The sequence below is a fragment of the Amborella trichopoda genome, chromosome 6 (assembly GCF_054954075.1).
Source record: "Amborella trichopoda isolate Santa Cruz 75 chromosome 6, AtrichopodaSantaCruz75HAP2 v2.0, whole genome shotgun sequence".
NCBI classification, from domain to species: Eukaryota; Viridiplantae; Streptophyta; class Magnoliopsida; order Amborellales; family Amborellaceae; genus Amborella; species Amborella trichopoda.
In genome coordinates, this window is record NC_142341.1 from 52,971,016 (window position 1) to 53,097,307 (window position 126,292).

General features: G+C 36.0%; 8 protein-coding genes and 1 long non-coding RNA gene across 31 annotated transcripts; 5 read left to right on the forward strand and 4 right to left on the reverse strand.

Annotated features, from left to right (window-relative positions):
* The first annotated feature begins 11,354 nt into the window (after positions 1-11,354).
* Positions 11,355-32,813, forward strand: LOC18448561 (protein SEMI-ROLLED LEAF 2). Of its 5 annotated transcripts, none has more exons than XM_088869382.1 (19): positions 11,355-11,421; positions 13,102-13,176; positions 14,357-14,472; positions 18,721-18,835; positions 19,018-19,146; positions 20,932-20,979; positions 22,543-22,724; positions 22,813-23,009; positions 23,134-23,426; positions 23,865-24,014; positions 24,154-24,609; positions 24,742-24,891; positions 26,012-26,087; positions 26,743-26,870; positions 27,143-27,334; positions 27,736-27,876; positions 27,981-28,103; positions 29,491-29,697; positions 32,391-32,813. In XM_088869382.1, coding segments are annotated over exons 3-19 (2,739 nt in total). In that variant the 5' UTR covers positions 11,355-11,421; positions 13,102-13,176; positions 14,357-14,470; the 3' UTR covers positions 32,541-32,813. The 5 variants fall into 5 exon arrangements, 4 of the variants coding, with proteins under 4 accessions (XP_088725508.1, XP_088725510.1, XP_088725507.1 ...); XM_088869384.1 differs by having other exon boundaries at positions 11,370-11,421; positions 19,018-19,123; XR_016057441.1 differs by lacking the exon at positions 11,355-11,421 and adding an exon at positions 12,312-12,457 and having other exon boundaries at positions 27,178-27,334.
* Positions 32,814-36,267: 3,454 nt separating this feature from the next.
* Positions 36,268-49,154, forward strand: LOC18448560 (cell division cycle protein 48-related / CDC48-like protein). Of its 4 annotated transcripts, none has more exons than XM_020676296.2 (11): positions 36,268-36,407; positions 37,100-37,387; positions 38,828-38,932; positions 39,086-40,909; positions 41,006-41,194; positions 41,387-41,529; positions 42,880-43,125; positions 44,741-44,927; positions 46,542-46,607; positions 47,077-47,320; positions 48,466-49,154. In XM_020676296.2, exons 2-11 carry the CDS (start codon positions 37,193-37,195, stop codon positions 48,882-48,884), a joined length of 3,618 nt encoding a protein of 1,205 aa, XP_020531955.1. In that variant the 5' UTR covers positions 36,268-36,407; positions 37,100-37,192; the 3' UTR covers positions 48,885-49,154. The 4 variants fall into 4 exon arrangements, 3 of the variants coding, with proteins under 3 accessions (XP_020531955.1, XP_088725511.1, XP_006858683.1); XM_006858621.4 differs by having other exon boundaries at positions 36,277-36,407; positions 37,125-37,387; XR_016057442.1 differs by lacking the exon at positions 41,387-41,529.
* Positions 49,155-51,774: 2,620 nt separating this feature from the next.
* On the forward strand, positions 51,775-58,796 carry LOC18448559 (uncharacterized). Of its 6 annotated transcripts, XM_088869390.1 has the most exons (9): positions 51,775-51,867; positions 52,529-52,594; positions 52,716-52,757; positions 53,417-53,558; positions 54,145-54,264; positions 55,424-55,504; positions 56,400-56,552; positions 57,098-57,142; positions 58,098-58,796. In XM_088869390.1, the coding sequence occupies exons 5-8, from the start codon at positions 54,249-54,251 to the stop codon at positions 57,136-57,138; spliced, it is 291 nt and encodes a 96-aa protein (XP_088725516.1). In that variant the 5' UTR covers positions 51,775-51,867; positions 52,529-52,594; positions 52,716-52,757; positions 53,417-53,558; positions 54,145-54,248; the 3' UTR covers positions 57,139-57,142; positions 58,098-58,796. The 6 variants fall into 6 exon arrangements, with proteins under 6 accessions (XP_088725516.1, XP_088725514.1, XP_020531856.1 ...); XM_088869388.1 differs by lacking the exon at positions 53,417-53,558; XM_020676197.2 differs by lacking the exon at positions 53,417-53,558 and having other exon boundaries at positions 52,721-52,757.
* LOC148781876 (uncharacterized) lies at positions 53,524-53,966 on the reverse strand. 2 transcript variants are annotated; one of them, XR_016057443.1, is made up of 2 exons: positions 53,848-53,966; positions 53,524-53,765 (listed from the first exon to the last, which is right to left on the reverse strand). It is a non-coding gene; the product is annotated as an uncharacterized LOC148781876 (long non-coding RNA). The 2 variants fall into 2 exon arrangements; XR_016057444.1 differs by having other exon boundaries at positions 53,524-53,770; positions 53,848-53,965.
* A 4,610-nt stretch (positions 58,797-63,406) lies between the features above and the next one.
* Positions 63,407-79,770, reverse strand: FTA (farnesyltransferase A). Of its 2 annotated transcripts, XM_020676376.2 has the most exons (6): positions 79,493-79,770; positions 79,353-79,394; positions 72,476-72,585; positions 69,843-69,963; positions 69,343-69,438; positions 63,407-63,927 (listed from the first exon to the last, which is right to left on the reverse strand). In XM_020676376.2, exons 1-6 carry the CDS (start codon positions 79,721-79,723, stop codon positions 63,496-63,498), a joined length of 1,032 nt encoding a protein of 343 aa, XP_020532035.1. In that variant the 5' UTR covers positions 79,724-79,770; the 3' UTR covers positions 63,407-63,495. The 2 variants fall into 2 exon arrangements, with proteins under 2 accessions (XP_020532035.1, XP_006858681.1); XM_006858619.4 differs by lacking the exon at positions 79,353-79,394.
* A 4,500-nt stretch (positions 79,771-84,270) lies between these two features.
* On the forward strand, positions 84,271-89,053 carry LOC18448556 (uncharacterized). Its single transcript, XM_006858617.4, has 3 exons — positions 84,271-88,473; positions 88,578-88,672; positions 88,846-89,053. The coding sequence occupies exon 1, from the start codon at positions 85,364-85,366 to the stop codon at positions 88,397-88,399; it is 3,036 nt and encodes a 1,011-aa protein (XP_006858679.3). The 5' UTR covers positions 84,271-85,363; the 3' UTR covers positions 88,400-88,473; positions 88,578-88,672; positions 88,846-89,053.
* A 3,405-nt stretch (positions 89,054-92,458) lies between these two features.
* LOC105421752 (uncharacterized) lies at positions 92,459-101,684 on the forward strand. Of its 9 annotated transcripts, XM_088869397.1 has the most exons (6): positions 92,459-96,095; positions 96,425-96,479; positions 96,584-96,678; positions 96,849-97,059; positions 99,745-99,969; positions 101,090-101,684. In XM_088869397.1, the coding sequence occupies exons 1-2, from the start codon at positions 93,371-93,373 to the stop codon at positions 96,433-96,435; spliced, it is 2,736 nt and encodes a 911-aa protein (XP_088725523.1). In that variant the 5' UTR covers positions 92,459-93,370; the 3' UTR covers positions 96,436-96,479; positions 96,584-96,678; positions 96,849-97,059; positions 99,745-99,969; positions 101,090-101,684. The 9 variants fall into 9 exon arrangements, with proteins under 9 accessions (XP_088725523.1, XP_006858678.2, XP_020531888.1 ...); XM_006858616.4 differs by having other exon boundaries at positions 92,459-96,479; XM_020676229.2 differs by having other exon boundaries at positions 92,459-96,479; positions 99,745-99,916.
* A 1,373-nt stretch (positions 101,685-103,057) lies between these two features.
* LOC18448553 (pentatricopeptide repeat-containing protein At3g62890) lies at positions 103,058-106,947 on the reverse strand. The gene has a single exon (XM_011630457.3). It carries the CDS (start codon positions 106,536-106,538, stop codon positions 104,406-104,408), a length of 2,133 nt encoding a protein of 710 aa, XP_011628759.1. The 5' UTR covers positions 106,539-106,947; the 3' UTR covers positions 103,058-104,405.
* Positions 106,948-110,683: 3,736 nt separating this feature from the next.
* On the reverse strand, positions 110,684-115,855 carry LOC18448552 (S-adenosyl-L-methionine-dependent methyltransferases superfamily protein). Its single transcript, XM_006858613.4, has 7 exons — positions 114,663-115,855; positions 113,654-113,716; positions 113,467-113,533; positions 112,908-113,008; positions 112,717-112,761; positions 111,890-112,369; positions 110,684-111,116 (listed from the first exon to the last, which is right to left on the reverse strand). The coding sequence occupies exons 1-7, from the start codon at positions 114,795-114,797 to the stop codon at positions 110,946-110,948; spliced, it is 1,062 nt and encodes a 353-aa protein (XP_006858675.2). The 5' UTR covers positions 114,798-115,855; the 3' UTR covers positions 110,684-110,945.
* Positions 115,856-126,292: the final 10,437 nt, after the last annotated feature.

The following is a 126,292-nucleotide window of genomic DNA, read 5'->3' on the forward strand; positions in this document are numbered from 1 at the left end:
ATTTATTTCGGATTATATGAAAATCTATTTTCATATCTAGTTGTAAAATTTTAAACTCCAAAAAGAGTTCAAATCAAGCAGATCTATAAACATATCAAAATTTTGAAAATGGATGGTCTATAGATAATGTGTTGTGATATGCACTATTTATAGGACTCAAAATCTTTTTTTTCTCATATTCCTACATCTCGAAAATGAGAAAAAAAAGATAGGACTTCTATGATATAGGGGAAGCATAGAAATCCTTCCCTTTAGTTAGAGGTGATCCCACAAGGCTAAAGTTCCACTATTTTGATATTGCTTTTTGGTAAGGGAGATCAAGGGTTTAAAGTTCAAACCAGTAATTTAAAAAACATTGAGTTGGCACGGAATTTTCCGGTCCGACCTAGGGATCGGTCACCCCGTTTTGGTTTTGCATGTATATAGAAAATTGGCCGAGTCTATAAAGGAATCGATGATTTGCTATAGTAAAACAACATTTTGCTACAGATTGGGAAGGGTTTCGATATGCACTATTTATGAAAATCTTTTTTTTCTCATATCCAAACTAAAGGGAACGGTTTCTATGCTTCCCCTATAGCATAGAAGTTCTATCCTCCCCCTACTATCCAACCGTCCAATTTTGATCAAGATAAACACTCACCGTTTGATCTTAGATCTGAAGTCTCAAAGTATTTTATTTTTAGGTTTTTTTATACAAATTGTATGAATATGAAATTTGGTACGTGTCATCTTTTCATTGGGGCGCACTTATAAAAAATATTAGAAATATTTTTTTGATTAAATATAATGACCAAATTACCCCTTTAAAATTTCAGGGGTATTTTGGTCATTTAATTTTATTGAAAAAAAAAATTTATATTTTTTTGTAGTGCGAGTTTAATAGAGGAATCGACATCCAAATTTTGGTGTCAAAATACTTTATAGAAAAAAATTGAAAATAAAATAGTCTACAGACGTGGCATTGTGATTGGGGCAATCTTAACCCTCCATTCAAAATGGACAATTGGATAAGGGGGAGGATATAACTTGTATGTTGTAGGGGAAGCATACAAAGCTTGCCCCTGACTAAAACGGCATGGTAGCAACTAGATATAAACTAATTAGATTTTACAAAAATATGGATCTTTTGAGAATAACAAAATTTTTAGTGCAATTTATAATGATCTGGCACCTGACTAAACCGGCTCAAACACCCGTCTAGTTCGGTGACCAGCTCAAATACCTATCTAGTTTCACTTCTAATTATACTATAGTATAGAAGATATATATTTCCTCCCCCCCCATCCAACCGTCCAATTTAGATCAAGTGAGCCACTGATCTATGATCTGACATCTCAAAGAATTTTATTTATAGTTTTTTTTTTTACAAATTGTATGAAAGTGAAATTTGGTATATGTCATCTTTTCAATGGGGTGTACCTAAAAAAAATATTAAAAATATTTTTTCGATAAAATAAAATAACCAAAATATCTTTTGAAACTTTAAGTTGTATTTTGGTTATTTTATTTTGTTGGAAATATTTTTTATATTTTTTTCAAGTGCGAGTATCAAAGAGGAGTGGACGCTCGAGATTTGGTGTCAAAATAATTTGTAGAAAAAAACTAGAAATAAAATAGTGTAGAGATGTGACATTGTAACTGGAGCCATTTCAGCCATCCATTTAAAATAAAAGGTTGGATAGGGGGAAGTATATAATTTTTATGCAGCAGGGGAAGCATAACAAGCGTGCCCTTTTGATCCAAATGCTTTAAGACGCACTTTTTTTATGTAAGGTCACTACTACCACACGTTGTCATACATGAAAGGAAAATGGTTTGCGAGGGCTACAACCCTATCAAAATAAGTAAAGCATCACCTTATAACTTATAAAAAATTACAATTCAGAACAGTGAAAAACCTTTACACATATCATCTCAGCTTGAACATTGTGGTTGTGAAAAACAATCAAGACTTTAAGGTCTGAAAAACAATGTATATTGTAACAAATTATCTAGACTATCCATTAGTGGTAATAGATCCGTAAGATCTATAATGTTTTTTTAGTTTAAATTTTATTGTCGATGTTGAAAATTGATTTTAGATCCATAGTGAAGATTTCCATTGCCAAAAGTGCTTTCTGAATGAGGATTTGAGGTGTGACTTTATTTTGTTTTCATAAAACGTTGGTCTTATAGAAACTTCATCTTGCATGGAATTGGGTAGCTAAGGGTGTGTCATATCATTAAAAAAAACATTTTATAGATGTTGATGACAAATTATGACATACTTCCAGTGGTCTAGTTTTGCATCTTATGGCTAACAGTAACACTGTCAATATATGTGTGGTTTTTTTTTTTTTTTTTTGGTGTGTATGTATGTTTTTGTTTTATTTGGGCAGAGGGGAAAGGATGTTGTATGTAGTTATTTAACATGCCCTCATAAAGGCAAACACTTGTGGCTGAGATTCAATCTCCTAAATAGGGGTAGCAATGGATCAAAAAATTAGACACAACGGGTTGGGTCCGGGTCCAAATCTTGGATCCAAATACTATTTGGGTCTGGGTAAGTTGGGTCCGAGTTCGGATCTGAGTTCAATAATATTTTTTGAATCCCAATATATAAGGGTGCGGCTTCTACAAGGTTGCAACCTTAAATAATCCGAATAAAGCGCAACTCCAAAATTTATCATAATATGTATTTTTATATCTCAAAATCTATTTTCATATCTAATTATAAAATTTTAAACTCCAAAAATGGTTAAAATCAAGCAGATCTATAAACATATGAAAATATTGAAAATTGACGGTCTAGATAATGTATTGCAAGATGCACAATTTCTGGGACTCCAATTTTTTTTTTCCTTTCATATTCATACATCCCGATGTCGAGTTGATTAATTAGAGATATTTTCCACATCAAAACAACCTTTTCCGATGGATATTTTGAGGTGCATCTATGATTCTACATTTTAAGGTTGCAATCTTATATAAGCTTTTTCCATATATAAAATATAATTTAATATAGTTATACATAAACATTTTAATTTTTGGGTCGGCTTCGGGTACCACACTATATTTTCGGGCCTGGGTCCGAGTCTGTGTCTCATATCATTTTTCGGGTTCGGGTCCCGACTTGACCCGTTGCCACCCTACTCTTAAATCAGGATTGGGATGGTGCATGCAAACTGTTTTATTTTTAGTTTTTCCATAAATCTTTTTGACCTAATTTTTTGGAAGAGAAATGGCCTTGACTCAACTGCACCAAAAGTATAAAAATAGTGATCGAAACACCTTGCCACACTAATTAGTTGTCGATTGACATTAGTTATCATATAGTTTTAGCCCATCGAGCTCACGATAATAAGACTATTTACTTTTGGTATAAAGGAAGTCACACTCATTATTAACGACTAAATGTGAAATCAGGTGGTTGGGGATTTCTCATTAATTACCCACAAAGTCCAATTAAGGGTAGCAAAGAAATACCCTACTACCCTTTTTAGTTGTCATTGAACATTAGTTGTCTGGTAGTTCTAAGCCATAGAGCTCACAATAATAAAGCTATTTGCTCTTTTGTATAAAAGAGATCACACTCATTATTGACTGCTAAATGTAAAATTTAGTCATTGAGAATTTCTAATTAATTGCACACAAAGTCCAATTAAGGGTAGTAGGGAATTTCCCTACTACCCTTATTAGTTGTCATTGAACATTAGTTGTCTGATAGTTCTAGGCCATCAAGCTCACAATAATAAAACTATTTTCTTTTTTGTATAAAGGAGATCACACTCATTATTGACCACCAAATGTGAAATTTAGTGGTTGAGGATTTCTAATTAATTATACTCAAAATTCAAAATAAAAATTCTCGGATGTTGTAACACACTTCGATTTATCATAATTCACATCTAACAGTTAGAGTGATTTGTGACCATGTACCGAGGTGAATAGTTCATTACGATGCACTTCCTTTTGTTGATCCCCAACTCACACAATATTTTATCGAATTAATATAAGAAAGAGATAAAAACTTTATCTTAAATATGAATGTGAATTATGTAGAGAAAGACGGATGCCATAATACCAGAACAACCTGCTTCTCAATTAGTGTAACAATGTTACACTAGCCTAGGACTCGCAACTAAGTAGAAAGAAGAAGAACAACCAAGATGAGATGGAAAAAAGACAAAAAACGAGGTACTCAGAGGCATTACAATCTTGACACCCAATATTAACCTTAATACATGTGACCCAATTTTCCCACCACACACATCTCTTTAAATAGAGGCTCTTACAACCATACTGACTATATTAACTACCAACTTACAACAATAACTACTAACTTACAATAATAACTATTAACCTCTTTGTAGTTTCATACTTTTTTATTACACAAAATTACAAAATACAACATCATTACATCACTACAAATAAAATTAAATAAAAACTATTATGATTTTTAGAAAATATACTTTAATAATTTAACATTCCCCCTTAAAGTGATTTTCTGGAAAGGAGATCATGCATTCTCGAACATCTCCACCATTTCTCGAAATTGGAAATCTGGCAATTTAACAGGACACCAAAGAGATTCTCAAAATTTACCAATGATGCCTACATAACCTACCATCATATAGAAGTAATATAGATAATATACTCCCTCTTTAACTAAGTCACGTGCATCCAAATAGGTTATTCCCTGTTAATGGGAGATCTCCAAACAAAGATTCTAAATTTTTTAAAATAATTGGGAAATAGAAAGACGGACTAAGTTGAGTTTCCAACTCAACATTAAAACCATTAGACCTTTCACTTGAATCCATCTTCAAAAACCAATCATTGATCTTCTTCACCAAGGGAGTCGAGACAACATCACCACCCTTGTGGCTCTGATACCATGTAGAGAAAGACAAATGTTATAATACCGGAATAATCCACTTCTTAATTAATGTAACAATGTCATACTAACCCAAAACTCACAACCAAAAAGAAAGAAGAAGAACAACCAAGATAAGATGGAAGAAAAAATTGCATTCATTCAAATATGAAAAATGGGGTACACAAAGGCATTACAATCTTGACGCCCAATATTAACCTTAGTACATGTGACCCAATTTTCCAACCACGCCTCTCTTTAAATAGAGACTCTTGCAACCATACTTACTACAATAACTACCCACTTATAGTAATAATTGCTAACTTACAACAATAACTACTAAGCTCCTAGTACTTTCATAATTTCTTATTATACAAAATTACAAATACAACCTCACTACATCACTCCAAATGAAATTAAATAAAAACTCTTATGATTTATAAAAAATACATTTTAATAAGTTTAACAAATTAGGCCCTCAACCAGGATCCTAGAAGAGAGACTTTACCTTGAATGTGAATGTGAATTAGACCTTCAACGAGGCTCCTAGAAAAGAGAGAGACTTTATCTTAAATGTGAATGTGAATTTGAATTGACTTTACCTTGAATGTGAATGTGAATTAGGCCTTCAACAAGGCTCCTAGAAAAGAGAGAGACTTTACCTTAAATGTGAATGTGAATTGACTTTACCTTGAATATGAATGTGAATTGGCCCTCGAAAAGGTTAAGAGAGAGGCTTGGCCTTAAATGTGTATGAGAGAGATTTGACCTTAAATGTGAATGTGAATTAGGTCCTCAACAAGGGAGAGAGAGGGAGAGAGATAAACTTTACCTTAAATGTGAATGTGAACTAAGCTCTCAACCAGGCTCCTTTTCTCACTTTCACATGTGAATCTAGATAAGATAAAAAGTGTGATAAAAGCAACCAATAGAATTATCATATTTTTTCTTTCATTTTTAGTGAAGATCAATCAACTAGACAATACCCACACTTTGTTTACTGGGGAGTACCTATTTGGGTAATGCTTTTAATCATCAAATATTATGTCATAACACTAGAGAAAAATTAACATATACTGTGAAATATGGTGCCATGAGATTCTGTGCTCCCGTTGGATCATATAATGCATCCACTCCCTTGGTAAAACCCCATTTAAGAGTATTTATGAAGTTTCACAATTTAAGGATGTGATTTTCCTGTCCTAGAGACCAGCATTTAAAATATATAAAAAAAAAAACTTTTATTTGCACTCATCGTGCCATAAAAATCAATATCTAATATTGAGAAGAGATCGTTCAATTTTAGGTGATCATACCTTAGTATTTAAAAATTTCAAATTAAAAATACGCTTTCATTGATTATAAAGTACATCGAAGAGTTTCGAGTCAAGAAAATACTCCAAGTATGTCATTTGCCCGATAAATTTAGTGCACATTCTGCTCCTACAATAACATGTCGTGTAGGCTCTATTGCAATACTATTTACTTATAGAAAAATGCAGAACCGTCATTTCTAGCGTGATATACCATCGAGCAGTTGGCAACATTGTCATTTTTTAAAAAAAAAATTAAAATTATTTATTTCAGACTTTGTCATTTTTTTAAAAAAAATTTAAAATCATTTATTTCAGACTTTGAACGTGGTCAATGACAAAACCCAAGCGTTAGAGTTCACATTTGATAATAGAAGATGATTGAAAACTAGTTTTTACCAAAGACAATGGACTCTTCCCCTTTAATAAAGCAATTCATAAAATAAGATTAAACAAATAAACATTGCCCATTGAGCATGCACCATGTTCCCCATTATTATCATTCATTATTGTTTGTCATGGGTAAAGTGTTCCCTGGTCTTGTAAAGGGTGAAACTGTGCCCCCATTCATTGCAAAACTAACGGAGACCTTTTTGGTAAGAAAATTGATACGAGAGAGAGAGAGAGGGATTTATATTACTTTTAAGTAGGCTAAGAATTACTCGGTCCGGATCCGAAAACCTAAAATTCGGATCCTATCTAGATCTAGGTATGGATTCAAGTGTTGGATCTAATCCAAACTCTAGATCAAAATAGTAATTTAGGTTGGATCCGGGTAAAGGTGTATCCGATCCGGATCGGACTCAGTTTTTTAAATAATATATTATTAAATATGGGTGCTGCGGTTTGCATAAAGCCAATGATCTAAACAATCAAAGTAAAGTGCACTTTCAAATAGTGCCAAGAAATGTGGCTTCAATACTGGAAATCTTTGTGATAGCCATAAAATATATTTTCATCTCTAATTATAAAAATTAAAGCTTAAAAAATAGTGTAGATAGAGCAGATATATGAAAACTTGAAAATCTTGAAATTTGGCGGTCCATAAATGCAATACAAGATGCACTATTTCTAAAACTTGATATCATTTTTTTTCTCATGTTCATGCATCTCGAGATCGATATGATCAATTTGAGAATATTCGGGCATCAAAACAACTTCTTCTGGTGAATTTTTTTATGTGCGCCCTAATTTGATTGTTTATAGCTTCGCACTTATATAAACTTTTTCCATCATATATATACATATATGTTATAATTTATATATTTATTAATCTTTAATATATATAATTAGTTTGCTTTTTAAAATTATATTTAAACTTTATAATACACAAAATTGGAATTGATTTGGAACTGGATCCAAATCCAAATATTATGGATCCAATCAGATCTGGATCTGGATCCAAATCCGATTTATACTTTTCGGATCCAAATCCAAAAGCGGAATCAGACCCAATCCAAAAATTATCATCCATTAAGTATATCTATTGTAGGGATTGAGCTCTACCATCTTGAAACATCAATGACAAATAAATAAAATTAAATGTGGAGTAAAACAAGGAACTGATAATCTCTTGCAACCAGAGAAAGAGAGAGAGATCACTTATTAAGTATATTAGTGTAGGGAATGAGTAACAAATTATTAAATGTGGAGTACAACAAGAAACTGAGTCTGCTAAAACCTGGCCAATGCATCCTTGCTTATTTTATCCTTGGTGCCCTATTGAAATTTTTAGATTTTGGGCCTTTGGCAGTAAACTAACAAAGTATCTTGTCGTGGTTGTGTTTTCAATCTGACTCATGTCAAGTTCTATCTTTATTTTATGAGAGGGGTTTAGATGCGTCCAGTGTTGCACATGTTATAGTATGCCTTTTCAAAATCTAAGTTGAAATAGGATTCCAGGTGAAGAAATTTTAAAACTTCCGATCAGCTATTTACGTCGTTGTGATGATCATGAATATGAAAAATGGATATTTGTGCCTCTAAAATGGCCTATCTTATACTTTTTATGGACCATTAATTTCGATTATTTAAAATCATTGAATGTGCATTGCTTTTTGAACTCCAAATTCAGCATTTCAGGTGGAAATGGAGTCATCTTGATTTGAGATATGTTTCAGGACACAAATCCATGACATCCACGGTGGACACACGAGTCTTCCGACTCACCAAATACATTTTTTTGCATTTTATTCTTTAAATACTTAGCTACAATTGTAACAAATGGTTTGCTCAAATCCACGGTAATTAGTTTAAAGCATGTGTAATGGATGAATAATTCAGCTATGGCTGAATCAATTGCACTTGAATCATGGTGGCCTATTAAATTTGTAGTTCTTTAATATTAATTTACGACAAATGACAAACCACCAATTAAAGGATGGGATTTAGGTAAGCCCGAGGACACACGTGTTACAGTGATCCGCCTCTTAGTAAAAAGTCTAAGCAGGTCTATCATCTGGATCATCACAATCATGAATTATCAAAAACTAAAATTTGAGCATTAAAAGTGGTATTTTTTTTGGACCATTCATTCTGTTTATTCCATTTGATTTGAAATGTTAAAGAAGTTCCAAAATCATGGATGTGAGACACATAGATAGGGAGTTCCAAAATCAGGTTAGGGTGGCAATGGACCGGACTCGTTACCCGAAAGTAGACGTGATCTGGTCCAAAAAATGGACCTGGGTCATGTCGAGTCCAAATCTTGTATTCGAATACTATTCAGGTTTTTAAGGTCCATAGATATTTTAATTTTTAGATCGGGTTCGATTGAGTCTAGATTCGTCGGGGACCAACCCGACCCGTTGCCACCGCTAAAATCAGGTGGATGCAATAGTGAGCTACTCACCAAACACTTATTGCCCATTAATAAGTTCCATTGGAATTAATTTATGACAAATGACATAACGTGGATTGGGAAAAACAAAGGACAAAAATTGAGCTGCCCAAAAAGCATTCTTTAAGTTGGATGGAAAGTTTGCAATCTAGATGGCATTTGTCCCACCTCATGTTTAGATCTAAGGTTCCCATGAGCAATTAGAGAGAGATCCATACCCTTCATGTTTAGAGAGAGAGAGAGATCTATACCCTTCATGTTTAGAGAGAGACAGAGAGCTTGGGTTGGCTCAGACCAGCCGAATTAGGACCAAGTTGGGCTCAAGTCAGGCCAGCCCATTGCCAGCCCCATGCAGTGAAGGAAAGGAATGCCATCTAAGAAAAAGCAAAGGTCACACTCAAGAGAGAGAATTAAGACCAGGCTAGAGATTACCTAGAGAGAAACATCATGATGTACGGACATAAAAAAGGAAAATAAAGGAAAATATTTTGTTAGGGCTGTAGCATATTAAAGCCTTGTTTCAAAACTCCTCGAACATTGAAGTTATGTAAGAGTGGCAATGGACTCGGATCCGACCCAGGATCGAGGGGCAGACTCGATCCGAATCTGGGTATGGGTGAAAAAATTAGACCTAGCAGGTCGGATCGAGGTCCAAATCTTAGATCCAAACATAATTCGGGTTTAGGTCTGATCGGGTTTGGGTTCGGTAATTTTTTTTCAGGTCCCAATATATGAAATACTTTTTGCGTCCCACATTATATTTTCCGGTCAAGGTCTAGGTACCTTATCATTTTTTTGGGGCCACATCCAGGTCTAGATTCGGGCGGTCCGGACCCGACCTATTGCCACCCCTATAGTTATGGAGTTGGAAAACCTTTAAATTGATCATTTTGGTCTTGACTATTATGATTGTTAAAAAAAAAAAACAATGTTGTTTGTATAGAGCCGAGGCTCTAAACAATCAAATTAGAGCCCACCTTCAAATAGTATCGGGAAACTGGAAATCTTTGACTAGCCCTAAATTATATTTTCATCTTTAATTATAAAATTTAGAGCTCAAAAAATATGAAAAATTACAAAAAAACCCCTCAATATACACTATCTACGCAATTTACCCCCATCCAACCCTTTGTCTCACTTTTTCCCCTACAACAACCTTCCTTCGTAAAAGCCCCCAAAGGTAAAAAGTTGTTACTTTTTGGACGGAAATACCCTTTATGTATAAAAAAAATCAATTGGCGCTTACTATCAGGCCCAAGTAATACATCGCCGGAGCGCAGTATATAACTGCCGGAGCAAACTGTCCATAACATACTGTTAGAGCGCGTATGTATAGAGCACCGGAGCACTTTGTAAGGAATGCTAGATCTCCATATGCACTGCCGGAGCGCTGTGGCTCTAGAGCCTCTATTGTCGGAGTGCCTTAATAGACTGCCAGAGCGAAATGTCTCCAGAAGGTATACTGTAGGAGTGCATTCATCTACTACTGAAGCATTGAATATAATGCCGGATCGTGCTATTACATTACCGGAGAGATGTGGTTCCAGAAGCCCTATTGCCGAAGTGTCTTTATAGACTGTCGGAACGAAACGTCTCTAGGATGTGTATCGCCGTACCGCATTCATATATTGCTGGGGCACTAAACACACTGTGTGGCGTGTAAAAAAATGGTAGTTTAGTCTTTTTTTTCTTATTCCTTTGGGGTTGAGGGAATTTTTTGCGAAGAAAGGTTGTTGTGGGGAAAAAAGTGAGAGCAAAGGATTGGTTGGGATAAGTTGTGTAGGTAGTGTATATTGGAGTTTTTTTTTGTATTTTTCCCTAAAAAATAGTGTAGATGGAGTAGATCTATGAAAACTTGAATTATTTAAAAATTCAGGGTCGAAAAAATGGGTTATAAGATACACTACTTTCAAAACTTAAAATCCAATTTTTTCCCGAGGCCATGTATCTTGATATCGAGGTGATCAATTTAAGGGTATTTAAGCATCAATATAACCTCTTTTAATAAATTTTTTAAGATAAGCTTTAACTTGATTATTTAGAGCCTAGGCTCTATATAAACTTTTTCCTAAAAGAATCTAAGATTCCAAGCTTTAAAAACAATGTACATTATGTCATATTATATAGACGATTCACTTCGCTCTAAAACTAAGTGTTTACCAATTTGTAAAATCTGTAGGTTGTTTTTTTGAGCTTCAAGTTCCATTGAAACTTGATTTTACACCCATGGGAGATTTCCGATTCCTAAAGTGCTCTATCGAAATTAGTTAAACTATCAGGGGTATTCTCATTGGTCAAAATTTTAATTTTATTTGTTTATAATTTAATGCCTTATTTACACCTTTTGCAAGCCTGAGAAGGCCATTGGGATTCGCAGCCTCTGCGCCTCTTCTGGAGGCTTCAATTAGAAGGTAATAATAATAAAAAAAATGACCTATGTCATTTGATTTTTTTATTTTTTTTAAATTATGTCTTGTTCATGAATTTCGCTTTTTATTGTGGATTTATTCCAAATTTCTCAATTCAATCTAGAATTTCATCTCAATTTTTAATGCAAATATTTATCTGCAATTTTATGGGTTTTTATCGAATTTTACAGTTATAGTGCGTGCAGCTTTATGTTCTGAGGTTTTGAGAAACCCGAGAAATTATTGACGATTATTTGTCTTTCGTTTTCAAAAACCCTGTTGATAGCGATTGTTCACTAGTTTTCCTGAATTGTTCAGTTTTTTGGAGAGGATTCTCTTGAATTATTCAACTCTGCACTATGCACTCTATAATGTGATAATTTGTTTTTACATATTTTTTTTTTGTTTTTTCATTTTCATGTTTATGACGATATTACATAATTGAATGCTTTTTTTTTTAACAATTTTTTTTCTCTGCAGGTTTGTCCTCTAATTCTACAATCTCTCAGTTTTGTTTAGAAACCTAAAATCCACTGTAACACTTATGCTTCATGTCTTCCCAATTTTTATCTGAAACCGCGGAATTCCTATCTAACATTGCATTAAATTTAATTCATTCATTGATTTGGTCTTGTCTGGTCTCCTAAACTCTCAGACTGAAGAAAAAAATGAAAAATCCTAGACTTCGCTGATGAATTCGTATTCAATGCTAAATTTACAAATTGTTTTGTTTGTCTATTTATTCATTTTTGAATTCAGGCTGGTCCCAAATGATACATTCATCAGACTCAAGCAGAAGGTGAATTCCTTGGTTTTTGTCGAAAATTTAAAAGGTATCAAGGAAAACTAAATTCCCCGCAGAGTTTTAAAGGAACAATAACTATTGGGGACAGAGAAATAAAAAATGGGGGTTATGTCGAGGCGAGTGTTGCCGGTTTGCGGCAGCCTCTGCTTCTTCTGCCCTTCTTTGCGAGCTCGCTCTCGCCAACCAGTGAAGCGATACAAAAAGCTCTTGGCCGACATTTTCCCTCGATCTCAGGTCTATCCTTTTTGCTCATTTTCCTCCAATCCTTTCCCTCATGTCTCAATTTTGAGAATGATCAATCTCTCTCTCTGTCTATTTCTCATGTCCGTTTCTGGTGCTTATTTTCCTCCAACTTTCTCTCTCCCCCTCTTATGTCTCAATTTTGAGGATGCTCTCTCTATATCTATCTATCCATATCTATGTTTAGCATGTAATAATTGTGCACCTCTGTCTGCTTAGTCGGTTTATATCTTATATGCCTTCTATATTAGTCTCAGTTTTAATCATTTGCACAGTCTTAGTTTTCAAATCATCCTATAGCATTGATGTAGGCGCACTTTTTTTTTATTTGGTATTGGCTGTTAATATGCATGACAATGCTCTTTCAGTTTCTCTTTCTGATGAGTTTTTAAATTCATATCAGGAACCCAATTTGGTTGTTTGGTTATTTAATGGGAAAATTATTGGGTTTGTTAGTACATTTAAGAAATTTGAGGAGATCACACAAATTTGGTCTCGAAACATATATTTTATATACATTTTGATTCATGGTTATTTTTAATGCCTGCTTATAGACCTGTGTTATAACCCTTTCACATTATGATTTACATCATCACAATTTTGTCAATTCACTTGTGTGTATTATCTGTGTGGTGCAGGATGCTGAACCAAATGATAGGAAGATTTGCAAGTTGTGCGAATATGCTGCAAAAAATCCACTTCGTATCCCAAAGGTTTATTTATCTAATTTACTTGTTTATTGCTATATGCATGCTTCACTTTCATGTACCATTTACAAATATGTTGGAAGTATGTTTCATCAATTGACCTTTAATTGGGCGAGACATCTACTGACTTAAGATTTTTTAGGCTATGATCTCTCTCTCTCTCTCTCTCTCTCTCTTCTCTTTTGAAAAGTTATGTATGCAAAGGCAAGAAGAGAGTCTACCCATAGACAATAAATTGAAATGGGAAGAGAGTGGGCAGTCATACAAACGCTAATGCACCAGATTCCATCAGAATTCCAAAGAGAGCTTATGGAGAGTTATTGATGTACTGATTTACACTTATCTTGAACATAATGGGCATATCTGTCATGGAATTGGAGTAGTTAGCTGTTTGTGAAATGGTTTGAAAATGTCATATTATTAGTGCAGTATGTAGTAAACAACATCCCTTCATTTTTATCTCTATAGCTTCAATAGACAATAAAGTCAGCAAAGGGAAGCATCCATCTATATGATTGAAGCTTAATACATTGATTAATATACTAGCATTCATATCCATGTGGCCTGAATAGTATTGCTATACTTTCTTGACTTGACTTGAGCAAGATGTAGCTATGGTACGATGAAATGATTCTGCTTTTTTATGTCATGTCTAGCATGATCTGGTTGTGGGGAGGTTCAACACTAGGTTGGCTTCTTTGAAGGGAAGTCCTTTCATGATGATAATGTTGATCAGTTGTTGTAGCACTGTTGGTGGTTTGTTTGTTTTTAAAAATTTTCAAGGTTATCAAAACTTATTTGTGTTTATGGTGCTTTGAGCTTTTGTGTTTGAACTTTTGATAGCTTAGATGGTACAATAGGGTGCACACTATTGGAGGCAAAGACATTGTTTGATCTGTAAAACTGACATAATGGTGCTGGAGGTCTTTATGGTACCTATTGAATCATACATCATTTCATGAGTTAAATCAGACTAATGGAGGAGGGTTTGTGTTAGTCCCAGGGGAAATAGTTTAGGATACTGCGGTCATCATAGTTTGTATATATTTGGCGCATGTCATATTGCTGCATGCAGTAAGCATTTTCTTTATGAATGGCTCTTAAATGTTTTGTTTGATATTCATTTGATTCTTTGTCTTTATATTTGTGAAGGTAACTAAGTGATTTCTTTTCTGGCGTGTTTCAGATTACAAAATACCTTGAGCAAAGATGTTATAGGGAACTGCGAAATGAACACTTTGGTTCGGTAAAAGTTGTTCTATGCATTTACAGAAAATTGCTAGCTTCATCAAAGGAGCAAATGTAAGTTCCTTTGAAATGTTATTATTCCTTTCCCTGTTTGTAGAGAATTATGTTTCTTGGGTCTTAAGTTATATACTCGTCTGGATGATTGCGCACGTGTCTCAATGTGTGTTTAAAAGCTGGTTTAGTATTTTAAGTCATGGATCCTTGGCCCTTGTTAGGCTGTTAATTTGCTGAAAACCATTTCAACAATGGTAAGTTCTGGACATTAGGGTGACAGTGCCAAAATCTCTCTATATAAAATGTGGATGCATATCATAATCAAAATTTATGCCTAATTCTTATCTTTTTTTTTGTTGTTTTTTTTTCTTTTCATTTATATATGATAATGTCCTAAGTCCTTGCTTTATACCGACAATGTTGTTGGATCTTTGCTGTTCAAAAAAAAAAAAAAAATGCAAGTCGTTGGACTTTCTACATGTGCATTCATGTTTTCATGGTTTCAATGTTTTCCCTAGTTAAATGTCACTATGTTGTAGTTATGCAATGTTCTTGTATTCGATTTTCGGAGGATATGATTAATATAAGCTCTCCTTATTGGAGTAGACAGAAACTACTCAATGCATAGGGCTGCCAATGGGCCGCCTGGCCCACGGGCTTTCAGGCTTGGCGAGACCACAAATAAGGTCCGCATGTCGGTCCTTGTAGAATTATTTTCAGGCCATACCGGGGTCAATCCTGCCCGGCCCGATCCTGATCCAAAAAAGAATATATATTTATATAAATTTATACACACACACACACACACATATGTATATATATATATATATATATATATATATATATACACACATGTATATATAATACATCTATATATATATATATATATATATATATATATATATATATATATACACATGTATATATAATACATCTATATATATATATATATATATATATATATATATAATATCTTTTTATGTATTATATATAAAACTTTTATGTATTATATATAAAATATGTCATCATCATCCTTGGAGCCTTTTTCCAACTATTTGGGGTCTGCTACACAAATCCTGCTCCGCCATTCTGCTCTATCAAGAGCCATACCTTTAGTGAGGCCATAAGTCCCCATATCTTTTCTCACTACTTCCAATCATGTCCTTTGGGGATGCCCTTTTTGAACCTTCCACTTGAACTAAGTCGCATTTCCTAATAGGTGTTGTAGTAGGTTTGTGCTGCACATGTCTAGCTCACTCAAGTTTACTTTTTCTCATCTTATCACCTATTGGTGCCACATCGGAGTTCTTTCAAAGGTATTTATTTCGAATTCTATCCCTTCTTGTCTTGCTACTCATCCATCTCAACATCTTCATCTCAACTACACTCATCCTATAGGTATGTTGCTTCTTGATCGCCTAACGTTCCGCCCATAAAGCAAAGCTGATCTCATAGCTGTCCTATAGAACTTGCCCTGCAGCTTCATTGGCATGCGGCGATCACATAAAAATTTGGTTGAGCATCTCCACTTCGCCCACTCGACGCTAATTCTATGTGGAATATCTTCCTCAATCTCTCCATTTTCCTGGATTATCGACCCAAGGTAACGAGAGCGCACTCTTTTTTGTATTTCTTGACCGTCATTCTTAACTACTTTCTCGTCTCTACTCCTATTAATATTAAACTTGCATTCCATATACTCTTAGTCCGGCTAATTCTAAAACCATTGGATTCTAGAGTATCCCTCCAAAGTTCTAACTTTGTGTTGGGATCGTTTTGGGTCTCATTGATCAAAACTATGTTATCTGTGAACAACATACAATATAGTACGTCATCTTGTAGGTGCCTAGTTAAGTCATCTATAACTAAAACAAAGAGGCATGGGCTCAATGCTGATCTCTGATGTAGGCCTGTTGTCACTGAAAACTCACTCATCTCTCACTAATTATTTGCACATTAGTTAGTGCTCCCTTGTACGTATCTCTCACGAAGTCGACATAGTATCTGGAGACTCATTTCTTTTCCAACACCCACCAAATTAAATCTCGAAGTACTCTATTATATGCTTTCTCTAGATCAATAGAGACCATGTGGAGGTCTTTTCCCTTTGTCCTAAATTTCTCTATCAGTTACCTAAGTAGGAAAATAGCCTCAGTTGTTGACTTCCTAGCATAAAACCGAATTGGTTTTCTGATACACTCTTTTTATGCCTTAGTCGTTGCTCAATCACTCTTTCCCACATCTTCATAGTGTGACTCATAAGTTTGATCCCTCGATAGCAATTCTATATGTCTCTTTTATTCTTATAAATAAGTACAATAGTACTTTTCCTCCATTCATCTGGCATTTTCTTTGTTCTCAACACCTTGTTGAACAACTTGGTCAGCCAGTCAATGCCAATCTCCTCCATGCACTTTCTAATTTCTATTGGGATACCATTTCTATTGGGATACCATCTGGTCCTAAAGCCTTTCCTATCTTCATCTTATTCAAATCTTCTTTCAATTTTATATGAATTCTATAAAATATGTATTTATACAATTTATATTTTTATGGGTTTATATATTTTGGCTCGAGCTTGGCCTAATGCTTTTTTGGGTTCAGTTGGTGGTTTTTTAGATCTAGGCTCAGCCCGGGTCTAGCCAAAATAATTTTGGATGACTTGGGCCAGGTATGGCCCAGGCCGAGCCCTAGGCATAAGTTGTGACGAAAGCAAGGGTGGCTCAAGAATTCTAGAACTCTGGCCCTCGTAACCAAAATCAGTCTCTGTGACATTGAGTTACTTCCTTTTTGCATGTGATACACTTAGGTGGCTAATTCTGAGTACAAGATAAAAACTGAGTGAACTTGTTCACTAGTTCCTATATTGGAGTCAATGAAATCATGCCAAGTGTTTCCTGCAATACTAAGTGTGAAAAGTCTTGTGAATGGGACCATGATGGAACCTATCCCATTTGGAGTGTCCAATGATCAATCGGAGGTACAGCAGAGCAACCAAAATTTCCAATCAGCCTTCCTTGGGACTCTTGCCCTTATCTGGTCGTACTAATGCACCTTTTCGATTGAGAGATTGTGTCCTGCCTTGTGCTATCTCCTAGAGAGTCCTATCCTTGTTAGATAAATTCTCCTTCGGCAATTTGGATCAAGAGATTGTGTGCTACCCTGCTCTTGCTCCCAGAGACACATCCTACCAGTTTTTGTTCCTGAGGGCAAGGGGTTGAGATGGTAATGGGGAAAGCTAGGAGGTATCAATCTCTCTATAAATTGCAATGGGAGATATGAGTTTATGTCACATCCTACTAAGGGTCTAAATTTTGTGAACCCTTTCTGAGATTATGAGTTTATGTCACATCCTACTAGTTTTTGTTAACTGAGGCAAGGGGTTGAGATGGTAATGGGGAAGGCTAGGAGGTATCAATCTTTTTCTATAAATTGCAATGGCAGATAAAACTTCTAGCAATAGTTAATTCCAAGGGTCCAAATTTTGGGATCCCTTTCTGTGATTATGAGTTTATGTATCCTGTAGGGACCTAGTCATACAGTCATGCCTTGACTCTGGGAACGAAAGGAGTTGATGAGTTGTGGCCGCAGAGTTTGGTGGCTTACGGTGAAACTTGTTGAGCTGACATGGCAAGCCTATTAGCATGAGTGACTAGCTTGACTCTTATTGTCTGAGTCATTTAAGCTGGAAGTGTTCATCCAAGGTGGGAAATGCATCCCGAGCAATATGATTTGAAAGAAAACATAGAAATTTTTCAATTTTTTTGAATCATGGGGAAACATATGGGAAATGAGCTTTCTCATTCTATAGGTATGTTTCTCTCAATCAGAAGTGGATTCACCATTACATGGGAACCACTTGCCAATTGTAAGCTAATCTAAAACACATTCTCGATGTTTTATTCTTGTTGGTTGCATGTTTAATGATTAAAATTGAAGAATTTGGGTTTGAAACCTTTTTTAGCATTTGCTTACATTTTTCTCTAGCAATCATCTGGATTCCTAATATTATAGATTCTCGTTGCTTATTCTTTTGTTATCTAATGATAGTCATTATTGAAATCATGGATCCGATGGCTAACCTTGTAGAAGCATAATGTTTCTCTGTATAATCATTTTATTCAGATTTGTTAGTTGTGAAAGAATATTCTAATGTGTTATATGATAGTTTTTGATATTGTTAATACCTGATTCTTTGGTTATAAATGGATGCTGTATTGTAAAATCTCGTGATGTGTTTTTGATTAATTTTTGGTTTATGAATATCTAGTTCCTTGATTATAATAGGTCAACTTGCTTGATTTTCAGGCCACTCTTTGCCAGTAGTTTATTGAGCATCATACGAACCCTTTTAGAACAAACGCAACAAGATGAAATGCTCATTTTAGGCTGCAATACTCTTGTTGACTTCATAAATAGTCAGGTATATCACGCTTGTCTTCTTGGATTAGTTTTGGGATTATTTATTACTGTCTCTATGTACTATTTATGTCAGAGAATTGTCAGCATAGACTGCTGGATTGTACTATTGTCCAGCTGTTGGAGAGTTTCTTCATTGATCATCTAAATGTCTTTCCTCACTAGTTAATTGTTGAATGGAAATAGGTGGATGGCACATACATGTTCAACTTAGAAGGCCTCATACCTAAACTTTGTCAACTCTCTCAAGAAGTGGGGGAAGATGAAAGGGCTCACAATCTGCGTTCAGCAGGTTTGCAAGCTATAGCTTTCATGGTATGCCTGTTTCTTTCTTTTCTGTATTGCTTTTAAATGGACTATTGCAAGCATATTTATGTTTTCTTAATCATCTTTGACATTTCTCAATGTGTGTATGTGCTTGCTAATGGAACTTTTATTTGGCTATTATCAAACTGAATGTATTATAATTTATAATCGCATACAAAGTGGAAACTTCAACAATCAGAATCTTTTTCTTGAAGAACCATAGAGAGAATTTCCACTGGTATTTGGCTAGTCCCATCATAATCCATGTTACCATTTCGTTGGCTATAGGAAGCAGTGAATTGTTTATATTACACAGCTCACTTTACAGATTGTTGTCATGTAAAGGGATGTATACCATGGTTGTTCTAGGCCCCGTCTTAAGGTAACTTCCATTCTTGATAGTAAGATGATGTCACTATGGACCTATCCCAAGTACCAAGTTTTTAATGGATGGGAGTTTCTGGATTCTCATATGATAAAACTACCACAAGAAGGAAGGTGGAGTGCCTAACTTTGTGAAATCGTATATGTGCCTCATTTAGTAATATTATAATATGAATTTTTTGCTATGTTGGGTGGTTTCTGAATATTCTTGGGTTAGATGTCCTTATAATCTGCCATATTGGGTGGTACAATATCCTTATTCATGTGCTTTACAGATCAAGTTAATGTTTCTATAATTCTTTACACACTTATTATGTATGATGACTTACCTCTAGTTTATGTCTAATATTTCTCCAGCCTGAATTATAGGTGTTTGCACCTTAATGGTTTGTCTGTAGTCATATAATTTTGTTTTTGACCTTTGCGTTTTCTGGATGGTTCTTGTTCTTCTCCCACATAAATGCCATTTGAAAACATGTATGCTTCTTTTTAGACTAAATTTTCTTTTGTTATATTCAAATGTTTTCTTCTCTTCCAGGTACATGCTGTCCTCTACATGCCAACATGACTTCCTCAATCTTGCTATTTACTAGAATGATCTTATTTTCGTGATCACTTTCAGTCCATGAAATGTTTTTCTTGCAGCATTTCCATTTTTTGGTTCTTGTCAATTGTTCAAATGGAGGAGCTTAAATTGACCATATATTGGTGCTTTCTTGATGCATAAGCACTTCCCACTTTCAATTCGTATTAGCATCTTTGTAATGTTTTCTTTTGAAATATCTTTGGAGCAATGATTTCATGCAACCGTTGTAAAGTAATATGATGCAACAACCTTAAAAAACCATCTTATGGCCATTTGTTTGATCCAAATTTTGAAATATACACTCTTTTCATTCGAATGAATAATCACAAAAAAAGAAAATTTGAAAACACAACCTAGAAAGTATTTTTTTAGCCCAATTAACATAGGTCGTTTATTTTGGTGAGATGCTTAGATCTAGGCCTTAGAAGGATTTTTTCATTTCCAATTTTTTTTGAATGGCTTTATTATCATTAGATGAACAAAGTTAAAAAAGAAAAAAATGATTTGGAGTTTATAAAGGCTAAGATCTTGAAATTCACAAAATGAATGGTCTAGATTCGTTTTTGGAGGGGACTCATTTTGACCATATCTAGGGTTCAAATTGAACTTTTTTTTTTTTTTGGGATTGATTATTGAGATGAAGAGACTGTGTGCAAAATTTGGGGTCATACAAATACCACAGACATGGTTTTCTAGAAGTGTCATTGCATTATACTATGATACAACCGTTGCATTTGATCATTGCTCATATCTTTGAGAAGTTTGAGTCTATGAGTAATTAATATCCCTATACATTGCTTATGCAGTTTTATTTTTACATGCAGGTGTGGTTTATGGGTGAATGCTCTCATATTTCTGTGGATTTTGATGATGTAAGTCTTCAAATAACTTGCCTATATTGTTGATTAGTATAGTACACTGCTTTCCTTTCCACTACTTACCTTTAGGTGGGCCCCGACCAAATTTGTCAATTTTTAACATTCAACTTTCTTGTTAACTCCCAGGACAAGAGCTTCACAAATTTTTATTTTGGCGGATTTGAGTTGGAGAATTGATTTAAATAAATCAGCATGTTCTTTTAATACTGCAACTTAATCTTTCATTAATTTGTTAGAAGATTCATTATTGAATTGCTCAAGATAATTATGCATATGGATGCAAGGAATGGTATATGGAATTGAGATTCAGGAATTTCCAGCTTGGAGGACCTAATTTTGGCCCATTTAATGGATATTTAAAGCATATTTTTTGGAACTTTTTGGGAAAGTATCATTTGATTTTATAGTAGTCCCTCGATTATTTTTCCTATCATGCGACATTAAAACTTAGAAATATCTATTATCCCGTCCCCTCATTACGTCTCTTCCCATCTTTTCTTATTTTTACCTCAAATAAGTGCCTTAACAAAATTTATATTTCTTACCCAATAAATCTTCTGTATCTCTTCCCCATCCCTCCCTCCTCTCGTCCATGTTGAGAGAGAGAGAGAGAGAGAGAGAGAGAGAGAGTTCTCAACACTGACGAGAGGAGGGATAGGGAAGAGAGATAAGGTTTATTGAGAGATATGTGGAGAGATATGGTTACAACAAAAGAGGGAGGACTTGCAAAGGAGTTATGTTTTGTTTAGGGCACTTATTGAGGTAAAAATAAGAAAATGAGGGGAAGAACAAGAGGAGGGGTGGGATGATAAATTTTCTAAGTTTTAGTGCAGCATGACAGGAAAAATAAGGGAGGGGCTACCATGAAATTGAATAATTTTTTATGGATCAGTATAATATTTGGAGCTACCATGAAATGGAATAATTTTTTATGGATCAATATCATATTCTCCCAATATTTTTCACTAGCTACAGGTTTGCTATTTCAGCAGATTGCTCATAAGGGATTTGGGGATTGTAATATGAGGCGTATTGCTATACTTGAGTCTAAGTAGTCGGCTCTTATGCCATTTCCAGTGAGTTATATATTACATTGAGGGTGGCTTAAGCTAGACAATATGGGCTTTAAATGTCCTAACTTCTATCAGACTTTTTGTTTTCTTTTTTGGTAAATTCTAAAATTTGTCAGCAATCCTTGTTGCACATTATGTATTCAATTCCAAGTTCAAGTATAATAATTCTAATAATTCATATGCATAGGTCAAAACTGTGTGGAACAGTTGTTGCCACTTATTCAGGGCATGTTTCATTTTAGACATTGGGAGGAGGGAACAATGTTTATTCTAAGGTTTCTTTTTCTATAACTTTTTATTGGAATAAATCTACCTGGAATTATTTTTCTGTGTTTTTTTTTACTGCTAATTGGTGAATTGTCTCACATTATTGTTTTGCTAAACAATAATTAACCAAGTTTACTGCTTAGTTCCATATGTTTGTTTCTTCTGGTTCTGTATAGTATTTCTCTAACTCGCCCTTTTTTTTTGGTTTGCAAAGTAGATTGTCTCTGTGATCTTGGAGAACTATGAATCTTTCCAAACAAGCTCAGAGAAATCCGATCAGGATAAGCCATGTTCTCTTGACTATAAGGTGCTGGAATTTCTCAAAACTGGGGACAATGCTCCTCCCATCTCAGAGCTCCTGGAGAATGTTCCATCTTTGCCACAGACTGCTCATGCCAAGTGTGAAATGGGTGCCTTATTATATGAGTTGATGTACTTTATCATTTTCAATTCATCAAAGGTTTTATTCATTCATTCCATCTGGCAGGGATGATGTGGGAAACCCCAAATATTGGTCAAGAATTTGCTTGCACAATATGGCAAAGCTATCCAAAGAAGCAACTACCATACGGCGTGTCCTTGAACCTTTGTTTCGCTATTTTGATAAAGGAAATCATTGGTCGCCTCAGAATGGGCTTGCTTTTATGGTTTTGTTGGATATGCTTTTGTTGATGGAAAAATTGGGTATGATTGGATTATGAAGTTTTAACTTATCTTAGTATGTAATTTGTTCCATAGTTTCTAATTATGCACTTCCAGTTATTTTGTCATAAGGGCAGAACTTAAGTAAATTTTGTCTGAAATGCAGGACAAAATACCCACTTTTTGCTGTCTCTTTTAATCAAGCATCTTGATCACAAAAATGTTGCCAAAGAACCTAATCTACAGGTTGACATTATTGGTGTTACCACCCGTCTTTCTCAGTACTCAAAGCTCCAAGCTTCAGTTGCAATTATTGGTGCAATCAGTGACCTGATGAGACATTTACGCAAGAGCATGCAGTGTTCTTTTGAGGCGACAAATTTAGGTGATGACATCAATAAGTGGAACCATAATTTTCAGTCTTCATTGGAAGAGTGCCTTATACAGCTGGCAAATAAGGTTATACTGAAGTTTATCTTTATTTCTTCTTTAGCCAGTCTTCATAACATAAAGCAGCTTTTTACTTAAAAGGTGGACAAAAGATTTTTATTTCAAACAGAAATTCAACTGGAGGGTAGTTGTCTCGTTCTTTGTTAAGAATATAATCATTATGGTTCCAGATCTCTAATTCTGCTAGATGCTTTTCTAATACTATGGCACATTTACATTCAGTTGCGTGAAATATTTATAACCCATGACTTTCATGTATTTGAAATAGAAACACACTCAGCATTTGGTAGTCTACCATGAACTCCTGATATTATGAACAGTTGGGTAGGATGGAATAGTCATGTTTCCAGGAGTCTATTTTATTCTTTTTGCCATTCCTGTAATAGATGAAATCTGGGTGAAATCTTTTCACTATTCCCTTAAAAGACCATCTTATCGAATTTTCAGGTAGGAGATCTTGGGCCTATCCTTGATATGGTAGCTGTGATGCTGGAGAATATCTCAACTTCAACCATAGTTGCTAGAACAACAATTTCAGCGATTTATCGTACTACACAAATAGTGGCATTCATTCCTAATGTATTGTACAACAGTAAGGCAAGTTTTACTGCTTAGTTCCTCGGGCTTTAGAAATTTTGAATAGCTAGTTCATAGAAATTTGCTGCTCTCACTATCTATTCTTGTCTTTTTGGACTTTTAGGCTTACTGATAAGATACTTCTCTTTGTGCATATCAGGAATTTCCTGAAGCTTTATTTCATCAGTTACTGTTGGCAATGGTCCATCCAGATCATGAAACACGTGTTGGAGCTCATCGTGTGCTTTCTGTGGTGCTTTTACCATCTTCAGTTGCCCCTCAGATTGGGTCAGTTTCTTCAGAGTCACCAAACGGACCACTTTCAACAACTGTCCCTGGCCTTTCTTCATGTGCTGGTCTTTTTGAAATGATCGTAAAAGAACAATCTTCCAAGCTAGGTGCATTGCCGGGAGGAAAATACAAAGGTAATATGATGGAAGATGGAATGAAAGAGAAATTGGTGCAATTGGGTGTTGATGCAGGAAACGAAAAGGTGAACAATGATGTAAAACTGTACACAGCTCATCCATCTCAAAGTCGATCTTATAGTATGAAGCTATCTTCTCCACGTTTGGTGACAGATGGAGGAACTATTACTGAGACTGAGAAGGATGCTGTATGATATGCTAAACTCTTCCCAAGATATTTACCATTTTGCTAAATTAGTTCTTCCTCATTGGAGTTTGCGGATGCTTTCCTCTTATCTTGATATCTGTTTTTTATTTATTTTTCTTTTATGTTTCTCCAGGAGCCAACTTCACTTCGATTGAGCAGCCCCCAAATGAGTCTAATGCTTTCATCCTTATGGGTTCAAGCAGTATTCCCTGAAAATGCTCCTGCAAATTTTGAAGCAATAGCTCATACTTACAACCTCATTTTATTGCTTTCTCTAGTGAAGGTGAGAGTGCTGCTTTTGGTGTCTTTAGTTGGCCACCAATAAGTTGATTATACATTTTTTTTGGCTTTTGGAAGTCTTCTTTCTGTTATTTGGATGTTGGTAGACGGCCCTTTCAATTTATGTCCACTTGATCTCATCATGTTTGTTTGTGCATATTCATTCAAGACATGGGTGGAAGTGCCTAATGGGCAAAATCTTGCTTCACACATTTTCCGGGACTAACCTGAATCAAGCCTTTTGTAAAATGTTTATATGATACTGAGATGATTGGCATCCTTTCCACAACAGAGCACACCCAAGATTTCCTTCCCAGAAAAAAAAGTAGTCATAGCCATAGTTTAAGATTTAATTGTTCAATGTGCTCTGTATTCTACTCTCCTGGTCATGCTTGTATTAAGTAGCCAGAAATAATAATTGTCCCAAAGTCTTCTAGAAATTAAATTAGTCTTTTTTTCCTAGCTCTTGATTAACAATGTAGGTCTACACTCCTTAAATAAAATATATTGAATTTAAACAACACCACCTCTCTAACCCACACGTTCACATTCCATTATATGAGATTCATTGTTAGTCTCAAATATTTGACTATTGTGGCGTCTGTCAGATGACTGGAATTACTTTGATTTTGGTGTCATTCTACTTTTTATGAACACTTTTCTTAACTATTCTTACCAAAACAAATATTATTTTCCTTCATCACAAAGATATTCTTCCAGCTGCCATTTTTTCAATAATACAATTGCTTTACTTTCTAGTTTCAGTTCCTCATTTTATGATCGGAGAAAAAAAAAGAAAATTATCCTCATTTTGTTTCTCCTTATATCTTCCTCCCTTTGCTCTTCCACTTCTTGAACAACGTCATGGCTAGCCAGATTCCAGGATAGTCATCTGCATATTCCATTCATTATTCATCACTTGCCTTGCAAAATGTTGTCGTGGTATCTTGTTATAATGATCCCAAAATAAGCATAAATCGTCAGCTTGCTTTCTTGGAGTATGGTGATATTATCATATGGCAAAATGTGAATAGCTAGATCTGTGAGGTAATGAAAATTTCAAGTATAAATATAGTGATTTAATAAGACAACTTCATCTGATGGTTTCATGTGCGTGTTTGCAGAACTCAAGTCATGAGACTCTAGTTCGAGCATTTCAGCTTGCATATTCTCTGAGGAGTATCTCCCTTGAGCGGGAAGGTATCTTACTCAAAATATTTGAGCCTTGTTGGTATTCTTGATACTCCATTTAGATGGTTTCTCTTAGCATTAAAAGTTTGTTCTTTTTGTTTTCTTTTTCCTGCTAAGTTTGTTTTTGTTATTTCTGTGCATTTATAGCCACAATATGGTAGTTGCAATTGTTGAATCCATTCTTGTAACGTTGCAAATGTTGAATCCATTCTTGGAACGTATTAACTTAAACCTGTATAGATGGAAAGTTTGGTCTACATCCTGATGATCTTAGTTCGCTGCAATTCATTTAGAAGAAAAATTATATAAATGTTACATTATGTTATATGTGTCAAACTGTCGTTGTCATTTGTTCATTGATGGTGACAACTGAGGAATGCAACTGGCACAGATGTAATCAAATTGAAGATAAAAGTATAAACAGGTGTATTTTCCTTGAAGATAAAAGGGTATTTCATGGTTATGGGTTGTACCTGATTGAGGTTAATTAGAATTCTTTGTAGTAGAATGTAACAAAGATTGAGATTATGATAGACAGGAAGGATGTTATGTCCTCCAATACATGTAATTTCTCTCTCTTCTCTCTCTCTCTCTCTCTCTCTCTCTTTTTGTGACCTTTCCAATAACTTTTTTATACTGATCATCTTCTGATAATCATTTGCAGGTGGTCTACAGCCATCTCGTCGACGATCTCTCTTTACATTAGCAACGTGTATGCTTATATCTCTAGCAAGGATTTACAGTGTTATTTCACTAATTCGTATTTTAAAGGCACTGCTTACAGATAGAACGGTAGGTAACTTGTTCTCTTGGTTGTAAATATTGCAATTTTGTACACTCTAGTTGAATATTCCCATGTGGTGGTGCCAATTGATCAATGAGAAACTGGGACTTAGTTACATTGGAATCTAAGATGTTTCTTGGGAGATTATGAATCTCCTGCACTTGAGTTTAAGATTTAAAGTGATACCTATTAAAGGCATGAAATTCTTGAATGAATTGATCAAGTTGGAGCTGGATAGTTCGTATGTAATCTTGCAAGGTTGTGTCTATTCATGTGACAGCTTGATCCTTATCTTCACTTGGTGGAAGAGAACAGGCTGGTGGCTGTTGTCCCATCTGGGAAACCTGTTTATGGATCAAAGGAAGACGATTCTGCTGCACTGAAATCCCTCTCTGCAATTGAAATCACAGAGGAACATTCAAAGGAATCTTATGTCTCCCTCATTATGAACAACTTGGGATCTTTGCCAGAGGTAGCCTCTTAGGGTTGCCATGCTGCTGCTTACTTTTTGCCTTATTTATGATACGCTGAACATTTTGTACTCCAAGTCTAAATGATGTTAAAGAAATATAAACTTGTAGATGAGCCATACTTGGAGTGGAATCACATTATGATCCAATGTACCATGTAATAGCATTGTCTGTTGGGTTCATCACCATCCAATGAGATGATAGATGGTGATGTTGAGCATGGGACACACCAGAACAGTATGACCCCAATGGTGGGTGCCACTCTTTTGACCCCATCCATCATGTCGTTGGCTGTGATGAGCCAATGGACTATGATTTGCCCTTGTCCATTGGATTATCGTACACTTTTCATACCTGTGAATCAAATAATTTGCTGTTTCATTATCAAATACTATTTGGGTAGGTCGAGTCCTCGAGCATAAGGCAACAGTTACTGGAGGAATTTGCACCAGATGATGCATATCCTTTGGGGTCACAGTTGTTCATGGAGACCCCCTGGCCATACTCCCCATCTGCTTCAAAAGATCAGAAGCCTTTTGATGAGGTTATGCATATCCTCTGGTTAAAAGTTTGCATTCTGAAATTCCACGAGTTAAATTTGTGGATTGTTAAGGTCCTTCTAACAGGTCTAATGTTTCTTTGATGCAGATCATGTCTACATCTTTCTGCACAGATGATGATGCTTCCTTGGAAATGTTTGGAAACCAAATCAATGACAGTACACAGCTCTCAGACTCTGAGGTGATAAATGTCAATCAATTGATTGAGTCGGTACGTGTTACTGCTTCATTTCCGAGCTCCTTTTGTATGGATATTGGTTATAATGTGGACATCTGAATATGTAATGTCTGCTGTGATTAAAATGGAAATTTGAAGCTTTTGTGTTATCATATGATGATGATCTATTTTATTTATTCTGATAAAATGCACTAGAATGCATGATTTATTCCAAATCTCTGTCCGATGCAACTGCTTCTCTAAAATGTTTTAACAGTTTTATCACATTTTGGATTACTTTTGAGTTGAAATTTGTAACACAACATCGATTGTTTTTTGAGTTCTAGCATAGGATAAAGCTGAAATGAATAATTCTGACAAAAGGTTATGCATGCCTTTGTAATTCTTTCTCATCTGAGTGCCTAATTAAATGAGGGAAATCATGGGAATGAATCTTTCATGTTCTTTGTTGAGAGATGTCAACGAGCACATTCAAATGGAGATTTGGGATGCAAGCTGATTAGCCATTCTCAGTCCACATTTAGCTTCCTCCCGTGTCTTTTCTATAATGCCACTTGCACAACAAAGAAAATGGGGATACCAAACTTCTCCATCCACTCCAAAGACATACTTACTATGAATTCTCCAACTGTGGTATAAGAGGGTGATCTATAGGTTTTTTTCTTCTTTATTGGTGAAGTTTTTCATGGGTTTTCTCAAACACAGCCAACCTTCCATAACAGTTTACAGTCTGACCTACTTGAGTCTTGGCAAGAAAATTATTAGCATAGACCGAGTAATTGTAGAGGAAATTCTTTGAAAGGTCTAGGATTCTTCTCTTCTTCCCCCGCCCCCAGCCAAACTATTTGCATATCTCGCATTCGAACTTGCTGCTTCAAACCCCCTGCTCACCATAAAAAGGAACATCATTTTTGGGAAACCACTAATTTTACTAGTTTGTTTTGGGTGGTCATGTGACTATTTTAACTTCTTGTTGGTTTTATCAAATCTTTTTAAGATTTTTTCCTCAAAATGATACTAATTTCTTTCATTGGTTAAGTAAACTTGATTCCTCTGTAGTCTCTACTAAACCAAGTGAAATTGAACTCGTTTCTGATTATTGAAATCAAACTTATTTCAGCAATCATACCAACTTTTACACGAGTCGCATGTTCTTGTCAATCAAGTACACGTCTTTTAACTTATCCCAGTAGCAGATGCCTTAACTTAATGTGGAATCAAGCTGAAATTTTGTCACTGGTTTACCTTGGCTATGGATATATGAGGTCTTAGTTTTTGTAAAATTTGCACTGGGGTTTTGCTTTTTATAATTCAGTCCATGTAAATTTACATATCTCTGCTTGCATAATGAGTAAATTTCTTCAGGAAAAAATAAATAAATTCTATCTATTGTCTTTTACCAATTGAAAACTTTTCACAGGTTCTTGAAACTGCCCGACAAGTTGCAAGTGTCCCAGTTTCCATGACGCCTGTGCCTTATGATCAAATGAAGGAGCAGTGTGAGGCCCTTGTTATGGGGAAACAACAGAAGATGTCTTTGCTTATGAATGGCAAGCATCAAGAAGACTTGGTGTTATGTGATTTGCCACAATATGAAGAAAGAAAAGGCCTATCCTCTCCTCAGAAGGTGAGATCATTTAAAGAGATCATTCTTTTTCTAGTTTACAAATTCAGCTTCTATAAACAACTGGATATTTACTAAAATAGCCCATAAACAAATTGAACAAATAGATTTCTTTCTAAATTGAATTATATGCACACTCCAAAAATAAGGCTCATTTTTCCATTATCATCATTAGAGCTTTTTCTCAACTATTTCGGGTCAGTATGCGAATCTAATCTTGCCATCTGCTCTATTAAAGGCCATACTCTCAATGAGGCCATAAGTCCTCATATATTTTCTCACTACTTCCAATCATGTCTTCTTGGGCTTACTTCTTTGCCCTTTGTCAGCCTTTCACTTGAACCAACTCACACCTCCTAACAGGTGCTTTACTTGGTTTATGCTGCACATGGCCAGCCCACTTGAAGTCTATTTTTTCTCATTTTATTACCTATTGGAGCCATACTTAAGTTTTGCCAATTGTATTGATTATGAATTCTATGCCTTATTGTCTTGCCACTCGTCCATCTCGACATACTCATCTTAGCTATGCTCATACTATGTGTATGTTGTTTCTTGATCATCTAACATTATGCCCCATAAAGCAAAGCTCATTTCACAGCTGTTGTATAAATCAGCTTCATTGATATGCGGTGATCACATAACACTGCAGTTGCACATCTTGACTTTCCACCTAGCTCGAATTCTATGTGTGACATCTTCCTCAATCTCTCAATTTTTCTGGATTTTCGACCCAAGTTATCAAAAATGCATTCTATTAGTATTTCTTGGTTATCAATCTCAACTATTTCCTCTTCTCTACTCCTATTACTACTAGACTTGCATTCCATATATTCTATCTCAGTTCGGTTAATTTTAAAACCATTAGATTCTAGAGCATCCCCTCCAAAGTTTGAACTTTGTGCTGACAACCCTTGGATCTCATCGATCAAAACCATGTCATCTGCGAACAACATACAACACCATGGTACCTCATCTTGTAAGTACCTAATTAAGTCGTCCATTATTAAGACAAAAAGGTATGATCCATGATGTAAACCTATTGTCACTGAAAACTCACTCGTATCTCCATGAGTTGTTCGCACTAGTTAGCGCTCCCTCATACATGTCTCTCACCAAGTCGATATAGTATCTAGAGACTCTTTTCTTTTCTAATACTCACCAAATTAAATCTCAAGGTACTCTTATCATAAGCTTTCTCTGGATCAATAAAGACCATGTGGAAGTCTTTTTTCTTTGCCCTAAACTTATCAATCAGTTGCCTTAGTAGGAAAATAGCCTCTATCGTTGACCTCTCTAGCATAAAACTGAATTGGTTTTTTGATACACTTGTTTCATGCCTTAGTTTTTGCTCAGTTACTTTCTCTCACAACTTTCATATTGTGGCTCATAAGTTTGATCTCTCGATAGTTTGCACAATTTATGTCTCCTTTGTTCTTGTAAATTGGTACCACAATACGTTTCCTTCATTCGTCTGGCATTTTCTTTTTCTCAACACTTTGTTGAACAACTTGCTCAGCCAGTTATTGCCGATCTCCCCAAACCTCTATTGGGACACCATATGGTCCTAAGGCCTTTCCTAGCTTCATCATCTTTTAAGCTTCTTTCGTTTCTGATATCCTAATCCTACGAATGTGTCTATGACCTCCTCTTTCGTTTTTCGTCATTTGATCATCATCATCATCATAGGCTTTTCTCAATTAATTAAGGTCGGCTATGTTCGTCATTTGATAATTTTTGAAAATAAACTCTCCACCTCTCGTTGACTTCTTTATCCTTTACCAAGACCATTTGATCCTTTCTATCATTTTTGCTAATTTGAAGACATCTTTTTCGCCGTGTCTTATTTGTATAGATTATGATATGTCTTAAGTTTAGCCTTACTATTTGTTTACCGTTTTTCTCAGCATTTTATATTTTTTTAAGTTTTGATCGATTTTATTACATTGCCAAGTTTTATAACATGATCATTTTTTGTTAATGGCCTATGAGCCTCATTATTCCACCACTAAGTATCATTATCAAACATTCTTTTCCTTCAAGTTTCCCCTTAAACTTCTTTTGCCACTTTCTTAATACAGTCAACCATCTCATTCTACATAATATTGACCTCATATTCAAAGTTCCATTTTCTTTCTTTAACTAATTTGTCCCTAAATAATTTTGTTTTCTCATTTTTTAAATTCATCACCTGTAGACAAGCTATGTTTACTCCCCTTCGTCTCATTTGTACCTACAAAACTCTACGCTCGTACTTGTAAGTATTCCTACATCGCATATGGCTTGACGAATTCTATTATCTTGGACTAACTTCTTTACCTGCGCTCATCCAGAATACCATGGGAACCTTTGCTTATTTTTCACCGTAATAGGGCGGCGGTATGGTGCGTCGCTTATTGGGAACGCCCTAGCAAACCCTTACTCATTTCTTACTATACCCGGGTTCCAGTATAACACGTCGCTTATGGAGAATGCTTTTAGCATAATTAAATAACATAGATTCAAGATTTATGGAAAGTTTTGGCAAAGTTTTATATTGACTGTCTACCTTACACAACCCACCTCCTTTTGGTCATTTATCTTTGCTTTATTTATATTTATCGGGAAATAAACTTTTCAATCTTCTCTCATCTGTATTTTGATATTTTAAAGATTATGGCTTATTTTGTTTTTAATGCCATTCACTGTAATTTCAGAAAATATATGATACTAGGAGCTTAGAAGAGACAGATGAAATACGAATGGTGGTCGATTGTTCCCTGTTTTGTTCAAGTGAATATCAGCAATCTTTCCGGCTGCCGCCTTCGAGCCCATTTGACAAATTCTTGAAAGCTGCTGGGTGTTAGTTGAATTGTCGGCTCCCTATGTGTATGTAATATCGTGAATCTCCGATTTCTAAAATGAATTGTAATATTTTCTTTCCCTATTTATAATCATTTTTTAATTCATTATTTGTACTTTTTGTCTCATATCTATGAGTGTTGTTGAAATTAAATGTGATTGTGTGAGATGGCCAAAGGTGGCTTGTAGAGAAAAACTATGTATATGGTGAAAGCTTTTTGAATACCCTGAAATTAGAATTATACATCAAAACATCTTAATCGATAAGTTTTTATGCATATCACAATCTCCTGTGGAAAATTTATTTAAAGCAGTACTTATTGATTGCTTCGATTGATGGGCAGGGCATTTCAGTTAGTGGGTTTGTGAGTTGTGACCTTAGGCACTGCCTGTTGATCCTTTGAGCCTTCATCCCTCTCTCTCTCTCTCTCTCTCTCTCTCTCTCCATTTGTGCATGCATATACATGCCATTGGATGTGTTGTTTGGATAATGCTCTCTATGTTTGTTTCTCTCTCTATCCCTCTTCTTTCTTTCCTCTGACTATTGGCCTTGCCAGTCATCTGTTTCTCTCTTTACTCTTGTGACTATTGGGCTTGCCAGTTAATTGTTTTTCGCTCTATTCATCTGCCTTGTCCCTCAATTGTTTCTCTCTCTAGTGACTATTAATAGGGTGGCAACGTGTCGGGTCTGGTTGGTCTTGACCTGAACCCGATTGGACCTGATTGGACCCGACCCCAAAAATTAAAATATCTATGTACTTAACTACATTTGAATATATTTTATATACTAGGACCCGAACTTGGACCCAAAAAATATTACCGAACCTGAATAGAGTTGTGTCCAAGATTTGGACTCGGACCCGACCTGCTGGGTTCAAGTTTTGGACCGATACCCGGACCTGGATCGGGTCTACCCCTCGGGTCCCAAGTCGGTCTGGGTTCATTGCAACCCCTAATCATTGGCCTTGCCAGTGATCTCTCTCTCTCTCCCCACTCCTGCATGGATACGCATACTATTGGATGTCTTGTTCAGGATTACAGGATGGGCCTTCTTCCCTCTCTTTCTAGCTCCACTTATGCATGCTATTGAATGTGTTTTTTTTTGCCAGTTATGTGCCTTCACTGTTCTCTCTCTCCACTTTCCCTCTTCCCACCTCTGCATGTGCATGCTTTTTATGTTTTATTTGGGACATGCACATTAAGATGCAAGCCCTCACTTTAAAACACATGCTTTGTAACTTTCTCCCTCTAAATGTGCATAGATTTTCATATGGGGCAATGCTCATGAGGACACCATTACTTGGACATATGAATATTGCGTTGGAACCTTATTTCTGAAGAATTCAACTTTAGAAGAAAAAAAAAGCTTGCAGTGATCTTTAGCTGTCATATTTGAATTTGGGCAGCAGGAGGTGTGGGGTTTTTCTGCACGAAGTTTGAGGAACAAAAATTCATTGAACTTCCGGAGGTGTGGGGTTTCTTTGCACGAAGTTTGAGGAACAAAAGTTCATTGAACTTCCGTGTGCTCTCAATTGTATATTTTAAACTATTTTATTACATATCTAACAATTAAGGGTGATTGTAGCATTTTTGTATAAAAGATGAGGATTTGCATTTACCACAAGTTTAGGCTCAAGATTTGGATCCCACAAAATCTATCCCTGCATAGAAATTTGCATTTTATGTGGAATTTGCGAGAGAAATATTGGGTTTTTAATGGTAAAGCCCTAACAAAAAATTAGTCCAAATTATAAGGAAGACAGCAATTGTGGACTTAGTCCAAGCATTGGCAGTGAATCAAGGTGCAATTTCACAGATGCAAATTTATCAAATCATAATTTTTTAACATTTCACTAATATCTTTTGATCTAATTTTAAGCATTTTGTTGTTCTTTTGATCAAATTTCAAATACCCCATCAAATGCTACATCATTTTGGTGTTTTTAATTTTATCGAAATCATACCCATGATGAAATGTCAAATAGTTGAACTTTTGGGTGTGATTAGATACATTTTTATTTGACAGCTAACTACTGCTAATGTACATTGAGAGGGAGAGAGGCTTGAAAGGTTCAATTAACAAGTAGATTTAATTCGCATGCAGAGAGAGATTCGGCTGGTTCTGGCTCGGGCTCAAGCCTCAATAAATCATTCATGTTGAGCTCGAGACAAACTTGTTACTTAGTTTAGGCACAGATCGGGGGCCCAACAAATAAAAATTGGGCTGAATTCAAGCTAAGCTGGGCTTGTGGGAGTACCAACTAGAGCACTAAATGCCTAAAAGGGATAATTAACGAGTAATGTCTCATACATCATGATATTATAGTATAGCATGGACCATCGTGTCCTATGGTCTCGTTGGACTACTGTGCACTAACTCTCTTAGGCAAAAGAGCTACTTAGCAGTATACTTTTAATCAAGAAAATTTGGGATCCACATAAGAATTGCCAAATGAACATTTTTAGAAAAAAAATAAAAAGTAGATTTTAAGTTCTTAAACTTGCATATCTGAGCGTGACATTATTGTTGCCAATGATTTTGTGCTCTTGTGGGAGCAAATTGTCCATTTACTCCCTTTGGTAAAAATCAAGCTATGGATATTTTTAGGACCCCAACTTTGGAGATGTATCCTCTACTACTGCCTAGATACCCATTCAAAAGGCTTATTTAAACATACACCTTATGGGCCTAAAAGAAACATGTCCCAATGCTCTTCACAAATACGATCCAATTTTTGGACAGCAAGATCGAAGTCTCAAAGAGCTAATATCCAATTTTTTTTTTTGGTGAAAATAATAATCTAGGGATATTTAAATGGATCCCAAATTTTTAGATCCAAAAGAAATTTCCATGTACATTTTTTACTAGATGGGGCAAATGAACAATTTGCTCCCATGGGAACATAATGTACACACTCTTATTATGTACCGGCACATGCACAAGGGATTGTGTACAAAGAGACTATTTATCTTTTGTACATGAAAGACACAAATATTCCCACTCATTAGATGTTAAATTGGATAGTTTGGGTGAGTAATGAAGTATAATATTTTTTTTTGGAACTTTGTGTCTATTCAATGAAACTCTTATAACCACTCATTTTAAAATTTAAGGGACAAAAATGATTGGAACCTCCATGTATAAAAGATATATGGTCTCTTTGTAAATATTTGCTTTACAGGAAAGTACAGAATGAAACAATTTACCTTTTATACAAGATGGTCACAATAATATTGATCATTAGATGTAAAGTTGGGTGGCTGCAATAATTTCATTGACCAAGCTCAAACTTCAAAAAGAATTTTTTCGAACTTTGTGACATATCCAAACTATCAAATTTCACATCAAAAGGTTAGAAATTTGTGACCACCATATATAAAAGAAAAATAATCTCATTATAGCCACTTAGTTTCACATCCAATGATCAAGCGACCACCTTGATTGTATTTCTTTCCTGTGCTAAAATAGTAAACCAGCCCAAGTCTTATAAACAAGATGCCTATAATTTGGAGATTTCCTAATTCCATCCCCTCCCTCAGGGGGTAAAATAGTCATTTTTTAAGCAAGAGGACGTCTTTGTAATTAAAAGGCATTTTCAGGCCTTCTCTTTTATCAAATTGTGGCATAATATGGACTTTTTCGTCATTAAAAACAAAGATTTTCTCTCTTTTTTGCATTTTCTTTTTTCTTTTTTACGGTTTTGATTTTCCGCTATAAAGAGTTCCTCCCTGAACATTGCAGAAACGAACTTTTGCTCTCTCTTCTTTCTCTCTACAATTCTCGCCATTATTCCCTTTTTTTCAGCTGAAATCAACAACTCAGCTTGTTTCTCTCTCTAAACACCTGTTCTAATCGCTTTCTACACTTAAAGGTTGGTACTACTACTATTCTTTTTCTACATTTTTTCGCATAGATTCACTCGGTATTGCTCAATACCTTTCATTTGACTGTAAAATCGTGAAAAATAATGTAAATTCGCGCAGTATTGCATTAGGATGATGAAAAATGAGAATCTAGGGTTTAGTTTCTTCATTGTTGGCCGATATTTGTTCTTGGTATTGCCATGCCTTTTGGTTTGACTGTGAAATCGCAAAACACAATGTTGCATGGGCTTAGGAAGTGAATATATGGAAAAATTAAGGTTTATTTGATTGCTTGCATGGAGGGCTTGATGCTTTGTACTTTTTTTATTCATGAATTGTCGAGGCGGAATTTATTTTTTGTGTTTGTTTGGGAGAATTGTTTTGGCTTACTGTCTATGACTGTCAGTGTAAATACTGGAGTTTTAGAGTTTCTTTTTTCTGAATGTTTTTCTCTTGGAAATTTTATCGAATTTTTTATTGTTTCTTCTGTCTATTTTGGTTGTTCTGATTTCGGTTATTGTTTCCGGTATTTTCTGTCGAGGATTTTTATTGGTTTGATGGCTTTATTGAATTTTTCAATTATGGTGGGGTGTATTGCATCGAGTTCACTAAAGTATTGGCTTTATTAGATACTAACCATTCTTTCGAATGTAATCATGCTTTAGTTATAGAGAAGCTTCATTATTCATTGTTTTCACAGATTGTCTGGGCTGCTATTGTGCTAGATGTTGTTTTATCTTCATCGAAGTGAACTTAAGCAATAAAGAGGAACATACCCATTTTCATTTAATCAATGGATTCAACTGGGGCGAGGCCTATACGCATGAGTAATAGGCTCAGGTCGAGGCCAAAGCTATTGAGCCATACATATTTTTACTATAAGCAACCAATTCAAAAGAAGAATAAAAGTAAAAAGAGAACAGCGGCTTCTCAGATTGCCAAGATGTTGCAGCCTGGGCATAGGCGGAGGCGTCCTCCCACTTCCAATGTATGTTTAATTTCTCTCCTTTATCATTTTCTTGGAAAGATTGAGAAAATAAAGGGACATATACATGCAGTTATGATATATGTTTTTGAGTAGGATACAAAACACAAACAGAGCTTTTATTTTTATTTTTAAATTTTAATCCATTGGATTCATCTCTATCACTTTATGTATTTTTCTTTCTTTTTAAAAGTTGAAAGAGAAAATAGAAGTGATATGAAACATATGTATCACTTCCATATTGTGGGTTGTGACAGCTGCTATGTCGTTTCCTTAGTGGCATTTCATAGAAGTTGAAAGAAGAAACACTTTAGGGTGCTAAGGCATTCATTCTATTCAATACTTTGGAATTTGATGATGGTGATAGGTTTTACTAACTTGAAAGGTCACAAAGCTTAATTTCTGTTAATAACAAATAAATTATTTAAATTGTTACGATGTGCATAATTAAACTGGTAGGGGCCATTGCTTCCCCCTGCCCCAAGACCAACTACTACTCATTTGTCAATTGAGCTATTCAAACTTCCAAGCATCAATCAAATCCTCAGACTCCATGAGGTTTGCCAGATTATTTACCAAAAGTTTCCTATACCAAATAACATTCCGTTAAGATTCTTCATAATAGAATTTGAGATCTCAGGAAAAGCCCATCAGGTGTGTACACATTGTATACTACTTTCCCATTGTTAATGTAATGGTGTAAAGATCCTCTCTCTCAATATTGAGGTGACAGATTCTTAATGATCAGTGCATCATTGATACACACTCTTTGGTGCATTGCCAACATCCAGTTCATGAGTAAAGTTCATTCAAGGTTCCAGATAGCAACATTAAATATTTGTTTCGTGCTTAATAACTCTCCTCTATGAACAAATTCCTGTTTGTGCTTTCATTACTGCTCATCTTTAGAGCTTCTACAGGTGATAGGATCCATTTGTTGTTTCTCTCTTTACACTATGAAGTTGTCACTGCATTCCATCTGATCTCCTGAAGTTTTTGCGACACACCCTATTCGACAATTCTATGTCATTTTATACGCTTCGTGCATGAGATATTGATTGAATTTGCGTTCTTAGTAAAATTAATCATTTCGCGATGCTTATTCGGTGATCTACCTGCTGAAAAAATCAGAAATGATACGATGTATCATCGTATATTTTATTCATTTATGAAGTTGCCCTTGCTAAAAATATGTTTGTGAAGTTTGTGGAAATTCTCATGTTAATGTTGCCTGTATTTCTTGCCCTTACAAATTTAATTTCATTTGTCTTCTGCTGCTTCTGTTTGGGACACTGTTTGAAACAAACAATTATGCTTTGTTCTTGATATTGATCAGAAAAAGGAAAATAAGTGATTATGTTTCATTCTTGATTATTGTTCTCTTGGAGTAAATAGTTTCTGCTAGATTTACTGATGAAAATAAATATCATCTTTCCTTGGTAGTCTGTCACAACCAATCTTCGCCGTTCTACTAGAAAGAGGAAAATTTCTATCAATCTTGAAGATTATGAAACAGACAACTCTGAGACCGAGGATGATGACTTAATGGTGAGATTTTATCCTCTCCCAAGAATGAAATATATCTGGAGGTTAGTTACAGGCTTGGTTTCATAAGAGCTTGAACCTTCTTATGTCTCGTGCTTCCATCCAATTTATCTAAGTTCAATATCATGTAATTATAACATAATTTTGTTGTTGCAGAGGCCAAGATATCGTCCTTCTAAAAGAAAACCACCTGAAAACAATGCTAGTCACGATGATTTCTCAACCCCACCAAGACGCAAAAAGAGCCCTGTAAACAAATATTTGCCTCGCCGTGAAGGCCTAAGGCCACGTAGGTCGACAACGGCAGCAAGAGAACAATTATTCCAAGAATCAGAGGATGATCAGGAATCCTCAGAAGAAAGAGCTGACCAAGATGAAATGGAAAACGGGGATGAGGTTGAGGGGGATGGTGTAGATGAAGGTGAGGGGGATGGAGGTGATGAAGTTGAGGGGAATGGTGGGGAAGATAGAGAGGAAGATGGGGAAGACGAAGAGGGTGAAGAAGAAGAACAAGATGGAAGGAGGAGATATGATCTCCGAAATCGCTCAGAGGTCCGTAGGCTCTCTCTCGATAAAGAGAAGCAGAGGCCAAGATCACCACGAAGAGTTTTGCATCAGGGGATGGGTATGAAGACCGGAAAGGATGTGAGAAAGGGTGGTTCTCGAGTTCATAAGAGGCATCGCTTATCGAGAATGGAAGATTCGGATGATTCTCTTCTTGTTGATGAGTTAGATCAAGGACCAGGAATTCCATGGATGAGAGCAGGTAATAGAGGTGGAGCACCATGGCTTTTCGGAGGAATGGACATGCCTGGTAGCACTGCATGGGGCTTGAATGTTGCTGCTTCAGGGTGGGGACACCAGAGTGACTCTTTTGGTGCACTTACACCAGGGGTCCAAACTGCTGGTCCAAGTTCCAAAGGAGGAGCAGATATCCAGCCTCTACAAGTTGACGAGAATGTAAGTTTCAATGACATAGGAGGTCTATCAGAGTACATTGATGCTTTGAAAGAGATGGTGTTTTTCCCTCTCCTCTATCCTGATTTCTTTGCGAACTATAACATCACTCCCCCAAGGGGTGTCTTGTTGTGTGGTCCTCCTGGAACAGGGAAAACTCTGATTGCAAGAGCATTGGCTTGTGCTGCATCAAAGGCTGGTCAGAAGGTTAGCTTTTACATGCGAAAAGGAGCTGATGTGCTCAGTAAATGGGTTGGTGAGGCGGAGAGACAACTGAAAATGCTGTTCGAAGAAGCCCAAAGAAATCAGCCTTCCATTATTTTTTTTGATGAGATAGATGGGCTCGCTCCTGTGAGGTCTAGCAAGCAAGAACAGATACACAACTCTATTGTCTCAACCCTTCTTGCTCTTATGGACGGCCTTGACTCTAGAGGACAAGTTGTCTTGATTGGAGCCACCAATAGGATTGATGCCATTGATGGGGCACTGAGACGGCCTGGTCGTTTCGATCGCGAGTTCAATTTCCCTTTACCTGGCTGCCAGGCACGTGCCGAAATATTAGATATTCATACGAGAAAATGGAAGGAGCCCCCTTCAAAAGAACTAAAAATGGAACTTGCAGCTAGTTGTGTGGGGTACTGTGGAGCTGATTTAAAAGCTCTGTGTACTGAAGCTGCAATCCGGGCCTTCCGTGAAAAATATCCTCAAGTATATACCAGTGACGACAAGTTTGTGATAGATGTTGACTCAGTCCGGGTTGAAAAATACCATTTTCTTGAAGCCATGTCCACCATTACACCAGCTGCTCATCGAGGATCTATTGTCCATTCTAGGCCATTGTCTCCTGTTGTTGCACCATGTTTGCAGAGACATCTTCTTAAAATTATGGATCACATTTCAGATATCTTTCCGTCCCTAGGATCTCTAGAAGTTAGCAAGCTATCTGGGTTTTCTTATGGTTCAGCTATGCCTCTTGTTTACCGGCCTCGGCTTTTGCTCTGTGGAGATGAAGGTGCTGGCCTGGTAATTGTCTTGGTTCCTTTTAGATGTACAGATATTGATACATTATCATCATAAGTGCTGCAATCTGAATTGTTACTTACCCCTTTAGTTTATCAGGACCATATTGGGCCTGCAGTTCTACATGAACTGGAAAAGTTCCCTGTGCATTCTTTGGGGCTTCCTGCTCTCCTCTCTGATCCTAGTGCAAAAATACCAGAGGAAGCATTAGTGCACATCTTTGGTGAAGCGAGGAGAACAACTCCTTCAATACTATATTTGCCTCAATTCCAGCTTTGGTGGGAGAACGTAAGTAGTTGCAGTTTGTAGGTTCTTTGATTCATACAGAGTTAATGTTTTAGTACTGGACCCAGCCTCAAAAATGTACTTCAGAATGTTGAATATGAGCAATCTTAGCTGTTGACTGTAAGCATGTTCAGAACAAAAAGAAAAAGAAAAAAAGAAGAAGAAAATCTTACGTGTTGAAATTTGAAATTTCAGGCACATGAGCAACTGAAGGCAGTTTTGTTGGCTCTTCTGGAAGATCTACCATCAGATTTTCCTATGTTGCTACTTGGGACATCTGCTTCACCATTAGCTGAATTAGATGGAGAGTCAACATCAGTGTTTGCTCACCGTAATGTGTATGTACTCCATCTTTCTTCTTCACTGTAATTTAAGAAAGTTCTTTTTCCTTTTGAAAAATCATGCTTTCCTCCAAGGATGGATAGTCCTTGTAGGAAGTTTATGCTCTGGGTAACTATAACATTTGGTTTCTTGAACAAAATACTATTCTTTGATTTGTTCCACAGAAAAGCGTTATCCATTGACTCCATATTTATTCATGGCAAATATCCGTGATCTTTTCAGTCTTAGCAATCTTTAAATAGGTTTAGGATTTAATTATAAACCATTCACTGAAACCCACTTCCCAGGGATGCTCTGTCTGTCTCTCAGCGCTTCTCCCTCTCTCTCTCTATATAGATAATATTTAAAGAAGGTTATGTCAAGTTGCATAAGTGCATTGGGGATGCACATATTGTTGTTCGTGCATCTTATTCAAATCACACATGGCGATTTCTTAACACTATAACCAATCTAAAAGTTTCATTCTATGATTATGCTATCAGTTGACAAGTCTACTATTGGCTGTTGAATTAGTTCTTGAATTTTTGGTTGGGATTACCAATTATCCAGCTTGCATTACAAAGCTATACCTCAACAAACTGAGGGGCCTTAAAGCTTGATTCAATGTGTTCAGATAGTCAGGACATGGGATGAAGCTACCATGGCTTGATTCAACGTGTTCAGACAGTCAGTACATGGGATGAGGCTACCATGGCTGAGACTGATAGGTGGTTGAGTTGGTACTGGATAATGAAATGAGAGAAATTAGCACTTAGATGAAGTGAAAAAAAGTAGGAGCTAGAGTGGAGAGGCTGTTGCAGATCACTTGGGAGGGTGTTGGTGGTAACAACTGTCTAGGTATAACCAAGATGAGTCATCGCATCAGTGATAATGAGAGTTCGGGAGTATGTTGGAAGCAAGGTAGGTTGGAGCAAGGGATTACTTGATAATAAAGTAGTTTGGCTGCGGCAAAAAGGTTGAGGTGAAGGAGATCTAGAACAAAAAATGGGAGATGATGAAGATATTGGTGTTATATAAGTTTTAAGATGAGGTGTAAGGGTATTTGGGAAGTTCGAGTCTGAGTACCTGCCTGCGTTGAATTTCTACGCTTGATTTGACAAGATATAGGGGAGAATTATTTGGTATTGATGCTCACTGTAAGCACATAAAAAACATAGATGCATTCTATGGAGCAATTTCAAACTTCTGGAAGAAAAACATAAAGTAAAATTTAGATTTTTTTCCCCTTGTTATTTCTGTCTGTAAATGTGTCACCTATGAGCACTCTCATCCTAAATATCCTTGTTCCAGTGTTTCTTTTGATTGTTTAGACATGTATTCTGACTTTTCGTTTTTGGCTTTAACAGTTATCAAGTGGAGAAACCCACATCAGATGACAAACTTATGTTTTTTGGTCGATTGGTTGAAGCTGCTTTCTCTATCTTAGATGAAGAGGCCTCAAGCGGATCCCAAAAGACATCTTCACTTCCAGAGCTGCCCAAGGCACCAAAGGAGGTCACTGGCCCAAAGTTATCAGAGGTGAAGGCAAAGGCAGAAGCAGAGGAGCATGCCTTACGGCGTCTCCGGATGTGCCTTAGAGATGTTTGCAACAGGTAACCATGCAGTGGTCTTCTTTGCTATTTTATGTTATGCTACATCAATTACAATGTCTAAGAGTTGTCTTGTTCTATAGATCCCCCCCTGCCCCCCCACCCTCCCCCAAAAAAAAAGAATAAAAAAAGGAAAATTAAAGTGTCTAGTCCTATGTCAAAAGAAATGGCTGACAAGTATGAATTGGTACACATTTATTAAAAAAAAAAAAAACAGTATGCATTGGTACACAAGCTGATGCATGCTTTTATTATCTGCATTTGGAAAGGTTTATTAATCAGTTCCTTTGAGGGAATTTCTTCATCTCTCAAAACAGGGTATTTGGTCAATTTGGTTCAGAAAAGTACTGTCGACTTTTGCCCTTCTGCAATCATAGAATGAAGGGTATCTTCCCCTGCAAAAATATATCGATTCTTGTGAGTGATAAGATAATATTTCTTGGGATAAATGATATTTGATTCTGACCTAGTTGAGGGTATGTTGTTCCTAAGATGAATTTGAAACTTGTCACAAACTTAAGAAAAAGAGAATTTGAAACTTGGTGTGGCTTTGGGCACCTAACTTAATGTATGAGTGCTATATGGACACCAACACGAATGTCAGTCTCCAACACATACTACAGGTGTCTAGTTCGTCAGCCCAAACTGTAATCAGCCCAACATGTCCATACAGTTGTATCTTTTTAAGTAAAATTGTTTTTGTAGGTATAAACGTAATATCTCGTCCTAGTTAACCTTTTCTAAAAAACAAAACGTAATATTTCGTCCTAGTTTTGTCCCATGTGGTAGGCCAATCATTTTGCTTCTAAATAAATCAAGATGGAACTTGCTCGAGCTTTTTTTTTTGCTTTGTGAAGAGTACATAGTGTCATCACTGGTCACCATGCGACTCCATCCCATGAGACACGTGTTGTGGTTAGACTGGACGTAAGATGCTCACAGTTGCAGGACAATGTCCCAGGCTTGCATCCCATCGCTAACCTACCCAAAAGGAAAACTTAGTTGTCACCTTTGGAAAAAAAAAATATTATAAAATTCTGCGAATCTATGAAATGTTGAATGAAACTTGTTAATTTTCCATAGCAGAACTTGGGGACGAACGTTGGGTGTATTTGGTAATTTTTTGCGTATGCATCTTACTGACCCTAAGGATTGTCCCTATGAAAAGAAAATTGACAGAAAAAAACCCTAAAAAAATAGTTTGCGAAGGAGAGAGAAATTGGGGCACAGTTAGATTGACGATTAGATGTGTATTTTTTTTTTTTTTTTAAAAGTTGTTCATCTAGTTTTTTCAGGGCTATCCCTGAAATCTGGGTTCAACAAATTCGAAAGAGATGGCAGCATTGAGGGTGGTAAACTTAAGAGGGGGTAGGCTAATGCAAGTATCTTCCTGTGTATGTATGTATGTATCTTCAATATATACAATATGAACTAGCTGGAAACCTGAAATGCCTATTCTTGTGAGAATTCTTTTTGTATTAAATCATGGTATATTATTGTCTTTCTTACACGATGCTCTCTCATTATTTATACCAAACAGAGAAAAAAGAAAGTTCTTATATTTTTGCTGTTGGCCATAGATTGTACTCAAAATGCAGCATCTCTTTTTCTCGTGCAGAATTTTTTATGATAAAAGGTTTAGCGTGTTCCATTATCCAGTTTTGGATGAAGATGCCCCTAACTATCGTTCAATTGTCCAAAATCCCATGGATATCGCCACACTACTACAACGTGTTGATAGTGGCCATTACCTCACATGCTCTGCTTTCCAGAAAGACGTGGATCTCGTCTTAGCAAATGCAAAAGTGCGTTTTCTTTTAGCGATGTATTCAATTGCATTCGTGCTTTATCATGATTTTATTGGAAGGTTCTTGCCCTTTCTCTCTGATGCAGGAAAATGCATAAAATAGACAAAACAGTTCCATAAATCAACAGAACATGCCAAATTTGAATCGGTCTAGCTTTCATTGCAAAAAAAAAAAGTAACCCTAAAATCCTCGATAGGGCTTGTTGTTACTGTTCACCGCCTGTTTTAACTGTTCACGCCCCAAAAAGTGTTAGAAACCCTAACACTCTAGGCCCTTTTATTATATTATAATAAAAAAAACCAAAACTACCCCACTTAAGTTGAAACATATTAAAAATAACCTATAAGTTCCTTCACTTAAAAGAAATTTTGTAATGACATTTTTACCCCTAATAGAACAAGGAATTTCACGAGTATTTTTTCTGAACCTTTAAGGAATTTCACAAGTATTCGACCCACTTTTCTAAACATCTCCTAAAATCCAAGAAATGTATCCCTAAAAACTTCAAAACCCTAAAAAATAACCCTAGAAAATTCCAAAAATACATCCTTAAAATTTAATAAGAAAAATTCAAATATAAGAGGAACCTTGTCTTGGATCACCCTCTAATGTGCTTCTTCTATGCTCTGTGTGTGTGTGTGTGTGTGTGTGTGTGTGCAAAACAATATTTTAGAACTAGGGCTCAGGTTTGGACTTGCTCGGGTCCCAATCCGAGTCGCCCTGTCTGAGTCAGTCGAGTTGGAAGAAAACTTGGCCAATTCTGTTGAAAGTTTAATAAAGAAAGTAAATAAACGGTGTTACTTGAATGATTCCTAGGTTTTGCACCTCTATTTTTATATAAGCGAATGTCATTCACTGGACATATTTTTACATAACATTTTTATCATTCTAAACTGACCTGTATAATGTTTGAGAACTCCAAGGAGCGTGTGTAGTGTGCTCCTGTGGGAGCACACTTATATTTACTCTCTATCAAAATGTTTTGGATTCACTTGAAAATCATCAGATAAGAACTTCAACAAAGAAAAAAAAGGATTTTGAGTTTCTAAACACTTAGATCTGACTTTCCAAAAGCTGGATGGTTTCTGTTCGATCTTAGGACTTTTTTCTTTGTCAGGCACATGTCAAACATGTATAATTTTCTTTAATATTGTTTTTTCGTTTTTTAAATTTTTTTGAGGTTGGCCATTAGGTTGAGGAGGTTAAATCACCAAAATTTTGGGTCCTAAAAATACTCCTTTATAGGGTTTTTACCAAGGGGAGCTTGCAATCTTTTGGCAACTTTAAATATAATCTTTTACCCACGGAAGCATGTAAGCTTTTGGCAACTCTTAATAGAAATGTACAAAATGCTTGAATTATATATTTTATTTCAGTTTGATCTTTCTATTGGGGATGTTGCATAGTTCTTAGCAAACAGATCACTTGTCCCAGAGGTCATCACAATAAGGATCTTAAAGCTCAATTACGAATGAAGGACCTTCTGAGGAATATTGGAGAAGTTGGGCTTGTTTTGGCCAATTCCTGGAGCTTTTGGGGCTCCCTAGGAAAATTTAATTCATTTTTTTTCCTCAATACTATCTTGAAGTATTTGCTTACCTTTGTTTTCAGGCCTATAATGGTGATGACTATAATGGAACTAGGATTGTCAGCAGAGCTTATGAACTTAGAGATGCGGTATGTTTCTTCGTCATGTTTGGCCATACTGATTATTATATTTCATGTTCTTCATTGAGTTAAAAGTGCATGCTATATTCTGATGGACCATTGAAAACCCATTGACCATTGGGGATCATCCCCGTCCAATTAAATTTGATGGTGACAGAGCGAGAGAGGGATCCTCCATTGTGGTCATATCCTGTTCTCTCTCTCTCTCTCTCTCTCACACACACACAAAAAGAAAAATAAAAGGGCCATCCATCACTTCATCTGATGATCTTGAATCCGTTTGGCTATTGGTTTTCATTTTCTGTCGGAATATGTTGGACTTTCCCTTCATGTAACTGCGTCACACTCAATACAACAAAACTTTTTCTGGGAAAAAAACAATGAAAAACAAAAAAAAAGGAAAACTATATTTTCTTTGAATTTCATTCTTTAATCTGCTGTTCTTTTTTGTTCACTTTTGTGATTGTTGTTTAAAAAGGTACATGGGATGCTATCACAAATGGACCCTGCCTTGGTCTCATTCTGTGACAAGATCGCGGTGCAAGGTGGGCCTTTACGCATTCCAGAAGATTCCGGAGCAGCCTGTACAGCTCCAGTTGTTCAGGCAGTGAATGTCACGAGAGCAAGTGCTCGCCTTCGTAATGTTCAGCCAGAGGTGAATCTCTTTCAAAGTTATGAGGTATTGAAGAGACAAAAGCGCAGTAATGATGCTGAGCAAACAGGTATGTTTTTATGATCCAGTACTCTCTTCTGTATCCGTTGTTACATTGGTACAATACATGTAGCCTACTGTTCAGTTTTCTGTTTGCAACATCAGCTATCCACTGTAAAGAAACCATGGCTGATGTGAACCAATTCCACTGCTTGACGTTGATGTACATGAGAAGAGCACCAGTTCTCATCAGCCGTCCTTTGTCGATAAGGATGGCAGATGTTGTGTAGGATACTGAACATTGTGCTACATGTAGCATGACATACTTTCAGTATCGTATTATCACTTTGTAGTGCATAAAAATTCGGGTAGTCAAATAGACTATGATCTCTGGTTGTCGTTGACTACTTCCACCATTTCTTCCCTCCAATGGATGGTTGCGAATTAACTGGAGTGAAACCAAGAAGGGGCATACACCCTAAACCCTAAACCCACATGGGCCATACACCTGGGTATAGTTGATCAGTGGAAATGGGTTGGTGTTCAAGGGGATTATGGTACACTTCCAAAGCCGTTCTTGTAAACGCTTTGACGATTAGTGTCGCTTTCAATCCTTTTATTCTTAAGCAACTCATTGGAATCATGGTTGTGATGTTGTATTTCCATTTTCTTCACCTTTTATCTTTTTCCTTTTGTTTAGCCTTTTTCTTTAAGAAAATAATAATCGTAGACAGCTTATCAACAATGCGGACTCTGCCTTCCCTGGAAACTTATGAACCTTGTTACTTTCATTTACCTTCCAAAAATCTTCATCGTATACCAAAAATCTTTATCGTATATGGTAACCGTTTGTGCATATGCACTTGCGCACAGAACTCCTTCCTTTCCACAGGACTTCAAGTTGATGTTAGGATGTTTTCTACAGAACTGTCATAAAAGAGAAACCGGTTTTTGTTCTCCTCGTTCCCAGTGGTGAGATATCCCATTTCACACACCATGGAGACTTTCTTTTTTTGGTGACGTTCAGCAGCAGCATTCAAACTTAGATGAAGTGATGCACATTTTAACTACTAGCCAATCAAGCCTGGTTTGTGAAATGCCAATTTTCTGTAAAGAGAAAGTATTCCACATTTTAGCTGATTTTTCTACCAAATTTAGAGCCCCATCTTTTACCTGAATCTTTAGCAACAAGAAATTTTACCTGTGAATTTTCAGGAAATGAAGTCCATTCAATCCCTGGTGACCGGCCAAGGACATCAGATGGGGAGACGACAAGGCCACAAGTCTCATCTACCGAAGTTAGTGAGAAAAATGGTGTCCAAAATGTAACGGATAGGTCACCCGAAAATCCACTTTCTGGGGATTGTCAAATGGAAAATGTGCCAGAAAATGGAATTCAGCAGCCAGAAAATGACACTGGGAGCAGGTCCCATGAAGTTCCGGCTGACCAAATTGAGTTGTTAAAGCAGAGATTTGTGGAGCGTGCAGATGCATATGGAATTCCTCAGCTCGAGAGGCTCTATGCACAGGTTGTGCGCAGAATTTTCGTGGCCAAGGGCAATGGAGAGGTGGTTGATAAGCCCTCGGCCTTCAGGTATTTGTCCAGTTTTGTTGGGGATGATGCTAACTTCTGATGACAGATGTTTTCGTGATCTGATCGAAGATAAATTTTCGCGTCTTTTCATTTCTTCTTCACCTTTTTTTTAATTAATATACATAATTTTTTTTTTTTTTACAAAATATGGAAATCGTTCTTTCATTCTTGTCAGTTGTTTCGTTTTTCCTTGTTCGGAAATTTGATTAACTATTGAGTTAATGCATCGAGTTACAGTCCTGACCAGATTGACGGCAATGTACATTTCAGAGTTTAATTTTTCCTGTTATTTATCTGATATTTTTCGTTACCTTTTGGAGTTTTCTTTTTTTTTTCCTGTTATTTATTTAGTTTTCCTATGAGTGCCTTGTGAATTTTCAAAGACGTTTTGCTGATATTGTCTTGTCTTGTGAATTTGGAATATTTTTCCAATCATGGGGACATTTTGAGATCTGGAAAAAGGAAGGGGAGGCAAATTAAAGTAACTGGGAAATAGAGTTTTTGGTCCTCTGAAAGAAAAAAGAAGAGAGGGAAAATTGCATTATATTGTTGATGGCATGGACATGAATTTGGTTGCTTTGGAATCTATTTTGGCACCTCAAACATCCAGAAGTATATATGCCTCTGCTAAATGGTCTGATAGACACTTATCTAATATTTTATGGCTTAAAAAAAATGGAATATCATATGAGAGAGAGAGAGAGTTCTGCAATCATTAGGGACAAGAAAGAGAGTTTTGGAATTGTAATGTTTTGTTGCCAAACGGTTTGGATGGAGAGAGAGAGAGAGTTTTGGAATCTAGAGACAAGAATGAGTTTTAGAATTATTGAGAGGGAGTGTTTTGAAATCTAGATACAAGAAAGAGTTTTGGAATTAAAAAGAGAGACTGCGTGTATGTATGTGTATCTGTTCTGGAATCTAGAGACAAGAAAGAGTTTTGGAATTATTGATAGACAGAAGAGTATGTGTTTTGGAATCTAGACACAAGAACGAGTTTTTGAATTATTGAGAGAGAGAGGGAGAGAGAGTGTTTTGGAATCTAGAGACAAGAAAGAGTTTTTGAATTATTGAGAGAGTTTTGGAATCAAGTAGATCACTAGAGAAGAAAGAGAGCTTGGAACACATATGATAGAGAGAAAAAAAATAAAAATAAATAAATAAATAAATAATAATAATAAATAATATATATATATATATATATATATATATATATATATTGTCACGGTTTGAAACCCTCCCGAATTCCCTTGGAGAGGCTTTACACTAAATTCTTGTGTGTTGTGTCTGAGAGAGAGAGAAGGAGAGAGAGAAAGAGAGGTAGGTTTAACAGGATTGGGCTTGGTGTTGGGTTTGGGGAGGGATGATGGGTTTGAGAGAGAGAGAGAGAGAGAGAGGATGGGTGTAACAGGAATATCGCCACTCCAAGCCCTCCATCTTCAAATATTGTTATTACATCTCTTACCACTTGACAGAGCTTCAAATTCCTATAACCTCATTTTTAGTGACATTAGCTAATATTTTATAATCCAAAAAAAAAAAAAACACTAAATTTTGTCACAAAATCAATTAAAAATATATATATAATGAGACCACTTATTTTGATACGAGGACATCACAATTATCATTGATTGTTAGATTTAAGATCGGGTGGTTAAGAACATGTCATTGTTTGAGCACAAAGTTTAAAATTAAATTTTTTGAATATTGTGATACTATTTTGGGGATTTTCGCCACAAAATCGCTTGGCTCCCGTTCTAGTTTGGCCTTGCGAGTCTCAAGTCAGAGTAGTGATTTTTTATGCAAACCTGGAATACAATTTAAAATTGTTGAAATATCTAACTGAGTTTAATATTTGACGATATAACCTAGTTGTGTCAAAGGGTAAAATGGTAGCAAATGAATTATGGAAAAATATTTTTAACACAAAGAAGTCATAATCACTATTGTCTTTCATATTTCAACTCAGGTAGAGGTTCATTTTTGCACTTTCGTTTAGAAAAAGTATTACAAAGACATTACTCAATTCTTGCCGTAAAATATCAATTTTGGCATAAAAAAACCTTGGAAATCAATTATCTCAACATCCGTGATTACGAGTGTGTAAGGCGAAATGAATTTCAAGCCCTACCATTGCTTTGGTCTGTTTCATTTATTCAAAAATCCATTATGAAACTTCAAATTCTATTCTCCACGACGAAAATAGAGTACATGCTATCACAAGGTTTTCAGTGTACATTTTGTAGTGGGATTTACAAATGCTGCTTCAACAAATTTTTTGTTTTATGAGAAACATTACCAAACAATATATAATTTATGATTTGTATTTACTTTATCGACTTAAATCCTACCAAAGTGACATTGTTTAGAGGGTTTCACGTCTATACATCATGAGCTCGAAATGATTAATTAGATGGTTTTTCCCGTATCATAACAATATCTCTACTGAGTTTTTGATGTGCACCTCACTTGCATAGGACAAGATTAACACCTTATATGAACTTTTTCTTTATTTAAAATTCACATTTATTTTATCCTCCTTCAGTAGTATAAACATTAAAATATGAGATTGTATACAATGGGACCATTTACTTTTGATATAAACAGGTCACAAGCTCTATGTACCACCTTATATACCACCATTTAATGTGAAATCTCAAGGTGTATTGCAAAGTTTGAGAAAATTACCTTTTAAGTTTGAGCTTAATCAATAGAATAAATACGACCATCTAATTCCATATCTAATGATCAAGATTAATTGTGACCCTTTACAATTATTATATACTTTTCAAGATTAGCTGCCATTTTTAGAAAGATCATGCCTTTTCCGGTCAGCAGCAAGTAACAAAGGATTAATTAGTCATTTTACGAAATGTTAAGATGCATACGAGTGAAGTTAGATACACAAAGTGAAATTGAAATAGACCAAGACTCATTTTTTCAATGAAAAAATGAAATTTGAGCTTTTTGGGGGCATGGATGCCCCTGATTGGGTTCTTGCAGAGATCATCACCATTGGAAAACTTGTAAGCTCATCTAAATACTTCAGTTGTAAAAAATTTCCTTTTTTCTCAATTAACTGTGTACAATTTTTGGTTCTTGATGAACTAGCACTCACATTTTTCCATCAATCAAATTGAGGTACCAATGTTTGTTTTTTCTTGATCCCATCTTATTCCTATCCATTTTTGGATTTTTTTTTATTTTTTATGAACAGTTTACTAAAGGTCTCTCTCTCTCTCTCTCTCTCTCTCTCTCTCTCTCTCTCTCTCTTTTCGTCCCCCAAAACATTCACTGATCAATTTACACTGCTTTTGAGTTTGAATGAACGCGGTGTTCATAATTTTTAGGTTTTTTTTTGTAATATATAACTTGGGTTTGACAGTGGGGCACTCTGAATCTTTAATTGCCTGTCATGGCTATCGGTTCCTTATAACTGATTTCTGTTTTGAGTCTCTTACTTCTCTCTTGTTCTCTTTATGCAATTTATGTTTTTGGCCTGTTGTTTATTCTCTTGAGTTGCTATTTTATTTATTTTTTTATGGAAATGCGTTCTATTTCTTATGTTCTGCCACCCAAAACATGGGTGGGCATTCTATTCCTTAAATTCTGCCAGGAAGTGGTTGGAAGAATGTCACAGTGGAACCTTTGTTCTAACTTCTAACCGAAGTATTGTTTCTTTTTTAGTCACCAGAGCATGTGGAAGTCATAAGCTCACAGATCGCTCAACATATCCTTGATGGCTCTTTTGATGTAGGTTTTTTACCTAGTACATAATTCTGATATTTCGCTTTTTTTTTTCTTGATAAATTTGGCTTTGTATTGAGATATTCTATTTAAATTGTTATGGAACTGAGGAGTGCTTTTTGTGCAGAACAGTATACTACGATTGTGGACCTCACTTCAAACATTCTAGGTATGGTTTACTTTTTTCTTGGATTTAAGCTCATGTATTCTGATTGTTCCTGAATGTACATATGCTTCTCAGGATTTTTCCATAATTGTGCTTTGAATTTTACATGCAGATTTCTATTCGCGTGTGTATCTTTGTTTGCCTAAATGGGTAGTTTGGTTGATTCCTGTTTGATGCTCAATGTGATCATTTGCGCTTGTCTCCTTTGGCTTTTGGGGGATGAGACTAGGACACCTTGGATGTGAACATAAGTGCATGCATGCATTGATACCTTTATAAGCTCATATATTGGAAAGTCTAGCTTCAACCTCACCTTCACTGGTTAAACTTATAGTTATCATTTTCTGGCTCATGTAAGTTATTTTTAAATGGGCCGCCAGCGTAAAACTTAGCCACATCTTTTCATGAATCACCAACCCCAAATATTTGGGATAAGGCTCGGATGATGATATAGATGATGTAAGATGCTTTTAAATGGGTCAAACTCTTTTCTGTTCAGCTAACTTATGGACTAATGAACGATGTTTTCTGTATGTTCCCTCTAATCCACGACTCTATGTTACATGTGCTGAAAGTTTCTTCTTATAGTGTATTTATTAGAATGTTACTTTCTAAGATATTCAGAAAAATGCATTACTTATCTGTGAAATTATGGCTATTAGGAGGATTAGGCAACTGGCGAGCATAAGGGTTTTGGCCTTTGGTTGGTTGGCAGTTGTGGACAAGAACCTCATCTAGATTACAGGCGACTCCTATTGAAGGATATCTCTGCCTTTGGAACCCTATCAATTATTTTAAATCTTGGTAATAACAGAAATTAAATAATATTTGTTAGGTTTCTTCTGAATAAAGTAGTTAGTCATGTCTCTTTTGTCTAAACATCATGAGCACCTGAAACATCATGAGCACCTGATCAATTTGGTTGAACTTGATGAGATGAAGGAATGGGGCTTAAATGCCTTCAAATCATGGTTTGTTGTCTCCACCATCCAGCCTACTTAGATTCACTTCCTTTTCTCCACGGATTGAAGATTGTGATGTTAGACAAAGGAAAAAGTTAAGATTGTGCTACGTAAAATTCACCAATACTTACTTGATTGTTATCTCTCCTGTGCTCCTGTCTTTCTCTATTATACTCGTGATAATAGCATCTTTGTATCTGCATCCCTGAGGCTTTGAGCTCTTGGTTGACATCATATCCCTTGATAACCTTCGATACATGAAGACAATTTTTTTTAAAAATCTAATCCAGTTATTCAAAGCAAAAAGACATTTGATTCAGTCATTCTTTATAAACGTGATACATAGTGGAATTAATATTGAAAGAATTTGGAGCTTCACCTTCAAGTTTCCAAATGGTTTGTTTCATGAGATGATGATGTTAATTCAGGTGTAGCAGATTTAAAGGCTTGCATTGCTACTCTGCGTTTTTTTATCAGCAATCTCGCAAAGTTTGATCTCAATGTGGACCTTGCATCTCGAGAACTTCAGCAAATGGGACTTCCAAAAGGTAAATATGATAGGCGTTGATTATCTTAGACCTAGTGATATCAAATTTTGATGCTAATCTGTTCCTCGTTATATCAGTGATATTCTCTTGTAAGTTTATGAGTGGATCATACACCATGAACATTTAACTGCATTACTTTGTTTTCTGATTTTTAGTTATAATCTTCTGTGATTGTTTTCATGGGAGGCCAAACTGGCAGTGGATAAGGTTGCGAAGACTAGCGCAAGCTAGGGATTTGATGGGGTTCAGGGTTTTTTTATTACATGAATAATTGTTTTGTCTTATTTTCCTTCGTTGCTAGTTTAATGACTAGTCATTTATCTAAGGGGTGTTTCAGTTTCAAAATAGAACAGTAAATATCGTTGTGAGGTAAGCAGTGTAGCATCTAAAGGGAGGAAGGCCTATCAATTTTGAGGGTCTTGAAGATTCCCTAGCGGTTATGAACATTTTGCAATGTAGAATGTCTCCTAGTTATATTACTGATCCAAAAGAAAAGGAAAAAACAGAGATTAGGGAACTCCATAGGAACCCTCTTTCTTTTTCATATTGTGTAATGGAAATTCCGAACTCATGTTATTTAAAGGTGTTATTGCTTGCCAATTTTCTGTAGCATCCAATAACCTATGTGCTTACATCTGTTTTCCTTTCAGACTAATGTGATCTCTTGAGGCAATCTTCATATGCAAGGTTAAATAACAAATTAAAACAATTCGAACAAGGGAAAAGCAGATAAAGTAAATATTTGGACAATTTACCCATATAGTCAAATCCTCTTTTAATGGTGGCCTTTTGGCTCACAAGTGTGCCTATCCCTGGGAACCTAGTTACTTCCTATTGAAATCTTGTTGCCATTGTGCTCCAATCTTGCCGGTTTCCCCAAGGATTATTGTTCCCATTGTGACAAAAATTCCAGAGTATGCAACTCCGATTTACACCTCCAAATGCTTTCTTGGTTCCTTAATTTCATTTGGCATTCTGATTTTTATAAGTAGAAGTTGTTATTGATAGATGAGCTTCATTTAGTTTTTGAAACCTTATTGAACTCTTAAATATCGGCATACTGTTGATGTTTGACCTTATTCAGTGACCATGAAGTTTCACAGTTTTATCTGGAACACATGGAGCTAACTAATGTTTTTTCCTCTTTTCCTTATGATAGACTATTGTGAATCTATATGTCGACCTTATGTTGAAAGGAAGGAGTCATTGCAGAAGGAACTCTTAAATCAAGTTATCCAAAGTAAGTTTCTCTACTTCCTTAAAGTTTTTTATTTACAGCGATGTTATCTTTTCTGATAATTTCTTAAATCCTTGCGATTCCTGATGTTCTCCTCTCAGATGATAATTGTTGTTCTGGATAGCATCAAAATAATATATTGCTTATTTAGGTGTCATTTTGACTATATGCTATCTGGGTTTGTTATTTCTAAAGTCAATGACTTTCCTGCTTCTTTCTGTAGTAATATCCACTACTTAGGTTCCATTAGTGCGCATCAGATCATGGTATTACTAGTTCTTGCACTTCATCAAATAAGAACAACATCTCCAATTTCTTTTGAAGAGTTGTGGGCAATTCTGGTATTATGCCTATGTTACCTAGACATAAGCAACAAGTCATGGGGGTCCAAATCTGATGCATGTCTAACTGCCTAGTCCTTCAGCTTAAAAAGACAATACAACAAGACATGTCTATACAATAATTATTTTATAATAGAATAATATACTTTTAATGCATGTATAATAAATTGTCGATATTTATTATGCTTAGATGGGGTTAGCACAACCGTAGGCGCCACAAAAATCCCCATGTCTGAAAGTGTCGATATGTGATACTTCAGCAAGAATGACATATTTGGGTAACGTAGTATTGTGCGGCGTTGCCGACCCCACCTCCGCATATAAATTTTATATTGACTTATATATGTGAAAATCGGACATGTCTGAGCGCAAGTAATAAAACCCATGGATGATATCCGTTGTAGTGGAATATGAATCCACATCCTTTCTTAGGAGTTAGGAGTAAAATTAATATAGAGGAAAATTTTTGTAATCTCCCATTGTTTTTTTTTATCTTTTTAAGTTTTAAAAAGAATTATTTGTGATGAACCCAACTCGTTTTTTGATTACTTTTTCAGTCCCATCGGCTACTATTGATGCATGGAGAGTTCAAGTTGGACCAGAAAGCAGTGTAATTTTGATGTTGAATAGCAAGTCCAAAGGTCACTGGCCTGAGGCTTTTAATGGCCTTGTACAACTAACACCAGACAAATTCCGGCTTCTTTTGCATGGTGAGATTCATTAACCATGGATTTTTAGATTTTTATTATCATAACCATGAATTATGAAAGTCATACTTCTTTCATGCCTGGAATTTTGCTTAGCAAAAGGAAAAAGTGGGAAAATTTATAAAAGCACATCTAAGATTAACTATTTAGCATTTCATTCATTAATCAAAACACACCTAAAATAGCAGTTGATCTAACTCATGATTATGTGTTCTTTGATGGGGTTTCTGAAATTGAACCAAAATTAAATAGTTCATCTTTGGATGCTTTCTGATAAAACCACAATTAAAATATCAGTTATTTAACATTTCACTTATTCATCAATATGCATCTAGAATATCAATCATTCTAAATTACCATGACCTGTCCTTTAATTGGCTCTTTTAACTTAAAAAGGAATGGGTGTGAAGTTAAAATAGTTCATTTTTTGGATGATTTTTAACAGATCCCAAAAAGGAGATCCATGAACTATGAACATTTTTTATCCATATGGAAATTTGGTTATGTTTTTCTTAAGCTCATTAGGTGGTTGAAACTTGTTTTGACAGGCCTAAAGCAAGCAAGATCCTTAATGCAGGGGAATCCTTGATACTGTAAGTTGAGTGCGTATGATTGTTTTTTCCTGATGCAGGTTGGGGAGTTTAAAACTGAGTAAAAGGTTTGTGTAGGGTCGGCTTTCTAAAGCAGTAGCTCAAATCTTGCCGGAAAGGTCATTCCAATATTGGAAAACTCTAAAATGGATGATCTTGACTTTGAAATTATGGATCTAAAGAAATAGAGCTCAAGTCCTAAGAATAGTGTATGTGGCAACACACTATTTAGACTGCATTTTCAAAGATCCGCCATTTCTGGAGCTCTCTTTCATGGCAAGGAAAAACTAAAAATAGATTAAGGAATATCATAAGGGAAAAATGTTTGGTGCCACCAAGCCCGCACTTGTTACTATGTGGGCTCGGAGATCTACACCATCCACCAAAACCGGTCCCCTCCCCCTCCTAAATAATAGTCCTCCAAAAAAAAAAGCAAATCAACAGTCCAAATATTTTTTCCAAAAAATATCATTTCTAGTTTTTAAAATTCATTTATTTTTATAGATTAATAATCTCCATATTAAATATTATATATTCCCTAAAAACTAGGATCAAATTATTATTTCAAAAATAAAGTATTAAATGGCGCGCATTTCTACATGTTAGTCTGTGGACTCAAACCTTGTCCTATCCTAAAAGAGGGTAATTTAGTTGTAGGGTTAGTATTTTGTCCATATGAGACAGCTTTATCTTGCCATATTTACATCCATCATATAGATGTCTCTTGACTCGTAACAAACTCTCCTCTCTCTCTCTCTCTCTCCACACCATTTTTGGAGGACATCCTCTCCTATTAAACCAGGCTCTATTTCTTCATCCACCACACTCTCATTCTCCTTTTGGCCAACCCCTCAAAACAATTGGCATGATTCTCTCTCTTGATCGAAACGGCGCCTATGAAGAAATTTTTTCGATCGTAAATGAAGAAGTTTTTGTCTCTCTCCACTCATTGAAATAGGGAGCAAAATGGGCAAGGAGGTGAACAACAATGCAATGGTGTTGATGGGTTTGGTGGTGTTGATGTTAATGGGCAAGGCCATGGCATATGTGTGCATGGTGACATGTTACGCTGAATGCAGGGCTCATAACCTCTCCATCCTTGGGTGCATTGGAGATTGTTCAGGCTTGTGTTCAGATGGTGCATGGCAGCCTATTGACCCATGGAATAAAAGCTGTATTGTGTAGAACAACCTTACCCATTTCTGTTTCTCTCTCTCTCCATGGAATGCAAACTTTATTGTGTAGCAGAACCTTACCCAATTTTGATTGAATCTCTCTCTCTCCATGGGTACTGTGTTAGAAGAACCTTACCCAATTTTGAATCTCTCTCTCTCTCTCTCTCTCTCAGTTTGTCTCTTCTCTTGTATATCCTTTGACCCCTCTCTCTCTAGCTTTGGTTCCCTTTAATCTTCTCTCTCTTTTTTCTTTGAAAGGAACCCTTAATCTTCTCTCTCTTGTATATCCTTTTGGACCCCTCTTCCTGTTCTCCTTCAAATCAATGAGGGGGCAGTCTCATTTGACATATCTATAACTTGTGGAACTTGGTTTGCTTGGCAGGCTTCTAACTTCAAAAGCCTCTTTGTTTTTAGGGCATACATCAGAATGTCTAATTTCACTGATTATTATCCAAATATAAACATAATTGAGTTTCATTTTATTTATTTTACCAGAAGGAGACGCGAGGGAGCACATAATCTTTTGAGTTCATTGTTTCCATTAAAGGATCTAATTTAACGAAGGAATTTATGAAAAGAAAAATCTAAAAAATCAAATATATATAATATTTTTTTATTGGGTTCAAGAGATTTTATTCTAGAATTCACTAATGTAAAAGAAATAGATAAAAAAAATAGAAAATATCCTATTATCTTCTATTTTTAACTTTTATATCTCATCACACCCAAGAATTAAAAATGTTACTTGTAAGTAAAAAAATTATATCTTTTCTATCTTCCAACCCCCTAAACTCTTTTGACCATGTATTATTGACCTCAACAACTTATGAAATGGCTCTATATCTCTTTTTAAAACTTTTCTCTCTTTAAAACCCAAACTCCTCTCACCTCTCTCACATATAAGAAGGTGTGCTCGTGTTCGAGCTCCCGCTAAACTCCTTGATTGGTAAACTCACCGAGAAGCGAAGAGAGAAATGGAGTCTTAGAGAGAGAGATGTAGTTTGAATAGGGTGTCATTTTAGTATTTGTTTGGGTTAAAATTTATGATCAAAGGGGTCGAGGGGATTATAAGATATAAAAGATTGAGACTTTTTGCTTATAAGTAATATTTTCATTTTTTGGGTCTCATGAGATATGGAAGTTAAAAATATGAGATAAGGAGATATTTCCTCTAAAGAAAATCTAAATTTATTAAAGCCAAAAGTTATTATACACCTACAGGACTGTGCTATCATTTAGTCCCGTGGGTAAGAACCGGTCTGGGATCAATTTTAAGACCCAAAAATTTAGGGATATAACCTTCTCAACCCATAGATTTACTTTAATAAAAAGAATTTCCTAATTGCACCCTTTATGCACTTAGAAAAAAACAATGTCACAAGATTCAATAGAGACTATCTAATTTTATGAGGGTGAGAACTATGAATTAGAAAACTCAATTGAAACTTTTTCTTTAAAAAATAATGTGATTCTTGGGGAGTTCCAAAAATTGCAGGTTGGAAAAATTGTTCCATGTAGATCTTAGGACCAAGGGAATAGATGCACTCTATGCTCTGGCAGGAGTATAGTATAGGCACTCTTTACCAAAAATTGGATGAGAGATGCACTCTATGCTCTGGCAGGAGTATGGTATAGGTCCTCTACCAAAATTTGGATGAAAGACATGTTGAGAAAGCTGGAGAGAATCCATCCTGCGGGAGCACAATATTTGAGCATCTACCCACTTTTAGACACACTTTCAAAAGTGTAGGCCCCCTCAAAAACGTAGGGCATGTTCTCATGGAAAAATCAAGGGAAGGGATTTCAAAGCTTTAAAGTCTTTTGGGTCGTAGTTCAATCTAAAATAAATCAGAATTAGCCTTCTAGATAATTACTGCAACCCAAAAATTTTTTGGTCAAATTATTTCGAAACCCAGGTTATCAAATTAATTGTTTCATAGAAAGCCTTCCAAATTAAAAAAAATAAATAAACATAAGCATATTAAAAAGTACATAAACTACTTAAATTGGAAAAAGTTTACATAGGGATGCAACCTTATAATGTAGAACTATAGATACATCTCAAAAATCCATCGGAAATGGTAGTTTTAATGTTGAAAAACCCTTTGATTGATCATCTCGACATTGAGATGTATGACTATGAAAAATAAAAAGATTTTAAGTATCAGAAATAGTGCATTTTACACCATATTATCTACACCATCCATTTTCAAGATTTTCATATATTTATCCATCTACTTGATTTTAACCATTTTTGAAATTTTAAATTTTATAATTAGATATAAAAATAGATTTTGAGATAATCTTAAAAACATTTTACATCAAAATTATATACCATGGTAAAATTTGAAGGTACACCTTACCTCTAGAGGTACGCATGCATCCGTCCAACTGCACCCATTTAAATTTGGTATAAATAGGTCACAATCACCTCTCACCATTAAATGTAAAATTGGATAGCTGAAGGTCTGCTAATGATTGTAATCAAAGTTCAAAAAAATATTTTCCGAACTTTGTACAACAAAATGACACACCTTAACCATGCATGTTGGGGTGATTGTAACTCTATGTTCCAAAAGCAAAAGGTCTTATTATTTATAATCATGAAAAAAAGAATAGAATTTCTTTATTTTAAATGTTATCCTCTATCTTTTAGAATTCACATCATGACTTATCTTCTCATTAGAATGGATTAAGACAGGATTTCAGTGGTGGCTAATGCCTGCACCCCAAGAAGATAAATCCCTGCAACCCAAGGAAACAAAAAAATGCTACATCTACCAATTATGCATGATGACATTCAAGGGTGGCTAATGCCTGCACCCCAAGAAGATAAATCCCTGCAACCCAAGGGAACAAAAAAATGCTACATCTACCAATTATGCATGATGACAGTTGTTATTTGTCTCAAAGAAAAAGAAAAAGCATCGCGATACACAATAACTCCTAGCTATTAAATGTGAAATTGGACAGAACAGAAACTTAGAGGGTGCATCTAATAACCAACCGTGATTGTGATTTTTTTGTATCAAATAAAAAAAATATTATTAAAATCCCCCCTCTCATATAACCTTAAACTTATTAGATATTCTTTCACTAAGAGCCCTGAATTTTTGAATGTTCCCTCTTTTCCTATCTATTTAAGTAAATGGTGTCTTTGTATACTTTTCCATAAATCCCATTGGACAATGCAAAAATCTCGCTATGAACCCTAAAGAACCCTAAATTTCGTAATTTCGTTCTCTCTCTCTCTTCTCTCTGTCTCTTTCTCTCTCTATATATGATTCCAGAATTTTCTGAGTATAAAGGCAATTTGTTTCCTAACAATTTTTTGTTTAGATTGGCTCTATAAATAGCAAGAGAAAATCTGAATCATATTCTCTCTCATCCTACTTGTAAGTTTGTCTCTCCATAGCACCCCTTCAAAGGAGGAGAAGCCCTCTCAAAGTTTCTAGATCTCTCTCTACAACATCTTCCCCCCTCCATTCTCTCTCTATAGCTCCCTCCTATCTTTCTCTTTAGCACTTCTTAAAAGAGGAGAAGCCCTCTCAAAGTCCATAAAGAACTCTCTCTCTTTAGCATCCCTTCAAAGGAGGAGAAGCCTTCCTATAGTTCATAGAGAACACTCTATATATATATATATATATATATATATATCCCTCTCTCTCTCACTTTTTTTTTATTATTTCTTTTGACAAAATTCAATCATTTATTAATATAGGCTTTATAAGAAGGAAACTACATCAGAGGAGACAAAAAGAGAGGGCAAAGAGAAATCCATAATCTACAGCCAACAAGGCCTGAGCTCTAAGGGTATTCGTTGGCCCCTTATTACACCATTTTAAAACATTCAAGGAGTCTCCCTCAATCACGCAGGTTTCTAGAAACGAAGACTTTCAAGCCTTGAAGCAAGCTCAACGCAATCCAAATACTTCTCGGTCTTATTTCGAAACTTCTTAATCTTGTTTTGAAACCTCCCTCTCTCAGCCCATCAAAATTCGTAGAAACCAAGATCTCCCCTGCCACAAAGTTCTCTCTAGAGGGGAGAGATGGATAGAAAAGTCACCCTACTTATTATTTTGGGCCTCTTTGTATTTTCACTAATAGGTGAGGCTACAGCAGTTAATTTTCACTAATAGGTGAGACCACAACAGTTGTGTGCATTAGAAGATGTTACAAAAATTGCCTCGCTAATAGCCTTCTTTGCATTGGAGATTACACATGCTGACTTTTCACATCGACCTTGTCGACCCCTGACCGTCCAAGTCCATTTCTGATGGCCAGCGGTAGAGATCAAGTATAGGTCCTATTGTGAGTTACTATGTACCAAGCGTTAGTTTCTCTATAATTTCCCCTAGAATAGGAACCTCGGTCGTTGATGCCTCGACATAGTGCTCCATTTCCACTGTTAACACCATCCAACGGTACAGGGCACAGGGTGTATCCATGGAATGACCCATGCTGACTTCTCATATCCACCGTCCATTTCTATGACTGTAAAGGTCTGACGTTTCTACATAATTTGCCCTAGAGTAGGTAACCCTGACGCCTCAACATAATGTCATATCAAGAAATATAGGGGAGCTGTGTTGATTCCAAGTATTACATTTATGTGTAAAATGGGGTGAGTAATGGACGATTAATGAAGTTTTTCTCATTAACAAGAAAATGTTAGTTGTCCAAATGTATGCGTAAAGGAGGTTTAGATGTCATGTCATAACACCCACCGCCGACCACCTCTATCTAGAGCCCCCCACCTCCTCTATGCGCTAATGTGTTTGTTATTTTAAATCGTATCATTATCATTATCCGAGCTTTATTTTAGATTTTTTTGTTTAAATTATATAAAAGGATAGAATGCCTAAAAGTTGTGTGAGAGTTTTGCGGAGATTGAATGGCAAATTTATCAAACCATCCTCAAGAGAATAGTATTTAATGTTCCATTATTTTTTTCAAAGAAAAGGTTAGCACACGTTTTTCAAAACTGAAAATTATATCTTGTGAAAATAAGTTGTTTTTAAGCTGGAAAACCCTCGTATTGAACCTCTTTAATAAACATTTTGAAAAAGAGATTTTAAGTAACACATCTTACTGCAATAAAGCATGTATCTTAATCAAATCAACGGCATTCAACAGTCTACAGAGTAACAATCCCCACAGCATCATTGTCTCAATAATTGATTAACAAATTTGAGGAGGGAGATTATGCTTCCTCCACTCCCAATAGCTTGATCTCATTGAGTCCACTCTCTGTAGAATGGAGCAAACAGTCTCGGCTAAATTCACATTTGAGCTTGAACAGGCCGCAACTTCGAATACCCTTTCTGATAGCCCACCTGATGGCTTCAAGCCTTTGCAAAGGAGATCCAAAAGAAGGCTCCAAGCAAAAGCACAGGTTCCATTGTTCTTTAGAACATCTAGACAAGCCTGAGAGACCCTTGAGTCTTCTATAAGAGACTGCGTATCACCTTTGTTATACAAGCCTCTCAGATACCTCCATGGACTCTCATTTTCAGGATTCACTCTAATGGCCTCGATCGCATAGTCGACTTCAAAGTCTCTCATGGCTTGTAAACCACCCAATTGAGGAGACCTTGTTATCACAAAATAGCGCTGTTGAAAGCCAATGAATGATAGACACTTGTCAAATGCCAAGGCCAAAATTTGAAGATTTAAGGAGGACGGAATCCATTAATCACGTTCAGAAGAAGTGATTGGCAAAAATACAATTAAGAATAAATTGACATGAAAAGTACTACTGGTCCAGCAAAGAGGTTTACAAAATTAAGAGATTGTACTAGGGTATATCACATTGACCCAGGAAAAAGAATCCCAAGAACCCAAAAAAAAAGTAGTTTCTTTGGACAACCAATTTGATCTGGCGCTTTTGTATTTTTCTGGGATATCATATTGTTACATTTATTATTGGGATATCATCCACGTAAAGCTCTAATGAAGCAGGTCTATTTTCCTGGAATCCACTGAGATAAGTCCAAAAAGTTTTACCGCCGATTCATGTGAAATTAAATAGACAAATCAGGGCAAAATGAAGTACAAAAATATGAAACATAAGATTTTATAGCTTCATTCATTGATTAAATTAATTTAGTTTTTAAAATTAATATTGCGCTCAAACACGAATAATAAAATGATTAAATTAATTTAGTTTTTTAGGTAACTGACTTAATTCGGTTTCACCTTAACTATTTAATAATAGAAAGGCATACATAACCTAAGAGTTCCAACATCTCCCACTCCACCTAATGTGATCTCCACACTTTCCTAAGCTCAATATTTTCCACATATAAATAAGCAACTGCCAAGAGGATTCACAATCATTTCCAAGGTCAGAAGATAGTTTATAATTAGCTCTTTTCTTTCAAAGAGAGACCAACATATAATGCAACTTAGAGTCTTTACATAGGCTATGTCTGCTAGATCACAAGCATTCCCAATTAAATGAACTAATGAATGTTTTGACTCAACAACATTAGGAAGGTTTTCAGTTATTCTGCATGTATAGAGCTAATTTTAGTTGTTTTCTTCTTCTTCTTGTTTTTCTTTTTTTCTTCTTTTTTTTGACACTTCATTTGGCTACTCATGCCTATTTCAAACATCAATTCTTTCTTCTTTTTCTCGTTTTAATTGACACTTCCATAACATCAAAGGCACTAATAGTAGACGTAGTATTGTGTAGTTGGTAATATTTCAGTAAGTTTATTTAATGACTTTAGGGATGGCAATAGACCCGGACTCGCCCAGGCACCCCGGGTAGACCCGATCCGGGTCCGGGTATGGATCCAAAAATTGGACTCGGCGGGTCGGGTCCGGTAATATTTTTCGGGTCCCAATATATCAAATATATTTAAATATAACTAAATACATAGATATTTTAATATTTGGGTTGGGTACAGGTTCGACAGGACCCAACCCGACCCGGCCCGGACCATTCCCACCCCTAACGACTTTATATCTCATGCGTATCAAGATTGTGCTTTAAAGTGGATACATATCAAAGCAAATAAAAAAAATGGGTTCATACCTAGATTTCTAAATAATTCAGGCAGCATTAATTTCACCATCATAGGCTGGTTGAAGATGAGTAAGCAAAAGATGTCACTGCACTAACAATGAACTTGTTTGCGGCAAGCTATTTGTTATCTCCTATGAGGGAGCAATGCTTTGCCAAGTTACACTTTTGGAAGCTCTGGTTTAAATTTTGGAAGCCACAATCATGTTGCCCATAAAGCCCATTTTGGGAATAAACATCATGGCTCCATCTTTCTCATTTATGATGAGACGACAAAAAGATATGTTAATGGCATAGATGTAACTATTTATCAAGATAGAAGAGATTAATGGGAGAAAAAGTGGCACTTGGGGACAAAAAGACGGAGAATAAAAAAAGGACACATGCAAAGAGAAATCAATGGGCTCTTCTCATGATAATGTAAGAAAGAAAACAAAATTCCTATAAGAGGAAGCTAAGGCATCAGTTAGGGTAGAATGATCATCATCATCATCCAAGTCTTATCCCAATTATTTGGGGTCGACTACATGAATCTTGTTCCTCCATTCTTCTCTATCAAGGGTCACACCCTCAGTAAGACCATAGGTCACTATATTTTTTCTCACTACCATCCATGTCCTTTAGGCCTTCCCTGTGCCCCTCTAGAGCCCTTCACTTGAATGTTGAATCAAATCGCACCTCCTACCCGGTGATCTATTAGGTCTACGTTGCACATGGACAGCCTAAGTCTACTTTCCCTCATCTTATCACCTATTGAAGCCACACCTAAGTTCCCTCGTATATATTCATTCCGAATTCTATCATATCTTTTCTTGCCATTCATCCATCTCAACTACGTTCATCCCATGGATATATTGTTTTTTAACCACCTAACATGCCGTCCCATAAAGCATGACTGGTCTTACAGTTGTCCTATAGAACTTCCGCTTTAGTCCCAATAGTATATATGCAGTGATAAAAAAAACTCCGGACGCACATCTCCAATTCACCCACCTGCTCTACTTTTATGTGCGACATCTTCCTCAATCTCTCCATTCTCTTGGATTATTGACCCTAGAAATCGAAAACAATTTTCTTTTAGATATTTATTGACCATGAATATTAACTACTTGCTCATTTCTACTCCTACTATTACAAAACTTGCATTCCATATATTTTGTCTTAGTTTGGCAAATTTTGAAACCTTTATATTCTAGAACATCCCTCCAACGTTCTAACTCTGCGTCAATGACGCCTCTAATCTCATCAATCAACTCTGCGTCAATGACGCCTCTAATCTCATCAATCAAAACTATGTCATTCGTGAATAACATACACCGTGGTACCTCATCTTGTAGGTGTCTGGTTAACTCATCCATAGTCAAAACAAAGCGATATGGGCTCAACGCTGACCTGTGATGTATGCCCATTGTCACTAAGAACTCACTTGTCTTTCCACTAGTTGTCCACATACTAGTTAGCACTTCGTCGTACATATCTCTCACTATGTTAATATAGCCTCTAGTGACTCCTTTATTTTCAACACCCACCATATCAATCCCTAAGTACCCTATCGTCTGCTTTCTCTAAATTAATAAAAACCATGTGGAGATCTTTTCCCTTCACCCTAAATTTCTCAATCAATTGCTTAAGTAGAAAAATGGCTTTGATAATTGACCTCCTAGTATATAATTGAACTGAGTTTTTAATACACTCATTTTACGCCTTAATCGTTGCTCAACCACTCTCTCCCACAACTTCATAGTGTGGCTCAGAAGTTTAATCCCTCAATAGTTCGTATAGTTTTGTATATCTTCATTGTTCTTGTAAATAGGTACCGTAGTGCTTTTTTCCTGTCAATCTAGCATTGTCTTTGTTCTCAACACATTCTTGAACTGCTTGGTAAGCTAGCATATGCCAATCTCCCCCATGCGCTTCCAAACTTCTATCGAAATACCGTCTGGTCCTAAAGCCTTTCCTATCTTCATCTTTCTCAAAGCTTCTTTCGCTTCAAATATCTTAATCATGCAAAGATAACTATGATCTTCGCCTTCATTTACGTCAAATGTTCCTCCAAATATTGTGTTCCCATAATGCTTGTTATTTAACAATTTTTGAAAATAAATTCTCCACCTTTCTTTGACCTCCTCATCTTTCACCAGGATTCTCTGATCCTCACTCTTAATTATTTAATATGATCTAAATACCTACACTTCCTCTCTCTCATTTTTTCTTTTGGGTAAGTCAGTGGGGATTTGGGCCCCTACCCAATTTTCATTAATAAGTAAGAATGGAACAAAAGGATAAAGAGTTCATGGTATAGTTCTTTCATGAGAAGTCCTGGCCATATCAGAATAATTAGAGAAGGAATAAAATCAGGTGGTCGTGCACGCCAAACCATGGCCTCAAAGAGACTTGTAACACTCTTGGTCAAGTGATCGGCCACCAAGTTGGCCTCTCAATAGACATCCTTAATACTCCAGGGGTTGGTCATCTAGGTGGTAAAGGCAGTTTGTAATCATAATAAGAAGATTCCAGGGGGCTTATGGAGGCCGTGAAGAGAATGCACTAAAATCTGTGAATCAGTCTCAATGAGCGGTGAAAACCAATGCAACTCAATAGCTAGCTGAATGCCCCTTTCAAGGGCTGAAAATTCAGCAACATTGTTGGATTTATGCCCTAAAGGAGCAGCAAAAACGGCACAAAACCCTCCCATATTGTTTTTGATAATTCCTCCACAACCAACTGCTCCAAGTTTGCCAAGGGCATCAATGTTTAGTTTATAGAGACCTGCTGGGGGTGAAGACCATGAGACCAAACTCACAATTTTAGGATGTATTGGGTGCCACTAGATTTTGAGGTTATCAACTATAGCTTTCTTTGACGGGTGGAAGGTCCATCCTTTCACTTCTCTCTCATTTTTGCTAGTTTGTAGACATCTTTGTCACCTTCTCTTATCCCTAGTTTATTGTATTAGTTATCATATTCTTAGATTGTTTTTCTTCGCATTTTTGTTTTCTTCTAAATTTGGATCATTTCTATTATATTGTCAAGCTTTAGCCCTACTATATTCTTAGAGTGTTTTTCGTAGCAGTTTTGTTTTCTTCTAAATTTTGATCATTTATGTTATATTGTCAAGCTTTACAACATGATCATTTTTTGCTAATAGCCTTTTGAACCTCCTCACTCCACCACTAGGTTTCTTTATCAAACTTTATTCTCCCTCTAGTTTGTCCTAAGACTTCTTTTGCCACTTTCTTAATACAATCCATTTAATTCCACACAACATTAACTTCATGCTCAGAATTTCATTTTTTTTCTTTTACAAGTTTATCCCTAAATAAGTATATGTTCTCATTTTTAAAATTCCACTGCCTAGTTCTTGGACACCTATTATTTTCACTCTCTCTTCCATCTCTTTAGGCAAACATCCATAACCACGAGCCTATATTGCAGTCTTTACATGATGATAAATCTACCTTCTTGACTAGAAAAAAGTCTATATGGCTTTTATATGATCCACTTTTATAAGTTATTAAATGTTCATCTTGCTTTTTAAAATAGGTGTTTGCTATTGCTAGGTCATAGGCCATAGCAAAATCTAAGATATCATCACCCATCTCATTTTTTTCCCCAAAACCACATCCTACATATACCCCTTCATATCCACTACTAGCTTTTCCTACGTGACCATTTAAGTTCCCTCTTAAAAAGGTCCTCTCTCCATAAGGGCGAGGACTTGAAACTTTCTCTTAACCCACCCCTAGCCTCGGTAAAGGAAGTAGGTTACGTTAGGTAAGCAACCAGTATAAAACTTTGCCACATCTTATTATGAATCCTGAACCTATGAGGAGGGACCAATAAAGACCAAAAAACGAGGAACAAAACAATGAATGTATAGTCTATTAAGAGTATGTTAGCTACTAAAGCATGCTACAAGAACCACAGATTTTGATTAAACACAAGCAAATGCAAGGACCATGAATTTGGTGGCAACCCTTGAAATTCCCAATACTTGCCTGGTTCCATGCTGAGTTGTTAAAAATATCATCTTCAAGCAGTTGCTGACAGTATTGAAGCTCATCTTCCCACCCACCTAATGCCTGAAGAACCCACTGTATCAAGTAGCAAAAAATGCTGTCATAATGGAAATACCATTGCGATAAATTTCATCAATTCCAATTTATCCGATATGAAATAACATATACAACAAAACCCTGTAAAATATGTTCGTAGGACTTGCATAGGTAGACTATTTGATGTGCATGCAAATGATTGGAGAAACCACATCTAGCCAAATTCTGACGTTTGAGAAGCTAAAAACAGCTCAGACAGCTGAACAAGATCTTATGCAAGCTGCAACTATGACTAAGTTTTCTTTATAGTTGAGGGATACATAAAAGTAGTGGAGAAGTGGTATATTCTTGAGAACCAAGCAGCTAACGTCCATGTATATTGTGGCTTGGTAATTGCTAGAGGAAACATGAAAAGAGATGGCAATGAAACAGGCAGAACATACCTGCCTGTGAGACCAGGCATGATAATTTTTAGCATCAAGACCAAGTATCTTCTCGGTGAACTCAAGTTCCATCTCTGTAACTTCAGCTCCCAATTTCTCCGCAGCCCACCGCCGATGATGCCTGCAGGTAAAATTCAGTTGAGATACACTGCTCTTGTTATAGAAATCTGGATAATTCAAGCCAAATTCAACCGATAATGAAGTATGGCACCGTAATTTGGAATGTGGGTTTTTCAAGCTCTTCTTTTTCACAATGGCACTATCCTTTTTCAAAAAATTTAAACCATTTTGTCAAGTAAGGCTTTGGTAAGGCTGCAGCTTTACGAAATTTGGTAAAACTGTGTCTCAAAACGCCACGGGAAAAATCAGATCCGGCTCTACAAGAACTTGAGATGGCCAGGAAACCATTTGCACCTGACTGTGGAAATTGAAGCTTTAAAAACGGTACAGTTTTTGGTGGATTTGTGAATACTTAAAATGGATGGTCCAGAAAAGGTGTTGAAAAATAGACAATTCGTAGGCTTTAAATTCTGTCTTTTCATATTCATGATTAGCAAGGTAGAGGTGATCGATTTACAAGTTATTGAGCACCAAAATTGTATTTTCTTGTGAGATTTGAGGTGCGACTGTAAAGAGCCACGAATTCACAAAATACTTTCCTTTATTGTTTCTTGATTATTTTCCCGTTTCCAGAAATGAATTACAACCAATATTCATGGAAACACAAAATTCTGGTTTTGAATGCCTTAGCCTAAAACATTTACAGATCCAAAGGTTTACACATTGTAAGAACCCTAAAATGTTGTGAACTGTTCGTAAAACTGGACTTTACCAAATGATTTAACCACTAAAACTAGAAAAGGAAAGACACCCAATATGCTTTATTTAGAAAGTTAACTCTTAAAAACAGGTGAAGCTTATTAAGATGTTTTACATCTCCACAAACTAGCTTCTCCCTGTCCAAACTATCAGATAGAAAATTACATTATAAACTGCTATTCCTAAAATTAAAGACAAACCAAATCCTACCTTTGAACGTTTTGGCTAAGCCATAGGGACAAAGGTGATTCATTTTAACACTGCTGCTAAAAGTAACTTCTCTTTGACAAACAAATATGATCTAAGTTACATTACATTCACTCAAGGGCCCTAACAAATACGCTCGCTTTCTCCATTAAGGGTTCTTTTATAAGTTGTCAATGAATTTTTCATATTTATATTTTTAAAATATATTAAGTCCCTTTTTTCAGGGAAAATATCATTTAAGGGTCACAACCCATTAAAAATCATAAAAGGTGTCAAAAGATTTCAATTAACATTAGAGGGTTTACTTTTTAAATTTCATTTCACTTAGGTATCTCCTCAAAAAGTATATTAAAAAAGCCCAAATTCCCCAAATCAAGGTTAGGAATGCAAAAGAAGCAGTGCTATTTTATTAATTTGACCCCTCTAACAAGTTGGGCTACTCCCATCATTTGGTTAGGCCTATTAGCCAGGTCAAATCACTGAAATACCCCCGCTTGTTCAGGATTCCCAACTAGGGTTGAGAATGGGTTTGATCGGATCCAAATCCACCAAGACCTGGATATGTATTTGAAAAGTATACATGGGATCCAGACCCGATCGAACCCAAAATATTCGGATCCAGATCCGAAAAGTATACATGGGATTTGGATATGGATCCGGACTCGATCAGATCCAAAAAATTATTTTATATATTATTTTATATTTATGTAAAATAATATAAAACAAAAAATACTACATAACATATGGACCCAATTTCTATGCGGCCAAGCCGGCATATGTAGAAATGCAGGCCTCTTAATAAATCTATTTTTGAGGTGAATTTTAAGACTTAATTTTTAAGGACATGTAATCTCTAACATGGAGATCATGAATATGAAAAATAAATAAATTTTAAAAATAGAAATATCAATTCTAGTAAGAAAACATTTGGACAGCTAGTTCCCATTGTTTTCAGATGGAACACCTACTTGCATCCATCTTTAAGATGGATGCTTTACACTTTCTGGACCGCATTATGTAGAAATGCGATCCAGCTCGCATGAAACAATTTTTCATAATATATATTTATATATACAATAATATTATATATTTTAATAATTGAGTCGGATCCGGATCAGAACTACCTATAGCCAGATCCGATTCGAATCCAAATCCAACCCATTGGATTCAAATCTTGGATCCATACCCAGATTTGAATGGGTTCGAAATATGGGTTTCGGATACAAACTGAGTAAATGCTCAGCCCTATTCCCAACCCCAACCAGGAGCAATTTGGCGTTATGGTACATAATTCTTGATAAAGTACTAGAGTAAAACGAAAATTAATAAATAAAACCTCTAATGTTGATTGGAGATTTTTTTTACCCCCTTAATGATTTTGTAAGGGGTTTGACCCTGCAAATAATTTTTTCCCCTTTTCTAAAGTAACTAGTTCATCTTGATTCACCTAGAGGAATAGATTTAACCAGACAAGCCCATCACCTACTAGTTCAAGCATATGTTTGGTTTACAAAATATAGATTCTAACAAGTACACCGCAATTTTTAAAACTTGGGCCAAAAGAATTTCCAAGAATCTCGAAAGTCAACAAAAAGGGATGACCTTACCAAATTTGGTAGTTCTTTGAGTTACTTTCAGCAATTCGTTCGATGAAACTCATTTCCTTATGTAAATCAGCACTAAGTGTCTCAAGTATAAGACGCCTGAAATACCACACCTATAGCATCAAAAAATACATCTCAATTAATCCATGTCATAAGATGTCAAATAATGGAGTACATTCCATGCAAATATGCAATCATGAAAAAAAGAGAAAACCATTGTTTCCCAACTTGAGCAAGTCGACTCAAACACACCGGAGTAACTTGATATACAAATTATATTAATACATACTTAAAACAAAAATTATGCAAATTATATTAATACAAAAAAAAACCAGGAATACATAATTATACTAATGTTATATTAATATAATTACAGTTAATTTAAAATTGATTTCATATTTAATTAAATCAAGGTCATATATGTTTTCAATATTTCCTATTTTCTCTATATTTTCTCATTTTATAAGAAAATTATCTTTAAACAGTTTTCTTTTTCTTTTTTTGATTTATGAAAACTTTCTCTCAGCTTTTAGATTTATAAAAACTCTCTCATCTTTTACATTTTTATTGTTTATAATTTTCTCTCTTTTTTTTTTCATATTTTAACGTATTTTTAATGATTTTTCCCTTATTTTTTATAACTTTTTTTGGCCATTTTTGAGCTTGGTGCGGAATCGAGCGAGTCAAATCGGAGACACCCAAGTAACTTCCCAAAGTTGGTAGCTGAGTTTTGTAGCCAAAGCGAGTAAAAAGACATTGAATAAAACTGATGAATCACCAAAAAAGGACATAAATCAACTCATAACCTGTTCTAGAACTTTAAGGTACAAAATACAAATATGTACTTAAATATGTTTGTGATAGAGATAGAGAGAGAACCAATTGTTACTTAAATACAACTAGTGTTGGGAATGTGCACTGTAAATTTCTCCCATACATTTATTAATAAATAACACATACAGTTATATCAAATCAAGAGTTACAAAAGTTATGAATTATAAATGCTGTATAACATTGTGCATTGAGAATTAGACATGCAATCATATCAAAGCATAATATGTACCCAAATTGTAGCTGATATAAAGTTCTATTCAGAATACCATTGTCATAATCAAGCTTTGCCCCCATTTCATGGGAGAAAGTATGCCAACCAAACCAGTTAGGGGGCCTTGGTATACAGCTCTTGCAAAACCAGAATTCGGCTTTGCCTGGAAAATGGTGGTGGCACCTCGCAAATAATTTGCTTTGGATTCCAGTCATCCGCTGCAAATACCGCATTCAATCCAACGAATGGCTACCCGAAGGAAGACCCTCTGGGGCATGGAAATCCTTCATGACCACCTCATCTAGTGGGAGAGAGTATGGCAACTGAAACAGTTAGGGGGGCTTGGTATAAGGCTCTTGTGAAAACAGAATTCGGCTTAGCTTGGAAAATGTGGTGGCGCCTTGCAACACAAGATAATTTGCTTTGAATTCAAGTCATCCGCTGCAAATACCGCCTTCAATCCAATGAATGGCTACCCGAAGGAAGGCCATCTAGCAGACATCTAGCAGACCCGAAGAAAGGCCATCTAGCAGCCGAAGGAAGGCCATCCGTTGCTTCAATCCCTTCCATAGATTGATTAGGTTCCACCCCAGGGAGGGACATCGTGTTTGCTTTTGGTCCGACCTGTGGATAGGCCATACTCCCTGATGGACCGCTTCTCTACCCTTTTCTCCCTGTCCCTAAACAAATCATCTTCGGTTGCCGACAAAATGCCCCTCCTTGACCTAAGCAGAGTCTGGAATCCCTCTTTCAGGCAATCTCTTTTGGATCTCAAAATTGCAGATTTCATTAACCTTCCAACCTGCTCCATTCAACCTTCCTGGCCCCGACCAGGTTGGATCAAATTATTTGGACCCCCTTCCCCTCGGGTTGCTTCACCATTTCTACCTTCCATAAGAAACTTCTTTTGCCACCTACCTTCCTGTTAGCTCCAACTTCTATTATCGCTCAGGCCTGGTCATCCATTGCCCCCCCTAAAATCCAAGCTCTAGTGTGAATTCCCCTCTCTGAAAAGGCCCTAACTGTAGACCATTTTCAACGCAGAGGCCTCCCTATCCCCAACAGGTGCGTCATGTGCCTAGTGGAGGAAGAAAGTAACCCCAACCTCTTTCTTCATTGCCAGCTTGCCCAGGACCTTTGGAACATTCTTCTTCAACTGTTTGGTTGGCAATGGGTCACCCCCCCATCAATTCCGGCTCTTTTCAGAATGACCCTCGTCACCCCTTGGCCTAAAGCTGAAAGGATGTTGTGGAAGGCCTCAGTAGCAGCCCCGGTTTGGTCTTATGGACCGAAAGAAACTCGAGAATCTTCCAAGGAGACAAACTAACCACGCCAGTTCTCTTTAACAAGATAACCTCATTGGTCATTTTTTGGGCCACCAACCACAAGAGATTCAAGAGCATCCCCTCCTCTTCTTTCCTTCTAAATTGGCAATCCTTGCTTAGCTCCCGCTCGCCGCGCATTTCCCAAGCTAACCATTGGACCCCCCCCCCCATCCCCTGGGGCCAAACAAAGCCTAATTTTGATGGGTGCTCTCTCGGCAACCCTGGCACAGCCGGTGTAGGTGGCACCTTTAGGGACCATGAAGGATGCACTTTGGTTCTTTGGTTTCTTTCTCCAACCATATTGGCTACGCCGACTCCCAGCTCGCTGAGTCCATGGCCCTTCTCTCCGGCCTTAAGCTCTTCGAGTTCCTCTTGAGATCAACCCCTAATTGTCGAAGGAGACACCAAAAATATTATTTCCTGGGCATCTAGCTCCTCACCTTGTCCCTAGTACCTTGCCCCGTTATTTAATGAAATTACTCACCTTTGTAGGGATATGGTCGTCTTTTGGAGGCATACTTGATGGGAATGCAACGCCCTAGCAGACATCCTAGCTAAGGACAGAGCCCTCAACAGCACAGCATGACCTTTTGAGATTTCACAGCTTATTTCCCTGTATTTTTGTCTATATTTACTTGGGTTAACTTATATGATGTAACGCCATTTTTTTTATAGGGTTACCATTCCTTGGTAAGCCTATTTTTTTGGCTAGAGCCCCGGCTTGTGGGTGTGTCTCTACACTCTCTTGTAACCTATTTTCTTATAAATAGAACAGATAACATATTCAAAAAAAATCAAGCTTTGCCCACTGAGAGCTTTCTTGACTAGTCAAAAAGCCCATGAGAGCTTTCTTGACTAGTCAAAAGTTTGGTGCATCACTTTTCTTGTTATGCCTCAACATGTTTAAGTTTTTTAATTTTGTGGTGGTATTCTATTACATGAATTAAGATACAGGAAATGAAATATTATAAAATAATTGGATTTTTAAGAAATATAAATTCAACTTTTCAAAAAATTTATTATATTTATTGTATGGTCAGAATCCCCGCCCTAGGATATTCTAAGCCTTCCAAGACCCCACCTTAGTTCCATTCTACAGTCTACAGATATTGCAATTGCCTAAGACAAGGACTTGAGCCACCCACTTCATTTTAATTGCATTTGCTGGCCGGACAAATGTGGATATATTTCTCTCTAGAAGTGGACTCCACTAGCTCTAGCAGAGCCAAGATTTCCACAGAGCTACTGGTGAAGTTTAATTTGATAACTTCTTCAGCTGGTGGTTGCCAGTTAGATTGTCGAGACCATTTAAGAGAAGCACTCCACACGATAACTGTCATTAGCTATCCAAATCAGATCCTGGGAAATCCCGTAATTTCTTTTTTGGTTAGGACCCACCTATACCACCAATTTTACTCAATCTTCAATGCGCAATGTCCCCATAATAAGACTTGGAATGTTCTTCGATTTCATTGTCCATAGCGACTGGAGTAAGGTGACCGTACCTATTGGTCCTATTCTCCAAAGAATGAAGCCCTTGGAGGGAGTTGATGTGACAACAATTGTTGGATTAGAGATAGCATTGAGGGCGGCACACCCATGAAAACATGAATAAGTCTAGGTAGGAATACCAAATGTCTCCATAGTTACCGATGTAATAGCTTTTATATTTATATTCTCTAAAGACTGACGTGATCAAAAGGGTAATGTGATCATGAAGGGTGGGTTTTCTGCTCATTTAGTATTCCTTCCATGAGAACTTCCTTTATTCTTGTAATCTGAACGTAACACAGCTTGTTCACATCAAAACAACAGGAAGTGTCCCTACAAAACCAGGGATATTATAGACAAAAAAAGAAAAAAGACAGAGATGCCATAGTATATTATTGACCACATCACAGTAAATGAGTGGATGATTAACAACATTCTTTTTTCACATGTTACATTAATTCGGAATTACAAGATCCGTTACATTGCAGGTAATAAGTCGAGATTGCTTTATCTAATGTGGCACGCCAAACAAAGGCTTGAGTCCTGCGTGGTGCCTTGAGCCTCCAGGCTGAGAACCAAACCCTCTCGAACAGCCACCAGGCGGTGGAGACAGGGAAAAGCACAGTTCCGGGGCCCTGGTTCTAAAGACAATGCACTGCACGTCATCTGACTGGTTGCCGAAGACGATGCAGACTGCATTGTCTAAGGCCAGACATGCCATAAAAAGCTAGACAATGCACCTCGTATCGTCCGTCACTCTCTGTTGGACAACGCACAGTGCGTCACCTGATCCTGGACCTTCCCAGAATGCCGGATTTTCCTTTTATAGTATTTTGGAATTGCTGCACCATCAAAACAGGTCATAAGGCCATTAGGTGTTAACCCCACAATTCTTCACAGGCATTGAGAAGGAGCTCCCTATAGAATTAACTCCTGAAGAGGAACATGAGATTCTAACTAAAAAGATTATCGAAAGGGAGTATGGTGCCTAATCGAGATGTAAATTCCCTACTTGGCTTTTTGAAAGGGTGAGTATATAAAGATTTGACAGAGAAGTTACCCTTTCTACTAGGACTCCCCATGATTGAATATTACACTATTCTGGACAGTGAAGACATATTGAAGACTAGAAATTAGTCGGCAGGCTTCCTCAGTCTCATTATTTTACAAATTTTGCCAACTTCAATATGGATTGCTACAATAGTGGTCCAAAAGAGGACAATGATGGACCTCAAAGAAGAGGCAACATACTTTATGAATTCAGTCCAATATATACTTAATGGGCCATAATATGCATAAGGTACTTACCATATAAAACATATGAACTGGAACTGCCAGATAATTACTTTCCTATTATTTCTTTGCTAAACATTTTGAATATTAGATGGTTCTAGTATTGATTTTTTATTTGATACTTGGCCAAGTTAGGGGTCTTCGTACAAGATGTTTGATCCCTAACCATTTCTCATTAATGAAAGGAAATAGCCAATAGCTCATAGGCGATGGTTTTGACATTGATCTCTTATTTAATCCTTGGCCATATATGGGGTCCTCATATGAGATGTTTGGGGAAGAAACTATAAAGGATTTGGGGCTTGGAAATCCCTAAGCATCTCCCAATTTTCAGCGGGAAGAATCCTTCCAACAACTGTGAGATTCAAGGACTTGGAGGCTAATTAGTAGAAAACCAAAAAAGTTCGCCATTGGACCAACATTCCATGGGCCATGCCCCTGTTTCACGTGGGCAATGCTTGATTATGACTAGGAAAAAGTTTATGTAGCGTGTCAACCTTATATTGTACCTAAAAAACCCTCTAGAGAAGGTTGTTCCCACAATGGAAAACTCTCCAATCGATCATCTCGACCTCAAGGTTCATAGACATGAAAAAATATGATTTCTAGTCCTAAAAATAGTTCATCTTATAACATATTATCTGACCGTCCATTTTCAAGTATTTATAAATCTGCTTGATCGTCAGACCTTTAAATTTCATAATTGGGGGCAACAATAGATTTTCATATCATCGCAAAGCTCTACGGCACTGAAACTGCATTTTTAGCATAGCTTTGAGGTGCACCTTACTTCAATAGTAAAAGGTTTACACCTTATACAAACCTCACCCTTATGACTATGGTCTGACAATGGGCAAACTTAAGTACCCATACACACAAAAATTTCTGTGCGTCTGGGGATCAACAGCTGTTTGATCAAATCGCTAGTTGGAATTGTTCTTGTCGGGCCACAATTGATGTGTGACTTGTTGGCTCAAGGCCAACCATCCAATCAAAGATGGAACAGCTGTTATCACCTGTCCCCATATACCTATAAATTACATGTACATGGGGATCTTGTCCCCATACACGTATAAATTACATGTACATGGGGATCCATAGAAAGTTGGCCCAAGAAAAAATAAACACAACGGAGGCATCCCAATCTACGGCAGTGGTGACCAATTTGCTAAAGTAAGTTGAAACTCCTCTCGATTGGTAGTGCTCACAGTCCTACTAGATCAATAATCATATAAAATCCAACGATAATATAAAGAATTGGGCATAAAAGATAGATGCTAAGGACTTCTGACAATTTAACACAAATCAAAACCCACCATTAAACCCCTCTGATCTATAACCCTAAATCTGGATGCAACCAGAAGCAATAATGTTATAATTTCATCACAAACCTATCATAAACCTACATCAAATCCACTGAAATTTTAAGAAAAATTAATTTGACCTACCGATAAAACTCCATTAACCCACAACCAAAACCCTTAATACAGCTGGATTCAATAGTGCCATAATTCAAAGAAACAACAATAAAACTGCCTCAAGTTAACTGAATATTTTCCATAAAATCAACTCAATTATGTATATTTACAGTGCAAATGCCTGGATCATGGCGATATTCATAAATCTGGAAGTAACTAGAAGTAACAACGTTACAGTTTCATAAAAAACCAAACATAACCCTACATCAAATTCACGTAATCTTTTAAGAAAATTTAAGTAAACCTACCAATAAAACTCCATTAATCCACGACCACGAACCTTGATGCAACTGGATTCAAAAGTGCTATAATTCAAAGAACCGACTAGAAAACTACATCAAGGTAACCTAATTCTATCAATAAAAACCAAATAAATTAGCATACGTACAGTGTAATTGCCCGGATTCATGGTGATGACCTCAGAAGTTAGGGCAAGCGACCGAGGGCTTCGCTCATCAGCAAGGAAGATGGCTCGAAAGTAATCCATGGCTTCTATGAAATCTTCTTCGTAAGCGATAGGAACCACAGGACCGGGGCCATCGTCTTGGGGCACTGGTTTGATATCAGACCATTCCTTCCTTTTTCTGAAAGGGATTCTCTCTTCTTCGTCTGAATCCATTAATGGAGATGACTAACAAATGGAAATAGCGATACACGTGAGTGCAGGTAACATAAAAGAGACTCCCTCCCTCCCTCTCTCTCTTCAGAGAGATGATCTCTGAGAGTGTAAAACACTATCTCTGCAGATACATGGGAGTGAAGAGAGATAATGTACCTAATAATTTCTCTCTCTAAAGAAAATGAAAATACAGAGTGAAATCTCTTTTTTCTTTGTTTGAGCGGGACTTCATTATTAAACAATTCATTATGTGATTTACCAAGCAAATTCGCTTAGGATTCTTCGGTTCGGTTTCTTTTTAATTTAATATAAAAAAATTATATATTTGCATATATAATATATATAAATAATAAAAATATATATTGAAAAAAAAGAAAAAAACCAAGGGATATGCATGTGTTGCAAGTGTACTAAATATTAGTGGCTAAAATATAGGGAAATTATTGTTAATATACTTAAATTTTTGAAAAATTGAAAAACAACCTCTAACTTTTCAACACCTCGACCACACCCTTTTGGACCATTTTTCGTGTTTTTTCGAACGAAACTACCTTTTACAGTAGTCTTTGTACCGTAATAAGAATTACGGTATTGAAAATACCGCAATAAACTGATAACGATACTATTAGTACCTTTATGTTCTAATTATGTATTATGGTACTATTAGTATTGTAATTATGTATTATGGTACTATTAGTATTGTAATACTTGTAAAATTATTTATAGTACAACTCGTACTGTAATACTTATTTGTGGTTTAAAGTGAAAATAATTAGAAAAAATTACAAAATACACCCTAAAATATACTATCTACGCAACTTACCCCACCTCAATTTTTTTTTACACTTTTTTCCCCCAAATAACCCTTCCTCGTAAAAACCCTCCAACCCAATAGTAATATAAAATAAGACTAAAATACCCTCATTTCTTTTCACACGGCCTTCTCGCCTGTTTCTTTTAACACGGCCTTCGGCTCCGACAATGGAGGACTGCGCTTCAGCAGTCTTAATATGCACTCCGGCAGTCACAATGTGCACTTCAGCAATGCTTTGTCTAACCCGCATTGCTCCGACATACTAAGAACTGCACTCCGGCAGTGATATTGCACGCTCTGGCCATCCGCTCCGGCAATCTGAGAATGTGCTCCGGCACTGAAATAGACACTCCAGCAGTTCGCTTCAGCAATGTAGCACAGTGCTCTGGCGGTGCTTCTTGACATTCCACTCCGGCAGTAGTATATTGCGCTCCGGCACTTCTCTATTTGGGATCACGAATTGATTTGGTTTGTATGGGAAGGGAATTTCCGTCCAAAAATTAAGAACTTTTTACCTTGGGGGGTTTTGCGAGGAAATGTTGTTTAAGGGAAAGAAGTGTGAGAAAAAATTGTGCTGGGGGTAAGTTGCATAGATAGTTCATTATTTAAGAGATTACGGTACTATAAGTATCGTAATTGTTTTTCACTTTAAAAATAAGTTTTATGGTACAAGTAGTACGGTAAAGAATTTTATAAGTATTACCCTACTAATAGTATTGTAATGCATAGTTAAAACATAACGGTATTAATAGTACTATTATCAGTTTATTACGGCATTTTTAATCTCGTAATTTTTATTATGGTACAAAAACTACTGTAAAGGGTAGTTTAGTCCGAAAAAACATGAAAATGGTCCAAAAGGGTGTGGTCGAGGTTTTGGAAAGTTAGGAGTTTTTTTCCAATGTTTCAAAAATTTAGGTATATCAGCCATAATTTTCCTAAAATATATTTTCAATCTTAAACTCGCATGTTCGCTTATAAAGAGTTATAAAAGGAGATAATTTGTTGATCCATATTCACGTGCGGACTTCTATTAGAAAATACGTTATGGGAAATGTTTTTATACTTCCCATACAACATATAAGATCTATGCTTCCCCTACCATCCAGCCGTCCAATTTTGATCAAGATAGCCACTCACCGTCTGATATTAGATTCGACGTCTCAAAGTATTTTATTTTTAGTTTTTTTTATACAAATTTTATAATTATGAAATTTTGTACGTTCCATCTTCTCATTGGTGCACCTATAAAAAATATTAAAATAAATTTTCGATAAAATATAATGACCAAAATACCTCTTGAAACTTTCAGAGGTATTTTGGTTATTTTATTTCATTGGAAATATAATTTTTATATTTTTCGCTAGTGCAAGTTTAATGGAAGATTGGATGTCCAAATTTTAGTGTCAAAATAGTTTATAGAAAATAAATTAAAAATAAAATAGTGTAGAGACGTAGCATTGTGATTGTGGCAATCTCAGACGTAGCATTGTGATTGTGGCAATCTCAGCCCTCCATTCATAATGGACGGTTGGATAAGGGGAAGTATATAAGTTTTATGTTGTAGGATAAACTTATAAAGCTTACATTTAAATTATATTATTTTATAACCTACTTTAAATTTATTATTATTCATATTAATAAATTTATTATTTACTGGTGAGTAAATATTCTTCTAGATAATTAGAAAAACTTTATATCACATAAATTTCAAAATATGATTATAATTGTATCAATGCCTTGCATTTGAGGTAATTATTTTCTTAAAAATAATTTCAATTACATTATTTACATATCTAATTTGTAGTTACCGTTCATTACTATCTTGTTTCCCTTTTTTTATATATGCAATTATATCATTCACTAATATAAATAAAATTATTTTTATGTAAATATATTATTTAGTTGTAAGTAAATATTATTTTTAAAACTGGATAAATTTAAAATGCAAAAAAGAAAAACACATAAATAATAAAAATTGTATTTTTATATTTTTGGTTAATTACTTTTGTGTTTTATCTTTTATTTTTTCTTATTTTTAATTATATTATTTTTTAGAATAATTAAAATTACTTTAATATAATGTTAGTAAACAAATTTTTTTACTTATAAATAAATATTATTCTAAAATTTTGAAAAAATAAAGTTGCAAAAATGTTTCACATGATATGTGCAATAAACAACCCATGATAATTACATATTTATTGCAATAAAAACTCATAATAGAGGTGGTATACATGCCAAAAAAAATAAAATGATATATATGCCTTCCTCTTGATACTATGTAACGGAATATCAAACAAGATATAAAAATTGATATCTTAATAACTTAGAGAAGATAATATTATGACTATAATCCAATTTCAAATAAAATTATTAAAGGGTACGGTTTGTCTAGAGCCTAGGCTCTAAACAAGCCTACTTTCAAATAGTGTTGAGAAATGTGGTCTCAACAGTAGAAATATTTGTGATAGCCTTAAAATATATTTCCATGTTTATTTATAAAGTTGAAAGTTTAAAAAATAGTGTAGATCGCCAAATTTATTAAAATCTTGAAAATTGAAGGTCCAAAAATACATTATAAAATGCACTATTTCCAAAACTTGAAATCCATTTTTTTCTCATGTCCATACATTTTGACGTCGAGCTGATTAATTTGAGGATATTTGAGCATCAAAACAATCTCTTCTAGTGAAATTTTTGAGGTAGGCTATAATTTGATTGTTTAGAGTATAAACTCTATATAAACTTTTCCCTTTATTAAAGGGAAGCTAAACTAATTAATATAATAAATTCTATAGATAATATTAGAATTTTTTTTACTCTTAATAACTAATTGCAAAGTTATGCTTATATGATTATGAGATATTCATAATATTTTATTAGGATTTTGAATACTTTTGTAAATTTCAATTATATTTTTTGTATAATTAACTGCACATATATTTGTCACATGAACTTTATAATAATTAGTACTATTATTAGTTATTATAACAAAGTAATTAGTTACAATAATTTAAACAATTATTGATAAATTAATATATAAAAATAGAATAATTATATGCAAATTTATTAAACTATAACTAAAATATAACAATAAATTAATAATTTTAAGTTGAAATTTGAATAGTACTTCCTAGTGATCATTTTTATTACTAAGACATACCTGAATGTGTATTAAGTTGTATGGAATAAGGTCTTGGAAGGCCTTGTAGGTGACTGTCATTTCCATCCAAAGTATATTGGAATGGTTATTGATGGGGTGCATGAATTAGATGATGAGCTTTTGGGATCTATGGCAAATTTGATAAAGATCTTATTGGCCATCTTTTTTTACAACAAAATTATATCCAATTAAGGTGCACCTCCAAGTTTTATCATAACATGTAATTTTGTTGTAAAAAATTATTATGATTATTTTAAAATCTATTTTCATATTAATTAAAAAAATTTAAACTACAAAAATGATTAAAAGCAAGTAGATCCATAAACATATCAAAATCTTGATAATTAACGGTCTAGATAATGTGTCGCAAGATGCACTATTTTGATGACTCAAAAACCTTTTTTTTTTTTTCCAGATCCATCCATCTCAATGTCGAGATTACCAATTAGAGGGTTTTTCAACATTAAAACAACATTTTCGATAGATTTTTAAGGTGCATCTTTAGTTCTATATTTTAAGGTTGCAACCGTACGTAAACTTTTTCCTTTTCTAAATTCTAAATTTTAATATTTTGTAAATCACCAATTCATAGTGATCCCAAACGACGATCCGGCATTTCCAAACACGGATTGTGGGGTGGACGATCCACCCTACGGATCCGGGTTTTTTAGATACTGCAGCACAGTATAATCGTTCACCATTTCATTGATATGCACAATTTGTAATGGCCAAAACAAACAGGCGGTTAAATACAGAGGCCGAAAAGATTGTAAGGGAGATGGAAAGATAGAGAGAGCGAGAGAGAGAGAGAGACCACTGCAGCAACGACAAGGCGTGAAAGCGGAAGTGAAGGGGGGAGAGAGATAAAGAAAGAGAGAGAGAGAGAGGTGGCCACAACAGTGGTTAGAGAGAGAGAGAGGTGTGGCATAACAGGGGGGAGGAGAGAGAGTCTTATGTAGAGCTAGACACAGGTCTCATCTCTTTCTTCGAAACGCCCACTTACTTATCTCTCATGAATCATCTGTTTCCTTTCTCAACGAACTGCTCCTTATACCCTCCCATACATCTTAAACCTCCGTGGACTTCAACGAATTTTCTCTGCAAATTCCAATCAAAATCTCTGCTCATTCTCCTCAATAAAGGGGGATTGTCTTCCTTTTTGATTGATCAAGAAACTGGGATATTTGTTCCTGGATATGAAGCCTATTCTCTTCTCTGCAAAATCTAGCCCGGAAACTTTTTTGGGTAAGTATAAAAATACTTCTCTTACTCCTGAAAGATCGATAACTTAATTGGGTGTAGAGTAAAAGTGGGTTTTCTTCCTCTTAGTATGGCGAGGAGGCTCCCTCTGTGCCGTCCTCTCGATTTTGTAACACTCCCCATCTCCATGAAATTCTTTGGTTTTTCTCCTTTCATTGATCCACTGAGTTTCTCTGACTTTAAACAGTTGGAGCTTTCATGGATTTGATGTAAAAATTGGTTTTTTCTATAGCTATGGCAATGATACTCTCTCTATTTCTCCCTCTCCATATAATTAGACTCCCCAACTCCATGAAACTCATGGGTTTTTCACCTTCCATTGATGCACTGAAAATTCTCACCTCAATACAATGAGAGTTTTAATGGGTATGAAGTAAACAGTTGGGTTCTTTCAGTAACTATGGTGAGGAGACTCTCTCTCAAACTTCCTCGAATTGTTATAAGACACCCAACACCCATGAAATTCATGGGTTTTTCAACTTCCATTGCTGCGCTGGATTCGTTTGTAGCTCCTCAAGATTTGTCCAAAGAGCATTTGCAGTATTGTTTAGGTTTAGCAGAGAAGCTTTTGAGCAGGGGCATGGTTCAAGAATCTCAAGCGGTTCTCGATCGAATTATCAGAGGTTCCAAGTCTAAGCTCTCAAATGACATCTGTTCTTTTGAATTCTCCATCTCCCATGGCCCAAATCTCAATCTAAAGAGCCACACTTCTCTTTTGAGACGTTTGGTTGTATCAGGCCATGCTTCAAAAGCTGAAGAGTTTTACAATTACCTTCTTTCTAGAGAGATTGTCCCTGACCCTGACATGGTCAATTGTATGATAATTTGTTACAGTAGATTGGGGAAATTGCAGAAGGCCATTGACCATCTCGAGGCTCTGGTTCAGGTTGGTTCTCTGCCTTCTTCACCTGCCATTAATGCGTCGATTCAAGAGCTCTGCATAAAAGAGCGAGTACCTGAGGCTCTTAGTTTGTTCTATAAAGCGATATCCTTCAAGGTTCTTCCTAGTTCATCTTCCTGCAGGTTACTTTTGTTTAGTCTCTGTTCTCGGGGGAATTTTGACAAGGCTCTCCAAGTGTTTGAAACAATGGTGGGTTCCGGTATGAAGCCTAGCATTCAATTCTACAAGTCTTTGATGCATTTTTGCTTTAAGAACAAGAGGGTTGAGGAGGCAGAATATCTGTGCCGATTAATGGAGTTACAAGGTCTTTCTCCAAAGCTTGAGACTTATACTTTCCTTCTCTATTGGTATTGTAAAGATGGAAAGATGGATATGGCTCTGAAACTATTTTGCAGGATGGGTAAAATGGGGTTTCAATTGGATACCTACACTTATAACACACTTATTTATGGTTTTGTGAAACTGGGTCATCTTGATTTGGCTTGGGAGTATTTCAATGAGATGCATGCGAGAGGCTTGGAGCCTGATGTGGTCACTTATAGTGTTATAATCAATCGATACTGCAAAGATAACAGGCTAGACTCTGCTTTGAAGCTTCTTGATGTCATGTCCAGCCATGGTGTTGCACCCAATGTTCACTGTTACACAGTCTTGATTCAAGCTCTTTGCAAGGAGAATAGGTTCTCAGAGGCTGATTTTTTGTTCAATAAGATGCTAGATAGTGGCCTTGCACCTGACCACATTATGTTCTTGTCTCTTATAAACAACTATCCAAAAGATCGGGAGCCTCTTCTTGCTTTGAAGCTCTTAAAGGCGATGGCAAGGCATAATTGCAGTCTTGATGACTTGGTGTTTTCAGATTCGAGTCCGCAAGGAATTGAGCTTTTGTTGGACGAGATATTGAGAAGCAACATTGTTCCAAGCAGTGTGGCTTTTAATGTACTGATTAATGCTTTTTGTGCAGAAGGGAAATCTGACAGCGCTTTTTATTTCATAAATAAGATGGGTTACCTTGAATTGGAACCCACTGTCTCCACGTATAATTCCTTGGTTAAATGCCTCTTCAAGGAGGATAGAATTGCAGATGCTGAAGCCCTAGTGAGCTCAATGAGGGAGAGAGGTTTGGTTCCCAATCGGGCGACTTATTTGATAATGATAAGTGGGCACTGCAAGGAAAGAAACCTCGTATTGGCTCTTCGGGCCTTCGAGGAGATGATTGAAAGCGGGTTGGAGCCCACTGTTGCCATCTATGACTCTATTATTGGTTGCCTGGGCAAAGAGAATAGGATGGAGGAAGCCAAATCTATGTTCAATTGGTTGTTTGAAGGTGGGACTGCACCTGATGTGGAAGTATACACCACTTTAATCAATGGGTTTTCCAAAGTGGGAAGAGCTTTGGATGCTTGCAATTTGTTTGAAGAGATGATAGACTTGGGTTTAAAGCCGAGTTCCCATGCGTATTGTGCACTAATAAATGGTTTGATTAAGAGAAACATGGTTCAGCGTGGGTGTTCTTATCTTGAACGGATGTTGGAAGATGGTTTCAAACCTGATAGGGTTCTGTACAACACTTTCATTAGCCAGTTCTGTCGAAGAGGTGAGATTGGTGTGGCCTTGAGCTTTGTTGATCAGATGATTAAAAACCAGATTGAGCCTAATTTGATCACTTATGGATCTCTTATAAGCGGGGTTTGCCGAAATATCTCACGTAAGGTGCGGCAGCACCCCATACCAATTTCCCGTGCCAAAAGGAATGAAGATGCGAGAAAAATGCTCTTTAATCTGCTCCCTCAAAAGACTATGGAGCCCTCAAGACTTGAGCAACGGTTTTCGTGCAATTCTTTTGTGGAAAAGATTGAGCTGGCTCTAAGTTTGATGCGAGATATGATAGATGATGGGCTGATGCCTGATTTACATATTTACAATGGGATGATTAATGGGTTTTGCAGGGCTGACATGATGGGAAATGCCTATGACCTTCTTGATTTGATGCTTCAAAATGGGGTGCACCCTAATCAAGTGACGTATAACATACTTATCAATGGCCACAGCATGCATGGTGAAATTGATCTTGCCATTAAGTTATTCAATCAAATGGCTATGGATGGGTATCCCCCTGATAAGGTTACATATAATGCACTTCTTAAAGGCCTTTGCTTGGCGGGAAGAATAGTGGATGCTTTATCGCTCACACTCACAATGTATAAGAAGGGTTTTGTTCCCAATAAGATTTCCTATGAGCGACTACTTGACCTCCTCTCTGTTAATGGTGCAATTGATCTGGCTTTCAATCTGTTTCAAGAAATGCTTATGCATGGTTGTGCCCCATGTAAGTATAACTTCAACAGATTGATCTGCCTTCTCTGTGAAGAAAATAGATTAAGGGAAGCCCATTTTGTTTTCGACGCTATGCTTAAAAGGGGAAAACTCCCAGAGGAATCGACTAAGACCCAGTTGATAGAAGCATGCTACATGCAAAGAGAGTTTGAGATGGCTTTTATGATCGAGGAAAATATGCTTGTTTACGAGGCCTAATTTTTACATTTGTTGGAGGTGCTGATCTAACTTGCTGGACCTCAATCTGTGACAATGTCCATATTCTCCTCAAGGTGTTTTTCATTCTATTTCCCAAGTCACAAAATATTATAACCTGAAATGATAAATATAGAAGGTTGAAAATTGGGTGACTAATCAGTGCTTATATTCCTGACAGGACTTGCGTTTAGAAACAGATGCTTGTGTTTGGACGAAGCCCAAAGATGATTGTTTGATGACGAAAATTCATCAAGCAGGCAGGCTCTATTGGTGGTAATTGTTGAAACTGGACTTTATACAAACCTTTTTATTGTGACCTTAAAAGACAGCCATACATATGGGAGTTTCTCTTTTGTTTGTTTTATTTCTTTATTTTCTTTTGAAGGGTAGGCAATAATAGTTCAGTTGAGATAGTTTTTTTTCTTAGGGCCAATACTTTTTTTCAGGGCCAATTGGTAACAGAGGCTGCTCGAGAGAGCAGAAGCCACTGCTTGACTTCAGGGACTGAGAACGTTTACCCTAGCTTGGCCGACCTCACAACTCGGCCAACACCGTTTCATGGGTGCTGGCTAGGGAAGCTTCTCCATGGAGGCTGGACAGAATCTTATCTGAAACTTTAGAGAGAGCGTCAAGAATAACAGTCTCATTCAAATATATGAGGTGGAAATCTAATGAACAAACACTCCTTGCCTCATTCAAATATATTGGAGTTTGTGCAGTTGTATATGCCATATCCACAATTTTGCTTAAGGGAAAAAAGTGTGAAAAAAAATTGCGGTGGGGAATGTTGCATAGATAGTTCATTATTTAAGAGATTACTGTACTATAAGTATCGTAATTGTTTTTCATTTTAAAAATAAGTATTATGGTACAAGTAGTACCGTAAAGAATTTTATAAGTATTACCCTACTAATAGTACCGTAATGCTTAGTTAAAATATAACGGTATTAATAGTACCGTTATCAGTTTATTACGGTATTTTTAATATCGTAATTCTTATTACGATACAAATACTACTGTAAAGGGTAGTTTCGTCCAAAAAAACATGAAAATGTTCCAAAAGGGTGTGGTCGAGGTTTTTGAAAGTAAAGAGTTTTTTTCCAATTTTTTAAAAATTTAGGTATATCAACGATAATTTTCTTAAAATATGTTTTCAATCTTAAACTCCCATATTCGCTTATAGAGAGTTATAAAAGGAGATAATTTGTTGATCCATATTCACGTGCGGACTTCTATTAGAAAATAGGTTATGGGAAAGGTTTTTATACTTCCCCTACAGTATGGAAGATCTATGCTTCCCTTACCATCCAGCCGTCCAATTTTGATAAAGATAGCCATTCATCGTTTGATATTAGATTCGACGTCTCAAAGTATTTTATTTTTAGTTTTTTTTATACAAATTTTATGAATTTGAAATTTGGTACGCTCCATCTTTTCATTGGGGTGCACCTATAAAAAATATTAAAAATAAATTTTCGATAAAATATAATGACCAAAATACCTCTTGAAACTTTCAGAGGTATTTTGGTTATTTTATGTCATTGGAAATATAATTTTTATATTTTTCGCTAGTGCAAGCTTAATAGAAGATTGGATGTCCAAATTTTAGTGTCAAAATAGTTTATAGAAAATAAATTAAAAATAAAATAGTATAGAGACGTAGTATTGTGATTACGGCAATCTTAGCCCTCCTTTCAGAATGGACGGTTAGATAAGAGGAAGTATATAAGTTTTATGTTGTAGGAGAATCATAGAAAGCTTACATTTAAATTATATTATTTTATAACCTACTTTAAATTTATTATTATTCATGTTAATAAATTTATTATTTACTGGTGAGTAAATATTCTTCTAGATAATTAGAAAAACTTTATATCACATAAATTTCAAAATATGATTATAATTGTATTAATGCCTTGCATTTGGGGTAATTATTTTCTTAAAAATAATTTCAATTACATTATTTACATATCTAATTTGTAGTTACCGTTCATTACTATCTTGTTTCCCTTTTTTTATATATGCAATTATATCTTTCACTAATATAAATAAAGTTATTTTACGTAAATATATTATTTAGTTGTAAGTAAGTATTATTTTTAAAACTGGATAAATTTAAAATGCAAAAAAGAAAAACACATAAATAATAAAAATTGTATTTTTATATTTTTGGTTAATTACTTTTGTGTTTTATCTTTTATTTTTTCTTATTTTTAATCATATTATTTTTTAGAATAATTAAAATTACTTTAATATAATGTTAGCAAACAAATTTTTTTACTTATAAGTAAATATTATTCTAAAATTTTGAAAAAATAAAGTCACAAAAATGTTTCACATGATATGTGTAATAAACAACTCATGATAATTAGATATTTATTGCAATTAAAACTCATAATAGAGTTGGTATACATGCCAAAAAAAATAAAATGATATATATGCCTTTCTCTTGATACTATGTAACGGAATATCAAACAAGATATAAAAATTGATATCTTGATAACTTAGAAATGATAATATTATGACTATAATCCAATTTCAAATAAAATTATTAAAGGGTGCGGTTTGTCTAGAGCCTAGGCTCTAAACAAGCCTACTTTCAAATAGTGTTGAGAAATGTGGTTTCAACGATAGAAATATTTGTGATAGCATTAAAATATATTTCCATGTATATTTATAAAGTTTAAAAAATAGTTTAGATCGCCAAATTTATGAAAATCTTGAAAATTGACGGTCCAAAAATACATTATCAAATGCACTATTTCCAAAACTTGAAATTTATTTTTTTCTCATGTCCATACATTTTGACGTCGAGCTGATTAATTTGAGGATATTTGAGCATCAAAACAATCTCTTCTAGTGAATTTTTTGAGGTAGGCTATAATTTGATTGTTTATAGTATCAGCTCTATATAAACTTTTCCCTTTATTAAAGGGAAGCTAAACTAATTAATATAATAAATTCTATAGATAATATTATAATTTTTTTTACTCTTAATAACTAATTACAAAGTTATGCTTATATGATTATGAGATATTCATGATATTAGATTAGGATTTTGAATACTTTTGGAGATTTCAATTATATTTTTTGTATAATTAACTGCACATATATTTGTCACATGAACTTTATAATAATTATTACTATTATTAGTTATTACAAAGTAATTAGTTACAATAATTTAAACAATTATTGATAAATTAATACATAAAGATAGAATAATTATATGCAAATTTATTTAACTATAACTAAAATATAACAATAAAATAATAATTTTAAGTTAAAATTTGAATAGTACTCCATAGTGATCATTTTCATTACTAAGACATAACTGAATGTGTATTTAGTTGTATGGAATAAGGTATTGGAAGGCCTTGTAGGTGACTGTCATTTCCATCCAAAAGTATATTGGAATGGCCATTGATGGGGTGCAGGAATTAGATGACGAGCTTTTGGGATCTATGGAAAATTTGGTAAAGAAATTATTGGTCATCTTTTTTTACAACAAAATTTTGATAAAATTATATCCAATTAAGGTGCACCTCCAAGTTTTATCATGTAATTTTGTTGTAAAAAATTATTATGATTATTTTAAAATCTATTTTCATATCTAATTAGAAAAATTTAAACTAAAAAAATGATTAAAAGCAAGTAGATCTATAAACATATCAAAATCTAGAAAATTCACAGTCTAGATAATGTGCCGCAAGATGCACTATTTCGAGGACTCAAAAACCTTTTATTTTATTTTCAGATCCATCCATCTCGATGTCGAGATTACCAATTAAAGGGTTTTTCAACAATAAAATAACATTTTCGATAAATTTTTAAGGTGCATCTTTAGTTCTACATTTTAAGGTTGCAACCGTATGTAACCTTTTTCATTTTCTAAATTCTAAATTTTAATATTTTGTAAATCACCAATACATAGTGATCCCAAACGGCGATCCGGCATTTCCAAACACGGATTGTGAGCTGGACGATCCACCCTACGAATACGGGTTTTTTAGATACTGCAGCACAGTATAATCGTTCACCATTTCATTGATATGCACAATTTGTTATGGCCAAAACAAACAGGCCGTTAAATACAGAGGCCGAAAAGATATTAAGGGAGATGGAAAGATAGAGAGAGAGAGAGACCACTGCAGCAACGACAAGGCGTGAAAGCGGAAGTGAAGGGGAAAGAGAGAGAGAGAGGTGGCCACAACAGTGGTTAGAGAGAGAGAGGTGTGGCATAACAGGGGGGAGGAGAGAGAGTCTTATGTAGAGCTAGACACAGGTCTCATCTCTTTCTTGGAAACGCCCACTTACTTATCTCTCATGAATCATCTGTTTCCTCTCTCAACGAACTGCTCCTTATACCCTCTCATACATCTTAAACCTCCGTGGACTTCAACTAATTTTCTCTGCAAATTCCAACCAAAGTCTCTGCTCATTCTCCTCAATAAAGGGGGATTGTCTTCCTTTTTGATTGATCAAGAAACTGGGATATTTGTTCCTGGATATGAAGCCTACTATCTTCTCTGCAAATTCTAGCCCGGAAACTTTTTTGGGTAAGTATAAAAATACTTCTCTTACTCCTGAAAGATCGATAACTTAATTGGGTGTAGAGTAAAAGTGGGTTTTCTTCCTCTTAGAATGGCGAGGAGGCTCCCTCTGTGCCGTCCTCTCGCTTTTGTAACACTCCCCATCTCCATGAAATTCATTGGTTTTTCTCCTTTCATTGATCCACTGAGTTTCTCTGACTTTAAACAGTTGGAGCTTTCATGGATTTGATGTAAAAATTGGTTTTTTCTATAGCTATGGCAATGATACTCTCTCTATTTCTCCCTCTCCATATAATTAGACTCCCCAACTCCATGAAACTCATGGGTTTTTCACCTTCCATTGATGCAATGAAAATTCTCACCTCAATACAATGAGAGTTTTAATGGGTATGAAGTAAACAGTTGGGTTCTTTCAGTAACTATGGCGAGGAGACTCTCTCTCAAACTTTCTCGAACTGTTATAAGACACCCAACACCCATGAAATTCATGGGTTTTTCAACTTCTATTGCTGCGCTGGATTCGTTTGTAGCTCCTCAAGATTTGTCCAAAGAGCATTTGCAGTATTGTTTAGGTTTAGCAGAGAAGCTTTTGAGCAGGGGCATGGTTCAAGAATCTCGAGGGGTTCTCGATCGAATTATCAGAGGTTCCAAGTCTAAGCTCTCAAATGCCATCTGTTGTTTTGATTTCTCCATCTCTCATGGCCTAATTCTCAATCTAAAGAGTCTCACTTCTCTTTTGAGAAGTTTGGTTGTATCAGGCCATGCTTCAAAAGCTGAAGAGTTTTACAATTACCTTCTTTCTAGAGAGATTGTCCCGGACCCTGACATGGTCAATTGTATGATAATTTGTTACAGTAGATTGGGGAAATTGCAGAAGGCCATTGACCATCTCGAGGCTCTGGTTCAGGTTGGTTCTCTGCCTTCTTCACCTGCCATTAACGCGTCGATTCAAGAGCTCTGCATAAAAGAGCGAGTACCTGAGGCTCTTAGTTTGTTCTATAGAGCGATATCCTTCAAGGTTCTTCCTAGTTCATCTTCCTGTAGGTTAGTTCTGTTTAGTCTCTGTTCTCGGGGGAATTTTGACAAGGCTCTCCAAGTGTTTGAAACAATGGTGGGTTCCGGTATGAAGCCTAGCATTCAATTCTACAAGTCTTTGATGCATTTTTGCTTTAAGAACAAGAGGGTTGAGGAGGCAGAATATCTGTGTCGATTAATGGAGTTACAAGGTCTTTCTCCAAAGCTTGAGACTTATACTTCCCTTCTCTATTGGTATTGTAAAGATGGAAAGATGGACATGGCTCTGAAACTATTTTGCAGGATGGGTAAAATGGGGTTTCAATTGGATACCTACACTTATAACACACTTATCTATGGTTTTGTGAAACTGGGTCATCTTGATTTGGCTTGGGAGTATTTCAATGAGATGCATGCGAGAGGCTTGGAGCCTGATGTGGTCACTTATAGTGTTATAATCAATCGATACTGCAAAGATAACAGGCTAGACTCTGCTTTGAAGCTTCTTGATGTCATGTCCAGCCATGGTTGTGCGCCCAATGTTCACTGTTACACAGTCTTGATTCAAGTTCTTTGCAAGGAGAATAGGTTCTCAGAGGCTGATTTTTTGTTCAATAAGATGCTAGATAGTGGCCTAGCACCTGACCACATTATGTTCTTGTCTCTTATAAACAACTATCCAAAAGATCGGGAGCCCCTTCTTGCTTTGAAGCTCTTAAAGGCGATGGCAAGGCATAATTGCAGTCTTGATGACTGGGTGTTTTCAGATTCGAGTCCGCAAGGAATTGAGCTTTTGTTGGACGAGATATTGAGAAGCAACATTGTTCCAAGTAGTGTGGCTTTTAATGTACTGATTAATGCTTTTTGTGCAGAAGGGAAATCTGACAGCGCTTTTTATTTCATAAATAAGATGGGTTACCTTGAATTGGAACCCACTGTCTCCACGTATAATTCCTTGGTTAAATGCCTCTTCAAGGAGGATCGAATTGCAGATGCTGAAGCCCTAGTGAGCTCAATGAGGGAGAGAGGTTTGGTTCCCAATCGGGCGACTTATTTGATAATGATAAGTGGGCACTGCAAGGAAAGAAACCTAGTATTGGCTCTTCGGGCCTTTGAGGAGATGCTTGAAAGCGGGTTGGAGCCCACTGTTGCCATCTATGACTCTATTATTGGTTGCCTGGGCAAAGAAAATCGGACGGAGGAAGCCGAATCTATGTTCGATTGGTTGTTTGAAGGTGGGACTGCACCTGATGTGAAAGTATACACCACTTTAATCAATGGGTTTTCCAAAGTGGGAAGAGCTTTGGATGCTTGCAATTTGTTTGAAGAGATGATAGACTTGGGTTTAAAGCCGAGTTCCCATGCGTATTGTGCACTAATAAATGGTTTGATTAAGAGAAACATGGTTCAGCGTGGGTCTTCTTATCTTGAAAGGATGTTGGAAGATGGTTTCAAACCTGATAGGGTTCTGTACACCTCTTTCATTAACCAGTTCTGTCGAAGAGGCGAGATTGGTGTGGCTTTAAGCTTTGTTGATCAGATGATTAAAAACCGGATTGAGCCTGATTTGATCACTTATGGATCTCTGATAAGCGGGGTTTGCCGAAATATCTCACGTAAGGTGCGGCAGCACCCCATACCAATTTCCCGTTCCAAAAGAAATGAAGATGCGAGAAAAATGCTCTTTAATCTGCTCCCTCAAAAGACTATGGAGCCCTCAAGACTTGAGCAACGGTTTTTGTGCAATTCTTCTGAGGAAAAGATTGAGCTGGCTCTAAATTTGATGCGAGATATGATAGATGATGGGCTCATGCCTGATTTGCATATTTACAATGGGATGATTAATGGGTTTTGCAGGGCTGACATGATGGGAGATGCTTACGACCTTCTTGATTTGATGCTTCAAAATGGGGTGCACCCTAATCAAGTGACGTATACCATACTTATCAATGGCCACAGCATGCATGGTGAAATTGATCTTGCCATTAAGTTATTCAATCAAATGGCTATGGATGGGTATCCCCCTGATAAGGTTACATATAATGCACTTCTTAAAGGCCTTTGCTTGGCGGGAAGAATAGTGGATGCTTTATCGCTCACACTCACAATGTATAAGAAGGGTTTTGTTCCCAGTAAGATTTCCTATGATCGACTACTTGAACACCTCTCTGTTAATGGTGCAATTGATCTGGCTTTCAATCTGTTTCAAGAAATGCTTATGCATGGTTGTGCCCCATGTCGGTATAACTTCAACAGATTGATCTGCCTTTTCTGTGAAGAAAATAGATTAAGGGAAGCCCATTTTGTTTTTGACGCTATGCTTAAAAGGGGAAAACTCCCAGAGGAATCGACTAAGACCCAGTTGATAGAAGCATGCTACATGCAAAGAGAGTTTGAGATGGCTATTATGATTGAGGAAAATATGCTTGTTTACGAGGCCTAATTTTACATTTGTTGGCAGTGCTGATCTAACTTGCTGGACCTCAATCTGTGACAATGTCCATATTCTCCTCAAGGTATTTTTCATTCTATTTCCCAAGTCACAAAATATTATAACCTGAAATGATAAATATAGAAGGTTGAAAATTTGGTGACTAATCAGTGCTTATATTCCTGACAGGGCTTGCGGTTAGAAACAGATGCTTGTGTTTGGAAGAAGCCCAAAGATGATTGTTTGATGACGAAAATTCCTCAAGCAGGCAGGCTCTATTGGTGGTAATTGTTGAAACTGGACTTTATACAAACCTTTTTATTGTGACCTTAAAAGACAGCCATACATATGGGAGTTTCTCTTTTGTTTGTTTTATTTCTTTATTTTCTTTTGAAGGGTAGGCAATAGTTCAGTTGAGATAGTTTTTTTTCTTAGGGCCAATACTTTTTTTCAGGGCCAATTGGTAACAGAGGCTCGAGAGAGCCGAAGCCACTGCTTGACTTCAGGGACTGAGAACGTTTACCCTAGCTTGGCCGACCTCACAACTTAGCCAACACCGTTGCATGGGTGCTGGCTAGGGAAGGCTCTCCATGGAGGCTGGACAGTATCTTATCTGAAACTTTAGAGAGAGCGTCAAGAATAACAGTCTCATTCAAATATATGAGGTGGAAATCTAATGAACAAACACTCCTTGCCTATAATTTTTTTTGTAGTTGCTGTTGATTGGAGTTTGTGCAGTTGTATATGCCATATACACAATTTTGCTCTATTGACCGTTAAGCCATTTTTGTAAAGGTCCTTAAGGAAAAACATGCACACGCACTTTTGTATACATTTTTATATGATTTTAGTGTAAAAAAGTTCATATTATTATAAAAATAAAAGAAAAAGAAAAAAGAGTTGTTGTGACAGAGAGCCAACGGTGGTTTTGATCTTAGGACCTTCAGTTTTTTATTTTTAATCTTCAGTTTTATTTTGTACTTTTCCATGGAACATCTATGTCTGAAGCAATGCAATAAGGTCAGGAAATTAGTAAAATCATCTATATGTGAAATTGCTGTAATATCATAAAGTTGGATTATCTTCCTTGATTATTTGCTTGCATTCAACTGTAGTATCCCAGTAGTTATCTTCAGATTATTATTTTCCTCTCAGATTAGGTTCATCATTTGCCTCTGCACGTAAATTGTTCATCAACAATAATGAAGAACTACATTGGGTGCTTTGCTATATCAAACTTGTGGATTAATTCCTTCAAGACAGCATGATATGTTACAAACTGAGAACCTAATGCTGTTTGCATTGTCTGTAATGGTTTGTCCAATTAAAGAAGGACACCTGATAACCCCATCCTAAAAGCATGCAATAAAGAGAACATAAATTCAGAAATTGATAAATTTTAGTAGTAGTAATTTATAAGTATTTCATTAGGAATTTGTGCTCCCAATTCTTCTAATTTCAAGTGTTGGGCATTTCCTTTGTGATTCCTTTTTCCTTTTTCTTAGTAGGTCTTGGGAAGTTGATAGGGGAAGCAAGGTTAGGGATCCAACAAAGTTTTAAGGAAAAGGGATGATTTGATTGGGGGAAGGGGGTGGTCATTAAATGACGGGATATCTCTGATAATGGAGGGGATTAACATGGCCAACCTTCGTCTCAAAAAACATCCTGCCGAGCGCCTAGGCAGTCAAGAGTCGTGCCCAGGAATGTCCAATAAAATGGGAGAAAAGAAAATTTTTTGTGGGGCCATTTTGGGTAATTTTGACCCATGAAAAGGGCGTATTCTGACCCCCCCAAAGTAGAAACACCCATAATTGATCGATTTTGCGATTTTTTCGAAAGAAGAAAATTTTAGAAGTTCATAGAATCATATGAAACCTTACCATATATTATTGAAATCAATTTTAGGGTCCACATGACTTTAGACAACCGAAACATTGAAGATCAAACATCTGAAACATCGTAAAATTGAAAATCTCCTTCTCTTTTCACTTGTATAGTATCTTTTGTACGAACGACTTCATACAGGTCATTTGGTCTCATTTGAGACTTGGGAGTCTATAAGTATGATTGTATGAAGTATGGACTATATAGTGTATGGACACTAAATCACTAATGCACCATGTACTTTGTCTTATAACTATTTTAGTTATTAAAATTTTCACTGATTTGAATGTGTTTCAACATTCATGCGCATGTATTTACATAAAAAAGTTAGAATACATTTGAATGCAATAATGTACATATTTAAGACATACATAGGCACATATGTGAGGTGGACAGCACAAACACACATATATGTATAAATGTGTATATCTCACACCTTTGGGCACCTGAGGTTCTGGCAGCTGCCTAGGCGCTGGGCGCCCTAGATCTCTCCGTGTGCCTGGGGGCTGCCCAACGTTTATTTAAACCTAGTGGGCTACTGGTGGATGTTGTGTAGTGGTTATAACCAAAGTTTTAGGCAAATGTTTCTTTTGTTTATATTATATACTTACAAGCATTTCTCTGTCCGAGCCCTGGTCCTTTTAAGTAAATGCGTGTAGACATTTCTTATGAGAATAAGAGGCACTGGTTATGCAGTTTCTTCTCGTTGATCTGCTCCAGTTTTCTTGGCAAATGTGCCTACAAGTTAGTCTCGTTATCTGTTCCAGTTTTCTTGGCAAATGTGCCTACAAGTTAGTGAACATCACAAGTGTGTGTCTCTTTTTTTTAAAATCTGTTCGCTACTATATTAAAGAAAAAGGTATTACATAAGGTAAAGCAACACATTAACTGGTTGCACTAGACCAAAAACCCATTAACGGGGTGCACTTGTGTGAACATCACAAGTGTTCTGTGGTTTTTCAGGTTGTGCATTTTTTTTTCCTTTGGGAAATTTATCAGAATAAACCTAAAAGTTGAACTATTTTAATATTGTACCCTAGTTGTAATTTGATAAATGTCAAACCCGATATTGATTTGTCATTTGATGGGCTATTTGAAATTTCATTAAAAGAATGATGGACTGATTTTACATTCAAGAAAAGAAAAGAATGATGACTAATGAGATAAAAAAAATATGGATAAAATGTGTAATAGTTCAAATCTTAGGTGAAGTTTGACAATTTTACCTTCATGTTTTGAGTAATCCGTTTCTTTACTGCCAGGCTTGAGGATCCATGCTCCATGATTTTTTGTTTCATCATTTCTACCTTCCTATGTCTACTTAGCTGATTAATTTTAGCACCAGTTGTCTTCTATGGAGCTCATGTTTTTGTAAATCTCTCTGGTTAACACTTTGTTGATGCCTCATTTTGATTAAATCTTTCTTTCCTCCTAATGCTTTATTTTCCTTGGGTATACATTGACAGTTACAGCATATTTCAATGGTTCTCATAGGATGGCTGCAAATGACGATCACCACATGGCTCGTTTAGAAGTTCTTTGTATCATCAGTGACATACTGCAGCTTCACTGGCTTATGGAGTTGTGAAGAAAAAGAAGAATGGAAACCATTCAGGGTTGGAATAGTTGATTATTTAGGTAGTCAACTATAGCACATGTGGGGGCCTATTTTCATCGAACTACATTCATAGGTCATTGTTTCTCATTTTGATTAGTGTGGTTGTCTGCTGTATATTTTATGATCTTTTCCATTCAATTTACATTGCTTTGTGAGCTTAACCTCTTATAGTCACTACTGGAATATATGGTCCAACATCTTCTTTCTAAAGTCAAAGTGTGGATTTGATTCCAGATGTTTGCTTCATCATTATTTACTCACATCTGGGTCATTTACCCGTAAAAGAGAGCTCATCTTTAGGTCATTCAAGGCTTTTAAGGAGTGCACTCTATCCCTCAAAGGCCGCTAACTCTAACCCGTTAAATTAATTTAATTAATCCTTGCCTTTCATAAAATTCTTTGCTCATGTACTTGATTGAATGGTGTAAATTGTTGCTCATGTACTTGATTGAATGGTGTAAATTGTTTGCTCATGTACTTGATTGAATGGTTGCTTCTAGTATGCCAGATATTTATTGACATTGGAATTGTGGTTTGATGTTTTAAATCAATGTCTTGGTCATGAGAGTGTAATGATCACTCATGAATTGGTGGTTTAGTATAGGATTTAGGATATGGCCCTTGATAGAGCGGAAAGACGGAATTCGTGTAGCCCCAAATAGTTGGAACAAGGCTCAGATGATAATGATGGTTTAATATAGTGATTTGGTCCTTACTTCATCCTGATAAGTATATGATTTAGTTCTTGTGAGTGGGTGTAGGTTGTTTTTGCATGCATTACTAGTCTTGAGTTAGGGAACTAATTGAAAAATAGGTGGGTGTGTGTTTTTGAGAGGGGGGTGGGGGGGGGGGGGAGGAGAGAGAGAGAGAGAGAGAGAGAGGATTGCTTTGTATGTGTGTGTGAGAGAGAGGAGGCATGGTTGTGTGTGTGTGTGAGAGAGAGTGTTGCTAGCTAATAACTTTTATTCCTGTCATAAACCATCAAACCTTCATATACTCTTTTTGCTTTCCTTCGATGAATTGTTGTGAAGCTCTAAAAATCTGAGAGAGAATTATGTACATATTGTTCTGAATCATGTACATAAGAGGGGTTCTTGATGTCTCTTTTAATAATGCCTATAAATATTTTGCTTTAGTTCCTTGCTTTTGCATGATCAGATTATCATAAACTGATCTTTGTTGGTTTCTTGCAGGTTAGAATCTGAAGGAATGCAAAGAAAATATCCCTTCCAAAAATACAACGGTATATGGCATATGCAAATGGGATTGTATACAACCATAGCATTACCTCTTGGACACAATGGTCACAAACACCCCAAGCCGTCAAATGCAAAACCGATGTGTGGTGTTTTCCATCTCTTCAAACAAAGTTTGAGAGACAAGTTGTTGGTTGTCGACTGCAGTCAATAATATACCTTCAGCTGCCTGATTTCATGTTTGAGAGCTGTGGGTGTTTCTGACCTTTTTGGACCAAAAGTAAACTGTATTATTGTGTGCTTTCCCCATGCAAATAGTTTTACACTTGGGAAATAATGTTGAAAGGATGGTTTGGGAAGGTTAAGTGCATCCTCTCTTTATCTCCTTTAGCGGTGGATATCCAATTCATTAAAAGGGCACTTAAAGAAGGCGAGCCCCACACTTGTGAAGTAAATAGCATGTCTATGCCATAAGCATGAGAAAGATCTACAAATGTTTGAAGAAAATAGTGCACCAGAAAGGTGAGAAGTTGTATACTAATTTAAACTGTAATTTTATGCTGAGAAAAATTCCCTCATCTTTTACTAAAAAGTTTGCCATCTTATCTATGAGCAGAGAAGAATGAGACCAACGTATAATTTGGAAAATTAGAACACATTTCCAGATGGAAATCACCACCTCCATCATATCTAACTGGAAAATCCAATTTTGTTTCTGGAAGACTTTGATCAGGTCTGGGATCAATAAACACGTGCAATTAGGGGGGGAATGGGGGGGGGGAACTTACGCTTAGATTGATTTTTTTTCATTGCCCCACAAAGAGAACCAAGATCCAAAAGCTTGATTTGCACAGAGGAAGGCTAGTAATGCTTTTACTTTTTTCATATAAACATGTATAGACGTGTTGGGCTGGATCTATTTTTTAGGCTGAAGCACGAAGACACTTCAGGCACAAACTAGACATGACACCAGTGTCATGTAACACTACTGGCCATAAGCCTTAGTTTGCATGTTTACAGGCCTCATAGCCATTATGTAACGGTTGGGATAGCATGAAACACATTTACCTATTTGTAGTTTAGGAAAACAATTTGGCTACTATTCCTTGTGGAATGTTATCCTTTGGGTAGAATATCATAAAAATGGTCACACTACCTCAAAAAACACTAAAGGTGGTAACATCAACCAATTTGCCAACAAGTGGTTGCTTTGACAGGACCATTTCATTCAAGTACCTCCTCAAGTATTTACTTATATCCAAGGTTTGGAATCTTGAATAGAAGGGTATTTTGGTAATTTGGTCCATGTGAGTGGGGCAAGAAGTGGTTACTTTAATAAGACCATTTTATTCAAGTACCTCCTCAAGTATTTGCTTATGCCCAAGGTTTGGAATCTTAAGTATGTAGGGATATTTTTGTAATTTGGTGCATGACGAAAGTGGGCTAAATTACCAAGACGCTCTTGTTTGTTTTGGGTTCCAAACCTAGGACAACAAATTTAATGAAAAACCACATGTTCTGGATTTAGAACTTGGAACAAGAGGGGGTGGTTTCACCATTTGACTTGGGTAAATGAAAAACAAACGATGTAAATGCCCCTCTCATTATTTTGGATTCCAAACCTAGAAAAATATATTTTTAATGGAGAAAATGTGTTCCTGGTTTTGAACCCAGAACATGCACGGATGCCTATATCATCTGGTTTGGGCCACTTTAAATGAGGAAAAATACCAGAATGCCACCGCTTGTTCAAGATCCAAATCCAAAACAGCAGTATTTTAAGCATTTTTTGATAAAATAGTTGAGAAGGTAGTTGAGCGAATTAATCTTTTCAAGTAACCATTTTATTGATACTTAGTTTCACATAACTAATATTTTAAGGTAGTTTTACAATTTTAATGGTATTTCCTCTTAATTGTATGTGAACAAGAAAACCAAGGAAACAATTTAATGTTTCAGACATGATTCCAGCAAACCAAATTGCATCAAGTTGATATTCTAAGCACTTTAGTTCATATAAAGAGAACAATTGGATACAGGATAGAACATTCACACTCGGCCTAACTTACTGAACCAATAAACCAGAAACTGCACGAAAGAATGAAGCATCCAATTCTTAAGAAGAGTATATAGATTGCAACTTCCCTTGGTCACCAGTAAGATGCTTTATGGTATGGATTTCCAAAAAGGTTCCACATACTTGTCCTGATGATAATGGGGTTACTCATAGCTAGAGTTTTCATTGTTTAGATATTTGGAACCGAGATTTGAAGATCCAAAGATGACATTCATCGACTCCTCAGCTCCCTACCATGAAATTAAACAGCCTGTTTGTTCGTGTTCTTCATGATTAGTTGTGGACTCTTCCATAATAACAGTCTTGAGAAGAGGAGGTCAGTCCCTCTGCAAAGATGCTTGGCTGATCTGACTAATAACCAGAAGCCGCAGAAATGCCATGACCGTACCTATGGTAATATGTACCATATTCTTCTGCCGAAGGTCACCAGTAGCCGTGTTGCTCCTCGCGATCACCATGATATGGGGTCAGACACGGCCCACTCAAATTCAATAGGCCATCCACTTTACCATTTCCATGTGAGTCCCCAGGGTTCATGGTGGGACTTGTCTTCTTCATTGTGAGTAAGCATTTTCTCCTCTTCTTTTTCATGGGACTGAGCTGCTGTTATTGTTCTTGTTGTAGTTATTATTCTTGTTGATCGGGGAGTCCTCATAAAGGGAGAACAACGTTCCATAGTTCAAATTCTCAATGGATGACATGAATATTTGGAATAAGGATAGCAGGTCTCTTTAGATGGGGGTTCCAGTAGCAAGAGCCGAACCATAAACGCCGCTACAAGAAGGCGGATCCTACTCATATACGACATCCCCACCACTGCTGCCAGTGGAGTAAGCCATGGTCGAGAATTGCAGAGTCCCCTGGAATTTTCTTCTGTGCCTTGCTTTTAACCCCATCTCTTTCTTCTGTTAAGCTGAAAGGTAGGCCTCAGTTTGCTGCTCTATACAACGATTCATGGCATTCTTCCCATAACCCAAGACATGTATCCAACATATTATTGGGAACAGTTCTCTATGTATACATTCTAGGCTTATGCTTGGAGGGGATAAGAGAGATGGAGGTTACCAGCCTCACAACTGAAGGCATACAACCAAGCTAGCCATGTGTGGGGTGTATATTTTGTAGCAAACAATCCCTTCCACACAGGAATTGCCATGCTTGTGTCTCTCCCTCTTTCTAGAATTCATAAGGTTACTGATAATCTTCGAGGGGATGGCCTCTTTGCTCCCCTGGTAATTACCAGTAGTCTTTACAAGAACAGTCACCTTGTTGGAAAAGGTGGAAGCGGTTCCGGTCCCTGAGAATGATATCCCGATCATAAAGCTTGGATATGAGCTTCATTACCACATGACAGTCGCTGCATACCCTGATATTCTTCACAATCCGGATAGGGGTCCCTGGGTTCGTATTCAAGAGCCCAAAAGCCACGGCCAACTTTTCACTGTGATGGCCTAAGGCATCGGCTTTCTCTTCATCCTCCAGGTCTAGATGCACGGCCGAAGTGTCTGCCATGTAACCAGCCGCATGCAGCTCCTCCGCAACTTGCTCCAATTTGCGGTGTATTTCATCTGTGTCTGGGTGGGTTCGATCACCTGCCACAAACTCATGAACCATGCTCCCCACCTCTATGGAGCTGCAGCCGGGCTTCTTCTCCACCCCCCGCACCTTCATGAAGTTCCTCACTCGGTGCACATCACGCCATCTACTGGCAGTGGCATACATGTTGGAGAGGAGCACATAGTAGCCCGGATTTTGTGGGTCAAGCTCCACCAGCCTCTCCAATACCCTCTCGCCTAACCCCACATTGTTGTTGTGGACTCGGCAACCGTTGAGCAGCGTACCCAAGATCACGGCATTGGCTCTTACAGGCATGGTTTCAACCAGGCATTTGGCTTCTTGCAAGAGACCTGCCCTGCACAGCGCATCCACTACGCACCCATAGTGCTCCACCTTGGGGACCAACCCGTGGTCCCTCCTCATCATCTCCAATAACATCCTTGCTTCTTCTACGAGACCCGTGTGCCCACATGCACACAACACCCCCACAAATGTAATGTCGTCCGGTGTGACCCCTGACGTCCTCATCTCTCTGAACATGGCTAAGGCTTCTTCACCCCGGCCATGCAGTGCCAGTCCTGTGATGATGGTGTTCCATGACACCAGGCTCTTGACGGCCGTGTTCTCGAACACTTTCATTGCCTTTTCAATGCTCCCGCATTTCGAATACATGTCCATCAGCGCATTGCTGAGGGCAACATCTCGCCTGGCGGGGCAGTTACTCAAAGAAGAAGCAGCAACAGGAGGCGTGGTCATCATCCTTCTGTCAATGTAGACATGAAGCCACTCCCCAAGTTCCAAGGCCCCCAAGTCTGCACATGCGGGGAGGATGGCGAGCATTGTGATCTTGTCTGGCTTCACACCCGCCATCTGCATCTGCCGGAAGACTGACAAAGCGTCATGGGGCATGGAGGCTCGGGTATACGCAGATATCATGGCGTTCCACGTGGCGGTGGTCTTCATCACACGCACAGGCATCCCCTCAAAGAGTGCGGTAGCTCCCTCGAAGTCCCCAGCCCTTGCATACCCATCCACCATGACAGTCCAAGATTGCTCGTCCTTGCACCCATGGGGCATCTCATCGAAGAGCCTTTGTGCCTCATGCAGGCAACCCCGGCGGGCATAGGCTGCGATCATGGTATTCCATGATGCGGCAGTCCTGCGAGGCATTTTTTCGAAGACATGGAAAGCGCTCTCCCACTCCTCCGCCAAAGTCGCATACATGTGCAGCAGGGCAGTCTGGACGTAAACATCCCTCTCGAGCCCGAACTTGAAGACATGCCCATGGACAGCGCGGCCCAGCAGCAACGAGCCCAAAGACGCTGATGCCTTAACAAAGAAGGTGAAGGTGAAATTGTTTGGCGCAATGCTCCGTTCCAGCATCCGAACATAAAGGAGGACCCCTCGTGCCGGGTCCATGTTTCCATTGGCGTAAACCCGGATCATGGTGTTCCACGCATACACAAAAGACGGTGCCGACAGCGCTGCGACGTCCTCCATTGACATGGCGACAATGTGCTCAAACATGACGCCCGCATACTGCAGGCTGCTGGCGAGGCTGGTGGTGCAGAAGGCCAAGAGCTTCGAGTACAAGTGCTGCTCAGAGGCGAAGACCCTGATGACTAGAGCCTGTATTTGCTTCAGTTGCTTCATGGAGGTGCAACGCTGCAATGAAGACGACACCAATGTGTGTGTAGTGGGATTCGTAGAGAAATGGATACGGCCGCCATCGTCGCATCCCGTGTTTACGAGAAGTGGGGAGTGGTTGCAGGCCGAATTCGCATAAGTAATGGCAGCAGCAGTGGGCTGCATGGCTAAGTGAACTGAGGAGCTCTCCTAAGTCACATAACCGCTTTATCCATTACATTCATGGCGAGGGAGAGAGAGAGTTCAGGCTTACTGGTGCAAACCCAATAGAGAAAAAGTTCTCTCTGGTTCAATTGATGTTTCAGATAAGAAGAATATTGAATCAAAATCTCTCCTGTCTCTCTGCTTTGATTGTAGATAGATAGATAGAGAGAGAGAGAGAGAGAGAGTGCATGGGCGACCTGGGTAGTGAGGAGTTCTCCTTTGTCACAAATAGCTTTATCCATTTAACATCCATGGCATAACAGAGTACAGATAGAGAGACGGGTATCTATTGTGCATACGTAGCGTGCTCCCGCGGGATCACTTTGTCTAAAGTTGTAGCAGCACCACGACACTTAAAAAGAAAAGAAAAAGAAACCTTTTAATTTTGGGAAAAGTTTACAACCTTAAAATGTTGAATAACACATGCACCTCAAAATTCTATTGGAAAGGTTGTTTTAGTGTTGAAAAATCCTCCTATTTGATATCTCGACTTAAAAAATAAAAGTTTTTGAGTCTAAAAAATAGTGCATCTTGTAACATATTATCTAGGCCATCCATTTTCAAGATTTTCATATGTTTATAAATATTCTTGATTTTAATTATTTTTGGAGTTTAAAATTGCTAATTAGATATGAAAATAGATTTTAAGATAATCTTAAAAAAAATTTACAACAAAATTACATAGTATGATAAAAGTTAGAGGTGTGCTTTAATTGGATTGTTTAAGGTGCAACCTTATAGAAACTGCACCTTTTATTTTTAAAGGTAAATTTATGTCGGTACCATTATTATGGTATGATCCCAATAAAATATGTAGTATTTATGCAGAGCGCCTGACTTCCCTACTTTTTTTTTATTTTTTTCCAAATTTGCCTTTGGGTTGGAGGTTTTAAACATCGGATTGCATATTAGATTTATTTTTTGATATTCACAACTTTGATGTCAAATAAATGCTATACACTTTTTAGTGGATTCGATGTTCGAAACATCAGACTGTAAAACTTCCAAAAAATAAGGTTTAAAGGTGGTTCAATGTTTCTAACATTAATGAAATCTTAATTGGTGCATATTAAAGGACCCATGTTATCCAATACTAACAAAGTACAATCTTAATTCGTAGATGTCAAGGGAACCTCATTTTTTGAAGGTTTGAGGCGATCCAATGTTTCAACAAAAATTAGGCCGGTTTCATTTTTGGAACATTAGACCACCCTACAAAATTGACGTTTGATGTTTTTAACATTGAGCTGACCTGTAAATATCATAAAATTAGAAAATAAATTTAATATGTAGTCCAACATTTAAAACATGAGACTGAGAGCAAACTTAGAAAAAAATTGAAAATTTGGGAGAACAAGGACCTCTTCATAAATATCACATATTTTTAGAGGCGAGGCTTTATTTTGTTTTCATAAAACCTAGGCCTTATAAAAACCTCATCCTTTACTTATAACTTCGTTGCAGTTTGTATAGAGACGCTCTGAACAATCAAAGTAAAGCACACGTTCAAATAGTTCGAGAAATGTGGTTTCAATAAATGTTTATGATAGCCTTCAAATATATTTCTATCGCTAATTATAAACTTTAAAGCTTTAAAAATAGTGTAGATCGAGTAGTTCTATGAAAACTTGAAAATCTTGAAATTTTACGGTCTAAAAATGTATTATTTCCAAAACTTGAATCCATTTTTTCCTCATGTCCATGCATCTTGAAGTCGAGACGATCAATTTGAAGATATTTAGGCATCTAAACAACCTCTTCTAGTGAAATTTTTGAGGTGCACCCTAATTTGATTGTTTCGAGTCTCGCACTTATATAAACTTTTTCATACTTTATATTCATGACCCTTTACTTACAATTACTAAAGTCTAGACTCCATCTCTATTATCGACCTATAGACATTTGAGTCCAAAATCCATGTCTAGTTTGTGCGTATGTATCATAGTTAATGCTCCCTCAGTCAATTTCCAATTTAGAAAAGTTAGATCCCGACCCACAAACCCTAGACACCTTTCTCTCACTTCAAGGCTTATTGCTCTCTTTCTCTCTTGATTTTCTTTTGAGTGCGGTTTTTATAGTTAGTAGGCTCTAAACAATCAAAGTAAAACGCACCTTCAAATGGCATCGAGAAATATGGTTTCAATACTGGGAATCTTTGTTAGAGCTTTAAAATATATTTTTATTTTTAATTATAAATTTAAAGTTTCAAAAATAGCATAGATCAAGTAGATCATGAAAACTTGAAAATTGTCAAATCCAAAAAGAGTAATGACACCATGAGACCCTCCCACACCCATGTAAGTAGGACCCAAAGGATCATCATTAAATTTTAACACATATCTATAGAAAAGTTATCACATGGGTGTAGGACTTAGGTGAATGGGCTTATTGATAATTTTTCTAGAGATCTGTATTAAAATTTAATGGTAATCCTTTGGGATCCTATTCATATGGGTGTGGGAGGGTCTCATAGTATCATTACTTGTCCAAAAATTGTGTTACAAGATGCACTATTTTCAAAACTTGAAATCTTTTTTTTTCTTATGTCCATGCATCTTAATGCCGAGATGATCAATTTGAAGATATTTGGGTATCAAAACAACATCTTCTAATGAAATTTTTGAGGTGGGCTCTAATATGATTGTTTAAAACCTCAACTCTATATAAACTTTTTCCACTTTTTTATTTTTATTTTTATTTTTATGAAAAAGGTGTGTGGTTTGTATAAGGCTAAGACCCTAAACAAACAAAGTAAAAGGCACCTTCTAATAGTGTTGAAAGATGTTTCAGTACTAGAAATATTTGTGATGGCTAGACAATTTATTTTTATATCTAATTATAAAACTTAAAGCTTTAAAAATAGTATCTCTTGAAAATTTTGAAAATTGACCATCTAGAAAATTACATTACATGATGCACTATTTTTAAGATAAAAAATCCAATTTTCTCATATTTATACATCTTAAGGTTGAGATGATCGATCTGATGATTTTTGAGCATCAAAACAATTGTTTCAAACAATCTTTTGAAGTGAATTTTTGAAATGCTCATTAATTTGATTGTTTAAAGCCTCAACCTTATATAACCTTCTTCCTTTATATAATAATATAGCACCTTGACCTATATAAGCAAAGCACGCATCTAAATTGCCTATACGAGTAAAGTATACATCTAAATTACCTGATGTCGTAAACATTAAACATTACAGCGGCTTGAAAATTCATATTTAACTCTAATTATGAAATTTAACATTATAAAAACAATAGAAATCAAGCAAATCTATAAATAGACAATCAAGACTACTTGTTACAAGATATATTGTTTTTACGAGTTGAAATTTATTTATTTATTGTTTTATATCCATATATCTCCAAGTCGAGATAATCAATTAGAAGATTTTACAATTTTGAAAAACTCTTTTTTGCTAGAATTTGAGGGGCATCTTACTCCTATAAATATAAAGTTGCAACTTGAATAAATTTTTTGTATATATAAAACAATTCTAAAATTCTAGATTACAATCTTCATAGATAGAAGAGTAAAATACTGGGTTACACTCGTCATGGACAGCACTCAAATCTGCAAATGATGACTTCCCCATTCAAGTGAAAGAATCAGATTCTTGTCTCATCAAATTATTGTCAAAGACAACGGCTTTGCCAACCAACGTTTAAAAAGTCAGACTTGGGTGAACCGGTCACCCACTAGTGCGTTCCGAACTGTTCAGTTCGATTCAACGATTTACGGCAGGACAACTCAGCCAAATTAATAAAAGAAAAGGCACAGAAAATGTAGACAATTTTAAAAAGTTTCAAATATTCTGCCAGTTGCAGTTCAAACCTGAACAACCGATTGTTTACAATACAAACAATAGGCTACCAACATTCGGAATGCAGTATTCGTCATGGAAAACCTTTGACTACACATTTGAAGCTAATACTTTTCATAACTAGCTTTTCTAGCATATATTTATCAGCATCGACAATGCAGATTTGACTGTTCAGAGGAAGCCATTACTGTTTCCTTAAAATTCCAGTACCATACATGATACAATTAAATCTGATGCATATGCTCTGATAATTCAATAAAATAATTCGAGAAAGCTATGATTCAAGAATTGCTGATAGATTGCAGAACAAGCCCAAGTAAATACCTGATTTTGACAGGCACAAATTAAACAATAATAAAAAAAAAAAAACACTATGATCGTGGCATGCAGATTTGGGGCGAGCACAACAACCGACAGGTTTCTTGGTTTTACATTATTTTACGACACTGTATAGAGGAAAAGCTATTCATAAAATGCTTCTCTGTTCCCATCGATACAATCTGAAGGCAAGGAAGGGATGTTAGAAATGGAAGTAAAATTCATCTGAGGAAGAATTTCCAAATCTCTCTGTCTCCAATCTCTGTTATCATATGAGCCCCAAAAATGCCTTCCTCATCAACCAGGCCGCGAAGCTGCCGGGCTCCACCATTAAGACCAATATAATTCTTCTTTGTTGCCATGAACAATACACCATATGGAGGTCGCAGGCACTGTCGAAAATATAAAAAAAACACCCAAGTGATTACTTATCCAGCTGATGGACAAGAAACTTTAAAGTATAGCATTAGGAAAATTGATTAGTCACTTAATAAATTAAGAATAAAAAAATCAGAAAAATGCTAAGCTTGAGAAGCTTTCTCATCCTTTTGCCACTGAATAACACTAATGGTAGAAAACAGGGCTGTTCAAAAAATAAAACAAAAAGAAAGGAAGAGGGTAAGCACCAAAGACATAAAACACGGTACAAGCAGTTAGGATCTTAGCAATACTGTCTCATACTCTCACCAAGGTTTTCATTTGTTCAAGGCACCAAATCTCCCCTCACACCATCAGAGCAGTGATCCATTGCAGAAAGTGCAATAGGAACGGAACTCATGAGGCCTCCTCTAATAGCTAAGAGAGGCATTTTCTTTCCGATAATAGCTCAATTGCCAAAGACCCTGGCAGACGGTGTCTGTCGGCCACTGAGGCATCCTTAACTGTATAGTGTCTTTCTTGCAAAAACCACTTCTAACGCAGCGTAATAATCCCACTTTCATTATTTCTTACTTTACAAAGATAAGACTCATCTACTGAATAAGTCAAGCAAAAGCTCTTCTACACATACTACCAGTAAATTGAAACAAATACCTTTCAATCTTTAAGAAATTCAACCAAGAAAAAAAGCGCTCTCTAACAAAAGAAAAAATCCAACACCAAAAGAGTTTGGAAAAAAAAGAAGAAAAAATAGAAACAGAAATGGGTGAAAATTAAAGCAACTGACCTTCTTGAAGAGCGCATAGAGCTTTCTCAATGATGCCACCGAGTACGGAATATCGGCCATGAGAATTATGTCATATCCACCCTCTGTGGCGTCGGTCTCACTCCCCCTCTCCCAAGCCCGGCTCCCTGAGAGCTTCCTCGTCCTCTGAGAAGAAGAGTCTTGAACAATTGAGCAGCTCCCATCATGGCTACTACAGCCATCCATGGCGAAATCCTCCTCTGAAAAGCTAAGGCTTGCAGCGCCCATTGATTCAAAACCAGCATCCTTGGCAACAACAGATAGAATCGTGTGGAGCTCTTCCCATTCCCCGGCAAAGAAGCGAACGTCGGGATCTAATGCGAGACGCGATGGGGTTAGTGGGCTCTCAGGCTGGTGGGCCTGCCGGTCCTTGGCTTGCTCAAGGTTTGCAAGGACATTGGGTATTGTGGTGCACCTTATCTTCTCGGCACTCAGGTCTTGGAAATGCACTGTTGAGGCACCCTGTGATTGAATTCGTTAGAGAGAAATATCAGATGAGGTCATTCTTTGCTTAATAATAACCATTTGGTCATTTAAGACAATGTTTATTTTATAGAACACTGGACAATGGAAAACCGTTGTCCATTAGGGTAGGCACCATCCAATGAGTGAACCACCAAACCAGGACATGCGATCAATGGTGAGTTTCACGCCTCCATAAACTCAAGATTTTCAAGGCCTTGGAGAGCTAAATATTTTCTCGTGCATTGCCAAATTCATTGATTTATATCATGCCAAAGATATTCTCCAATTTCTATGCATGGGTAGGGAGTGCCCTCTAGACCTAAAAAAGGTGCAATGATAAGTACCTTTAGACAAGCGAAAATTCCAGGGAGACCATGCCCACATCCAAGCTGCAATAAAAAAAGAAATTAGGCTCAGGAAAGGATACCACACAAACAAAACTCTCCCAAGAATTTAAACTCCATTGAGAACATTAACATAATACATAGGGGACCATGGCATGGTTCTTCAAGCCATGAATTCAAGTAAAAATTACCTCTAAAATCCGCTTGCCTCTAAAACTCAACTGCCCATCACGAATCTCGTGTTTAAGGGCATTCACAAGATCCAAAGAACCTTCCCAAGATTTTACACCCCCTGCAACAACATAAGTGTACTTCTTACCACTGAAACTGAAGGAAACGAGAATATAATTCATAAAAATATAGATGATAATAGAAATGTGAAAGTAATCAAATTAAGGAACACATGGTCAAAATGTTAATAAAAAAGGGAACCAATTACTAATTCCTTATTTATATTTTGCAGATAAAACTTTCAAAGATACAAAGAGCAAACTAATTGAGATTAGCTTTCCATTTTATTCTAATACCCTGAATGCCTTCAGCACCATGCAAAGCATTCATTTCCTACCCCGCCACTCCACCCGGCAGCCCTACCTCACTCCCACACGCCTCTTTTTTTCTATAAAACAGAAAAACCCCTATTTCCCATGCCATTGCCCTTAAGTCGTAAGCTGCCATTCAGATAATGGAAAAAGCCAAACAAATTAGACTGCAGTTCCCAGAATAAGTAATTTGAAATCTCTGGCTTACCGTCGGATCTTGAAGAAACCATATCTGAATTAGAAAAACCAATGATGTCAGCAACACTAACCCTTCCCTGAAATAGATGATCGAAAAGCCCCTTTAAAATATACTTCAAAATAAAAGACAAAGCATGAAAGTCCTTCTACAAAGTACAAAGAGAAAACAACAAAAACAAGAGGAAGATTAAAATTACCTTGAAGACATGAAGCCCCTGCAAATTGACATTTTCCCCAGCATACTTGTAAGGGTGAGCAGCCTATCCAAAAACATACAGATATACGTTGGGAAAAAGACTCACTGGCGCACGACAAAAAATGCAAACAGAATTTTCTCTAATAGTAGATTTATTGTTTTTTAATTTTGTATAGTTAATGTTAGATGCACTAAATCAGCCAACCTAATCTAAAGAAAGGTCTAGATCAGATGTATTATAACAAGGGTCTAGATCAAATGTATCAAAAAAAGGGTCTAGAATCAGATGTAGTAAAAGCTAAAATATCAACTTCCACAATTCCCAGTGTGAAGAGAAAGTAAATATAAAAAAAGCATAGAGAATCACACTCTCCAATAAAGAATAGAAAAATACCAAACAAGAATTTTGAATAAATGTGCCAGCTATAAAAATTAATTTCTTATAGTCCCTTTTTTTATAAAATTTTGAAATTCAACATCCAGGTCTAATTCGCAAATAATAGGATAAGAACAAGCCAATTTTCTCCACAATAAGTTTTCATTTCAATTTTACTTGCTAAAAGTTTCAGCATTGCCCTTTATAGGTACTTGTTAAGTTAGTAACCAACAAACTACAAATTGAACTGCAGAGCCAAAGCATAGGTCAAACAAGTTTCCACATCATAAAAAAGACAACCAACCATAAAAAGGAAGCATGATATTAATCAGATGTTTATCGTTTTTGAAAGTTAACTTATGATTTTAATTCGAAACCGACCTAACAGAAAAATATAAAGCAAAGTGAACTCGCCCATCAAATGGACTAAACATAAGCGCATATCAATCAAACAAAAAACACATCCCCAAATTCAATTACATACCAAAAGCAGAATCCTGAATTCAGCAATATGGAAGAACCAGCAATTAATCACAAATAAAGGAAAACCCAAACTAAAACTAATCAAGTAAAGAAAAAAAATTCAACAATTACAGAGTCATAATTCATGAATTGAAATGAAAAGTTCTTATACCTTTGAAGGAATAATCTCCACGGCTGGAGAAGGGAGATGGAGATCCCTATCAGCTATTGAAGTGAGACTATGGCTCCCCCTATCATGAGGCAACAGGCCTGGAAGGCATTGTGCAAGAAGAGAAGGTGCACGCATGGCTGACCAATGTATGTGACTGATGAAAAACCCTAGGAATAATGGAGAGCAAATCCTATTTCCTTTTGGGGAGGCAAGATTGGATTTTAATCTTGTGCCCCCCAACTGAACTTGCAGACCCAACCCCAGAACAAAATTTAGTTGATCTCTAAAAACAGAGGTAATTCAAGCCACAGCCCAGAAATTTGATCCTCTGAGATGGGGCAAGACCCAATAAATGCACACAAAGAACCCTAATTGACCTCTGGAGCCAAAGAAGATTTCCCCCGAAAACTGCAACCAATCTCAAGAATCCAATAATCCTAAAGAGCACCGGTGTTGAGAGTCAATGAAGACCTCAAAGTCCTAGCTCAAACCCTCACTAACCTTGAAAATTAGGTAAAAACTCTTATCAGTTAATTGTATTAAGAGTCCCAAATAACACCAGACAATTCTGTAGAGGATTGAAATTTTTCTCTTTCAGAACCATACAATACTCAAAAAATCCCAAAACCGAAAACCACAGATTAAGAAAAAGAAAAAAACCCTATGACGATCCAATTAAAATTCTAAGTCCTAACCGTTGCTAAGAGCGAGAAAAATACTGGAAAGAAAACCCAGAAAAAACTAAATAACTCCAAATGTTACTCAGAACCTCAAAAAACCCTGAAAATCTCCAAATAAATACAATAACCACCAAATTCCAATTCTAACTGCTCTTGCAAACCAGAAGAAGAGTTAAACCTTCTAGGATAATAACACGAGCTAATTCTCGAGCACAGAAGAGCAGTGAAGAATTAAGAAACCCAAAATCAAGCAGGTACAACAGAAGAGAAACCCAAGAATCACCAGATGGTTTGGGAGCCCAAAACCCTAGAATTCACAAGCGTTTAAAGCGTGTCCGCCATGACTGAAAAGTTCAGAGAAAGAGCAAACGGGCCGCCCTGTGACTTGCTGATCAGTCAACAGATAAAAGTAAACCCGGGGGAAGAATCTCCGAAGCCCCAAACACAGCAAAAACCAAAAAGCTTAGAGAGAGAAAATCAGAAAACTCAGGGAGATAGAGAATCGAAAAGCTCAGAGAAAATGGCAGCAAATCTTCGGCCATTTAAAGGAGATTACCGGGCCTCAGCACCGCTCTCCTGAGCTCATTTCCCCGTCTGAATTCCCTCTCTCTCTCTCTCTAAGCTGTCTTTCTTTCTCTCTCTAGGTCTCCTCCAAACTTTTTCATTTTCTCTCCATATCCCTGTCTTCTATAAAATGCCAAGTGAATTTTATTTGCTTATTTTAAAAAATAAGTATGCCATATCACATGGGATTCATTACTATGACATGACCTATCTGTGTTACGAAAGTGGTCACAATTAATCTTAGTCATTAAATGTTAAATTGGATGATATGAGACCTTTCACAAAATTAAAAAAAAAAGCAAAATTAACTTTGTATTTAATGAATGATCCGATATAAAATTTAATGGGTAAAAATAATCGTGGCTTTCATTTATGAAAAATAAATTGCCTCTTTGTATACTTCTCCATGTCTTGCAGCTATTGCCAGATATATCATGGGTGCGCATATAATTCAATATGGACTTTTTTTTTTGGTTAAGCACTAAATACTATAGACTAGCGTTTTAAAAAACGCCGGGTCGAACCGGACTCGCCCGATTCGACTCGGAAATAGTGAAAAAGGAACCGGATCTCCCAAAAATCGAAAATCGTCCGGTTCTAGAGAGAACCGGACGATTCTGTACAGTGAATCGAGCGATTCACTGTACGGAATCGGCGATTCCGTACGGTTTTTTTTTTTTTTTTTTGGTAATCCATGATAGATTTTTTTGTAATCCATGATCGAATTTTTTGGTTTTTTGTAACCCATAATAGAATTTTTTGTAATCCATGATCGAAATGTTTGTTTTCTTTTCTTGTAATCCATGATCGATTTTTTTGTTTTTTTTTTTTTTTTTGTAACCCATGATAGAATTTTTTGTAATCCATGATCGAATGTTTTGTAATATATGATCGAAATGTTTGTTTTTTTTTTGTAATCCATGATCGAAATGTTTGTTTGTTTTTTTTTAATCCATGATTGAATTTTTTGTTTTTTGCTTTTTTTGTAACCCATGATAGAGTTTTTTGTAATCCATGATTGAATTTTTTGTAATCCATGATCGAACTATTTTTTTCTTTTTTTGTAATCCACGATTGAATTTTTTGTTTTTTTTGTTTGTTTTTTTTTGTAATCCATGATCGAATTTTATGTAATCCATGATCGAATTTTATGTAATCCATGATTGAATTTTTTGAAAATTTGTGATTTTTTTTGTTTAATCCATGATCGAATTTTTTTTTGTAATCCATGATAGAATTTTTTGAAAATTTGTGATTTTTTTTTTAATCCATGATAGATTTTTTTGAAAATTTGTTTTTTTTTTTTTTTAATCCATATTATTCAAAGAGAAAACGAGAGAGATGATGATTCTGAGGCCACCCTATCCCAGCCATATTATTCACATATCGAGTCCCAACAGCAACAGTGTAGGGATGAGCACGAAATACTGTAAATTAAATGCTGAATGGCGGTTCATGCAGGGAAAGAACATATCAATATTCGCATATTCATTCAAAAACATGAAAATTCTTAATGGAGTACCCTCATTTTTTATTGAATTCCTAAAAACCAATATTTATAATGAATTTTAATAATTTTTTCGGATTTTTTTGAAGCTTTATTCTGACCGATTCACCCGATTCCGATCCGGATCGCCGATTCGCCGATCCTGATCGCCGATTCGCCGATCAGGATCGCCGATTCGCCGATCCGGATCGGTTTTTTAAAAGCCCGATCCGGGTCACCGATCCGGTTTTTAAACCATTGCTATAGACTATAATAATACAAAGTCACTAAAGACTAGCAATATGCGCTAAAAATAATGGGATTTTGTTATTAAATTCAACTGATACTTTTCATATACAAAGGTCATAAACACTCTAAGTTGCTGTTTCTCCCACAATATCTGAGGAAATTGACTTTAGAGTTTGAACCATAGTTATCAAGACCAGGCGGGATTCAAGTGCGACGCTTAGACAACCAACTTGTGCCTTAGCCAGTGCCTTCTAAAGCAAAATCTTGGTTTAGTTAAAAAATACTCAAAATAAATATTTCATTGGATTTGGCAAGTTGAATTATGTTGCTTTTGACTAGTTCAACAAGCTAAACAATATTGAAATAAAAATTCTAATATATTTCATATTTTTAAACTATTATTTTTATTTTACACATACTAATATAGTCTAATTAGTTCGATGATTGCTTTTAATTGAACTATAATTAACATTTGCAAATGAATTTACTAAAAACTTCACCATCTTTTCATTATATGAGGTTAAAAAGTAATACAATGAAATATATTGGAAAGTGAATTGCTTCACTTCAGTTGGATATAAATCCCCAAGACTTGAGCTAAAGAGGCCAAGCTCATAGGATCTCATAACACTAGTTTCAACCCAAATAATGGCAATTCATTTCTTTAAATGTATTAAAAAATTTAAAACTAAAAATTATTTATGTTTTAAAAATTACTTATCAAATTACACCTTATTTATCAAATATTTAACATTTTATCTATTTTCAATTATTCACACGATCAAATAAATATATTTTTTTAAGTTAAATAAAAATAATAAAATATTAAAAAAAATGATCCTATACGACTCTTTTTTACCTATGTGTGTAGGACTTCAAATGATCACCATAAATTTGATACAGATTTTTAGAAAAGTCAAATCCCACACCCATATAATAACTTTTTTAGAAATCCGTACCAACTTTAATGGTGATCGTTTAGAATCATACCCACATGAATGGAAAAAAGTCCGATCGTATCATTACTCAAATATTAGTAGATGGATCTTAAATAAATTTCTTAATAATTTCCAATGGGTGTTTTCGTCGTTATGGCAAAACCTAATGGTATGTGAGTAGATTTATTAAACTCTTTTTTACTAAAGAGAAAAGGAGGTTATTTAAGTGTGGACCCACATTGTCGGTTTTTATCTGCCTTCCCACGTGCGGCCCCTGTTTCTTGGCAGTTTTCATGGACCTATATTTAATTAAATTAATTGGATAATCTTTTTGGAAAAATCATTGTACCTTTTCAAGCTAATAACATCACTTTAAGAAACTTTTAAATACCAAATAACCTAGTAAGTACCAAGAAGTTTATAGGAAACTCATCAATGACTGCACCATTTTTTATTTTTTTTTCTTTGACCTTTTCCATACTTTCTACAGTGATTTTTTAAAACCTTTAAAAATATTGTAAAAAAGGTTATTTAAAGAGGCTCTATAATCAAGAGCAATGTTTCTTGATTTTTGATCCAGATTCTGATCCGGTCAAGTTGAATGGGTTCCGGGATGATATTGATCTCGACCATGCTCCCCCCTTAAATGCCCCATTCATTTTATTTTTATTTTTATTTTTAATTTTTTAAGTTATTGAATGTTTTTCTAGGTCTCCAAAATCCCCACCTCTTAAATCTATATTTTATTTTTTATTTTTTAATATTTTTTGAATCATCGATTCAAATCGATCTGAACCAATCTCAGATGGAGCTAACCACTCTACCCCCGATCTAAGTTTGAAATAATAGTAAAGAGTATGAAAGTTTTTTGCAATGTTGTTTTTTTTGTAGATTCACCAATATTGCTGAAAAATACGTTCTTATTATTGGGAAACTTGCAAATTGATTATATAAAACTCGATAGTCATAGATCTAAAAAGGAAAAAGAACTTCAAACTCTAAAAATCGTCTATCATAGGACACTGCCTACACCATGTTTAGAGCTTCAAATTTCTAAGACAAAAATAGATTTGCAGGTCATCACAAATATATCCAATATTGAACTTGCATTTTCTAATGAAAATTTGAGGTGCATCTTTATCTAATAGTAAAGCCCCGGCCCTAAAAAACCCCACCAATAAAAAAAATACATTTATTAGAAAAAACTTGTGCTTGGATTGATGATTTAGTCTTGGATTTATTATTTATAGTAGGGGATGCTCCCATGGTGAGTGACTTTTTGGTTGGCTAGTATTTGCATGTGTGGACCATATGGACCATAGTACCTAGTACTGTACCATGCATCTTTTGAGGTACTTCTTCACCTCCATTCCTAATTCAAATTCATGGCTTCATTCCAACTGCTTAATATAAGCATACAGTGTAGTACATGTATTGTACTTATCAAGGAATTACATACCATATTAGTGACATGAATGCGATAGTTTTGATATATTATTTACAATGAGCTTTTTTGCATGTCTCCTCTATAACTGTTTGTATATATGATCTCAATGCATCATTTTATCTAATTCATGAGCCATTGGGAATCTGTATTCTTCATCTTTCATTCATGTCATCGCCCTTTGGGTCTGTTGAATTGACATGGTGAGGCTATTCTTTTACTCGCCAATTTCTTTCTTGCCATATGATCCAAATTAGACTAACCAGAAAAGCATTCTAAAGCTTATCCAAGAACTTGTTGAACTTCGACGTTTGAGTCAGTTGTGGCTCTGATGTTTGCGAGTCCCCTATGATCAATAAGAACCGTGTTCTAATTTTATTTTTCTCCCTCGAGCAAAATACCTACTTTGGATGATTTGTTTGACTACAATTTATGGATCCACTAAAAGTCCTTAAATATATAGACATACAAAAAATAAACATTTGATGTTCAATCAGTGTTACAATTTTTCCCACCACTTTTGAAATGTGTTTGTTTCCTAGAGGTTTCAGCTTCGAAAGTTGAACTTCCAAACCTGTAGCTTTTGCGGGGCCAAAGCTGCAACTTCTAGTTTTTTACCCATTTATGAAATCTATGCTAAAATGGTGGAAAAAATTGGAATTTTTGGCTTCCATTGTACCTAATGGAAACTGCCAGTTTCGAAGTTGGGCTTCCAAAACCCAAATTTATGGCAATCAAACATGCCCTTAGATTGTGTATTCAATTCTCTTTCTTTAGAATTGTTGCTAGTTTGTGTTTGGTCACATCCTCCTCCAAACTTGTCTTGAGAAACCTGCTAGCTAGTGTCATGTCTGAAGTAACACATGTACAATTTACTCCGGCGGGTTCAATAAACCTATGGATTTTTGTTTTCACTTTTTTAGAGTTGGCATCCGTAAATTCCAATGTGACCTTTTTGTGATTGGAAGAAGTTGGGTAGGTGAATGTAAATTTCTCTTTTAAATTTGGAAAATGGTTTCATAGGACTGCAGCCCTATCAAAATAAATAAAGTATCATCTCATAACTCATAGAAAACTGCAATTCAAGCATTTCAAACCTTTACATCGATCATTTTGGCTTTAACATTACGGTTATGAAAGAAGCAAAAGAGGATTTCAAGTTCTTAAAATAGTATATATTGTAATCAATTATTGAGATCGTCCATTATGCCCTTAAAAATAAGTGTTTATAGATCAACAATACCATTTTAGAGCCACCATGGAAATTTTTATTGCTGAAAATGATTTCCGAACGAGGATTTGAGGTGAGGCTTTATTTTGTTTTCATAAAGCCTAGGCCTTAGAGAAACCTCATCGTTTAAATTCTCATTGACGAAATCAGGAAAAAGAGTGAAAGTAACCAATCAAAGAGTGAAGTGATAGAAGGGCAACCACCCTAGCCTTTAGAGAGAGGGGAATAATGTAGAGCCTATGCTTAGAGAGAGGGAGAGATTTTGAGTCCAAGCTTTTTGTATGGTCTAGAAAACCTAATATTTTATGTTTTTCAAAAATATACCATGAATATCCTAACTTGTACCCTAGTCGTATATTTTTTAAACGTCGAGATGATCGATTTGAAAGTTCTCTAATACTTGACCAAATGTCGATATAATTAATTTGAAAGTTTTCTAATACTAAACCAGTATATTTTTTAAGCTAATATTAAAGATATTAACTACTTTTGAAGTTTGTCCTTTTATTAATGGTTGGATAAAGGGCTTACACGCACTTGCTTCATTAAGGCCCTAAGACTTTGGGATTTTGCTGAAAGCGAAAGTTAAAACAGATAGGAGAAAGCACGGTTGCACTACATTTAAGCCCTAAAACTGTTGGAATTTTCCCTTAAAGTATGAGGTTTAAAAAAAGAGAAACAGGTATCTACCACATTGCAATTGGTATGCATTGAAACCTTAAAATAGTGGTTATTTTGCTATGAGATTTTGATGGTTGATTGTATTATAGAACCGGACGGAATCTGTCAGTTTGGACTGCTAATCAAGTCCTAAGTCATTTAGGTTCGATAAAAGTGGTATCTTAAGAAAAAATAGAAATCTTAATGTAATTTTGAGAAAATCATAAAATATTTTTTAATTTTGTTCGGTTTTCATCGATTTAATATATTTAATGACCAATCGAACCACTAACTAGATCGAACAAGATTTGGTCTTAATAACAATCGTTTGAAACGAACAACTTATTATCATCTGAATATCATCTCAATTATTTAGGATCGGCTACATAAGTCTTGTTTTGCCATTCTATATCAATATTCACGATAACAACGTGAAAAACGTTTTGCATTAGCTACTAATTTAACTCGACTTACTTCTTTTTTCATCCAAGTTTGGGACCGGCCACGGCGGAGTTATTCGAAATAAACAACTAAGCCAGTTAAAAGATCTCTACTAGAAATCCTAATTTCTAAATAAAATATTTTCCCTTATTTCAACAAGTTTGGTCCTCTTGCACCATAGCCAAACTCCATCACCACACAAACAAGCAGCATATCAACTATTTTTTTAAAATAAAAGATTTTATTATGTAGAAGATTCCGTAGCTTCTTATGTACAAAGTCTATGGAGCTTCTAGAAGGATTTTGACTTGAGCAACCTTTCACATCTACAGTGGGAATGGCTACTATTTTTCTTTCCTATATTCTCTTATGGGTAGGTGAGCCTCAATTAAGATAGGCTTCTTTTAGAAGCATGCACCCTCATTTCATAAGTTTGGTCCTTGAAGGTCTAACTAGTCTCTCTCTCTCTAAGTTTGGTCCTTGCAGGTCTAACTAGTATTCCACGTGCCCCTCTCTCTCTATCTCTCTCTCTCTATCCCATCAAGTCATTTAGGGTTTAAAAGAGGCCAAGTGGCTCTCTTCCAATAGAACTTCAAAGTTCAAACCAAGCAATATTCTCTCTCCTACTCCCCTACAAAAAAGAGGAAATGAAAGTTGCATTTCTCACACCTAAACCTACACAACCCAATCTGCCCCCAATTAGATATTTTCAAAGAATTTCAAAATCCCCCATAGGAACATACAATACATGTACTCCCCACTTATTAACCATGAAAGGACGAATATCACAATTAGTATTGATTGTTAGATTTGAAATTGAATAGTTAAAGATGTGTCACTGACGGAGCATAAAGTCCGAAATAAAATATTTTGAATGTTTATATTTGATGGCTAAAAATAATTGTGACCTCTTCGTACAAAACTTAAATGGTCTCATAATATACCATCTCATATTTAAAAACTTCAAATTTTGAGAATGTAAATTGTTCAATCCAACGACCAAACCTAAAAGAAAAATATAAGTGATATTCATTTGGAAAAAAGTTACAAGATTGAATATAAATCACCCAATTTTTGTATTGTCACATATAATTGTGTCGGAAACCTCAATTTTGAAAAAAAAAAAAAACTCTTGTGATAATTTCCAAATGGATTGCAAAATTTCGCATCAAGATTATGTAAATCCTGTGCATGAGAGTATGTGTTTAGTTTGCTCCCTCGAGTTCACTAAAACGTAAAACGACGCGATGTTCGTCTCTGAATTTCCCATAAATTAACAACAAAAAATTAGGACCCCCATAGATAGTCACGTTTGAAAAACAACGCAAACGAGGATTCTTTTATGGAAAAAGTTCATATGAGGTTGCAATCATAAAATGTAGAATTAAATTAAAGGCGCACCTAAAAAATCTATCATAAAAGGTTATTTGAATGTGGAAGAATTCTCTAATTGATCCTCTTAACATTGAGATATATGAATATGAAAAGAAAAAAAGATTTCGAGTATGTATCTTGCAACAAGTTATATACATCGTCTATTTTCAAGATTTTCATGTATTTATAGATCTACTCGATTTGAACTATTTTTAAAGTTTAAAAATTTTATAATTAAAGATAAAAATAGATTCTCAAATCATCCTAAGAATTTTTTATATCAAAATTACATTTATGATAAAATTTAGAGGTACACCTTAATCGGATTGTTTAGGGTTGCAACCATATGCAAACCACACCTTTCTTTTATATCGGACCCCATAAATTATTTTTTGTAAACACTTTTTTTTTATATTTTTATTGGGTTCACCTATTTTTTAAGAGTAAACGCTAAAAATATCAAGTGAATTAAATTTGTTAAAAAAAAAATTCAAGTACGAAACATGACGATTGAATTGGTCCAAATTCAATCCGAGCAATTGAAGGGAATGATTTTATGGTACTGTATCTTAATAATATAACAAAACCACATTTTCAACTTGAATATTATATGCTTAACCTAGGCCTATATACGGTTACAAATTGATTTTTGATAAGTTTTATTTGTATAAAACATAGGGAATTCATGCAATCACAAGGGTGTGTCCAATAAAAATAAAAAATAATCAAAGTAAAAAATTGACTAAAATATCTCTAAATACTTTAAGGTATTTTGTTTAATCTTTATGAGGTTGTACATTATTAAGAGTATTTATATTTGTTGCAAAAAAGTCATAATCACTTTTATCCATTAAATATGAAATCTAGCTGATAAAGATAAGTTTTGTAAAAATGTCTGCCTTACAGTACACCTCAAATTTTATGTGAAATAAGATTATACGAATATCCACCCTCCATTCTCACGGTTTAAACTTAAAAATTAAAATGGTCTCATTGCATCGGACTAGAATCAATATGAACCGTCCAAAAATAATTTGTGATTATGCTTCGAGGAAGTATCCTTTCAGAGTGGGTGTTTTTCTTGATAAGATTTGGTCGGTGCCATTGAGATGGCTACAATTTTACAGATGATAGCAATCGTATACTTTTAGAGAGAGAGAGAGAGAGAGAGAGAGAGAGAGAGAGAGAAGTAAGCCAATTTAGAAAGAGAGAGAACACGCGCTTGGACATGTGACCTGGTCAGCAAAAAATTTCTTCGAAATTGATTGACTCATGAGTCACTGGTAAGACTCTCTCAGTCTCTTTCTCAAATGGCCATGTTTTAGAAATACATGCATGGATCTCCTCTCTCTCTCTTTTAGCTGTGTTGAAATATGGCTGAATCCTCTGGACTTACTGGTTTGTAAATATTGGTGGATCCTCTCTGTCTCGGATTGGTTTCCAAATATGAGTGTTTGAGTGGAACTCTCTTTCTCTCTCTTCCAATATTGGGTCAACCAGAGTAATCAACAGGGGATTGAACAATACTCTCACCGGACATATCACCAGAATTGATTTCAGTCTTAAATTGGTAAAAGCCATTGTTTGACTGGTTTTTTCAAGTAAAATAAATTACGTATGACCCTGGAGACCATGCTTGTTATGCAATTTACCCCTAAATAATTTTTTTCTCTCATTTTTTTCTCCAAAATAATATTACCTTTTACCTCTCTCCTCCCTCACTTTACCCTTTACCCACGCATCTCTCTCTCCCATTCCCGACGAGACCCAAAAATTACTGCAAGAGGACTCACAGTCCACAGGGGTACTCACGGCCCGAGCTCCGTCCCTCTTCCTAGCGCTCTCTCCCGGCCCAAGCTCTCTCCCTCTCCCTCTTCAAAAGATTTTTTGGCCCGAGTCCTACCCCTCTCTCTCTCTCTTCCACTGACTCATCTAAAAGCAATACGTAACTCATCTAAAAGCAACACGTAACTCCAGTTCCCCTTATTATTAACTAACATGTAACACTACCCACCAGCCAAAAAAAACAAAAAAAAGGGGGTTGAGGGATAGAGAGAGAAAAAGGTCCGACAATCTATGAAGGCGGTCCACAAGAAAGAGTATATAGAGTCACAGGGCTCAAGCACTATGTAAGTGAAGTCCGGCAGTGGAACACTTTGGAATCACAGGCTTCGACACTGTGTAAATGCAATCTGATAGTATAACACTTTGGAATCACAAGACTCTGGCACTGTGTAAGTATGGTCCGGCCCTGGAATACTATAGAGTCATAGGCCTCTGGAATGTGTAAGTGCGATTTGGCAGTGGAATACTCTGGAGTCATAGAGTGTTGACACTGTGTAAGTGCGGTCCGACAATGTGCTACTGGATCTGAAAGTCAACGTCAAATCTGGCCAAATTGATTTTGGTATACGAGCAAGGCATTTCCATCTAAAAAAAATGAATTTTTTTCCTTGTGGGTATTTATATAAAAAGTTTATTTTAGAGAAAAAAATGAGAGAAAAAGTTAGGTCGGTGATAAATTGCTTAGAAAATATAGTCACGAGGGTTTTTTTGTAATTTT

What these genes read in the sequence shown, in the direction of transcription:
- LOC18448561 (XM_088869381.1), top strand. Translation starts at nt 12,323, where the DNA reads ATGGGGGTTATGTCGAGGCGAGTGTTGCCGGTTTGCGGCAGCCTCTGC. An exon ending in CCACAGACTGCTCATGCCAA is followed by an intron (nt 22,725 to 22,812) that starts GTGTGAAATGGG and finishes TCCATCTGGCAG; the next exon opens with GGATGATGTGGGAAACCCCA. An exon ending in CTGAGACTGAGAAGGATGCT is followed by an intron (nt 24,610 to 24,741) that starts GTATGATATGCT and finishes ATGTTTCTCCAG; the next exon opens with GAGCCAACTTCACTTCGATT.
- LOC18448560 (XM_020676296.2), top strand. Translation starts at nt 37,193, where the DNA reads ATGGATTCAACTGGGGCGAGGCCTATACGCATGAGTAATAGGCTCAGG. An exon ending in GTGTTTGCTCACCGTAATGT is followed by an intron (nt 41,530 to 42,879) that starts GTATGTACTCCA and finishes TGGCTTTAACAG; the next exon opens with TTATCAAGTGGAGAAACCCA. An exon ending in CTTAGAGATGTTTGCAACAG is followed by an intron (nt 43,126 to 44,740) that starts GTAACCATGCAG and finishes TTTCTCGTGCAG; the next exon opens with AATTTTTTATGATAAAAGGT.
- LOC18448559 (XM_020676197.2), top strand. Translation starts at nt 51,793, where the DNA reads ATGAAATTTGAGCTTTTTGGGGGCATGGATGCCCCTGATTGGGTTCTT. An exon ending in TCATCACCATTGGAAAACTT is followed by an intron (nt 51,868 to 52,528) that starts GTAAGCTCATCT and finishes TTTCTTTTTTAG; the next exon opens with TCACCAGAGCATGTGGAAGT. An exon ending in GCAAATGGGACTTCCAAAAG is followed by an intron (nt 54,265 to 55,423) that starts GTAAATATGATA and finishes TCCTTATGATAG; the next exon opens with ACTATTGTGAATCTATATGT.
- FTA (XM_020676376.2), bottom strand. Translation starts at nt 79,723, where the DNA reads ATGGATTCAGACGAAGAAGAGAGAATCCCTTTCAGAAAAAGGAAGGAA. An exon ending in GGATTAATGGAGTTTTATTG is followed by an intron (nt 72,586 to 79,352) that starts GTAGGTTTACTT and finishes TTGATGCTATAG; the next exon opens with GTGTGGTATTTCAGGCGTCT. An exon ending in ATGCCTGGTCTCACAGGCAG is followed by an intron (nt 69,439 to 69,842) that starts GTATGTTCTGCC and finishes TACTTGATACAG; the next exon opens with TGGGTTCTTCAGGCATTAGG.
- LOC18448556 (XM_006858617.4), top strand. Translation starts at nt 85,364, where the DNA reads ATGGTGAGGAGACTCTCTCTCAAACTTCCTCGAATTGTTATAAGACAC.
- LOC105421752 (XM_006858616.4), top strand. Translation starts at nt 93,371, where the DNA reads ATGGCGAGGAGACTCTCTCTCAAACTTTCTCGAACTGTTATAAGACAC.
- LOC18448553 (XM_011630457.3), bottom strand. Translation starts at nt 106,538, where the DNA reads ATGCAGCCCACTGCTGCTGCCATTACTTATGCGAATTCGGCCTGCAAC.
- LOC18448552 (XM_006858613.4), bottom strand. Translation starts at nt 114,797, where the DNA reads ATGCGTGCACCTTCTCTTCTTGCACAATGCCTTCCAGGCCTGTTGCCT. An exon ending in GAGGCAAGCGGATTTTAGAG is followed by an intron (nt 112,762 to 112,907) that starts GTAATTTTTACT and finishes TTTTTATTGCAG; the next exon opens with CTTGGATGTGGGCATGGTCT. An exon ending in GAATTTTCGCTTGTCTAAAG is followed by an intron (nt 112,370 to 112,716) that starts GTACTTATCATT and finishes ATTCAATCACAG; the next exon opens with GGTGCCTCAACAGTGCATTT.